Source organism: Tinamus guttatus, unplaced genomic scaffold (assembly GCF_059628265.1).
Source record: "Tinamus guttatus ecotype Peru unplaced genomic scaffold, ASM5962826v1 Tinamus_guttatus_pri_ptg000459l, whole genome shotgun sequence".
Lineage (NCBI taxonomy): Eukaryota > Metazoa > Chordata > Aves > Tinamiformes > Tinamidae > Tinamus > Tinamus guttatus.
The window spans coordinates 565,235-709,413 of record NW_028288993.1 but is presented as its reverse complement, the minus strand read 5'-3'; the positions used below and the strand labels follow the sequence as shown (position 1 = coordinate 709,413).

The 144,179-nt window shown below is 47.2% G+C and overlaps 1 protein-coding gene across 1 annotated transcript; it reads right to left on the bottom strand.

The window, feature by feature from the left end:
- Positions 1–23,984: 23,984 nt before the first annotated feature.
- On the bottom strand, positions 23,985–96,867 carry RTN4R (reticulon 4 receptor). Its single transcript, XM_088532285.1, has 2 exons — positions 96,574–96,867; positions 23,985–26,019 (listed from the first exon to the last, which is right to left on the bottom strand). Exons 1-2 carry the CDS (start codon positions 96,593–96,595, stop codon positions 24,590–24,592), a joined length of 1,452 nt encoding a protein of 483 aa, XP_088388411.1. The 5' UTR covers positions 96,596–96,867; the 3' UTR covers positions 23,985–24,589.
- Between the last annotated feature and the right edge of the window lie 47,312 nt (positions 96,868–144,179).

Genomic DNA, 144,179 nt, shown 5'->3' with positions numbered 1-144,179 from the left:
CTTACTATATCATCAGGATTTGCCCTGTGTAACTGATCTTCCATCTCACCAGTTTTCATAATTTTGCATTTCCTTCCAATTCAGCCATGAAGAAGCCAGATGGCTTTAGACTGAAAACAGACCCCGCCAGCACAGTTAGCAGGACTGGCTGGTGGGCAGCTCATTCTGGGCAGCTTGGATGGGACTTTGCTATATAGTACAAGACAAAAACAGGGAACTTGCCAGCCACTAGCCACACGTGATGTCGCCACAACACAGGTAAAGCAGGTGATGGCCTTATCAGACTCCTCACCAAGAAACAGAAAGGAATACTTTGATTTATGTGTGCTTTGAGAAGGGAGCTGCTGGCTATTGTATGTATAATATCTTTTTTTTCCACTTTCTTTCTTCTTCCCTTATATTTTCCTCTCAACAGTGAAATGTGATTTTGTCTGGCCACTTGAGCCTTCACTTACCAAAAGGGAAGAGCAGGTCACGGAGCATCTGGCCAGTTTGCTCACTGATTCCTTGGCTTCTGGAAGAAGACTGAGGTGCTATATTAGTATCAGCTAAAAATGTAAACCCAACACTTGGTGCTGCCATCTGGAGCCTGCGGTGCTCTCAGAGAGGCAGTCTATCGCTGTAATGAAATTATCAGAACAGGAGTACGGGCTCTCTGCTCTTCACACAAACCAGGGTGGACAGAACTGTTGTGTTTACCACAATACCGTGCAGGTGTGAGATTTGGATGTTGTACAGAAAAGGCTTCCAGCAGCTGGAGAAAAACACACCAGAGGAGTTTCAAGCCTTGCTCTGAATGAGACAGTAAGAGAGACAGCCAGCAACAACACTGTGCAGTTTTGCTGAGTGCACCTCTGTTGGGGCACAATTAACGAAGGCCCAGCCCCAAAGGGCCTGACACATGGCTCGAGTGGACTCAGAAATACACCAACACTTCCAAGAACTCTCTAAAAAGAGCATGTGAGGCAGGTATTTTGAGCTCCCACTTGCAAAAAGGCAGCATTAAAGCAAGTACTTGGGGAACACTTGTGCAAAAACAACATGCTTTGGGACTGAAAAAGCACCTAGGGTAAGCTGTGCAACAGCAGGGCTCTGCTGCTCCATCCAGCTGCACAGGATCAGTCACAGCAGCACTGCTGTCAAATTCATCTCTTGTGATGAGCATCAGACTTGAATGCAGTCATGTTAGGAAATAAATAGACTTTACAAAAAATACCCAGTGCAGAGGGTACTCTGTGGAAGACCTCAAAACTAGAAGGTTCCTCACCTGCATGACCTAAACCATGCTGCACCCCTGGGCCAGGCTTATGGGCAATTCCATTGCCCATGGTGCAGGGTGGCACATCCACAGCCGTGGCAGGATGGACAGCAGCTGAAAATGCTGCCATGGCCAAACACTCAACAGGTGCTCAAAATGTGTGACCCATGAGTCATGCAGTGGCTACAGGCAGCATTGCAGAACTTTATTACCCAGTTTGTGGGCACCTCCTGACACTTGGAAGTGGAGGCAGCTGAATCACTCAGTTGTGCTTTCTTGTTTTAAGTTAATCAGAAGGGGAACTGGTACGTTGATTTTTTCTATCTGCTGATCACAGAGCAATGGTCATCCAGTCTTAAAACTGAGAAAGACCACATCTCCTAGATATCTTTTCACCGTATTCAAAAGCTCTGAGCTGAACTTTGTGCCTAATGTTTGCTGGGGGAGTAGGAAAAAGGACTCTAGCAGCTTCCCCCCACACTAACCAGCTGCAATCTACGTGCATCTCCGTTTCCTCCTCCTCCTTCCTCTTCCTTAAGGCTTGGAAGTGCTTTTTGTCATAGAGGAAAGAATCCTGCTCCTCCACTTTCACAGATACAGGCTGATTGGTTGTCTTAAAAATTGTTTATAAACAGTATGGAAGAAGCGATAGAGAGTGACCGTGAGGGAACTGAGGTAAAGAGGGTGAACAAAAAAACAACAACAGAGACGTTCATAAAGCCCTCAATAATCTCCGCAAATAGAAAACTGGAAAGCAAAACCACAGCTAGATGGCTGCTGCAGGTAGTTTTCCAGAAAAATGCCTAGATCCCTGGCAGGATTAGAGAAACAGTGGGCTGATAAATAGCCAAATAAGTTGGTTATGATTAACACAATTTGATTGTAATTAAGTCTGTCTTTCAAAAACTGATGAACCAATCTCATAATCAGCAATTGTTTTTTTTTTTTTTTTTAGAGAGAGTTTAAGTAAAATGGGCAAAGCAGGAAAAGATGAAGATCATGCTTTTAAATATGGGGGAAAAGGAACCGGGCTACCAAAGACTAGCCACCTTCATCCATGCAAAAAATACTGGAACAAAAAATAAATCCAGGCATTGGTTATCCACTGAAGATAGTAAGATGAATAGAAAACTATATTAGTTTTAAAAGCAAAATGTGACAAACCAGCACAATGTTAAGCTGTTGTAAAATGGCATTTATGACTGGGAAGAGGTGACTGGTGTCACATTTTTTGACTTGAGCGGGATTTACTCTTTTGCCAAGCTGACAGTGCAGCAGCCCAGTCAGGGAAACTATTCTAAAAGTTTGAAAATGAGGCTGGAAAACTGTTTTTCTCTGACTGGACATTTTGAGGGCCCTTGCTTTATTAGTATGGAGCAGAGCACCTTCGATCCATCCGTGCTGGGGCAGGGATGCCTTGCGCTGTGCTGGTGTGTGTGTGTATGGTCAATATCCCCTAAAATCCTTGTTTATGTGGCCACCAGCATGTTTATATGTGTCTGCAGGGTACACAACAGGATGACACAAAAATACCTGCAGAAAGCAAGGAGAGACACAGAACCCTGATGTTGCAAGGGCATGAGAAATTCCTAGCTCCACTGGGATTCACATCCTGAGTTCTAGATTATGTTGGGATTTGCTCTTCTCCCATGATACCAATCACTCTACTTTATGGGGCGAAAAAGGGAAGGGATATTATTATAGTGGCTTTCTACCTCTCAAGCCCTGCAAGTACAAATAATGTGAGCAACAAAGGTGTGTCTAATTCACATGAATAATTTATGCAGAGTAATAAGTTCCCAATGCCAATAAATAGAATAAATACAGCGCCCAGAGATCATGTTACAGACTAGAATTCATTTCTACACAGATATAAAACTGTTATGATCAAGTAAGGGGTGAAATAATCTCCATCAGTGACACTTCCTTATTTCTTGGATGTTTTATTTGCATGGTGTTGCGTACCTGTATAGGGTACAATTCATCCAGCCGTCCTGGGGATGCCTACAAAGCTGTTCCGGCAGGTATTCTGTTAATCATTTCTCATCACCAGACAGACATTGTTGGAGGCTCTTCTTGTTTGTCTTGCAACATTAGATCACTTTTAGCAACAAGCAGAGGAAGAACTAAACATATTTTCCCCTGCAGATGCTGAGACAGTCTTATTTGTAAAATACATATTTTCACTCTTAATTTTGTACTAGCTTCCACCGAACAAGACATAAAAAGCCATTACTGGACATCAATAGCATTTTGGAATTCAGCAGTAACATAGCAGAGAAAAAACTCTGTATTGGTTGTTTTGATTTTTGCAGATTTTTATTTCCATTCATGCCTATATCACCTTTTCCCATTATTCCTCAGCTTTTACCATTTTATCATTCACTAATGGTTTTGAAAGCTCAATGGAAACATTTTAATGCCCTGTCTACATAGTAGTGTTATTTCTATGGTCATGTTCTGTAGACTAATATCCTTACCTTTCAGGTAGCTACCCTTATGTGAGAATATCAGGGAGTAAAAATCCTGTCCTAAAAAACTCTTGTTGCTATTCCTTGCTGTTTTTCTGATTTTCTCCTTTAATTGTTCTGGAGAACACAGACAGAGCCACAATCACCTAAATTCATATGCTTTCCTTTGGGACAGGAATCTGGGATGTTAGTAAACAGGATTTTTTTTTCTTGGTACTGAGCAACTTTTTAGACCTTTAGCCCCAATTTAGCTAGCTGAATTACAACTGGGCCGATATTCAGCTGCATTTGTTTAGAAGCACAGAGTATCTCCCTCAGTGGGAAAGTCTCTCATTGTCAGCATGGAGAAGGTCAGTCCCTCTGGGGAGGAAACACCTACCTCTGCAACTGTTAATTGCAGCTGTTAATTGTCGGGCTGAAAGTGCTGGCAGGCTACAGACGGGGACGGCAGGTGATGGAGATGAAAGGAGAACAAAGGCAGTAGGACATTGCAATGCTCTGCACGGTGCTGTAGGCCTTGCAGGGCCTGGGCAGGCAGTCTGGGGACACTGCAGGCCCCTGGCAGAAGGTCTCTGTGATAAGAGGGGTTTGGAAGCACAGTGGGGTGCACACGAAGGGGCTGATCCAAGTTGGATTTGAGAGCTGAGGACAGGGCCCGCTTGGGGATGAATGCAAAGCATCCATGGGCTCCTTGGGATCCACCGTGTGAGCTCCCTTTCTTCTGACACCCTGAATCCATGGTATGTAAGCAAGGGTTTGGAATAACACATGAAAGGATGAGGATGAGTGCTGTCTGTAGGCATAATGGAGCACAGACCTGGCTGTGCTGTGGGGTCTTTGGAACCATATGTTGTCTTCTCTCTGCATCCTCTCCCTGAGCATCCCTTGAGCTGGTCAGCCACCTGAGGAGCTATTGAATGTAATGTTAGCCCAGCCAGCACCCACGTTGTGTTTGCAGAGCTGCACGAGGGTGCTTTTCCTTGCCACGCTAACAGCTCAGTGGATAGAGCAAAGCAGAGCTGATGCTCCAGCCCGTGGATGCCTGCGTACGCTGCCACGTGGGTTACACACAGGCCAGGCTTTCAAGCATTTAATCACACCAAGAGAAATAAATATATTTTAATGATGAAAGCTGCTATTCTGGGACACACTTGTACAGAAAATAAAGGGTTCCATAGCAATTATCTTGGCTGCCTATCAGAGAGTGTGCAGTTCTTTGCTACACTATATAGGTATTTAGAATAAATTTAGCTTGGTTTCTTTCTACTGCTAGTCCAAGAAATTCTTCCTAAAAGGCTGAAGGAGATAATAGCATAGAAGCTGCTAGGAAAATTAAGGAGGTCTGTCATTATTTTTCGAAACATTATATTTTCCAGAAAAGAAGTCTCTTCAGAATTATTTTTATAGGAAGATTCTAGTTTGCCACACAGAGTTTGTGGACTTTTCCCTCTGTTCCACTTTTGTCCAGTTAGAAAACAGGGGGAGGTAGAAGAGATAGTCTTATTGCAAGAAGGAAAGCTTTTGTTTTTAATTATTCATTTTTCCCAAGAAAAAGTCACCTTTAGAAGTGGCTCTGATTTTTATCAAGTGGCATGAGCTGGCAAGCAAATAGCAGCATGAGAGTGTTAATTCTCTCCATTCTCACAAGCTTTTCTCTGTTCAAAGAGAAAAAAAAAATCCATATTCTCAACACAAAGCACTTCCAAGGTCCTGTAGACAAGGTTTGCTTTGCAAACATTTGCTTAAAAAAAGGCTGGAAATGAAGAAGTTAATTGAAAATTAGTGTCACTCCTTGGAAAGCAATTTTCTTCAGAGAAGCACTATCTCCTGAATGAAAAAGAATACTTATTTTTTGATTTTTTTTTCACTCAGTTCCAATTAACAGCATCTAAACACTCTTGTTTCTGACTATAGGACAAGTAAAGACTATCCACATATATTGTTCTAATCCCATTCGTGTGGCTTTGAAATAGATCCTTTCTGTCCTTTGATAGATCTAATGTCACCATTAAAAACTCCCAGTGGCCATTTGCCTGGGTGAAGCATATTTATGACCCAGCTCAACACAGAATTTATAGTCCTAAGAAAAGTAGAGGGGTACAACAAATGTCTAGGCACACTTGGTAGAAATTGTTTTACTAGCTCATGGTGTGAATTTGGCCTTCTTCGCATATCCTTCACAGAGCTCATCTAACAGTGTTTTTTTTTCCATCTGAACCTAGAAGTAGAGGTGAAAGGTTCCTCTGTAGTAGGCATTTAGTTATATACTGTCAGAAATTGATTCTTCTTATCTTAAAATAAGTACCAAGATGGTCCATGTGAGTGGTTCTCTGAAAGCCTCTGGGGTTCTGGGTTCCTCTGCAGGGAGCAGTTCAGATTTATGAAGATACTTTAATTTCTCAGCCCATCTCAGCTCTGTGGGGATAACAGTGTTCCCTTTTCCATGCACTCAGTTTCCATCTCTCCTGTCGCTGTGGGGTGCTGCATGGGGACAGTCGCTGCCTTGTGCAGTTATGAAGTTGCCCCAGTCTGAAATGGGGCCGCTGCATCAGTGCGAGTGTCACTCACACCATCCCTGCTGGGGTTTGGTTTGCACCAGAATTCAAAGCAGCTCTACGAAAGCACGATCAAAGCTTCTCTCCCTCCCTCCTTGGGCTGACATCAGCAATATTTCTCATCAAAAGCAAGAAAACATATTTGCCTGTGGTTGTCTTCTAAATAAATCCCCCTATCTCAGGAGGCTTGGGGCTGCTGTCTTACAGCAATCAGTTTCAGCGCTGCTAATAAGATTCCCCTTTTCTCTCCTTCACCTTTAGAAAAACTTCTGCTACTGTAGGAATCTGAGATGTTTACATCTGTTTATCTTTCTTCTGATCTCAGGAGTCATATAACATTTCATCTTGTTCTTTTTCATTACTTCTGCGTACATCTCTGAGAAAAGCCTCCTTGCAAAGTTTTGCCTCCTAAGCCAATTCTGCACCAGTACCCCAGTGAGAGCTTTCCCACCTTCCTCTCTTCCAGCCTCAGCTCCCTTTATTTATCTCAATAACCTGCAAAAGATGTCACAGACTTGACTCTAAACCATTGCAGAGGTCCTATCCAGAGCCGGTTCCTCCTGTGCCTCCACACAGGTAGGAGGTTACGTAGATTTTACTTATGCAGTTCCCGTAAAGCATCGTGTTTCTGTTAGAGTTTCTCTTTCATCAGCACCTGCACAAGTCTCCATGCAGGCAGTCCTCTGGCAGGTCTACACCCTTGAGAGGGAATGGCAGTTTCTTCCCATTCAGATGCTGATCAGGCACTATGTAGGAAGGAGGCAAAGATCCAGCTCTAACTCCAAAATTGTGCCCAGTGGGACATAAGCTCTCTCATGGCACCTTTATAACTTCCTCTGAAGCAGAAACACAGAAATTTTCAAACACCGCTAGAATATTTCAAGGGATTCAGGTGTCCTCTTGCATTTGCTGGGAAGTGGGTCAGTAACCGCAACCGCAAAGAGTTTGGATAATCCCTGTCCATAGTGGTAGTTGCCTTGTAGACAACGTCTTTTAGGGATAGGTATGTTGCTTGGTTTGTGGCACTCCCATAAGCTGTTGAAGTTGCCTCACTGTAGATTTCAGCCGTCCTTGGCACTATGATTCTCTCTGTGGTCTACAGCTATGTCTCCTTGAGCAAAAGCAGCCATCTCTGAGGTCTATAACAGGAACATAGTGCAAACAACATCCTTAAACTGAGCATGGGAAGAAACCTTTGGAGAGATCCCCTGGCATCATCTTCATTTGCTTTAGAAACCCTGCTAACTCCTTCTGGATGAGCCCTAAAACCATGGGAGAGTCCTGAGCTCATCTGGCCACCAAGGAAGGGGAGGTAGAAGGGTTAATAGGGAGAGGAATTAAAATGGACCTCATCTCACGGGTGTGAAGGGCATCCAGAGAACTGCCTTCTGGCCTGTATCAGAGAGTATACTGTCTTACACAGTCATGAAATCCTCCCTCCATGGTCAGGTGAAGTAGTTGGCAGTTGCTGGTATCGTGTGAACCCTGCCTAAGATGGGCTGCATGACCCAGAACAGCAGGAGGGATAAAGTGTTGTCCAAAACAGAAGGGCTGGCAGTGAGATTGCAATGTGCCAGCCTGGAGAGTGTCCAGGCCTGCCCGTTCAGAGCACACAGACATTGCCTGCACACCAGAAAAGCCTGTTATGAGGTTCAGGGAGATGGCAGTAATCCCATAACATCAGTCTCCCTATGGATTCACTAAACAGAGGGTAACAAAGAAACAGCATCTTTCTACCACTCATCAGTGCCTTATATAAAGTTACAATTACCTTTTCAGCCCCCTCCTCGATCTCCTTAAACCCTCCACTAGTTTATTTCTCTGGAAATGAAGGTCGGCCTGCTTGCCCTCTGCAGATCCTTGTCAGAACTGTTGCTTTCGGCAGCTTGAGCGTGGCCTGCACCTCAACAGCTAACGCTCCTCGGCTGGTGTGAACCACGCGGAGCAGCGCGGCTCTCCCACCAGCTCAGCCGGGTCTGCAGCGCTTCTTACTCTTATCTCTTTATGTTATTCTGCCAGTCTTGATGTCATCTGCAAATTTTATTTTATTTTTGGATAATTGACAGAAATGTTGAAAAGCACAAAGGCTTTGCTGCTTCCTTAAGAAGTGGTTGTGATGTTTAATAGTGTTTTGTATTTTCTGTTTTCACTTCCCAACCTGTTTAACATGGATTAAGTAATGCTGAATATAAATGTCTTAAAACTCAATATAAGACCCTGTTATGGGTTTACATGTATGTCATCTTCTGTTGAGGAACAACTCAGCATTGAGGAGGTCAGCTATTTTTCAGTGTGGCCTGATTTATTCTTACTATTCACAATGGTCCTTCATCCTGGTGGCCAAATAGTACAGAAGCAAAAATCAGATTTCAAGATTCAGAAACCTCAGTCCTAACAGGAGCCAGCTCTGCCTTGAGGAGTGGCTCTGCTGAAGCAGAGCTGCTTTACCAACAGCCTCTGCTCCTCCAAAGCGAGTCTCATGGTCCTCAGCACAAACATGACCTTTCTGTGAAATGCTGTCATCTCCTGATGCTTTTCTCAGCATGTAATGATGCTTTTGGGGCAGCCACCCAGAAAAGAGGGGAAACGAGCTCTGCAGACAATGTACCCAGAAAGCCTGTGCTAAGCCATTTCATAAAGTCATCTTGGCTACAGCTCTGAGAAGTCCTGCAGTGCTGGGATGCCCAGCACCCCTTCCAGCCCTGTCATGCACCGCCCGTCCCCTCCCTTCCCTGCAGCATCACCTTAGACAAACCTTGATGGGGCCCTTGAGTCCTCCCTGCTCACCAGGGTGCAGGGGAGCGGGGAGGTCTCTTGCTCTCCCTCCCGCAGCCTTGGCTGTAATTAATTCCCCTTGCAATCCTCTGGCTATTTAAGGTGTAAACATGGGGCTATGTGAGCACTTGGCAGCAGTCCAGGAGCAGCTCCAAGCGCTGGGATGCAATAGACACTTTCAATGGGGATTCTTTTTTTTTAATCAAGCCCAGATACAAACAAACCTTTAATTAATTCCTCCACAAAGTTCTGCTGAGCTCGTGGCCTCTGTTTCTATTGGGAGGCTAATTAACTTGATCCACTCCTACCATGCACACTCCGCAAGATTGTCAGCTTTCACTTGTTGAATTTTAATGTCTTTCATCAGCGTAACAATATGCTCTTGTTTGCCAGGTGCCTCTTGCCCCCAGTGCACAGGATATATTTTTTTTGGCCTACATGAGCTCATGCTACAGCTTCTTGAAAAACAGTAGATCTTACACTTCTATTTTTTTGCTGAAAAAAAAGATGACTCCTTGCAAAAATCACACTTAGCACTGAAAATGGAAACCACCCAGGAATTTCAGTTTTCCACTAAAATTTTCAGTTTTCAAAAACTGTTTTTTAGTGGTGGTGGTGGTGGTTTTTTTTTTTTTTTTTTTTTTGATGAGAGCCAGAATGGTACAGAATATGCTCTTGCTTCCATGTTTTCATCAAAATCTTGAGGAAAATGAAACCAAACTGGTATCTGCAGAGAAACAGGCATACACAGGAATTCTGGGCAAAAAAAAAAAATTTACTAAGTGTATTTCACTAAGCTCCATCTTGATCAAAAACCCACTGATTTCAGGAGTTAAGTATGCGGGCTAGCTTAGATATGCACCTTCAACCTTGTAAAACCTTTCCTGAGGCTGAGAAGAGCTCAGAAAAGCCAGTGACATGATTTGGTAGCTGTTAGTCTTATTGTGTTTCAGTTTCCCAAGATTGATGTGGCCATGTTGAGCCTTCTGATTTGCCTAGAAAAGTGACGGAGAGGGAAGGAATCCATGCAAAGCAACCAGCAATTGACCATGAGGCAGCAGTTGCCCTCATGGCCAAGAAAGCCAGTGAGATTCTGGGATGTATTGAGAGCATCTCCAGCAGGTCGAGGGAGGTGATCCTGCCCCTCTACTCAGCCCTGGTGAGGCCACATCTGGAGTATTGTGTCCAGTTCTGGGCTCCACAGTACAAGAGGGATGTGGAGCTGCTGGAGAGAGTCCAGCGCAGGGCCACAAGGATGATCAGGGGCCTGGCACATCTGCCCTATGAGGAGAGGCTGAGGGAGCTGGGCCTGTTCAGCCTGGAGAAGAGAAAGCTGAGAGGGGACCTGAGCAGTGTCTTGAAGTACCTCAAGGGAGGCAGTGAGGAGGATGGTGCTGGCCTCTTTTCAGTGGTGGCCACTGATAGGACCAGAGGAAATGGCCGGAAACTGAAGCACCAAAAGTTCCACAGAAACTTAAGGAAAAATTTCTTAACAGTGAGGGTGCCAGAGCACTGGAACAGGCTGCCCAGAGAGGTTGTGGAGTCTCCTTCTCTGGAGATCTTCAAACCCGCTTGGATGCAGTCCTGTGCCACGTGCTCTAGGTGACCCTGCGTGTGCAGGGGGGTTGGACTAGATGACCTCTAGAGGTCCCTTCCAACCTTAAAGGATTCTGTGATTCTATGATATCTGGTGCCATGGGAATGCTAAAGGAAGAAGTGTTCAGAAATGAGTGCAGACCTGAGGTCCAAATGCAGGGGAATGAACTGACACTGCAGAAGCAGCAGGCCAGATGTGTGATAAAGCATCACTGATGCCACATGGGCACAAGACCCTTGTTGGCAGCTTGTGGGAAGGCCACAGCCACTGACCTTGGCTAAAAGCGAGTTGTACAAGGTGCATCACCACTCTGCAAGTTCGGGTAGTCTTGTTCAGTCGCGACTCACAGAGATCATCCTCTGCATCAAAGTACACCTGGGTATTTCCATCCAGGAAAATAAACTCAAGTGATGCTGAAGCCTCAGGATAAGGACAGACATCTAGGAGGGCTTTCAAGCAAGATAGGCACAATCTGCAGTGACCACTGGAGTCACAGAAACACAAAGGTCTCCCATGGAGGAGGAAATCCATGCCCTCGGCAAAGCACCCAGGGCAGGGCTGGCAGGAGAGAAAGCAGCCCCTGCCTGCCTCTCCTGGGCATGGTGATGAAGGGCAGGGTACTGTTTTTTGAAATCTTTGCTTCCATTGAAGAAACCTGAAATAGAATAAGTTTAACAGACCCTTTATTTGAAGTACTTTATTTTTTTTTCCTTTCATAAGGAAAAAGAAAAAAAGAAAAGCGCTGTCGTTTCTGCCTGCTCCAAACTACTATTTTCCCTCTCTTTTCACCACAGCATCCCTCAAAGATTATTAGCGCATTTGTACCATTTGTATCTCTCTCATTAGACATGGTTGGGCAATGGTAGCTAAACATTTGAGAAGAAAAAGGAAAAAATATGTTCCTTTTTTAATTATTCTTTTCCTATGTGGCATCTCCAAAGCAGTCAACTTGCGCAGAAATTTTATTAGTTAAAAAAAGGAGAGTGGGAGCAACTTTTTGGCAGTTTGCTGCTCTGACAACCCAAATCTCACATGTATTTTGAGCTGATGAGACAGAAGCAGTCCTGCTCTCTAAGTACCTGGAAAGTGCTCTCTGTGATGGTGTTAAAACAATTTCTCTAATTTTGCAGAAGAGTTAGAAAAATACACTCATGACTGGCAGGGAAGCACTCAGATACCATAGCAATAAGCACCAAGCCATTTATTGTGCTATATTCAGAGCAGGGTTGGGTGAAACATGCCACACATTAAAAAATATCTCAAGAAAGGAGGACAGTCATTCCACCCTGAGTGCTCTCTGCTCTGAAGGCGGTGAGGCCTTGTGGAAAAATGATGAGATCATTTTAGTGCATTTGCCAGAGGTATGCTTGGAAGGATGCAGGATTGCACGGGCAGGCACGGATATGCTGTCCCCAACACACCAGCATTACACTGAGCATCACTCTATACCAAGAAGATGTTTTCAAGCTAGGATTGCCCCACATAACATTTTGTTATTTAACCCAAACGCAGGGGAATTTGGGCCCTCTCTGCTGCAGGAAGCCACAGCTGTATGAGCCAGACAGGTCACTTTTATACACAATGGGAAGGAAAAGTCACTTTGAGCATTGCGGACAAGGACCAGGGGACCCTGCTAGACAAGTTGAACACAGCCCAGCAACGCACTGTCATGTCCAAAGTGGACAGTCATATCCTGGGCTGTTGCCACAAGGTCAGAGGAGCTGCCCCTTCTCCTCCACTCAGCACAGGTGAGTCCACATGTCTTCACACGTGTCTAGTGATTTACTCCAGAGGATAAGACAGACATGGATTTACTGGGGCAAGTCAAGCAAAGGACTACAGAAACGGTGAAGGCTCTAGAGCAACTCTCATATGAAGAGAGACTGAGGGAGCTGGGACTGTTTAGCCTGGAAAAAGAGAAGGAATAGGGAATCTTATCAATTTTTATAAATATCTGGTGGGAGGGTGTGAAGAGGATGTGGCCAGGATGTTCTCATTGGTGTCCAGTGATGGTCAAGAGGCAACGGCCACAAATAGAAGCACGAGGAAACACTTTTTCACTCTGAGGGTGGCTGAACACTGGAATAGGTTATTCAAAGGGGGTTGGAAGTCTCCACCCATGGAAATATTTAGAAGCCATCTGGACATAGTCCTGCGAAACCTGCTGTAGATGGTCCTGGCTGTGCAGCGTGGATTGGACTAGCTGATCTCCAGAGCTCCCTTTCATGCTGGTCTCTTCTGTGACTCTGTGATTTGAAGAATGGTTTTTCAAAGCTAGCTACAGAACTCTGACCTCCATCAGACACAGGCTGCGCCTGTTATTCTGCTCTGAGGAGGAGGGTATCTTGGCTGTGAGCTGAAGTATAAAGAACTACTGCTACCCATCTTGTGTGTGGGGAGAGAAGCATCTCCAAAATTGACTCAGACCTGTCAAAATCCACTGTTAGTGAAACATATAATTAAATGCAAAAAAGAAAAGAAACCGTATGCGATGAGTGAATTTCAGATTTCAGCCTTAGTCAGGAAAGATGCTGATAGTTACTCAGGTAAGGATTTAAATTCTCTGCGTATTATTTAATGAGCCCTGGATGAAAATGCAGAAATCTGTGTTCAGAGCCTACTTCTGCTATCACCCTTTAAGGCCACCTGGGGCATTTTCCCCAACTGGAGACCCCACTTCTCCCAGAACTAATGACAATCCTGGGTTGTGTCCAAACCAGAGAGTTCGAGATCCATGGAGGAGGAATACTGCCTAGAAGCTCACTATTCAAAACAGTTGTGGCACAGGGGCAATGACTCTACTCCTCTCTCTTCTTTGGTTAGGCTTTGTCATTGAGGGCTGGGGAAAAGGATGGAAAGGAATCTCAACATCCTTAAGCCAGATAAGCAGCATGGCATTAAGGTCTCAGGGATGCCAACATCCTATCAAGGACTAGTCCCCAGTCCCCGGTGAGTCTTGTCCTTTGGCCAGCAAGCTCTGCTGCTGCAGACAGACTCCTCCCTGGGGCATGAGCAGCTGAGTGCTTGTCTGGAGGCAAAAACAGAGCTGGAGGAGGGAAGAGGAGGAGGAGACACTTAAAATAAATTTTTTGGTGGAAGCAAAAAAAAAACAAGAAGAAAAAATAAACACCCTCAAACTCACTCACTTTTAAGATCTGAAAATGTGTGAGTTTCTCTGAGGCTGCAAAGATGGCAAACAAGGAGCTCTAGGGAACAGGGCTAGGGAGGGAGCCTCTGTATTACCATGGAAATAAGAAAGCCTGGTATAACAGCACTGCTTTGCAAAGACCCTGCAGGGGAGAAGAGGGATGCCAGTTATCCCATCATAGTATATTAGTGCACTTTGTTTCTATATTATTATCCTCCTGTTGCTAGAGCCATTAAAAACAGTCTCTAAATAGCTCAGCGTGGTGATTTACTAATTGAGTTAACTTGGCTGCAGTGGCTCTGGTTCTGAAGGATGTGGTTTGTGATTAGATAAGACTGTTGACCCCTTCAAAATGAACAACACATTAAGAGGTTTTTCTAGGTCACGCGACGCTGCTCAGCAGAGCGCTTTGCCAAGCTGCGTAGAGCCCAGAGCCTGTGGTTCTAGCCCAAGACTGACTGTCATTGCAGCTAATGAAGGTCTCAGCTCTCCTTTCCCTGGAGAATACACAGAGCCTGAGAAACCCCGGGAGCATCTTCAGGCTGGAATCTGTCTCTTCTGCCACAACAAAGTCCAGGAAATGTCCAGGTTGGGCTGCTCGGAGTTTCTAGGTCCTGTTCCACTGGGAGCTAATGAAGGGTCCCCATGCTGCTAGAGGGAGACAGGAAGACATCGCACAAGATGAAAACTTGCTTGTAGACCTCAGCCCAGAATACAGCAGAATGATAGTAGGATAGTTCTCAAGCAGTGAACCCTGGGTCAAATCCCCACTGGGGACCCCAATTGCCGATTCCCCCATAGGATGTATCCCAGCACAGCCCATCTCCCAGATGCTGACGACTGACATGGACTCTTGGGAGGAACTGGCAGCTCCAGTCAACCTCAGTCATGCAGCAGTTTGCATGTAGGATTGCCTGCCCGATTGCCTGCAAGAGAGTGGATGGTTCCTGTATCTCTGCCATGCATATGCTCACAGAATTAGATAAGTTGGTTCTTGACCTCTCATGGGGCTGATATCCCACACTAAGTTGTAGGATATCACAATATCACACTAAGTTATGCTGCAAACACTTGCCTCAACTTTGTAATCTTCCCCAAGCAAGAAAAAATGCGACTGCACAGGGCTCAATCACCACAATGAGCTGCAAGCTAGAAAGCTAGTGGCATGAAGATCAGGTCCCCCTGAAGATCAGTAGCTTCCAGTCCATGGAAAGAGTAAAGGAGATGGTCTCTGCTCCCACTCTGGCTATATATTAAGTGTCAGGCTATGGTTGTATCAAACAGCCCAAGGGGTAAGATGGCAACCTGGTGATATTTTCATTTATATCTGCCTCAGTATTTCTCAGATCCCGATGTTCTGCAGTTCAGACTGACAAAGACAGTTTCTGCAGTAAACTCTACATCTCCAGCATTGCAGAACTAAACACCCGAGGAATCTTCTTCTCTTAGGGATGCTGAGCCTTAGCACTTGCACCTTGGCCTACAACACCATCACAGAGAGGAAGTGGCAGAGGATAGATGTGGAAGAACACTCAGATGGAAAACAGCTGCAGGATGGCCTATGAGGAAAGGCTACTGAAATGAGGGTCCTGGCATCACCCTGGCTGAGCTGCCCCTCTTCCTTGCTACCAACACACCCCCAGCCATGGAGATGGGGTCAAGAAAGCACCTCCTACAGACCTACATCATCCCATCATGACAATAGATAGCTGAATTTGCCCAGCTCAAAGCACAGAGGGGAATGGCCGCATGTTCAAGAGGACAAAGCAGCTCTCCCTGCAGCTCAAGGACCAGGCAGGCAGGTGCACTGGAACATGAAATAAAATCTCATTTAACAAGAAGCCGGAAACTTTTTAGAAAGCGAAATCATTTTGGATTGAACCTTGTTCCCTCTGTCAGCTGAGAGCTTCAATTGGCAACCAGACGAGCACCTGTCAGGGCTGGGTTGGAGTCATTAGCAAGATCAGAGTCCTGGCAGAACAGCAGGAGGCTGGACTAGATGACCTAATTTGCGTCCCTTCTAGCTCAAAAAATTCTGTGATGTATTTTTAATGAAGCACACACAATAAACTGCTAACATAATATTAGAGGCTCACTTCAAAGCTCGAACAGGCAGGAAAATCAAGGTGAAAGTTTCTGAATTCATCATTATGTGTCACTCAACTTCACCATGACAACCCATGGGTATATCAGATGCTTTCTTTCCAGTATTTGTTATATAGAGAGTCCACCCTCCCTCTCGTATTTTTCAAACAAACCAGAAATAACCTGGAAAGAATAAAGCTTTAATAGACAACCATTATGTATTTACACAGCATTCCAGCCCCACCAAAAGATTCTGAGAGTAGCAAAGCTTAGTGATGCTAAAAGCAGCTGTGTTCGTACCTTAGATGAGCTTCAGGACAGCTGGGTGCCTTCTGTTCTGCAAGCCTTTCACCTCAGTATATCTGATTTCTATATAGTTTATGGCTTCATTGGGGGAATCAACTGCATTAGTAATATAAAAAGCCCTGATGAAAAAAAGGGATGTCGCAGTTTGTGTATCACAGTTTTCTCCTTTCTAGAACTATGAGACCACTTCAGCAGGAGGAAACAAACCTTTTCGCCAAAGGACCCAATTAAGTCATTCTTGGACAATTTTTTTGGGGTCAAAAATTATCTCCTCCAATAGTTTAATGCCCACAGTTCTGGTGAAAATGAGTAATATATTCCAATGCTGGGAGCAAGCTAGAAACTGAATACCTCTCTGACTCCGAAGGAAGCCTTCCCAGCAGGACTCCCCAGCATCTCACTAGCAGTACAAGAGCACTCATGAATGTAACTTATCAGACCTTCTGGTTTGTGAGAATTCAAGGTGTTTTCCCTTCAACAGCCTTTTCCCCCACCAATCTCATCCCAAACTCTCAGTGGGGTTAGTGTGACAGCAAGGGAAGGACAGTGATGAGCAAAAAAATACAGTTAGCAAAATACAAAACTTTATTTTAACAGTCTTACTTGGAAACCTTGTTAAAAATTCAACTTTTGCTGTCCAAAGGAAATTGAAATGTTTAGTCCCAGTGTCCTGAAATTCATGGTAACGTCGCACATAACAGAGAGACGAGTATGTTTGTTATTCAGTATTGCCACGTCTTGTTCTGAGTTCAGAGGCAGTCTGTAATTGTCATGCAGAAAGGGACTGCACTTTCCAGCACCCCTGTGTTAATTCCGCTGCGTGGCGGAAGGGAGGATCGAGACAGCTAATGAACTAGTAAAAGTGATTGATTCTTGTCTAAGTGTCAGGACACTGAATGGCTGTTTGTCAAGAAACAAGAAAATGTCACTGGGATTTGTAAGCACTTGTAACCATTACATAAAGCACTTTGACTAAGAATCACATAAGATAACTTTCCAAGACTGCTGCTCTGAGAGTGTTAATACAACCAGTGGCTCTTCTTGACATTTCTGCAAACAACTTATAAATATTCCATGGGAGCGGCTGCGCCTGCTGCTGCTGCTGCTGCAGTTTGAATGGAAATACCGGGAGGAAAAGAGCAGCTCTGTCCTTATTTAGCAAGTGGCAGCTAAATAAGAGTCCTCAGTCAGCCAGCTCCAGGGTTTTGCCCCAGTGAAGACGAAGAGCAGTCAAGCATCCTGCCCTCCTCCTGCTGGTGGAGAAACTTGGATGTGAATGAAGACCATACCCCAGGATCGACAACCTCTTTTGTACTCAGATGGGCATTGGGAAAGAAATTAAGTGGCTCACCAAAGGTCACATATTATGCTGGTAGTAGTGCTGAAATTGCAACTCAGCCAGCGATGGCTGATTTCCCCACCAGGGCTGTCTCCACTGCTTCATCTCAAGGTTCATAGTCTGAATGCAGAGTTCTTCTAGCAGGCCAGTGAGGGGGAGGCTGATGTCCGTGGAGCAGGGAGGGCACAGAGGACAGAGCTGCAATTCCATCTGGGTTTGGGGACCATCTGTGGTGGGAGCTGTAGAAGAAGTATGCTGTGCTCCTCCTCCAAGACATGGACACACTGGGGCATGACTTGCCTTTTTGCTTACAGACAGCATGAAGGATCCTTGAGCCCATGGGGGCCACAGGAGGGATCCACACAGCAGCCCTGTTGAGAGTTGCTGCTGCACTGCTGGTGCCCAGGCCTTGGGGACAGGCTGGCTCAAATCATCACACATTGAAACTCCTTTCTCTAGTGGTCTTGGATCAAACTGCACTAGATGAGTTTGTACCGCAAGCAGAGCACAGGCGGCTTTTAGCACAGGCAGCAACAGAGACATGCAGTAAATTGCAGAAGTGACAGTTTAAACCTTGCTGAAAATAGCTATCCAACATGTACAGCTTTACTGCTGTGAAATGATAGCTAAACACTCAGACCAGCACCCCCTCCCCATACTGGATTTTGCAGTATTTCCCTTTGTGCTTTAAATCCAAACAATAATACTCAAAATCAACCCTAGAACAACAAAAGCAAGCAGAAGCCAGCCACAATCAAACCACCACAAAGGAGCTCAGCCACCAACACGCTATTGCCATCAGACCCAGGCCACAAATGAACCACTGCAGACAGACCCTGACACAAGGCAGCCACTGCAGATGGATCCACCCGCACCTGAAGCACTGCAAGAAGCCCAGTCCATGACTCATCCACGCTAGCCCGCTTGCTTTAGCAGCGTGTAGGGTGCAGCAGCCTATCAAAAGCTATGATTTCATCCCAAAAGATGTACTGTTTTTATTCTTGATGACAGTTGGGCCTTTTTGGTATCTGCTGACCTAGAACTAGTGTCTCAGACTGTACCAAAGGTGGGTCATTTGAAGTGTTTCATCATTTAGCAGCACATAGTTTTATTTTCATCACGCCTCTCATTCAATGACTCCCCATTTTACCTATTTATAGATGCCCTGGGAAGCAATTCCATCATGAGTCTCACCTGCCTCTGCATTTCCCTGCATTGTGTCCTAGTTATGACACAAACCAGGTGGTCTCCCCTAAGAAATCTTCTCCTTTCTTCTCTGCTCTCTCTGTTCTCCTCTTCACCCCCATCTCTCAGTGACTCTGATTTTTTTGTTCCCTTCTGATTTGAGAGGGAAGCTGAAAAGTAATATCTTGTCTCCCTAACTGCTTAACAATGTGGGGCCAAACCAGAAGCATAGCTTAGACTTTGCATGCTTTCCACACTTTATTATTTCTGTTCATTGTGTTTGCTTTAAGGAAAGTGCAAGAACCCTGATAACCTTTTTCTCTTTTAGAGCAGGGAGATGAGGAAACAGCACTCACTAAAAAGGTTTAGGAGCGGACCCTAAACTAAAGAGCCATCAGTCCAGCTGTCAGTAGGGTCACAGACGGCTGGGCATTTGGTCCTGTGATCATCTAAGAGCTACTTGGGAAGAACGGGGCAGGGAGGCTCAGTATTTCCTGCCATTTGCCTTAAGTCCAGATCCAAGATTTTAAGCAGGTTTTGTCCTTTTGCCCAGCTGGCTGCAGGGGCTATTGCTAGAAGTATGATCCTAGCCCTTGGCCCAACACCGCCAGCTCTCACACCTGGATCCTGATTCTTGTGAGATTTGGTGTTTCTCTGAGAGGCCCAAGAGGCAGAGGTGCCAGAAGGGTTAGGGGTAGACTTCAGCCTCACTCCTTCTGTTCATCTCTAACACCTGTCATTTCTGAGGAACACTTGGAAAGGTGATCTCTAAGGACTCCAAAACCAACACACAACTGAGTACAATCCAGGTGAACTTCATTAAGAAGCCTCAGGTGTTTATGCAGATTCCAGTAATATTTGCAATCTGAACAAAGAATTTTATCAGGTGGAGAGACATAGTACTTCTGTCTGGAGGACTGGCATGAACATGGGAGTCTCCTGGTCTATGAAAGGGCAGGAAAGGCAACTTGCTTGTCCCTTCACATGCCGCAATGTCCTGGACAAGAGAGGCTGCAGGAAACAGCCACCAAGAATGCATTTGAGCCAGCTGTAGACTCAAAAAGTTTGAAGCCAAAAAGAGTGATCAACTCTGCCTGAGCTTGTCTGTCTCAGGACACTGCACTTCTAGATCTCCTGCATGCAGCAAAAATACTGCACTTAAAACACAGATGGGAAAGCAATCCACCTTGGACAGGAGGCAAAGAGTAGATAGCTGTCAATGTCTTTCCTAGTGGCTGGTGATGGGTGGCTTCGGTTAGGCTTCCCACGCTCTCTGTATCTCCAGGTCATCTATTCATGTGTTTTCGGCAAACCTGCAGTAGCAGCTTTATCTAAGAAAAATGTTTTTTTATGATGTTTAGACTCAACCTTGTGAAATATTGAAATATTTTGAATGTGAAGATCTGGCCAATTCATTTTTATTTCAGAGCTTGGAGGGGGTCTAGACAGAGAAAGTGGAGAGTCCTCTGGATACCACAGCTTAAATTAGAACTAACTGGGCTCCTTGTGTCAAAGTGTCTTGGATAGTGATTTCCTCAGGTCTCTTCCAACCAACATTTTTAACTTCTTGCAAACCAGACCGTTAGTGAGATTTCTCTCGCACCACATTCATTATCTCTTTTTTTCTGCCCTGGTTTTAATCAAAATTGCCTTGCTGATGAAAACGGCATCAAAGTCATAACATTCATATATGAAGTTTTGATCTCAATACGTCACAGATATCCAAAAAAAAGAAAAAGAACACTTTGAGTAACAGTTTAATTAAATGACTTTTACATAAAATGTGTCAATGTTGTAGAGAGTGAGGGAACCTCTGGAGTGTAACTTATCATGCCTTTGTTAGAAACCTCATTTAGGATGGGACGAATCACTCTCTGGAAGCAAGTGCTTTGAGATTCCATTTCCGATCTATAAGCAGAGGTATAGTGCCATTTTCTTGCACCTTGTGTACAGAGGAGATGAAGGAGGAAAGGTAGGAGAGGAGGATAAATTCCCTTCTAATATTACTATGGCAAAGGGAGGAAGAATGTCCTCTTTAGCCAGCTTGAAGCTTCAGCAGACCCAACAGCACTTACCATTGGACTTTAAAACCCAGGAAAAGGGTTTCTAGGTGAGCCCTTCCTGCTTATTGCAAGGAGGTTTGTGGAGCTGGCAGCAAAGGATCAGTGGAGGTAAATGTCATCAAAGAGGCAGGCATGAGCACAGAGTCCTTTCACCACTGCTGAAGACCTGGTTTCCTATTGCATCTTCAACAGTGAGCACTGCATTATCAGGGTCTGCCTGGTGACCATGTGGAGCAGGCACAACACATGGGGCTGTGCAACCGTGCCTTCCTGTTACGGGAACCTTTTCTTCACAAGATAGCCTGGACTGCCTTCCTCACACACCAGGGGCTTTTCTGGCTCCTTGCTGCTGGCGTGTTGCTTGGTTTATTTGATTTCACTCCTAGCATCAAAGTCTTCAGCAGAGAATTGACTGTGATTTGCATGAGAAGAAGGGGAGAGCGAAGGTGCATCATAGATGGCCCTGAGCCCTGCTAGTTAAATGTCATTTAATACCATGTTGCCTGGGTGTAGAACAGGTCTACACACATCTGGAAGTCTTCTGCTAACCCAAATAGCACATAGAAGAGAGAACAGAGCTCACCTTCGGCTTCTTCCCATCTCCCACAAGCATTTCTGCTATCCCACTCTATCATTTTCTTCAATAATCTGCCATTCACAGTGGCCTTTTAAAGCTTTTAAATACTGAAATTGGCATCTGGATGGAAGGAAATCTAGGAAATGGGCACAAGGGATTCTTCTGGGCTGTAGGCCAATATGTAGTCCTAGGAGTCACTGCACAGCAGAGTTAAGCTCTGGAAAGCAGAAAGTGTCACTGAGTAGGCATAAAATGACTCTCAGTTCATTCAGGGTAAGTGACAACAATCCACCTGTTTGCTTTGGGCTACCCACAGCGTGTGTCAAAGCCAAAGTCCTTGTGCTGCTCATCTGGACCTGGGCAAGGCCAGATTTCCATTTTGGTCAAAGCCCATTTCATTGCTGTGGGGAGATGCCACAACACACAGCTGTTCTTCTTTTGCCCAGATTTACTTTAAGCCTTGTGCCATCTTTTCTGGTTTCCTCGTGCCTGTAAAGCTGTGGACATCGTTTCCAGTGTCTTGATCCCAACACTAACTATCCTGCAAATGAGACACATGGTGTCCTCCCCTAAGGCCATGTCAATAATGTGACTCTACAGCAACTCATCACAATGCCCAGTCACTTGTCTCCCTGTTTTTCTATGGGCCTTGGAGAAGTGCTGCCCCTGTATCCAAACTAGGCTTTGTACTTTGGTCAGGAATAGGTTTGAATCCCTCAAGACCCTCAAAGATAGATTTGGCTGGTTAAGAAAGGGCAGGGTTTGGACATGGGACCTCAGAAAACCCTTCAGGACTGGAAGGAAGGGTATAAACCCTAACAGGTATGCCAAATAACAGCCAGTAATATATTTGTCGCTCACCTGCGTGTTTGTGGGGCTGATTATGCACACGGACTGGAAGGCATGTAGGCAGGTTGATTGTCAAGGACATGCCTAGCTAATGAAAGAAGGCACTTAAATATCCCAACACAGAGCAATCACTTCTTACTTCCTGCTTTGGGCAGCACAATGTATCTGCACAGAATCACGTCTGCAGAAATCAGGGAAGGTATTGGTCATGGAGCTGGCATGGCAGCAAGAAATCTTCTGGGATTTCAGGACCATGCTACACCGCATCTCCTGGCCAGAAATACTGCTGGCATTGGCAAAACAACCCCCACCTCAAGAAGAAGCATTTCCAAGACAGAGCTTCTCAGAGGTCTCTGTCACATGTTTTCAGTCGCCCCAGTGATGGATTAGATGGTTACAACTGGAACAGTTTAGGCATTACCCTCCCTGTCTGTCACATAGGTGGAACCAAGCTGCAGCAGGGATAGTAAGAACCCAGAAACATCCCATGAAGTTGTTGTGTGGGTCTCAGATACTGCCAGACTGGTTTCCAAAATGCAGCATGGCAGCCACGCTGGTACGTGACCGTCCACACACCTTCCCCTGTTCCTTCCCATGGTCACCCTCCCCTCCTCATGAATCACCAGGCCACTGAATCCTAGAGCAGGGCAGGCTCCGTGTCATTACCCTGCTCCTGTCTTCCCCTCCTAGCCTGTGATGGTCTGTTGCTCATCCATAGTGTTTGGGGGATCTGAGCACCAGCTCCAGTGAAATGAACCCCAGCAGTGCCAGGGCAGCTTGGAGAGCCTCAGCCTGTCTTGCACACACAGCCCAGGCATCCTTTACCAGGACCTTGATACACTCATGCCTTCGTTCTTGCTCTTTACAGGCAGACGTCTGAATATGGTGCCTTCCCATTTATCATCTAACAACATAAGAAACCACTTGCCTGTGACTGGCCAGTCTTGAGAGGCTGGATGTCAACAACTCAACAGTCATCTTTTAGGGAGGAGCATAGAAAAAATCTTTTTTTTTTTTAAGGAAAAGCAACCATGACGACCTCTGTACACAACCCTGCCATAACCTGGAGTACATATAGAATACACAAGAGACCTGTCTACAGGACCAGGAATACACAGCTTGATCCAGCTAAGTACTTTATGATCCACTAAGTGGTATAGAGCTACTGAGACATCAGTGGATTTATTTTCACAGCGTCCAAAGGTCAAAGATGAGGAGTAATACTGAAGATGAAGTCCATTGCACCTGAAGCTTTGGTAGTAGAGTCAGAAGTGGACACCAGCTCTCCAGCACAGCCAGGGTAACCATGAGCTGCATATCTGGAAGATATTTCCTATTTCATAAAGTGCTCCTCCACTCTGGAAGCACCGTCTGGTTCATTAATCAAAGAAAAGAGTCAATTTATCTGTGCATATCAGAAAAAAACTGCTCTGTCTGACTTTTTCATATTGTTTCCTAATGCTCCTCTACCTGAGGTCTGGACTACTCAGCTCAAAGGGGCTTGGGTAATATTTCCTGCTATTCTGAGCATCTTAAAATATGAATGATGTTGGTGAAGTGTGTGAGTGTGTGGGACATTTTGGAAGGGGAGCAGCAGCATTAGCACAGCACGTTTCGTGCAAGGAAATCCTTTGTTGGCACCAATTACACATTGCATAACAGTGAGGAATATGTTAAATGCTTGACCTGCCTTGAATAAGGGTATACTGAACACCCTTTTCATTTTCTAGCTTTTTAGCTGGTGAGTGTGCTTCACCCCTTGTAGATGACAACCACTTAGGAAAAAAGAAATCTTTATTTTATATTTTTTGTATACTTGTACACAAGTAAAATAAAATGCATATCTATATATACTGCAATCTTGTGAAGGAGAAGGTAGCATTCTTTAACAAATGCTTCCCGTAAACATGATGTCATGGAATGAATACAGAAAAACTGCAATATTCATAAACATAGGATTAAAACAGCATCAAATTCATTACCTCTGCAAATGGGAACCTGCAATATCATTCAGTGTCATATCAAGTTACAAACAGATTTTAGACATTCTTTTTTGGAACATTTCTTACAATTTTTTTTCCTGTAAGTAAATCACATGTTACCATCTGCTGTAGCAAAAGCTACTTTGTGGACAAGTGCAGTTCCAAAGACCAAAGGTATAATTCACAGGTTTCAGGACAAATAAGTTATGTACATCCTGGTGTTTGTCTTTTTTTGTTTTTTTTTTGTTTGTTTTTTATTTTTTTATAAAGGCATCCAGTTAACTTTTGTGTAACAAAGCTTTCTCAGGGTGGATGGTAGTTTGCTTTCATTTGCAACATTTATGGAGGTCAGCAAAAGTCTAGTATTAAAGTGTCATCAACCCAGGAAAAGAGTTTGTTTTAGCAGAATAACAGTAAGCTCCACACCAAGGAGGGGATCAAAAGGCTTAGGCTGAGCTGTAACGTGGAGCTATTTCCTTGCTGAGTGAGGCGGCACTGGGCTTTTGATCTGTTCTTTTTAGAGCAGCCCTGCCTCTTTTTGGTCGGGACTGTGGAAGGTTCAATAGGCTCTAGAAATTCTGGTTTCAACTTGGTCAATGGAGGTTCTACAATGCTGGGGAAAGTCCCAAAAGGGGAATCATTTATCTGCTTGTTGCTGCCGTTTTTAGATGGGTCCGTCTCAACGTACTTGGTTTTGGACATGTTCTCCTTATCCTTGAGGGGATTGTTGGAGGATGGCCGGCTGCTATGGGAAGAAGGACCTGCCTTGCCTTTAGCTTCATAAATAAAAGATTTATCCGTTTCTGGCTGGCAGCACTTGGAGGAGATGTCATGGGAACTGAGAGGGGGGTTCCCGGTTGGCAGTTTACTGGACCTGGTCTTAGTGCTAAAAACACTTGTTCGTATCTGGTTGAAGGAATCAATGCATCCTTCCAAGTCTGTGCTCTGCAGCCTTTTGAGGTCTCTCCCTGCCAAGTGCGGGGGAAGGTGGCACTCTAGTTCTGAAGACGATCCTTTAAACTGTTTAAACCAATTCCATAGGGATCGAGCCTGGCAGTCACAGATCCACTGGTTACCATTCAAACGTAGATACTGGAGGGACACAAGGGGAGCCATGGTTTCGCCCGTGAGCACGGTCAGGTTGTTGTTAAACAGGTACAAGGTCATCACTTTCCCAAGGTCGTGGAAAGACCGGCGGTGGACCAGGCTCACTCTGTTCTGGTGCAGAAGCAGTCGGTCGAGGTTGACTAGCCCACGAAAAACATTCTCTGACAAGCTCTTAATTTTGTTACCATGCAAAAACAGGTAGGTCAGGTTTGCAAGATCCACAAAGGTGTCATCCAGCAGATTCTGTAGATTATTATCCTGAAGGTAGAGATATTGCAAGGAGAATAACCCTCGAAAAAGGCCTGTGGACAGCTCTAGGAGACCACAGCGATCCAGATGTAAGGTGTGGAGGTGAATAAGACCCCGGAAAGTGATTGGGTTGATAAATTTCAGGTTCGTGTTGTCACTGAGATCTAACTCCTCTAGTTTGTTGAGCCCATAAAAGGCTCCAGGTTCAATGTGGCTGATGTTGTTGGAGTGGATCCAAAGGATGGTCATATTGCGACAGGAGGTGAAACTGGTGGACCTCACAAGGGTTATTTTGTTGTTGTGCAAGAAGATGCGCTGGCTCTGGATAGGGATCTCAGTGGGGATTGCTGTCAGTCCTTGTTGCTGACAACTTATTGTAATCTTCGGCTCACTGTAGCATACACACGCCCCAGGGCAAGACTCCACTTCTGACTGGATGTTCAAGCAAAGAACCAAAATCAGCAGTTTGCTTCCTAAAGAACAACAAAAATAGTATGCAAATTAGCCAGAATCGTGGGAGAGTACTTTTCTCTGCAACTAATAGATGAGCCTGAGATTCACCCCTGTAAGTACATTGCCATTAACCACAAAAAAACATTCCAGGGGAATCAAACAATTAAAATGCAGAATTAAAAACATTCTACCACACTAACACACTTTCATTGTGAGCAAGTCTGAGCCTTTCATATTCAGAAGGTCTCTGACTTCAATCACAAATGAAAATGAGCACCATGTATTTGAATTGTGGCTCCTAGATATGCATCCAACAAGCCCTATCCCAAAGGGCTTACCTCTAAGACAATGTGGTGCCTCTTTGGGGGCTGTTTGTCTCTGTCTCATGACCACAGGGTCATTTGGCACAATTCAGCATCTATCTGACCAGGGCTGAGGCCTACGACAGCAGGAAGCTTGGATTGCGCTAGGCAACACTACAGCATGCCAGGAATATCACCAGTTCCTTGCTTTCAAGATCATCAAACAACTGTCCAAAGAAAGCAGGTGTTCCCAGTCCATGTTCAACTGTAAGATGGACACATGCCCATTGTGACCTTCCATGGGCAAATTCCTCATTGATTTAGTCTTTCTGCAAGAAATAACTGCAAGGGATTCTCCAAATACCTTGCAGGCCAGGCCTGCTTATAGGCCTCAGAGCTGAGAGTATTGTTTCCTTCTCCTTTACCCTTATTCCTACCTTTTACCACACATTCTTGTTTTCCTTCCTTTCACTCCCTCCACCCTCAGAGTTTTGTGCAATCACTGAGGAAGAGGAGGAAACAGCTTGTGTATCCCAGAGGGAAGCGCTGTCAATAGAAGAAATCCTGGGCAAAGCTGGAGTCAGGGATTCCTCGAGATTTGCCAGGTGGAAGTAGTTTCCCTGTGTGCCTAGAGTGCAGGCAGCACACTGGTGAGAATCAGGGCCCTGAGTGGAACAATTTTCCACATAAGTAACCACTCAATTCTCCAGGAACCCAGCTACATGAAAACGCACAAAAGATGCCAAGGAACCTCAAATCACAATGAAGCACAATGGAACATCAGGATTCACTGCATCAGGCCTTCTGGATGTGCTTGGGAAAGGCAAATATAGGAATAGAGGGGCAGATTATGCACCCAACATCATCTTCTGACAGGAGACTTGGGAAAGAGGGTAAGTGTGCAGCTCATCACAGCACCTGTGTGGGGGACGAGTTCCTCCCAATCACAGGGGAATCCCGGCTGAGGGACACACAGCTTTCCATGATTGTTGCTCCGGGTTGTTTTTGTCTTCCTTGAAAGACTGAAAATCTTGTTTAAGGATTTTAATGCCTCATTACATCCTAATGTGAAGCAGCACAGTTCAAAAAGTCAGGCACAAAGAGATAACGACACAGGGCTGGACAAACTGGGGGAACAGAGAGGCTCCTGTCACTTCTTGCCAATGTGTGCATGATGCAGGAGCAAGAGGACGCGTTTTGTGAAGCTGAATTCCAGAGATAGCGGCAGCACCTCACAAAAAAGCCTGAAAGATGATAGCATAGCTAATGAAATCACATCTCCTCTGAGTCTAAGCAGCAACTTCAAACTCCAACAAGGGAGTAAATCATATGGAAATTTCCGCAAACTGTTTACTGAAGCAATAACAAAGGTATCAGAGAAGCCAAGATGGGAAAGCCGCTTTTCTGTAATAAAAGACTGGGATTCTAGGCCCGAGTTCATTCTAGTCGAAGTAATTCACTATGTGAAGCTAATAAATCTGTGGTGATCCAACAGTCCAATGCAGACAAGAGACTTCTATACATCAGAGTACACATGGGAGAAAAAATAACGGCTCAGCATGCAGAGATAATTTGAGCCTGATATTATTAGCTGCTGTGCGTCCCTAGAAGGCCGTGTGTGGAGCGCAGTGTTATGACACATTCTGGCTGGCTTGTCATGTTTCAACATATCACGTACCATTGTATGGAGCAGAGTAACACAAGACAACTGAAATTCCCTGCTGGGGACATGTCACACCAAGAGGAGCCTCTTGGGAAATTAAAGCAATGCTGGCATCTCTCTGACCAGCATGATTCTTTTCCAGCTAATAATGAAAACCTGTAGAAAAGGAAATATGTCTTTCTGGAGACTATTTCTCCAATTTCATAATTCAGATAATCATGAGCCAGAATAGCACTGTAGTGATGGGTTTCATACTGCTGCGCAACACCATCCACTCCAGTAAAACAGCACCCAGGCTGCAGACACTGCTGCCGACTCCAGGGCTCTTCCTAGCTATTCCTAGCTTCCTCGCTATTGCCGCAGGGGCTACCACCTACTCATTGAAATCCAGCCTGAACCCAGATGCATCCCATATGCCTTATAAATACGTGAGACATTCACAGTGCAATGAATACAAAGACCCATCCCTATGGGACAGGAATCACAATGTCAGCACTCCTGCTCCAGCTCCAGCCAGGGGAGGCATAATAAATATACTATACAGAGGAAGAAAGAGAGAACATAAAGCAAGCAGAGGAGAACAAGCCATTCATATGAATACAACCCATTAAATACAACCACCTCATGATAATCGTACATCTCTTCTTCTGCAAACTCTGGATCACTTGATTTGTCATGTCCAGAATGTTCACTGCCCCCTCTTTCCTATGGACAGGCAGGCAGCAAGATCCCGCCTCAATCTCTGGATTTTTGCAGACCCAGAGGCATGCCACAGCTTCTTCCAGCACACAGGGGCAGAAGGGAAGCAGTAGATAATGTTTGACTCTGAACCATGCCTTATCTTCTCCTGTAGCTGCTGCCTCCGCAGCTTTCAGGAGCTCTGAATCAGTGGTGCTGATAGCCAGCAGCACAGGGAAAATAATTACAGGCAGGGCTACTAGTCTGTGTGCCTTAATTAGGGACCTGGTATTCATACACTGCTCAGATTAGCTCCTTCCACCAGAGACAGTTACTGTCAATCATTTTCAGACTTTTTCCTGATTTGCTTCCTCCTGGTGCACCTCATCCATGTCCTGACTGAGACAGAGCAGAACTCAGCATCATCAGAGTCATTCACCAGAGAGTCCCCAGCCAAAGCAGGGTCTGAAGCGGCTTCAAGAATAGGCACATTCCACAGACAGTCTTGGGAGTTCAAGGTCATGCCATGACCCCCTTTGCCCTGCGCTGGGACTGGGGAAGAGCAAAAGAGAGACCAGAGGGACTGAGACCTGACTGTCCCTTGTTCCTACATAGACCTGCTCCATCACTGACATTCAGGTCTCAACCAGTGACTGGGTCCCAGATCGCCAAAACCTCCAAGCGGTCTGTGGCTTCCAGGCCTTGTAGCAGGATATGTCTATCTGTCCAGTTTAAGGCAAATAAAACCTTACTCCGTCTGAACAGTTCTCAAGTGCCCATTTTAGCACAATGAGGAGCACAAGGCAGGGAGCCCTGTGACAGGAAGGTTGCTAAGCCCAACATTAGGTCATGTTAATGCAGGTGTACACATTTAGGGTGGTGTAGAGCACAGCAAAGGTTGTCCATGTCTGCCTGCAATATAGCTGCAAAGTTACAGGTGCCATCTTATTCTAGGTGAAACAAGTCCTGGAAGATCGAGCCAGGCTCCCTGCAACACTGCTCCACGTCCCACAGTGCTGGAGTGCATGGCACAGAAACAGGCCCCTACCGCGGGCGAGATGTCAGAACACAGAGCACAAACCCAAGCCCCTTTGTGCTAAACCAAGTACCATAGCCTGGTGTGCAGCATCATTACTCTGACCGAAGTGCTCTGAGGTAGAATTGGAGCCATAACACAGACCAGGGAGCCAGAGCACTCAGCTGGACACTACATTGCAGAGAACCAGGCAAAGTCCCTCAGCCTGGCATCCTAATATCAGACCAGGCCCTCCATCCACCTCTAGCCTCCCAGGTACCTCCTCTGGTTCCTCTACCTTTTTGATAACCTCCACCTTTCCTGTGTCACAGCTGATATGAAGGCAGCACTCAGGCAATCCCTAGGCTGGACCAAATCTTGTCAGTGTGCAGAGCCTCTAGATCCCCTCCCAGGATCCTGCAGTTTTTTTCTCTTGGCAAAAAGAGGAGGGGAAAGATGAGGCACTTCAGATGGCAGCCCGGTGAAGACTACACAAATGCACAACTTGCCAGGAAGAGTGTGAATGGGATCCTGCTAGTCTGGAGAGGGTCCAAGTATTACGGATATTGAGGGGTCCCAGAGAGTGATATCCTTCTGTAGAAAGGTCTCCAGACAGGCAGATCCCTGGCTGAGGGCACATGAAAGCAGGTATCCAGACAACCCAAGTAAAAACAGTGCTGATATACCCTCAGCCAGTCTGGCTCAAGCAAACACAGAGGATCATTCTTCTGGAGCTCTAGATTCAGCTCTGTCTGTGGGCTCTTTCTCTTTCAGCAGAAAAACACCTCACCTTGAGGTCACAGGTAAAAGAGGGAGTCACTGCTGTCATGAGCATGAGGGAAGTCAGGACCATTCCCAGTAGAAGGTGCCAAGCCCAGCCACACCAGTGGGAGACCCCTTTCCTCAGGCAGCAGGTCACGGTGGAAGCAGTGTGTTCACACAGCCCCTGCCAAGGGACTGATGCTGCCTTCTCCACCACCAGCTGGACTGTCCTGCCTGGAGGATTCAGTTCCATTGCCCACCCCTGACAAAAGGTTTTGACATCTTGTCCCTTAGAGAAGCCATTCCTATCACTTCCAGGATGTGACTAAAACTTCACTGGATAGTTCTATCCAAAAGCAAAAAAAAAAAAAAAGAAAATCCAGGACCTCCAAGATTTTGGCTTTGAGTTTAGTATTTGCTCCTCCAGAGCTTTTTCAAAAGCCAGAAACCTCCTTCAGTCAAACTGCTGCACTTCCCCTTTGCCATCTCAGAAGTGTTATGACTCATGGAACTGGGAAGCAATTAAAGTGGGGCCATTATCTGTCTTTCCACTAGTCCCCTGTGCGATTGCGTTGTCAAACATGGCAATTAGAAAGAAAAGGCTCCAGGGGCCTCTAATAGATGCTTTGCAAACTTTTTAAGAGGCCAAAGCAAAATGCAATTTTCTGCAGTATGCAGAGCTGTGGCCTTTCTCTGCTACTCTGTACTTGTCTCTATTGATTTGGAGATATTATAATGCGGCTTTCCTACAGTGGAGGGTCAATAATCATTTGAATTCTCTCCTGGCTGGACATAAAGGGAGTACTTTACAATACAAAGCCTTTTGCTGATGCACACGGCATTTTGCTTTTGTTTGTAGTATAGAGACACTATAGCTGCTTAATCCCCCATCCTGAATGGATATTGTTTGAAATTCACTGCATGTCTTTGAAAGACATTCTGCAAAGTAGGTCCAGTGTCTCCTGCTTTGTCCTGTTGGCAAAGACGGGCCTGGGTGTGTGCATGAAGGGTTGTATGCGTGTCCTGAAATGGGTGCAGCACTCTTGAGAATTTGGAATCGAGGGTTAAGTGAGATGATTAAGGAAAAATGGTCTGCACTAGTCTCACCAAAGCTGGAGTTTTGCTCAATTCAGCTGCCTCCTCTCTCTTCCGCAGAGAAGAAAGCTCTGGTGGTCTTTCTCTCTGTGCATCTGAAGTGACCTTAGGGGGGAGAAGATACTGCCACCACACAGCACTTGGGAGAAGCGGTCGTTGATACAGTCCCCTGGAACAGTGGATCCGGTGTGTGTTGCGAACAGTGCAGGCAACTAGTCAGTGTGACCACTGGAGTGACCGGGCTGCTGCAGGGACATTGAATTCTTCCCTTTGCTGCTTGGGTCAACTCAATCTCAGGAGACTGTTGCTGGAGCTCAGACTATCAGGTCACACCAAGACATCCATTTCTTGATCGCTGCCCCAAAATAAGCAGGTAATTCTCTTTCGGATTCCCCTGAGGGTCTCAGATGCCAACAAGGGTACTAGGAGATTGGCACAGCTCTTTCAGGAGAGCCTATGCTGTTCCAGAGCAGTCTCTGGAGCCTGGTGTGATATAAATGGCAAGAGACAGCACTGTTTCAGCACCTGAATACCAGTCCCTGGTCTCATATGCTCTGCGTTTGCACTCAGATCCATTAACCTTTGGGAATGTGGTTCACTTCATTCCCTTTGCCAGCACAGCCTCACTTCTGCTGTCTGGTATATCCATCCTCTATTCTGAATGAGACATGGTTTCAGCAGAAAAAAATCTAATATGCAACCAGTAATGAAAGGTCATTTCTGTAATGCATTCAGGCAGCGGATGGAGGCAGTGGATGTGCCATTTCCTAACTTCTGAGTGCTCATCTTTTCCACCTAAGTAATACTGCCTTAATGTGATTTTAGGATTTAACATTGCGGGAATATTTTTAAGGGGGAAAAAAACAGGTAAAAGCAAAGCTATATCACACACAATATTTAGAACTCTTCTTTATAAATTTTCAGAGGGGGTTCAACACCGATTCTTCAGTGCTGCTTAGGGCTGAACTATAGGATTTGTTGAGAGAGTTGAGTGCAACAGAAGCCTTAGCCAGGACTGCTCCATCCGTTCGTGGGCCTGTGCCAAAGCAGCACCCAAACCATGCTGTCGGTGGCTCTCTGGCATGTCCAACATTTTGTCAACATTGTCGATTGAACAAAAAATATTTGGGATGGGTTATTCTTTTGGTGCTTTGCCAGCATTTTCCCCAGCAGCACCAGAGAGAGAAAGGAAACGGTGATATTTAATAGTATATATTTCAACCAAACTGAATATCAAATTTGAGAGGGAGGAGGGGAGTTTCTCTCTAGCCAGAGGGTTTTCCTCTTCCTGAATTTCAAAGGCTTGCTGCAAGCCATGGAGGTGTGAAAGATTCTTAAAGAAAAGGTCACAAGAATCTTTCATAGGAGAAAATATCAAGGGATTTAAATGCAGGAATCATTAGCTCCCCTTATAATAATAACACTGATATCAATATAGTCTAGTATTTCCCTGTGAAGTCAGGAAATGAGAAAGAGAAACCCCATTCATTGCAATACAAGAACCTAAGAACTGAGCCAGAAAACAGCCAGTTTGGGTTGGTCTGCCTCAGTGGTGAGGAGCAGATGTTTGTGAAAGGGGAACACTAAATGGAGCAAATAGTGTGAATATTCCCTTGGCATGTTCTCCACGACCAAAGCAAAGCCCAGGGACTGCCTGAGACAGAATTCACATCATGTTAGGATATATTATTGATGGACCTAATGTCCACTGATTTGTCTAATTTCTTGTGGATCCTCTCCAACTCATATCCCTAAAGAAGCTCCACAGTTGAGGTATGATGCAACAGTGCTTCACACTCTGCTTCTTGAGTATTTCCCTGGGTCCTCACATTTGCACTGTCATGAGAAGCAATAAATAAGCATTTATTTTTCACATTTCTTTAATTGACTATGCAGCCTTCTTTCCACTCCTTCAAGTTTTATCCAAATCCTAGGCCACTGTATGAAGATCATTCCGGTGATTTTTGTCCCATTTCTGTGCGTCTTTTCTAGGTCCTTCCCACCTTTGGGGTAGGAGGATGAACTGAGAATGTAGCTGCAGCACGGACCTATGCACAGGTTTAGATGTGCTGCTGTGTTCCTTACTTGTTGTAGCATCCTATCCACCATTTAAAATATCATTCAACATCAAGAGGAGCTTTGCAGAGAATCCTCCACAATGTCCCCAAGATCACTTTGCTAAGTGGTAATAGCTCATTTAGAGCCCATCACTGGGTTTGTTTAGGTAAGGGCCTGGGCTGTTTGCCAGCACACATTACTTTGTATTTATAAATGCTGAACTGCATCTGCCATGTAGTCTGTGGTTATGAATTTTACCATGAAACCCTTTTGCTGCAGCAAATCATGTCCCCAAATATACACTTTCCTTCAAATAAAATTATTATCGTATTTCACAGTTGTGCCCAAATCTTAAAATGTAGCTTCATTTTAACCAGTGTCATCTTTGTGAGTAAGCAAGCAACTTGCAGGAGTAGTTCACAAAAATAAGAATCCGGTAAATCCTATGTATCAATTCAGGTTAAAGATGTTCATCAAATAGTTTACATAAAAAGAGGGATAAACTTTGCCGAAATATTCAATATGATGATACTCTCATGCATTTAAAATCTGTTCTCCCAAGGATATCCTAGGCCATACTTTGCAGAGTATCCATCCATCACCGTGCTCCGGCACCTCAACCGATGGGACAAATCTCTGCTGTTCTATCAGAAAGGGCAGAATTTACAGCTGTTCTTGTGAGGGATGTAATAAAACTGTATGTTTTCTTTTTGTCCTGCTTCCATCTATGCTTTTCCCTTCACTGCATGAAGAGGACCATCCATGAGATTGCTGCTGTCTATTCTTCACGCTTCTGTTAAACTGGACAACCAAGTGAGAAAACATAACTTGTGAATCACAACTAGTTCCTACAGAGGACAGTATTATCATGTTTGTGAAAAAGTCAGAGACAAACAAGTGTCCAAAGGAAGTAAACCCTCGTTCCTGAGGTGACTCAGATTATCATGGAGCACGAGGTATCTCAGAAATGCCTCAAAATATTATTACTAAGAAACAGCTTCCTGCATATCCAAACCTGGCACTGATGGAAGCAGCGTGCGAGTGACTCACAAGGCAGGAGGGGTAAAGCTCCAGATGGCATTTACACCTGCTCTCCCCCAGCCATCTGGGACTGCACCCCACCTGGCAGCTGTGAATCCCACCCCCACATCTCCAGCACTGGAAGTGCCCCCATTGCACCAAGCAGTATTTTTCTCAGTTTTCTTCTAAAATAACACTTATCTCAGCTTTTGCTGCAGAACCAGCATCTGCAGATAATGTGCAAAGATGGAAAGAAGTCTAGGAAATAGATTAGATGGAAAAGTTGCTCCAGAGAAACTTTACCTTTATCTCATTTGGGTTGTCTGCATGGACCACCCCAGCATCTGAAGGAACAGCTCAGGAATGAAGGGCTCAAGAGTCAGGACAGGAAAAGAGAGAGTGTTTTAACTTCAGCTTTAGACACAGCCACTTTTACAAAGAATACCTAGAAATGAAAGCAAAAGAGTGGAAAGTTCTGGATCACTGAAGTTTATATTTCTCTACCCTACTTACAACTACCCCTAGCATCTGCACCATATGCTTCTGCTTCAAACACTTCAAGACTCACATGCAAACTGAAGAGGACACTAGACCTGTTACTCCTGCAAGAAAACCTTCTAGAAACTCCTTCCTCTGAAGACAGAAATGTTTTTATAGCCCAGCTATGTTCATAGCCAACATATTCTATTTAGTCTTGTGACAACACTCTTCTTTAACAAAAATGGTCTTTTTCCCTTACTTGTGTATAGCGTTTCTCGGCCAACTTTTGCTTTCCAAACGACACTGTTTCTCCTTGTCTTCAGTATCATTTTCTTGAGCGTTTTCTTCTCTCAATGCACTCCCTTCTGAGCCCAGCTCACCAGGACTCGCTGCACTCCCTACAAGTCATCACGCTGGATTGCAGAGGGCCAGAGCCAAGCAGTGTAAGACGAGCTCCCAACCTGTGCAGTGAGATGTCTCAGAGCATCTCCCTGCTTACACAGGTGCACACAGGGGACATTGCTCAACCCCTCCATCAATGCCAGAGGACGTAAGTCCAGACTAGCCCTGCTTCTCCCCGCTCAGCCTCCTTTTCCCATTTTCTTTTGGCAGCCTTCCCCACAGCTCTCACTACCTTCCTGGCATGCATTCAAGGCCTACGGTACATTCGCATGGTTCTTTCATTCCCAAGTAAAAGCCAGGACTGATTTTTAATAAGGGTGTAAATTCAGCTCCCGCTGTCTTTATCAGGTGTCGGCTTTGTCTCCTTTGCAGCTTCAGCATTAGACATGCTTGCCTGCCCTTCTGCAGCTCTCTCATTCACTCCACCCAGATAAGAGACACGGCGCTCGCAACTCTATAAACATACTTCTCTGAGATGTGCAGGTTCTGTGAAGGCAAACTAAACAAGAATACAATAGGATGCTAATGATACAGCTTCCTATTTGCATGGAAATCAGAAAACTAGCACTGGGGAAAGAAACCCAGCCCCTGGGCTAGGCAAGCCTGGAGCATCAGCGAGGGCAGCAATTTCTGCTCCCAGCCCCAAATGCCTGGTTGAGCAGCACCACATCTCTTTGAATAGGCACCCACTTGGGGTTTGAATATCCCATAATATATCATTAGGAATTTACACTAGGTTTCCATCCTGAAAGCCTTAAATTGAACTTCCACACATTGGGTCTCACTACAGATATACTAGGTCATACTTTTTAATCAAGATTGGTAAAAACTTCCCATTTAGACTTCAGATTCCCGTCTTTATCTGGATAGCACGTTCATCCATTTTGCAACTACATCGCACTAAATGTTCATAATCACCTGTTATCCAATATGTCCCTTAAATCAATTTTAGAGTCGCAGCCCTCAGGCATGCAGTCTCCCAGCCTGACAGAGCGGCCTACATTTCATGCTTGGAGATGGATGACCTAGCATGTAGCTGTATTAAAATTCATGTTGTTTCGTTGTTGCCAGTCTACCAAGCAATTGCAATTGCTCTGAATTAGAGATTTGCCTTCATCATTATTTATTGTGACAAAATTTGAGTCAGCTGCAAACTTTCCAGGCATCCAGTTTACAGGTATTTTCCACATCACTTTGGAAAATAATATAATACACAGGGGCAAAAGCTGAGGCCTGCAAAGATACCACTGACCTGTTCAGTCAGTGATGATCCCCCCACAAGAATCACATTTTGAGAGCTTTCAGAGGTCTCTTTCTTAGTTCATTTAATATGTGTTCATTGATTCAACAAAGATTGTATTTTGGGGCAAGTAAATCAAATATCTGATAGAAGTCTAAATATGTTATGAAAAAAACAGATACATGAACAGAGACTGTTTTTTTGCCCACACTCATACACCAAGACTATAGTCAATGTCTGGGGATCGATGGTATTTTTTAATAGGATTAATAAATAGCAACAGCAATGTCTTTAAAAACAATACTAAAAAACCTGAGAACCTTACTGACTCTGAGAATATTTTCTGTGAAATCTGCTGGCTGAAATTAATGGTATTTCTATGCCTCTGCTCTTTATCTGTATTAAGGTTTCCCCTTTCTTGCATTGAGCTAAGATGAAACAGCCTCTCCTTACCCAGGCTTTCCCACTTACTCCTTTCTACCAGTGCTATGGCACAGGACTTCCCCACTTCTGGGACTGCCCTGGGTGTCTGATATTCATTAGAAATTAAAATTAAGATCATGTCAGCCAATCTTGACAACAGCCACATGAACACTCCTTTGGAGGAGGCCTACCCATCCATCCATGACTGGATTACTGTCACTCTCCATAAACCATTCCTGATGGATGACGTCTTATCTCCGCTGGGCATCACTCTCCAGAGATGCTACTTCACAGCCTCTCTAGGCAAGCTGCCTTAGCACTCCCGGTAATTTCAAAGAAAATAAAAGATGTTCCTAGCACCAACTCTGAGAGACTCAACATTGTTTTGTTATTTGCTTTTTTGTTTTCTTCTAGGACCTGTCCCTCGCCACTTTTCTACATTCCTGTCAAACCAATAACCTGCCAGAGTAAAAACTCTGCCACAGCACACAAGGTAGATATTGCTGTCCCACTGCTGACCTTGCCTGAGAAAGGAAGGTTGCGAAAAAACATTTTACTTCAACCACTGAAGCATATTACTCAATTAAAAGAACCAAACTGTGAAGTTTTTTAAAGACAACCATTATATTATAGCCAGGACATGCAAAGCTCCACAGGAACACAGACTGTACACCCTGCAGTTCAGCCACTCCACACACAGAATTTTTAGTGCAGCAGGACTAAATTCCCTTTATATTAAGAGACTATTAATATTTCATGACACTAAGTAAACTTTTTTTTTTTACTTTATTTGTTTAATTCACCTCCCTCAGGACAGGGAGGGAGATGAAGGTTCAGCTGTTTTAAGGGAAATAAAAATCATGTCATCAATGGAATTAACTAAAGTGAAAAAAATGGAATTCATAAAAATATCAATACAAACTACATTTGGACTGTAAAAGATGCACATGGGAAACTCATTCCTGAAGGATAGCTCTGAAGTTAAGAGCAACAGCATCAGGCACCAAAATGCCCTTGAAAGGAAATATATACATTTACAGGCAGATTATCTCTTATCTGAGAGCCTAGAAAAAGCACATTCCAGCATATTGATTTTACTTTCTCTGGGATTTCCCTCACCTGATGCAATCCAAGGTAGGAGATAGAAGACTAAATCAGAGATGTCTCTGGTCCATGGCACTCTGGATACAGCCACAATCCTTTTGTCGTCTAGGGAGCAATTTCCTGCGGTATTTAGGGACCTAACAGGACAGATACATAACTTGTCATCCCTGCACATCTCAAGGTCCACACGCATGATATACATTATCTAAGCTCTGAGAAAGGCATAGATGTTTCCTGATGCAACTATACTTGCTGACCCCAAAGCCAGATTCGTTTGGGGCTCAGTGGGGTGTTGTTTGACAGTGCCCAATCCATCACAGAAAAAAGCTAAGAGGAACTCAGATGCGTTCACAGACCCAGTCCTATGCTTGTAATTATACAAAACAGAATGGTGGGGTTTCAACCACTGAGTTCCTGCCCTAAAACCCATGGGCTTACAGACACAGTCACAGAAACAGAGTTTGAGATTCACATTTTGTGGATCTGAAGAATAGGAAAAGCCTTCCCAGTCTCCCCTGCTCTCTTATCCCTGCCAAAATGGAGGAAATTTTTTTCTCTGGAGAAATATCTTGTGAAACTTGTGACAAGAGCAAGGACAAGAAAAGCAAACCTTGGCAGTTACAGAGGGACTATCCAGGAAAAAAAAAATGCTTAGAAAAAATGTTCTGCCCTTGACATATAAACCCTTCTGGTACTGCTGCCTCCCAGAGGCAAAACTCCACAGAAACTATCCAGCAAACCAGCTCAGCTCAGCAAACCAATTGAAGCCCTGTACAGGGAAAAATGGCTAGGGATTTCACATGGGGAAATCACAAATACTTCAGGGAAAAGCGAAGAATTTCAGATTGAACTTGTCTCCTTGCATGGTGGACAATCTCACCTTGATTAGAACGAGTCAGAAAGGCTCGTGCATTTCTACCTAATTCCTCATGAAATCCTACTTCTACCCACGATTTAGAGGCCATTTCTACTTCTCCACCTTTGGCACCTGCTTTGGTATTTGCCATTCAGTCAAATACAAGGGCTCTACCACTGCAGTAGCCTGCCTGAGAGCAGGCTGTCCTGCACACGCAGAACATTTCCCAGCACATCACGTTTACTCCCTGCCTCTCCCTGAGAAAGCAATTCCAAACGACTCCACTTGTTGGACCACTAGGTCCAACGGGGAATCTGCAAGAGAATTCTGCATGGAAAAAGCAGCAACAGATCCACCAGTCAGATGTGGAAAGCACACAGCACACATGGAAAAGACAAGGCTCACTCAGGTTTACAGTAGAAGGAATTCTGGACAAATTTTCCACTGATGACTGAAAAATCATCACCTCAAGGAGGAGTGCCTTCCAGTGTTTCAGGGACCAAGTCTGTTCTGAACCTGTTTCCAAAGGCAAGCATCCTCTTCTTGGCCAACATCACTTTTATCCTTGGTGTGTATTTGCAGCAAGCATGACCTGTTCACATCTTTCTCCTAGTCATCACCACAGAGTGATGTGGTAGTGGGCTTTCTTCTTCACCCTGCCACAGGTTGAAGCCTTCTGTTCCCCTTCACTCACTGTTTTGCACTTCTGAAGGGTCCATCTGCCTGGGGAGTTCTGCGTCCTACCCTGGAGCACTCCATGCTCCCTGTGTCTCCAGGCATGGGCACTGCTGGGATCTGCTGGGGACTGGCTATGGCTCTTGCACTGTCAAAATAACTTTTGAATTTTTATTCTTCTCAGAATGCATTTCATGGTATCTGGGTCCTTCTAGCCTCCTTTGCTGAAGCACCACCCCATCCTAAGATGATGCTTTCTGAATCCCTAAATCCTTTTCATTATCAGAACACTCCAGCTCTTTTCCTGGCAATTTGCAGGTCATCTTCAGGTTTTCCACTCTGAAACGTATAGCTTGACATTTGCTCATGTTTAAATCCAGTAGTTATTTCTTTCTCCTCTCCTCCAATGTGTTCAAATCCTCCTGAAGGTGACACATACCTCTTAGCCCTCATGTTAGCTCCTGGTGCCCAGAGGTACTGGCTAATCCTAGAATTGAAAGGTCTTTCCAGGAGGGTTGTGGGATGAGGTGAGGGAAAGGGATGTCTAGTTAGTTGATTTGTTCAGAATTGCTGCCTGAAGTGAAATCAAAGAAGTTTTATGTCCTCCTTTTCGTCTCCCCGGTACTTCGGCCTATTCCCACAGAACTGTATTCCCTCCTCTCCATTTTATTTTTTATTTTTATTTTTTTTCAGAGAACAGCAAGGCAAGCTACAAGAGTGGCTCTTGCACTGGCAACACCATAGCACACCCCAGGAGCACTCAATATCTAAAACGCAGCAGTCACAGCAGTTCTCAAAATTCATCTCCGCTGCCTCTGAATCTGACAGACATTAATTCCTTCACTACCTAGTGTGTGAGGGTTCGTGCATCAATCTCCAGATGCTGATGGACCTCACTTGGCCAAGTAACCCGGAGAAGCTTTCAGGGGCTGTCTGTGTTATGTCTCTTTCAGCCATAACTCCAGCGTGGTGTAGGACCTGCTTGACATAGCCCCACGATTCCTCATGTGAAACAAAGACCTGTATCTTGATATCCAGTTAGCCAAAAAAGTGAGTAGACAGGTGATATACACAACAGCATCAACCAAGTCACTCCCAATATATTAGTGGGCACAGGAGTTTGTACAAGATCAGAGGAGCTACTATTACCGTTTGTGTGATACTAATTAAAACTTAATGTTAACTGGCTGATATATTGAGAGGAGGGTGTGTGTGCTGTGATAGACTATTGGGACCAACGTTAGACCCAGATGCATTAGGCACTTTCATTAATGATCTAGATGAGGGAGAGAGAGGAAATAGCAGGTTAATTAAATTTGCCTCTACTTAGTTGGAGAATCTGTCAACTTCAACGGCAATAGACAAATGAGAGGGATGTTTGTGGAAGAAAGAGCAGATTGATATAGACTAGGAGAATGCAGCTACTTCTGGGGAAAATGAACAGCCTTCCAACTTATCAGCGTAAAGGGGAAAAGCTGTAGATAAAAGAGCCACATCAAAGAATATGTCAGAGAGATGCAAGATGATGGCCAATAATGAGTGAATGGAAGCTAGTATACTAGGCATTGAATTTTTGTTCTTTGCCTGCATCACGTAATGTTAGTTCTTGCCCAGGGCTCCTAGAAGGTAGCATAAAGAGTACAATTGCTGTTGTTATTTATCACAGCTAACAACAGATCTTTGGGATCTGATGCTCTTGCTTATCCAAAGCATGAAGAAGCTTGTGAATATGATGAGAAAATAAGAATCCACATCACAGGCGAACTTGGAGGACCACCTCTATGCACAGGTTGGAAGGTCTTAACTGTGTGTCATTAGGACTGCAGGATCCTAGAATAATACAGGAGGAGAGAGTGTGCCACAGTAAACTAACAGAGCAGAAGGAAGAAGGACTGTCCCACCAGACACTGCAGCAAGACAAATCAACAAGAAGACATGGAAAGACCACAGGGGAAAGCCATGTTATTCCTTCTCTTTATTTCAATTCCAAACCTCAAAAACGAACACTGCAGTGGCAGGCTGTGTAGTCAGATGAAGCACATGAAGACAGACCTGCAGAAAGCCAGTGAACCAAACAAATGCAAACAAAGTTCAACCCTTGGCAGGTTGTTTGCAAAGAACTAGGCAAAATAAATTCAGAAACTTTTGGACCAAATAGTTCTATCTTTATTTCTGTCTCTGATTGGAACAAATTATCTGTATTATTTAAAACCATCAGTCAAGTCAGCACAAAACTATTATTATCATATTTGTCATCCTTAAGGGATAGAAAGTGCATTTGGTGCTTCACAAGAAGAGATTTTTTAAATAAGTATTTGGAGAAAAAGGGACATCAAAATGCCACCTTTTGTAAGTATATATACTCACATGCCATGACAGATAGTTGTAAAAGTCTCCCCAGCTTGGTTCCACAACGGAGTCACAACTTTACCGAAATTTACCTGCAAATACTAGCTGGAGACCAAATGTTCTGTGAAATAAAAACAGTTACATCCCAGTACCCACAATAAATGTCTCTCTAGAGGGTGAAGAAGTGGGACACAAAATCTCTTCAAGAAAGAGGTTTTACATCTTAAAATCATTTCTAACTAGAATAACTTCAAAAAACAGAGAGAAGATTTCAAAGAGGATGTGGAAATCTGACCTCTTAAAACAGTTACTAAAGAAATGAGACAAGGAAACACTGCAATCTCGGAAAAAATATTGAGGCTTGATAGCAGGATTAATGCACAAAACCAAATCAAACTCTCTGATGATGGCAAAACATACGCAGGAATGTCAGGATGTACAAACCAATAGCTTTCATAACCATAGGAGACCCTCATGTCTGAAGGAAAGTTGAACCATTCCTGAGCGTCATGAGAGCAAGAGTGAATGTACAGGCAGAAAAACCTTGAGAAAAGATTCAGAATAAAATCTAAACCAAGAGGGGACACGGAGAACTGGAAAATGCTTGCAACAAGGGACACTTCTGGTTTCTGCTAATTTGCTTGTAAGCTTTTGTGCATCTGAGATTTGCACTGCCTGCAGGCTAAAATAAACAAATGGGTTGTGTGTGGCATTGATTTAAAAATTTAAAATATGTATAATTCAACGGTTTCCAGCTACTGGCCACTTATCTGCATATAGAATCTATGATTACTGATCAGAACCTAGAGATCTAACCACTCAGCATGAATTTAGTGGATATACTAAATCATCCATTTAGACAATGGAAATACAAGACATGAAGGCACTATCTTTAACTAATGAACTGGTTGTAACCACCTAATGCAAGAGGAGAAGCCTCTAGGATAATAGGGATAGCCCAAAAGACCTTGATTTAGTTCTGTGTTAGTGAGTTTGGAAAATACTAAGAATGTGTAGTACTGCAAAGAACGTTGTGAAATGGTTTTAATGCAATGAAATATCCCACTCCACCTCTCACATCTGTGACATATCTGTTAAAAGGACACATCATCTCCTCTGGCTGTTCTGCGTTTGCTTCAACCACCCTTCTAGTGGTAGGTCAGCTGCCTGTGTGCACCTTTACCATCAATCACCTTTTCTATGCAGATGATCTTAAATAATATACAAAGTTAGAGGAAGGTGTCATAGATTTCTCTAAGATCATTAAGAACATTTCATATCATATCCACATGAAATTTGAACTAATGAATGCACCAATGTGATGAGGAAGGCCAACCTTTAAGAGAGGTAGTCTAAGCTGAACATCACATGAGGTCTCTGACCTGTTATCCCCAAGAGAAAGTACAAATACTCACATTTTAGAACAAGGCCTCCACAGTGACACTGGCGTTAGAAATAGAAAAGACATCTGCTCCAGAAATCCAAATTCACTGCAAACAACAAAGTAGTTGCTACCAGTGCCATTCCTGCCTTGTTCACAGCAGTGATATGCCATGGTGAACCGAGTTACAGAGGGAGACTAAACAGGAATATTTCTAAGCAAAAATAGATGCTGATGGACTGCCTACCTATGCAGAATTGAAGAAATGAGTTGAAATATTTTTCCATATGAGTATTATGTATTTTTAGAAACCTTTGGCATTAACAAGTTAGTGCACAGAGCATGAGGGAAGTCCCAGAGAAACAGAAGGACCATTTAGGAGAGTGGAAAGCAAAGCCCTCGCATATAAAACCAGGTCTCTCAACAGCCAAGAACATCCTTTCTGAGATGTTCATCTGATGCTGCTTTAATATTTGTACAAGATGAGGATCTTCACACAAACCCTCTAGACTGACTGTGCTCTGAAAACTTGATGAAATCCAGCACAAAGTGGTGTTTTCACACATCTGCCAAGACAGGGGAGCTTTTCCTCAGTAACTGCCCAGAGCTGGTGCAAGGTACATGTAGTTGTGGAGCTGAGCTGTCAGGTCGCACATGCAGGTTAAAAATCATCAACTTTTGGTGAAAGAAACCAGTGACATTATGTAATTCACCAACTTCAGGGTTTTTTATATCCAAGAGTATGCACTGAGCAACCAGTAGCCTGGACTCACCATCTCCCTGAGCAGCAGGGATGGCTGCTCTGCCCTACTCAGCAGTGGGGTTGCATAACGCAGTTGCTAAGCACTACTGGAGGCTAGGAGCCTTTTTCTAGCTGTTGTAAGCAGGGCCAGATAAATACCTCCAGAATTAAGGGCACCTAAGTAAAATAAATAAATAAATAAATAAAATAAAAGGCGGGCCTCATGTTGAGAAATAATTAATAAATGTTTGATTGAAAAGAGGGCAGAACCCTAAAAGACAGAGGTCATCGAGAGCTGTGTAGGAGACTCCTATATCCTTTTCTCCCAGGCCATACAAAGAGCTGCTGTATCTCTGTGCTGTGACTGCTCTTACAGCTTGTTCCACCTTGCTGAACTCCAGGCCTCATTCCACGTACTGTGCCCCAAAAGTGCCCCAGTATTACCTGGAAGCCAAAACTGCTCTCTCACTTGCAGAAAAAAAGAATATTTTCAGGGAGGAATGACATTTTATCATGTCTCCCTTGACATTAACATTACAGACAAAACAAGAAAGAACTCTGAAATGTTTTTAAACTAGAAGAAATTTGAACAAGAGAGTCAAAACGTTACCGGTGGTTTCCTTGACAGAATATGACCCATACAATGACTTCCCCAGCTGAGATTATAGAACTGTCACTCATTGCCACGGCACAACACCAAAATTAGTGGATCCAGCTGATGATGAATGTTCTACCTTTATGTTAAAGTAGGCTGCTCTGATCCTGTTGCCCCTCTCATTTGCGCAGCTCAGGAAAGACAACGAGAGGGATGGGAAGGAGTCAAGAATCCTACCTGAGCGTCAGCCCAACTGCCAAAGAGGGAGACATATAAAGCATCACATGCTGCAGGTCTTGCTAACTTTCCAAAACTTGTCACTGATCTTCATGAGAGTTAGCAAATTATTGAAGCTCCAGCTTCTGGATTCAGACATTCATCAAAACTTTCTTTCTTTCTTTCTTTCTTTCTTTCTTTCTTTCTTTCTTTCTTTCTTTGGCAAGAAAAGATGAAAATGTCAACTTCTTTCTTTCCCGATGTCTCAGCAAAAAGGTGCATGGAAACATACCAGTCTGTTTACTTGCAATTTTCTTTTGTGTTGGAAACTGAAATTTGTAGCTGTTTGTGAACACTGTGGATGAGGAAAGGCTCAATGACAGACCCACAGACCTCAGCATGCCCCTGAAACAAGTGACACCCCTTTCCTGAGAGCTCTCAGTAGCAGGTCATCATTTTCCAACACTGTTTGCTGATTTTTCGTGGCCTTGCTGCTCCTCCAAGCAGGGTAACGTGGAAAGAACCTGAGAAGGTCTCTGTAAATTAGTTGAGTCAGTTTCAGTCCTCAGACTGAAAAAAAGTGAATAAAAAGCAAGCAGGAAAAGAGGCACACAGAGAAGACCCAGGAATCATATGGAAGAGGATGCCTTAAAGTGAAAACAGGGAGGTAGGAAGATGCGGACAACACTGGAGGAGATTCTGCTAAAAAAAGTGTGGAAGTGACTGCCTAATTTGACCTGTGGATTTTGATTTAAGGACTATTCCTTCTGGAGTCCAGATGACCAGTAAGTGCTCCTAGCTTTTTAGAAAGCCCTTGTGCCTTGCAATAATTCACCACTGATTGCCTACATTTTCTTAAAAGAGCTCACTTAGAGTTGATTTAGGTACTCCTGGGGAGGCCAGACCGACAGGAGGGGCTGCTGTGATTTACAGCCCTGGTGTGAGCAGCAGATGAAGCAGAGGCTTCCAATCTGTCACTGACCAGACAGAGGGTTCCTATGGAGAATATAAGAGCCTGGGATCCCCAAAAGGCTGCCAGAGGCAATCCACAGCAGTCATAAATGTTACAAGGCTCTGTTTCCTCTTCTCTATGGTCCAGCTCATTCCAAGCATGACTTTACTGTGTACCTCAGATCCCAGAAATTAGACGATGTTTCCAGTTGCATTTCATTATTTCTAATTTGGGAAAGGAGATCCAATCAGTCTTGGCAATAGCCTCTGAGGCACAATTCTGCTAAGAAAGAGCAGGCATTAAGAAGGAAAAACATCATGCTGGGGACTATAAAGTGTCAAGACTGCTTGCACAGATATAGATACCCAGGTTTGCTCAGACGAATGTTACTGGAAAACCATCTCAGAAATACATATCCATACTGGTCTGATCCATCTTTTCACAAGCACCCCTCTTGCAAAGGCCTCCAGGGAGAGCTTGTCTGGACCCCGAGTTTAACTGGTCTTGCCACTCCAGACAGCTTGGTGAATCTTGGTGATTCCCAGGCCCATCTCTTTGGTATCTCCTGACTTAGAAGCAGGAGCAGTGCCTGAGTACTGTGTCTGAATACTACATGTGGGCAAGTCCCTGATGGCTTCCTTCGCTCCTGCTCATTGATAGCATCCCTGTGACCATCACACCTGTAAGAGAAATGTCTGACAATGAGAGGTGAGGGCCCTTCGGAGCTGGCCTGTTCTTCATACCCACCCATATCCAGCTGATAAACACAGTCAAAATAAAACAAAACAAAACAGACAAGCAAACAAAACAGTAAAATCCTTGGACATCCTCTCCCAACTTTTCAATGTAACTGCAGGCCTTCTTGGACTACAGGGTTGCTGGTCAATGGTACAGCCATATATGAGGTCCTTGGGCACAGAGTTCCATGGGGGACGGATCTTGCCTACAGAAAGCTTTGTTACACCCTAGTTTCCCAGTTTCCACTCCCAAGGGCTGTCAGGCCCTCGTTCATGTGGCTCACACCATTCTCTCTGAGCCTGGGTGCCTCAGCCTGTGCCAGGCTCCTTTCTGCATGGCCTTTCCATCCAGGCATTACATTTCTCAGTTCTACTAATTCCAGTTTTGAGCCCAGTATTCACAGCTCCTGTCTGCCTCTCCCAACCTTATCTTGGCACCCCCAGCAATTGTGAGCACAGCCCAAACAGACTGAGTCCAAGCTGATTTCTAATTCAGTGAGCTGAATACAAACAACCCATGCCATCATCTCCTCCTCCTCCATCATCCTGAGACACAGCAGGCAAACTGCCCACCAGAAAGGCTTCAACTTTGGGTTTTGTTTTGTCCTTTTTCCTTCACAAAAGAACACATCACAAACATCTATTCCCCAGCTTGTCGCAGTGACGAACGGATTGCAAAACTTGTGATTCTAGGCATAGGCAGTGACGGACGGGTTGGAGCACATCGTCTGTGCGGGAACCCTCCCGAGTCCAGTCCCTGTCAACACATCCTCCAGTGCTGGAGAGTTTGCTCTTGTCAAATCCTCACTAACCGGGAGATCTTTAACTCTGACTCCATTGAAGGCAACCATTTATTCCTGTTGTTAGTTGAATAATCTATAAAATACAGATGAGACAAGCTCAGCTTTGGTGAGAACAGCAGAGCCGCTGGGCTCTCAGAAGCCTACAGACTCCATGCTGAAAATGGGGCTGCCCCAGATGGAACCCTAAAAACCCTGCAATTCCCAGCACCAGAACCTCTGGTGCCCAGATTATGGCTGAGGCAGGGCAGAGATGGTTTGTTTCTGCTGGGAAGCCGTTAACCAGAGGCATTGCTGGTTGTACCTGTCAGTACTCAAGCCTGAAAGATTTCTAGAATAAAGAATGTGGTTTGGTCTGTGTTTGCCAAGCATGCAGCATGGCCCTGGGCAGGAGGGGGCAATAGTACTGAGTGGGGCAATTAGCAACAGGAACATGCAGTCAGACTAACTCTTTTTTACTGAAAGCCAAGCAGGGCCAGTGTACAGTATACTGCATATATACATATATATATGTGTGTGTATACCTATACATATCTTTTGCAAGTGTGTTGCCTCTATAAAGCACAGTGACTTATATTTCCATCTGCACCAGTTGGGAAAGACTGAAGAAGAAAAAGAAGGAGTGGGGATAGGGAGAAAGAAGAGAACCAGATGGGAAATGAGCAGAGTAGAAGAGAACAGTGACCTTCTGTTGTGCTTCCCTCTTGGTGACAATTCCTCCTCTCCATTACCCACCTCCCAGACTGAGAGCCGGGTCAGAGCTGCCAAAACAAGCAGTTATTCCCCACTTGTCCCAGCAAGGTGCAGAAGGGGATTTGTGCCTCCCTCTCTGGTGCTCGTTTTTCTCAGCCTAAAAGCCTTGTTTCTGAATCTTCCCAGGATAAGGACTGGAGAGCTGTCAGAGCAGGAACTGGTTTCTATAGCAAAGCCAACATTTTCAAATGGAGAGGCTCAGCCCTGCATTCACCAGGGCTGAAAAGCATTTATTCCTTCATAAGCATGAAGGACAGGAGAAGTGTAATGCCATGTGTGCTTTGTATTTCATGAGCTTCTTCAAACCAGAAATAACCTGCCAGTGAGTGCCTGCTGGCAGCTCTTCTCTCTTCAACGTAGTACCTGAGCTGAAGCCTTTGCAATTCAGAGCTGCTCCCTGTTTATCAGTCTGTGGGTTTCACACAGTATCTGAGGGTCAGCAGTGGGCCAGGCTGTCGAGGGAAGGAGGACATGCTGCTTCTGGCCCTTCTGCAACACAGATGAGCAGAGCTGCAAACCAGGACTGAACCTAAAACATTGTTAACTTCAACAACAGGCAGAAGTGGCTCAGGTGATGGGGCAGGCAGTGATGTGGCTCGATGGAGATGACAGAGGTTGCTGCACCCAATAGCAAGCAGAAAGATACACAGCATGGGCCAGGGGCACGTGAGATTAAAGGCCAGATTCTGGAAGGCACCTGGGTCATCTAGAAGGTACCTGGAAATTACAGCTTTAAGCATTGCCAATGCCAAAGAGGATGAGAGCCCCACAAATAAGAAAGTCACAGTTGCAGTGTCTGTAACTATATAGTCACAGTGACTCTAAAACACCTTAAAAAAGGAATGTGATGCCCCCAGCAGCTGGGTTTGGAATAAAGGGACGGTGTTATTGAAGGCTTGCTTGGAAAGTTTGCTTAGCCTACAAAGCAGAGTGAGACACATGCTCTGCCAAGGCATAAAGCGCTGTGCCGAAATCCACCAAGGCATTTGTAAAGATACTGGTAAGAACCAACTCACCTCCCGCTGCTTTCTCTTGGCTATTAAATGAACATCTTCAGCCACAAACCAGAGCCAAGGATTTTGCAGGTAGAAGGGAACAAACTGTTTCCCAGCTCAGTGCCGGCAGCTCGTGGTACGGTCCTGTGCCCAGCTGCATTTTGGGGATGGTCAGACCATTCCCTCTTTGCTGTCTGTGACATTCCCTTCCCTGCGGGAGGCAAGAACAGCCCGTGCTGCAGCTCCATGCCCAAGTCTTATTCCCAGACTAGGAACGAATGCCCATGTCCTGGCACAGGAATATAATTCCTTGCAAACCCATTTAAAAATGCCATTTGGCTACAGAAAGAATGTAAAGGGGGAAGCTGCTCTTTTATGTATTAATTACATGTCAGTTCATTCGTTTGAGAACTACACTGAGAGTGTCTGAAGAATTACAGCATTAATTAGAGAGTAAACGACCCCTAACTTATAACAGCAGTCTCTGGGTTTTACCAGGCATTTGTTAATAGCAATGAAAAGCACCAGAATTCATTACAAAACACTACAATGAGAAGACCACATGTTTAGGGCTTCAATATTCCCCCCTCCAAGAGCACAGGGAAGTTGTTTGTCCCATTGCAATCATCTGGAGCTTCTATATATAAAGCTCATAGGGAGAGATCTCCGGCATTTGATTTGGGAAAAAGATCTTTTTCCTCCAGCTGAAATGCCTGTACCGTGCTGTTGATGCAGCACATCAGAGCAATGACCAGGGGCAGCTTTCACTCCTTTGCCGCTCTTTGCAAGCCAGAGAGACCCAACAGCTTGCGCATTCTTAATTGAGAGAATTAGGAAGCTTATTTGAAGAATACTTGAGTCCTCAGAGCCTAATTTCCTGCTGTATAAATAATACATCAGCAACAGCAGTCTCCAAGAAAATAAATAAATAAATAAATGGTAAAAATAAGACACCCAGATGAATATTCTCGCTTCCACCACTCTGTGAAAATCCTTTGCAGAGGGTTTTCACAAATAGTCCCCAACAAAGGGGCAAGGAGCTGAAAATTATTCACGTGGGCCTCGCTGCTGCGATTGCACCTTTGGATGAGCGTGGCAGGAGACGGGGCTCGCAGGAATAAATGATCCAGCCTCTTCAGCTATTTATTCAGCAAAGCCACCGCCAGAGCCGCCCGCGCAGCCCTGCTCTGTGGGCTCCGAAAAGGGCCTATGAGGGCAAAAACGCAGCAAACCCCCCAGGCGGGTGGTAGCCCCGGGGCTCCAGGCCCACCCGTAGGAGCCATGCCGTGGCCTTTCCCTCCCACGTGCGCTGGCACCGCTCCAGGAGATCCAGGCGCAAGCGCTTGCGCTATGAAAACCACATTGCTACATATACATATTCATGGATGGGGAGAGCTTGAGCGTGGCACAAACATATTTAATTGTGACAAACTGAAACTTTTTAGGACTGAATTTGCAGCTGCAAGCTCCTTCACTGTGGGGAGCAGCGACCAGGGGATGCGAGTTTTGTGCCATTCCTGCAGGTTACAGGCAGCACAACAAAGTGGGAAGGGTTCAGCCCGGGTGGAAAAGCTGATCCTCCTTGTAGGACTGGAATGAGTAACTCTGCTCTCCCTGGACCACTTCTCTCTCCCCACATCAGATGCTCACGCGCTCCCTTTCCTTTGCTCTCCTCTGTGGCCTCCTCCGAGGGACCTGCAGGAAATGTCCAGGCATCCTGGCATTTCTGGGGCTGCAGAGGCAGCCTGTGGGGAGCTGTCACTGCCCAGGAAGAAGGAGGACGCGCTGTCTGGGATCTCAGGAGGCTGCCAGCCTCCCTTTCCTGCCTGTCAAAGCAGAGCTGTCTGCAGGGCTCACAGACAGAGGAAGGAACAGGCCTCTGAAAGGTGAAAACGAATCCAAGAGAAGGGGAGCTTGAGAACTTCATCAGAAGGGTTTTTGCAGCACAAATATTTGTATTCCTCTGATGTGGGATTTACAGGTACTCTCTGGCAGGGAGGGCTTGCAAATATGCTCTTAGTCTCTGTGTTCCTACTGTTTGCTCCTGCAAGCCCAAGCCCATGGGAGTGTGTGAGGAGCCAGCTGCAGTGCAGGAGCCAACAGACTGCCCCTTTGCTCTCTCCAAGGACACAGGGAGCACAGGGATTATGGCCTGTCCCATGCAAGGCACTGCATTTTCCCATGCAGAAAGAGCAGAGCATCAATGCGAGGATTGCCAGAAACCCCAAACCCCTCCTGATGCTGCAACTGGAAGCATGAGCTGGTACAGAGACCTTACAAAGCCCTGGCTGGGCTCCATGTCTCTCCTGCTACAAGGATTTCCACAGATATCTCTGCTCTCTATAGTCATTTCTGTGGATTTGCTCTCAGACAGGTAGTTTCAAGGGAACTCCCTTATTCTCATATGTTGGACAGAGCAAAAGGAAGATTTGTGGCAAATGGGGTTGTTCCTTTCCTCACACTCTGCCTCCGAGGACCACAGCATCTTCTCGGCGCTGGAGGAATGAAATCTGGAGCAAACACAACAGATAAAGGGGCCCGTTTGAAACAGCGCTGCCAATAAATAATTCATGGGAGAGAAGAGGTGAGTCTCCAGGGAGCCAGCACAGGGATCTGTGAATCTGGATGAGTTTGCAGTGCTTTAATTATGCAAATTGACAAATGTCTCTACACCGAGAAATTCTGCTAGTCCTGCAAAAGAGCAAGAGCTGCAAAATGGCAAGACTATCCCAAGGCTGCCTGTCTAACCAGCTGCCAGCCACAGCTGGCAAGGTGAACCTTCTTGGGGGTCTCCCCAGAGCTCGTTCTGCTACTTTAAAGGGCAGACAGCAAGAAGCCTCCTTGCAGCGGAGCACAACACCTGCACAGCTTCAGTGAGTGTAAGTAGGCACCGCCTTGGACCTAATCCTTCTCTTTCACCAGCACCTTTTGATCCCAGAGTGAGCGAGCTCAGGGAGTGAAATGGAACTGCCAAGCCAAGACCATGCTAAGAGTGAGAAGATCTCCTGTGACAGATGTGAATCAGAGATTACGGTTGTGCATCAGATAACTTGCTGGGACTGGCGAAAGACATGTCCCACCAGCTAGCTCCATGGTGCCAAAGGCAGAGATTGTACGGGGAGAGGGATGCCTGCCCCACAGAATGTGTGGATGGGAGCACGAGGCTCTGTGCATGTCTCGGGGAGTCTCTTCTTGGTCCTCTGATGCTGTCCCATGGCCCATAGCCCAGGTTGCAAATGCACGTCCCTGATGCTGGCCCAAGCCCTGCCTCATCTGGGCCAGACTCCTGACATGCAGCCTGCTGAGACTGGTGCTGAGGACAGGCAGCAGCTTGAGGAAGCAAAGCCAGGCCTCTGTGGGACAGTTCACACGGACCATGCGAGAGTGGAGCCTGCCTTGGCCCACCAAAGGGCCAGGCAGAAATCAGGGCAGAAGGAAGCCAAATCTAGGGCTGGCAATTTCCCCCGCGCTTGTCCACGTGGGGTGCATGGAAATCAGCTCCGTTACAAACTGCATGTCCCCAGGGACACGTTGCTCCTTTGTTCCTGTGTTCACTATGCTGCTTGTCGCTGGCGTAGATTAATTTGGTGCCTTATCCAGCCTTGTTAGGAACCACAGCAGGGTAGAGTGCAGCAAGCTTAAAGCCTGCAGACATTCCCAGTGAGCCCTGTGAGGGAGGTGGACATGTCAATGGACATCGACACCAACAAGAGGAGGCCCCATCCCTGCTGTTGTCCCCATGGGTGCAGCAGGGTGGGCTGCAGAGGAGCTGGAGCTCTGTATCCTCTGAGATCGCATCATCAGGGATGGTACACACCTCAGGAGATGGGGAAGCAAAGGATGGATCCAGGGAAGCTGGATCTGCTGCTGGCCCTGGGATTTGGTGACTGAGCACCCTAGAGCACCCTCATGGAGCTCCTGGGTAGGAGCCTGGGCTGTGTCGCACGTGAGCCATTAACAGACCACGGTTTCTCTCCTATTATTTACCAAATAGTTATCATTTCTCCACTACATTAACAATTGATGTTTTTATTTCCAAAAACTGACTGTAAATTTTACTAAAAAATATTTGATTTTATTCTAAAAATATTCAGTCCTCTGTTATCCAAACACAATTTCACTGAAAAAATTAGCACTGCTGATGAATTATTTTTGTGCTTGCCTCTTTAGAAGAGGGTGGAGGAAGAAAAGAACTGTATCATTATTAAAAAAAAAAAAAAAAAAAGGAAAATGTCAACCCAAACAATATTTTATGCAGAAATGTCTGTTTTGATTGAAAATCCATTTTCTCTCAAAATAAATTTTTCATGAAAACTGTTTCAGAGCCAAATCCAAACAGGGGCAACCTGGTGCTGAGACAAGCCACCTCATTCCACTGACACTGATTTATGCCAAGCTGCCTGGAAACGGGAGCTGATGGCAGCTGCCTTGACCTGTCAGGTGCAGAAGAAAGAGATGGAGCCTCCCTGTCCAGGCATCTGCTGGGGAGCAATAAGGCCGCTTTTCACTCAGGTGCTTTCCAGCACCCAGGGCCTCAGTAGCCAGGTGTCACACTGTTGGCTGCCCTGTCACCTCTCTATGAAAACCATCCTCTCTCTTTGCAACCTGTCAGAGGCTCAGGAAGAGGGGAGTAAATTGAGGTGAAAAGCAAGGTCTCTTCAGGAGGAGTCTGTTCTGCTAAAGCCAGGCACAGCTTAAAGCAGGAATAGTGTGGCACAGTCCAACCCACTCAGTGCTCCTTAGGACCATCTATTCCTCAGGGTCCCCATCCCCAAAGGAGACAGACTTGCTTCAGGTACCAGCTAGAAATGGGCACCTCAGAACGGTGGCAATCTACTCCAGGGCTCTGGAGCCACTCACCTGAGTGTGTAATGTTCATAGAATGAATCATAGAATCATAGAATGCTTAAGGTTGGAAGGGACCTCTCGAGGTCATCTAGTCCAACCCCCTGCACACGCAGGGTCACCTAGAGCACGTGGCACAGGACTGCGTCCAAGCGGGTTTGAAGATCTCCAGATAAGGAGACTCCACAACCTCTATGGGCAGTTCCCTTCCTAGTGCACCCTTTGCTTTGCTGGTGCAAAAATCTGCTTGCAACCGCCAGCCCTCAGGGCTGCAGCAGCAGCGCGTGACACATCCTGGGCTGCGAAAAGCCTGCAGAGCTGCTCATTGTGAGTCAGATGGGTAACCAGCCCGCTGGGGGGACACAGGATATCCTGGCATCTGCCCAGGACATTGGCAGCCTGAGGAGGCACCCAGATCCCTGCCATATAGTGCATATTTTTCCTCAAAGATAACTGTTATGCTGGCATGTTAAAGACCCATCATTCACAGGCAGCTCCAGCTCTGGGCTCACAGCTCACCAGATCAGAAGATTGTGTCACCTGGAGACAGAGAGTCCCAGAGCTGGGTCTGCTCTGACCTTGTATGGTGACTCTGTGCACCTGAGCAAGGCAAAACCACCCATCTCCCAAGACACATGCAGTGGGGATGCTGGTCCCTTGGACAACACGAAGCAAAGGCCGAGCAGTACATACTAGGTGCTGCTTTTAGCTGGAAACCCATCCCTAGCTCCCAAGCATAAGGGTAGGTGCAAATAGCTCCCTCATAGAGGCTCCACGTGCAGGATTATCCATTGCACCTCCAAGCTGGAAGGTAGTTCAGTACTGCAGCTCCAGCACAGCTCCTGGCCGGCTCGAGCTGGGCTTTAGATGCAGTGCAACATCCATCCTGGAGGCCACGTTCCTTTGGAAATGCTGAATCCTTTGCAGATCTGCACTGTGAGGCCTGGCTTTCCTGCAGCACAGCTGTCCTCTTTCCTTGTGTTGAGGGGTCACAATAATCCATGCCAAGTTTTGGGGTGAGCACACACTTATTTTGCAGCTCTCTTTTCGGACAGCTTGGCCAGGTGGAGAGGCAAAGCAGCATCTGACCTTGAGTGGCGATCGGAGGTTGCTGCAAGTGCACTTGGTTCGGCACAGCCCTAAGAAACGAAGGCCCCATTATTTTCTGCCTCAGCGCTGGAGACAGACAGCAGTGTCTTAAAACAGGATTCTCTCATCAATCATTTATTGGATTTATGCAGCTTCACTTAGGAACCTGATTTATATTTCCTCTCAATTTACTGCATTTGAATTGTTTGCAAATAGGCACGTGAATCATCAGTTGGAGCAGGAAAAAAAAAAAGCTATTTTCAAGCTTCATTTGGGCCGTTCGAAGCATTAATTTTTAGTTGCAAAGGCTATTTTTTGCTAAATTAGTTTTTAGATCTTGTCTTCCTTGTGCTAGGCTATAAATTTAGTGCTGCTGGAGCAAAAATGTTCAGAATTGGATTTTTCAGCCTTCCGAGGCAGGTGCAGGGGCCCCATTCTGTGCTGGGTTGCACTGCGGCACCAGGGAAGATAATTTGGTTTTTACTGTTGAGACAGAAATAATCCTCCCCCTCCTCCCGCCAGCCCTGCAGTTTAGCACAACCTCTTGAGAACAAGCTGCAACCCTGAGCACATCGGCTCCAATCTTTCTTTAACATTAGGATTGGACCTCCCTAGCACGCATATTCTGAATCCTTAAGTTACCCTCCAAGGCCATCTTTGGTCTTGGAAAACAACCTTTGAATATAGCACAGGAAAACCCTTCAACTCAGCTATTTTAAAGGTGAGTTTCTTTCAGGGCCACAGCATTACAGCACCATGTGTGGGTGGCTGGTGGATGATGTTTTATTTAAACACAAAGGCATGAGATTCCAGCTCAATTCAAACAAATCCTTTGGTGGAAAAATATGCACATATTTTTAACACGAGTCTGTCCATGGCTCCATTAATTCCCTGCAAAAGAGCTTTACCTGCTGGAGCAAATGATAATTCAGCAATGTAAACAGAGCCTTTTAATTTCATTTTGGGATCACGAATGGAAACAAACTGATTAACAAAAGCAGGGTAAACAAGGGCTCTGCTTTCCTCTGTTAGCATTAATATTCTCTGAGCATTGATGCTCTTTTCCCAGGAGCCCGTGTCAACACGGTGAGCTGGGTGCTATGATGCCTGTGTTGGGTACAAAGCTGTTCACCTCCAAGGACAAGGTTCAGTGCCAAGAGGAGAGCTCAGCAGCATGATACCAGCAGGGATGGGAATGCATCTCCTCGGACTGCAGTTTTCCAGGGTGCAGCCTTCCCCTGCTGTCAGGGGCTGGCATTCCTGCTCCCCATGAACCCACAGGAGCGTGTTCAGAGCTAACCCTGCCAAACAGGAGCTCTGGGCTGGGACATGAGCAGCCTTCAGGCATCCCACGGGGGTTGTGCTCAGGGGCAAGGGGGAAAATAAACTTGTGGCACTACCGAGACCCTGAGAGCAGTCCTGGGGCACAACCCTTGCCCACGTGCTGACGTGCATCATTTGTTATGCTCTGGTAATGCAAAAAGCACATGGGGGTTGGGAGGTGACACACCAAATATGTATCAATAATCTGCAATAAATGATTTAAGTGTAAATGGGGGTGGGGGAAGCTAGTGCAAAAATGTTATCTCGGCTCAGAGCTGTTGATCAGGACATTTCCACACTCGCTGCAACCCCAGGAGAGACTAGGAACCCACCAGGCACAAATACATGGGAAAAGTCTGATTCCTACCCATGGTTAGCAGAGCTCTGCAGTGGGGCTGGAGCAGGGGAACATTACAGCCGCTGCTTTTGCACAACATCTGATATGAAAAATACTTGTCCAGCCAAGCTTCTGGAATTTGGTCCATGCTGAGGTGTGCCTAGAGGCAGCAGGCAGCTTGAGGGAGAAATCCACACAGAGGGTAAATGTGCCATTGCTTCCTGGGGCCACCAGGAGAGTAGCAGGATGAGCTACAAAGGTCATTCCCAAGTGAGGGGCTGAATTAAGTCTTGATGATCTGGTCTGTGCCCTGTCCTGGCTACTGCAGAAGAGAAACCCAGAAGAAGGCAGCTGAGTTCTGGGGGCTAAAAGTTTTGTCAGCTTTGCTTGCTTCGCCTTTGTGCTAAAAACAACAGCTCTTGTTTTACCCTTTGCTTTTGCAGGACCTCTACAACGGACTAGCATTTACAGGTCACTTTTCTTGCAGGGACGAACGAGTAGAGCTTAACACACCTCCGGAGTCTGTATGAGTCATGTGCACTGTAAGAGCTGATTTGGGGCCCGACAATACTGATACCAAAGGATGCACATTGGCAAGTGACATTTCAGGAAGCCCTGGAAGAAATATTTGTGTCTAATCTGTCCAGGAAAGAGGGGAGGATGAGAAGCCTCCAGGACCCACAGTGATGTGATAGCTGATAACAAGAAAGCAGATGAGACAGGAGGGCAAACCCTCTACCTGCACCAGACTTTGCTGGGTCTGGGGGTTAGGAAGGTGATGGCTAGAGCAAGAACCTCACTGAGGCTACTTGTGCTGATATCTATATGCTCATTCTAAGGCCTATGGCACGTTGGATCCCAATTACAGCTCTACTTGCTTTTGAGGCAAGTCATTTAACCCTTGGGAAGATCCGAGGTTTCAGATATCTCAAGCCGTTTGCTGATCTGGGTCAGAAACCCCGAAGCAATCAGCATGGTATGCTTCTGCTCAGGCCCTGGCAAGTCAGAGTCAAGGACCTTGTTTTACTGATGGAGGGACTAAGGAACCACCTCTCAGCGAGAAAAAAAAAAAACCAAACAAACAAACAAACAAAAAAACCCTTCTGGTAGAAAACTCAGAGTGAGGACTCAGGTCTGTTAGGCAATATCAGAGTTCTGTAACAGGGAGAACACAAAGCAATTAAGAATCAAGGTGCCAGGGAGGTAATTTAGAAATTGTGCAATAGAGAAGTAACCATCTGTGTGTTAGTTTGTTGCAACTTAATTTGAATCACAGGGCTGTCAGAAATACTGAATAAACAATGATTTCTTAAATACGTCTGTTGCCAGATCCTTGCGAAACAGTGTAAATGTTAATGTGGCCAGGCCTGCTGGTAGGGAGAGGGGGAGCAGCTCAAACAGCAAGAGGACACCAACGACCTCCTATAGCATATAATTTGCAAAATGTTACAATATGTTTTTATGACTGCAGTTCAATTACCTCCTGCAAGAAGAGGTAAATGGGTAGAAAATCGGCACTTGAGGGTCCCCTTTTGTTCATCAAAGAGATTTCTTCTCAAATCAGCTTAAGAGCATTTTGTCAGCAGGCTTGCAGATGCTCAAAGGCTAGCAGCAAGACCTCGACATGAGAAAGCTGCAACATTAGTAGAATAAAAAGATGCTTGAGATGATGTTTGAAATTCTCAAGACACCTCCAATGTCCTCAGGACATCTCTGGATCTTGCATTTGAACTTTTCCTCCTCCTACCAAGGAAGCACACAAGCAGTCAGCCAGACCCCAGACAGGCACCAGTTGTCTCAAATCCCATATTGTCCAGGAGAACGTACTAGGATACATGATTATGGCCAAGCAGAAGCCAAAGGCAGTGATCAAGACTGAGAGATGGTTTCTGGTTGGCTTTATCTGTGTGTTATCTTCTATTAACTTCTTTATTTTATTTTATTTTATTTTATTTTATTTTATTTTATTTTATTTTATTTTATTTTTTTAGTAAGTGCTGCCATTAGGATGATTGCTTTGGTCTTGCTAAAACAGGCCAGTCTGGCACAAGCAGGACAGCCCATGGTGAGAGCATCTTTCTGAAGGTGCCTAACGGTTCAGGCAAAACGACTCCCACCCCAGCACACGCAGTGAGTTTTAGAAGCTGAGCTACACACTTGTCACCATCCTAAAAGGGGCTTTTGTGAACCAAGAACAACAGATGCCCGATTTGTGAAGAGAAAAGCTGGAGGTGAAAGAGCTCAGGAGCAGCAAGCCAGACCCCTGCAGCTTGGGGCAGAGCTGTCATTCCCACAACATCTGCACTCCCCTCAAAGATTCAGCCTGATCAGGACAGGCAACAACAAACTAGGAACGCAATGAAACTATTATTTGGGAACTTTATTGTATGCTATTGTATGCTATTGTATGCTATTGTATGCTATCTCGGAACACCTGTAATGCTTCATGCTATTTATATGTTTGCAATAAAGTTTATATATCTGTTTTACCAAGCAACTGCATGGTCTGTCTGTCTTTGAATACCAACCTGTTCACACCCATGTAGTGTGGATTTTCACACACACATATGGAACCAACCAAAATAAATAAATAAATAAATAAATTCCATCCTTTGTCAGAAATGCAACTGGAAAAGAAGTAGAATAGAATCTATCTTGTGCCAGCAGCCTTCCAGCCCAACACCTTGGGATGCTTTCTTGTAATTTTAGAAAGCTGTTAAAGAGAGAGAGAGAGAAAACAATCTTGGATTCTAAAAGTTAAATCCCTGTTTTTGCAACACCTAAGCAACTCTGAATCTGGGTCTTGAGTGCTCCCAAAAACCTTGGAGACAGGATGCAGAAACTAATGATCTTTGGTCTGGTTTAATATACTGTTACACACATACGTATATATTTATATATACACACATACACTTTTTTTTTTAAAGTTTTTAAACCACTTAAGGTAAGAGTAGGAGGAACAGAGAAAGAATAGGACAGCTTTTCTTCTCTGATTGCATAAGAATCAGCTGCTTTGTGGCCACCAGTGGATCATTCACAGACAATTTACCTTTCTTTCCTTTAAGGTCATCTATTCTTTTGACTCTCCCAACATTCAGCGGCAAGGAGATCCAGCTGTGAATGATGTGCTTTGCTTCATATTTCTGCCTATTTATTTTACTGAGTGTTACTAGTGTTTACGAATAACAACTATTTGCTTTCTCATTCATCTGCCCTGCCCCACTAGTTGTTTTGGAGAACCTTCCATACACTGCGAAGTCAACTCTTCACTGAGCTGAAAAATCTCTAGTCCACTTGGTCTTTCCCTATCTTCTGTGACCTATTTCATATCTTTGTTTATCGTGATTGCCCTTATTACTACCTTTTCTATTACTATAGTATTTCTTCTAACAGAAGAAAACAAGGAAGATATGGATTATTCAAGAAATGGGCATAAAATGGACATATTACACACATACAAGAAAGGAAAATAGAAAAAAGAAAGAAAAAGAAAATAAACCTTCACTCTTGGTGGCATAAAATCTTTGCACATTCAAAACAAATTGATTCCTTGTTAACATTAAAAGTGATTTCAGTTTTCAATACATGAACAAAGTTGTTGTGAAATTCTGGTACACACAAGTTGACATTTCCAAACCAAGCAGTCTAAAATTAGCCTCATACTACCATCTGTAGGGAATTAAGAGGATTTTTTTTCTAAAGCATGTAACTGCTTGAGGAGTTGAAGTCCCAGCAAATTCAGCCTATGAAGCTCTGATCAGGGAATATGGTCAAATCAAAGGCCCTTAGCTTTCTTGCTGTGAGACTCCTCAGTACATCAGAAAATGCAGTTTGTTGCTTAGTAAATGTATCTATATCATTCTCATATATATATATTTTTTTTTACTGGGCTCTGGAACTGTTTTTCAGCCTGGTTTTAAGAACTAACAGCATGAAGTAAACTTCTTTAGAAGAAAAGGTCTCTACGGAAAACCTGAGAAACTGCTAAGAAACTGATTAAAGAAACAAGACCAAAACAGCCACTTTAGCAGTGCAAGCCTGCAAAACGAAATGAAAATGAAGACCTGCAACATGAAAAGAAATAAAACTAATTTAAATTTTAAAAGCATCCTTTTTTTTTTTAATTGCTTTGCACTTATCCTTATTTCTCTGCACAACACAGCCCCTGGCCACAGCTCAGTCTTCACCATTTCATACATACACTGACAGGCCTCCTGCCATGCTGGGTTAGAATCAAATCTGTGCTCTTTCAGGCCACCAAAGTCTTCCTCAGCCAGGTCAGAAACACTGTTCAGAACAATATAAACGCCCTCACTGAGGATATTACTCCTCTTAATCCATGCAGCCCACCGCATTGTCCTGGATTTGGGACTCTCCATATCTCACTCCAGCTGGACTTAGGAAAGCCCTAAGGGATAACTGTGTTCTCTGACCTCTTGCAGTGCACAGGCCATAAGACATCCTGGATTTAATTCTGCTTGAAGCTCAGAGCAGATCTAGAGAAAACTGCAAAATCTGCCAGCTGGAACTGCCAGTGACACCAAACCTGCTGTCCCTCTTGGCGGAACAGCTATCTCCCGAGCCTGTTATGGAGAACATGTGCTTTACCTCCAGCTCCTGAACCTGATCCCTTTCAACATCAGACTACTAGTCTGAAGAGCCCTTTTCACTCTGATGTGTCATGCAGGGCATGTCTTGGCAGCTGCAGACCATCCCAAGAGGCAACCAACTCAACATGTGCATTCGAGCTGGCATTAGTGTAGCTATGGTGGGCAGGGGACTCACAAGACCCTCTGACCTCTTCACTGTGGTTCTTGCCTACTGAGAAGTAAGCCTGCCTCATGCAGGTGCCCTGCGTGGGGTTGGTGCGACCTTCCCCTCCAGCTAAAGCTTTAGGGCCACAGGCCAGATGAGCAGCGACAAAGCTCAGCTCTTGCATAGACCTAGGGTGCCTTCTGCCTCCCGCAGCTCCCACTATCGTCATTCCTGTTGCCATTTGGCTCAGCTGACCTCAGCCGAAAGGACTTCCAGACTCAGTAAGGGACAACAGCAGCGCTGTTGCTCACTGTGTCCCCAGAGCACAGCACACACGGCAGGAACCAGGTGTTGAGCCGGTAGCATGACGGCAGTCTCGGAGGAAGAGAACTTCTCACCGACACCATCTGCGCAAAGGCTGCCCCTGGCTCCTTGGACCCTTTGTGGCCACCTGTTTTTGCAGCGTGGGAGGCAGCTCCAGTCCTTGCCGAGGGGAACAGACCGCATGAGGTTGTCAGCTTTTCCAGTCACTTTACAACCTGAGCATCATGCCCTGAAACTACAACACGATGGGAAAGGTCAAGCACTAAAAGCCCTTGCTGCAGTTCTTTCCAAAACCACTCTGCAACCTAAAAACACTCAGTCTTCTATTTAAAGAGGGGATTTTCCCAGGAGACAAGCTTGGCACAGAGAAGAGGAACAAAAGGAGCTATTAAGTCTTCCTACACATTGTCTAGGAAAACCATGCTGTTAGCATAGTTGTAGCCTGACTTCACTTGAAACCCATAGAAAACCCTGCAACAAGCGCTGCAGAACACACTCCATCATGAGAGTCACCATATGCCTTAGGAAGAAGACAGGCAATGAGATGATGGGCCTAGGAGGCCAGCAGACCCCTACTTGGTCAGGCTGTACTTGGTCAGTGCCGTCCATCATGGGATGGAGGCTTGTTAGCATCTGGGCTCAGTCTGTCTAAAATGAAATGTAGCTGTGCCAGGGAATGGTCTCCATTTAGATACCAGCAAAATGGTCATTTCTGCACCTTTGTGCTTCCGTTGCCCTCTGCAGAGAGAGAACCACAACTCGACCTCTCTGCCAGAGGCTGGGAGGAGAACGACAGCCAAGGAAGGGTCAGTCAGGGCCTCTGGCCAAGTGAGTCCCCTCACAGTGTCCTGGCTATCCTTCAACATGCACCAAGCAGCCTGCCCGGGAGCCTACGGGGAAAGTCATCCATTCGCTGAGGTAGCCCAGATGGACATGGTAACACCTGGGTTCTCATGGAAAAGGTCCTAAGCGACAGGAGAGATGCTGACCTCTATTAACACTGCTTCTGTTCCACGCTCCACTCTGCCTATATTCCCTTCTGAGTGCTATGAAAATGCTGATTTTTCACTTTGACTGCATTTTTTTTTGCAGTGAAAAGGCGTATTTCTGCAAAATTCATGGAATACAATGGGCTCTGAAAACAAAGGTGTAGAAAGCAGATTTGGGAGAATTCCCACTAGACGAAAACATAGGGCAAAGAAAGAGAAGAGAGACGCTTCTGTGCACATCTACACCAACTTCTGCTACACACCGCACATGCCTGTTGTGTCCACACACTTGCAGCTTCTACTACATTCTCAGAATTTGGACACTGTCTATTTTTTTCTCAGATTTAAAACTTGAAACTCTACCTATTGCTCCACTGAGGGCAGGTCCACTGAGGGACTTGACTGATTCTAGCTCAGCATTTCACAAAATGACAAAGTCACAGAAGGGTTGAGGTTGGAAGGGACCTCTAGAGATCATCTAGTGCAAACCCACCTAGAGCATGGGACACAGGGTGGCATCCAGGTGGGTTTGAAGATCTCCAGAGAAGGAGCCTCCACAGCCTCTCTGGGCAGCCTGTGCCAGGGCTCTGGTACCCTCACAGTGAAGAAGTTCTTCCTCCCATGCAGGTGGAACTGCCTGTGTTTCAATTTGTACCTCTTACCTCCTGTCCTGTCACTAGCCACCACTGAGAAGAGTTTGGCCCCATCTTCTTTACATTTTACCCTCAAGTATTTATATATGTTGATGAGGTTCCCTCTCAATCATCTCTTCTCCAGGCTAAAGAGTCCCATCTTGCTTAGTCTTTCCTCATACCACAGATGCTCCAGTCCCTTAATCATCCTTGTTGATCGATGCTGGGCCCAGAGCAATGCCTCATCCTCTGCAAGCCAGACAAGGATCCCAGGCCACCTCTTTGTCCTGATATCACTTTCCTTTGGCTCTGGCTCAGAAAGGCTCTCAGTTTAGTTATTCATTTGCTTTGCCAACAGAAGAAATGAGCGGGAGTTCCTGGCTGGTGTGAGCAGATGCAGCCCAGCAGGACTAGCAGGGATGCACCATGCCAGCATGCTGGGACAGTGCCCTGCCCATCTCGGACTCAGCAGATAGCTCTCTGGCTTGGCTCTTGTCTCTGTCTCTCTTGGGAGATATGAGACTGGCATTTCTCTTCTCTCCATCTGTGCCTGGATCTCTGACCTCTCCTGGAAAGTGAAATTTCCCTCCCTCTGCCTGAGAAAGCCCCCAGATGCAGCTCTCTCCAGCTCTCAAGAACTGGAGCGAGGAGACATATCTTTGGGGGACATCATTGCAATTTACTGCCTTTGCATCACTTAGAGTCTGGGTGTCAGCCCTCGAGGCAGGGAATAGGAATAAATCCTTCGTCCTGCCTCTGCCACCCTGCACTAGGTGTCTTTAAATGAACCACAAAGACCCTGCCTTGAGCCAAAACTAGGCCTTCATGCATCCATGGAATGGTGCTTGAATGGACAGGTCTTTCAGGAGTAAAGCAGTCCACCTACACTTTAACCTAGGCCTTTAACCTAACACGAACAAGTGTGCGAGGCACAGCCTCCTCCAGGCAGGCTGTGAGGAAATTAAACAGGAACCCCTCGCATGCTGCCCTCCAAGCACTAACGACAGGCAAGGGTAGAAGAATGAGGTAAAGAGGCTTCTGCTTTCCAAGCACAGGAGAGGAAAGACAGACCGGCACAAGGCCGGCCAGCTTCACATGGAGAAGAGAAAATGAAGCAAGATGTCACTGCCCATGTCCCAACACGCCAGTCTCATCTCTCCCAGCTCCCCCTCAGGTCTGTGATTCTGCCAGCGCATGTCTGAAAGCAGGAGCTGCTCATCGGAAGATGCAGCATTTGGACAGTGTCACACCACAAGCCACAGTGACTGAACTGAGCACCAGCAATTGAGCACATTTTGTTGCCCTTCTGTCAGTCCAGAAGGGAAGTAGCCCATGTTGCAGCACAAGGAAAGCAGGATAACATTATAGCTCCAATAGAGCTCCAGGGAGTGTGGGGAGAGGTACAAGCCTGTTTGCAGTCAGGGATGAGCCTTGGGATTTACCCTCTCTCTCCCCGCTCCAAAGAATAGAATCGGTTGCAAATAAAAGCCCCAAATGATCCCAATGGCAGAGAAAAAAATGGTGTGACAATGAAAGCTCGTGATATGCCTCTCCTCTAAAGAGAAGCTAAAAGACATAACCTCATAACAGTGCCCTACCACTTTCAGGGAAAGAAACTACAGGGTACTCAAAGGCTCTTCAATCTAGCAGAGGATGGCAGTGCAAGATCCCATGGCTTAAGGTTATAGACAGAGAATTCAATTCAGAAATCAGATGAGTCACAGTGATTAACCGCAGCTGAAAAATGATGGAGGCAACAGCAGCTCCTCCATCTACTGGTGTCTTCTGAAACACAAGTTGCATCCTTGCACCCAAGCTTGCAGGCATAGTAGCAGGACCTAAGAGCTGTACCAGCCCACAGTGCATTGCTCACATCTCTGCTCCTGAGTCTTACCGATAGGAAACACCAGACCTCGCTCTCTTTAAGAGCTCTTGCTAGCACACACAGCCTTAGTCACAGATCTTAGGCACAGAGGAAGGGAAAGGCAAGGCCCTGCATGTGCTTTTGCAAATATTAGACATTCTCCCGTGGTCATACTACTGCCCATGCAAAGCCCTACAGAAGAAGAATATATAATATAAGAACATATATAAGAATAAATACGGGCATGCAGCCAGTCTCAGCAATGTGTGCACTCTCCCCTTGGAGCCCATTTCCACAGCAAACTCATTCTTGCTGTCCTCTCTCCCTCCAGGTTTTCAAGATCTGGCTGGTAACATTGTCCTGAACGCGGGGAAGCCAGTCAGACAAGGTGATGCAGACATAGTACAGGATGGAAGGAGAGGACCTCAGTGCTTTGGGCTTTTCCCATTCCTGCACCATTTAGACATAAAGAAACAGTGCCAATTTCCTGAGGACACTCTCACCTGAGCCTGAGCCTCTCCTCCACTGCCAGCTCTACCCTTGGACATCTTTGTCCTGGACCATTTGCTGTCAGCTAAGCATCACGCTACTGTGCACGATTTTCAAGCCTCTCCCAGTCACTCCGCATCACAAACTGAGCTGCTGTTTGCAACACCTCCCAGTTTAGCAGCATCTGTGAAATTCATTGCCATGCTGCATGCGCCTGCCTCCAGCTCCCTAATGAAGCTGTTAAATAAGAACCTCCTGGGCACCCCATGCCCAGGCTCAGCACCCCACTCATGTGCTCTGCCACTGCCCATCATTACCCTCTGCTTACAATGCTCCAGGCTATCATGGCTCTTTATGACAGCACTTAAAACCCCATCTGTTAAAATTCATCCTGAGACAAAAATTTCATGTGAGTCTGCCCAAATGCCTTGACAAATCTGGGTCTTGCACAGTGTCTTCATTTTGTAATTCTGGTCAAAAGAGTAGAGCCATCTGAGATGCTTTTGAGAGACCGCTCAGAGAATGCAGCACTCTTGAAAAGGACTGCTGAGGAATCACATCTGTTTTGACAGGACTCCCAATACAAACACCTCAACACAATTTGCTTTCATTTACTTGTTTCCTGAACACTGATTTATTCTAAAATGGATCCTGCAGTTGCATTTTTATTTATACTGATGAAAAAAATATGTATTACTCCGAATACTTAGGAATTATAGAAAACAGGACACATCTACATTTCCAAATCATCTAGGCTTGTATTTCCAGTTCATGGGAAAATGCAGGGGACTCTTTCGTTCTTCCTTGGGAAATTGAAGCTGGGGGAGTTGGGGAAGGAGTTGCTAAAGTTGAAATTTCCTTTGGAATACAAATACTGTTTTCTCAGCATCTCTCCTGGATAGTAATCCTGTTTTCTTAGCAAGATTAATTCCTTATAATCTCAGTGTACAGTTTGCCCTTGTGTCAGCTCTTTTCTAAACCCTTGCTCACGAGCTTTGCAATGTCAGAGCAGCATTGCCATTAGTTGCCCTGGCTACAGAACCAGATCACATTCTGCTAAGAGGTCTCTATCTCCAGTTACCCCCTTGCCTCCCGAGGTTGATTTTTATACAGGGAAGGGCACCATGCACCTGGCACCTCCTTTTCCACACTGGTAACTAAAGGCTCAAGCTAGACCCTTGTTTTGCAAGATGTTTCACTGTGGCTTCTGGGGACCAAGAAGACATAAGAGCCTTTGCCTAAGCAGTACTGCGGAAAGATGAGGGCAGTGCCAAGATGGATTTCCCTGTCCTGTGTAATCAGAGAGACAGGGCCTCAGTTTCAGCAGTGGCTTCCTCAAAGCTCCAGGGTCTGCCAGAGTTCATGCAACCAGCTGTGTTAGTCATGGAGCAAGTCAGCTGCTTTGCTGTAGTTCTGCGCCTGGAATCAGCTGGGATATGGGTTACCTTTTACCCAGGACTTCCTAAATCCTCCCCATTTCCTCTTTCAGCAAAGGTTAAAGATAGCACCCAGGTATTCATTGCTACTGTGTTTTCCATGTGAACTGCCCTGGCTCTCTCCATCATTGCTGCCTGGCCATGCTACGGCATCAACATCAACCTCTTCCTGTCCCATCCTAGGAAAGACATCTCCTTCAGAAAGAGCTGTGCACTAACATCTCCTAAAGGCAACAAAGGGAGAAAACAGAGTTGAGGCTCTAGAAACCGTTCCGGCTTCATGCTGGATAGAAAGGGAAGGCGAGACCCTGTGGGCTCCACCACAAGCAAGCCCGGGATCTTAAGTACTGCGGATGTGGAGGCTGGTTCAGGGCTGACCATGGCCCGCTTGGATCCCCAATGTGGGAGAGGAGCAAGGCACGACCAGGAAGGATCCCCTGGGCTGGAGAGCGAGGGTGAATTCACAGCTCAGCAGAACACAACAGGGCTCCAATTGGCTGGAACACATCTTCTGTTATTCAAAATAAAATGTAGTTGCTTAATTATTAATCAGTTCATATGCAAAATAGGTATCATAGCAGAAAGGGGGAGGGGGAATGCATTGTTCCTTAAGAATAAATATTTAAAATGATACAGAACAGCATAAATTTTTAAAGAGAAGTTTTTGTAACTGCTGAAGCTCTTGAACTACTAAAGAGGCAGAATATCTTCCAGCAGCAATGCCACTTTTGGAATGGGCAGGGGCCATTTCCAAACAGGGGACTGAAGATGAGTAGAAAGGACGCAAGGCCCTGAATCCCAGGAAGAGCAGTTTTGCAACCACCATCATACTATACCAACGGCAAAATAGCTTTGTGCCACCTCTAACAGCACAGCTCCAAATTGCAAATAGCTCAATCTATCCTACCCTTCACCTCTTTCTCCCTGCAGAACACCCAAGCCCTTCTTCCAGATTACAGCAGAAAAAAAAAAAAGGCACAGTCCACTCCATTTATGCTCTGGGGATTAGCAAAGCAGATCTTGGCATGGATACAGGGAAGGGCAAAACCTGTCCGTGATAGACTTGAGCATGAAGGAAGGGTTTGTATGGCACAAAGCATCTGTAGAAAGGCCACCCTCTCCCCACAAGTGGGGCAGGGAGTCTGGTGGAATCAGCAGGACCTCTAGCTCCTGTCTGTCTGATCTGAATGAACTTCAAGAAATCCCTTTTCAGGCTTCCCATCCACTGTCAGAAGCTGAGGGGATTTGGACACCATCTCCAGCTATTTCCCAGCGCAGACTCCACACCATCTGTCACATGCAGTACATGGAGCAGGCAGCAACACCAGGAAGAGGCAGCAGCAGGGCTGCTTCTTCTGATGTGAAAGAGTTAAGGCAGCTCCATTCCTAAGAAGACCCTGCAGCTCTCCCTGCTCTGTGCTTCAGGACAGGTTCCCTTCTGCTAAAGGGTTATATGAAAGCTATTACGCTCTTGCATGATAAACGCCTCCCATAAATCTCGGGACTATAAATTAGGATAAGCTTCTGCTTTAAGGGATGTCTGAGCTCTGCAAAGACATCCCAAAGTCAGGCATGTCCTCAGTGATACAGGTACTCACTTCCTTGTGCGACCACGGCCCCAGGACAAGAAGAAATGTCTCCAAGTACAGCGACAAGGAGTCGCATTCATGCAGGGTTTGGGGAAAATCTCATTATTTTGTCCTGAAAGTGGAATTGGGTGTGGATGTAAAGTATGAAGGGTGGTCTCCACCTTGTCATTGCTCTGTTTAGGATGGCTCTCCCCTCCTTGCTCTTTCTCCATGCTCCTGTCTCAAAGCAGACACAGCTGCTCTCTGCCACTGTCCCCACGTCTCTGATTTGGACAAGTGACTGTCCAACTGTCCAGTGACAAACTGCTGCTGTGCGATGCTGTGGGGATGGCTGCACCCACGGGACTGCACTGAAAGCCTGGGAATGAGCACCGAGACCCCTCCTCTGGCCCTTGGAGACTGAAGAAGGAAGACATGTGAAAAACGAAGCATTATCCTGATGTATTTGAAAGCATTTGAAAGCCCTTAATGATTCTGCACTGCATAAGCAGAAACCGAGACAATTCTAGGCCAGCACAGAGCCTACCCGCCCCCTTCTCCAACAGATGTGAGCTATGGTGACCTTATGCCATGTGTCCTAGCTTGGGATTTGGCCTCTCAGATGACCCTGCCTCCTCCAAGACTGCCCAAGCTCCCTCCGGCCTGTCTTATTCTCTGCTCCATGACCCTGGAGACGTGAAGGAAACAGGAGCTGGAAGATGCTAACCAAGAGCATGAGGATGCTGCCATCAGTCTATGCCCCACGGGGCAACACTTGCCAGCCTTGCTCCCAATCGGCTTGCAGGACTTGTTTCTGCCTTGAAATGGCCTGGTTTTGCAGTGCCAGCATGTACATTTTACAGGAAAATATATATATGTACATGTACACGCACATGTCCACAACCAGGTGACAGAGCAGATTCCCTTCACCAAAATGCCATGAGCTGCCATCAATTCAGGTGGTTCAAGGCAAACGTGTCCAGATCCACTGCAGAGTGACACTTGTGAGACAGAATCTGTCCCAAGGTAGGAGTGGTTGGTACAGGGGGATCAACAGGACAGGGTCCGAATTTAGACCTGGAGCAGCCTGTTGCAAGAAATCTGGATGAGAAATCAATAAAACCATTGAGGTGAATCAGGGCTGGGCACCATTATTCTCCCCCAATTTGCGCTGTCAGCCCCTTGTAAAACATGGCATATGATCCTGAAAATTCATCTTGGGCACCAACCAGTATTTATGCAGACATAAAAAAGAAAGAAAAGAAATGTGCTGAAAGAGATGGCGAGCAGTGGCCAAGGGCCCTCTGTGCCACTGACAACACACGGACAGATCTCAGGGAGCGATTGATTTTATTCCCCACTGCCGCCATCCGTCTCTGCTCCATCTATTGCCAGAGCCGGCTGGCAGAAGAATATGAGTTTTAAAGGTCACCCTTAATGATGTTAAGGAGCCATCCTCCCTACCAGATAAATACTGATCAATCTTTAATATTTTTGCCTGGACGCTACTATCAGTGCTCAGGGAGAAGATACAGGGGGATTCTGTTTCCCTTTACATTTCAAATATACTTAAAGCCCTCCTGAAATCGAGCTGATAACTCATGCCTGGGACTGAAGCTGACTGGAACTGACATATCATGCATCCAATTTGCAGGCAAGAAGCCAGCATAGGAGTGATGGAGTGCAGTTTGGATTGTTCTACAACATAAAGTGCTATTATATCCTTATATAACTTAATGTATAAGTGTTCAGCTATTGCCTTTCCTGCCGCCCGTGGAGAATTAGAGCAGTTAGAGCAGCTGTGGGCCCACTTTTCTCCATTCACTTCACACTGCTGGGCTCCCCAAAGGGCCCAGGCAGCAGTGCAGGGGTGGAGGTGCTGCAGCTTTGCCAGTCGTGCCGTGCTGGAAAGCCACCTCCCCATAGGGCTGGCATGAGCTCTGGGACATCGTTCAGGCCCAGGGACAGCATCACCCCAACACTCCTCAGCACATTCCCCCATTTCTGAACAGTGCCATCCCAGGGGACGTTCTGTGTCATGGAGACAGTGTATCCCTGAGAAACGCACATTTCTGCTGTGGCTCTTTCTGCCAAGACCTGTGTAAGTTTGTGTAATACTGAAAGCGCATCCTCCACTTCCAGTCTTCTCCCATGCTTTCTCTTCATGAAATGCCACTAATTTGCAGAATATCTTGTTTAACAGGTCTGCTAAAATGCAGAGGAGAAATCCTGTGCCAATCCCAACAGCAAAATCTCTGCTCTTCTGAGACTCCAAATCAGCTCTGTGCCTCGTTGCCTACCTTGCAATAAATGTACTAGCAGAACCTGCACACAGAACAAGCTGGCCTTGGCTCTTCTTGCTTAAAATAGAAGCACGATTGATATATTTATCATCTAAGTCCTCTACTGAAGACAGGCAACCTAGGACAAGAATGAGCACTCAGCACTGCAACCATCATGCAGAGAAAAAGACATTTGGTGTGCACCATCTTCCACCTGAATCTCCAACCCACTCCACATCGAAGCTCTGAGCCAGAGATAGCCTGTTCCTGGGAGTTCTAAGAAAAGAATTAATAATTTGAATGCATTATCTTCAAAATGAACCAAAGAGCTCCATCTGAAATTGCACCAAACAGTATTTAATTTGTTTTTGGATGTGCAGCCTGGAACATGTGCTCTACCAAAGGAAGTGTGTTTATAATTTATTCAGCAGCTAGCACATTTTAGAGTCTTTCAGAAGTCCTCACAAAGGATGCCAGAGATGGGGAGGGTGAGCTGGGGGAGACGGCAACATTTATTTATTTATTTATTTATTCATTTATTTATTAACAAAGTGAGCAGGGTTAACTCTGCATTTCTAAAGCATTTCAGAAGTGCTCAGAGTTCTAAAGCTCTCCAGAGAGAGCATTCACATCTTTTCTTCCATTCTTGCTCTTTTTGTTCTGTGAAGGATATCCCCTTCAACTTTGTTTTACAAACAAAACAACACAAACCTACCTGCTGTGCTCACTCCACAACTCTTTGGTTCTTTCAGTAGCAGCAGAAAGCAAATTAGCAACATCCCAGACCTTTTTTTATTTCTAAGCAATTCCATATGAAAATAATCTTTTATCAATCTAGGCCCGGAGCTTAAAGCAGCCAAGGAGCCTGGATTGTGCACATAGGCAAACAAAGGCAGGTCTATATATATATTTTTTCTTTCTTTCTTTTTTCCCTCAGCTGGATTTCAAACGAGCTCCCAGAAGTAGATGCAGCTTCAGCTGAGGCAGAAGAAGCTGCATTGCAAAGGGCTGGAAGCACCTTGAGTTCACAGATCTTGTTGAGAGCGTGGTAGAAAGTGCTGGGTGTGGGGAGCCCGGCTAGACCTCCCAGCCCTGCTGCTCCCCAGTTTCCTTACGTCCTCAGTGCCCAAGGAGCCATCACGTTGGTGGTAGGGCTGGAGTTGAGACCCGCGTTGTCACTTTTCTTCTTCTCCAGCAGAAAAGAGAGGAGGGCTGTAGTTCAAAGCCGGCCCAAAACACTTGTCCCAGAAAGGCAAGGCAGGGCCATTGCATTGGTCACTTCAAACCATGTCCTACTTTAGATGGGGCCTGAACTCCCTTAGGCATTGGCAGGAGCTCCTTGTTTAAATATTTGCAGTGTTTTAAAGCAGTCAGAGTCCCAGGTGAAAGGCAGGGCCCCATTATGTTCAGTGCTGCTGCTGACAAAATCCCTACTGAAAAGAGCAACCAGGAACGAGGCGATGGGAACAACCTCTGTGGCTGGCAGGAACTGTACTGCAGAGCAGACAGAGAGATCTCAAAGCTTTTAATGACAAATTTGACCTAAAAAATCTTGTCTGTTTTATCTTCTTCTGGGGTAGAGTCTCCAGTCTTACAACCAAGACTTCAACCCTCTGCTTTGCTAGAATAAATTACACCGCTTTCATTCGACACTTAGGCATAAAGTCAGAGGTAATTTACTGAACAGAAAACAAACTGATTTCCTGCAAGCAATGCTCACAGTCCCGTCAGTGTTTCAGACAGACCCAGGCATCTTAAACCCCGAGGAAGACTGGAAAGGTCAGCTTGGTGAGACGAGGGACACTCTTATGACAGACCAGGGGGACATCTCCTCTGCTGCTGCTGCTTAGGAGATGTTGCCCAGGGACCCAGAGGGCAAATGGGGAGAAAACCCACAAGAGCACAGATAAATGCAGGTTGTCACAGAGGCCTGCCACAGCCTCCTCCCTGCTAGACACGCAGCCTCCTGAGCCCTTGAGAAGCAGGAGCTGCACAGCTGGGCCTTTTACAGCATCTCGCACTGCTTTGCAGCATGGGCATTTTGATTTGGGAAAGAAAGAGCCCTGCAGAAAGGGAGATACACAATCATACAGCTACTACCATTGCACTGTGGAAATCAGAAAAAATCCGGGTGTTCTCCCAGATTGTCTCCAGGTCCAGGGGCCCAAGGGGTTTCCTTGGCCTTCCTTACGCCAGGGAAAACCCTTGCTACTCCAGGCCCCACCGTCTGCATCTCACACTCTAAATTATCAAGAATAATTAGCAGCTCTGATTCCCCAAATCAGCTTTCACTCACAGACCCGCGAGCTGCTGAGGAGGAATTTCCTGCTTGGGAGAGGCAGGCGCTCCCCGGGCTGCACGCAGCGCGTCACAGCGAGCGGCAGAGTATCGCTGCAGCACACCTGACCTGGAAAAGCAGCTTAGGGGTAAGCGCAGTGATAAGAATACTACAGAAGGAGCCAGCACGCCAGAATTAGCTGCCCAATGGAAAGGGGATTACATGCTTGGGCATGTCCTAGGGGCAAGCCAGAAGCTAGTGCTGGCAGAAAATAGCTAGTTAAGGACAGGAAGAGTAAAGTAGTCAGGGAAGGGCTGCTAGGTAGCAAACTGGAGTCTGCAGCAGCATCCCAGCTCAGATTTTGCTGGTCAGGGGCAGCAAAAGAGGAAACCTGCAAAGGCGAAGGAGCAGCCCTTGTGCAGGGCTGGCTATTTGCTGGCTATTTGCTGGCTATTTGCAATCACACCCGGAGGCTACCACCAATGCTTGAGGAACCTAGAGGCTTGTTAGGGCATCCAAATTGCTCAGGAGAGCATTGGAAGGATGCGCAATCTGGAAGACAAGGCTGCATGCATAGCATGCACAGCTGCATGTTGCAGGCACAGCAGTGACTTCCAGCTGCTGAGTAGCTGGGCAGCAGAAACAGCAGGATGTGGAGCCAACAGGTTTTGCCAATGGTTTCTGCCATTTGGGCTCCCCTTGTCTACAAGTCCACGGCTCCCCAGATATCCCTACCACCACGCCAAGTCCATGCATGGTGCTGCCTCTCCCAAGAGAAGTCTGCTCCGTGCTCTCTCTGCACATAGTGAGTCCATTCCTTGCCACTTTGCAAAGTATCTTGTCCAGCTCTGCTGCAGAACTGTTTCCAGAAAAGACAGAGACACCGAGAGGCAGATTGATGAGCCATGCAGAGGGATTCTCACTTCTTCCCAGAAAAGCTTGATGCTGAGCAAAGGGGCTGCAGAGGGAGAGAACAAGTCCACAGCACGCAGGAGGACAGCACGTCAGAACAGAGGCTCAAGGCTAACACAGAAGTGATGCATTTACAGGCAATATCCTACCTTTGAGGCAATGTGAACAGAAAAGAAATAGAGGCAAGAAACATGACAGATTAATGGCCTGGGGCTGAAATATGAGATTAGATTTTTGGGAATATGCCTTCATATTGCAGGTGCTCTTTAAATTTGTACATTCCACTTACTCTATTATGTAAAATTTAATTGCCTAAGAAATCCATATAGCTGCATGATCTCAGCAGCCAGAGTGGGGGCTTCTTCTTTGGCAATCTTTATTCAGATTGGTTTTAAAAACCGAAATATGCTCTCCTGCATAAAGAAAGTTTACTAAATTAAGCTCCCCCATCGGGCTGGGAGCAAGGAAGGACATGGGCAAACAGCTGATCCGAGCAGGATCTACACAGCCAGTCTCTCTCTCTGCTTTGCATGGTATCCTATAGCCAGACATGCAGGTCCAAGGCAGAGATGAGCCCTCCTTCAGGCAGAAATTTTGCCCCCTTCAGGAAAGGTTCATTAAACACTGGCCAACAAAACAGGGCTGGCAATTTGCAAGCAGGGTTCCTAGTGCAGCACTAGACAGGCTTTGTCTGCATGAGAGCACTGCAAAGGCACTTAGGGACCACAGCAACTGACCCACAGACTTCCAAGATTGGCTACCGTCCCCTCGACCACTCTTGATTGCTCCCATCTTCAGCAGCCTGCAAAGGAGTGGAGAGAGGGAAAGGCTCCGAGAGCCCAGAAAAGACATCCTGACCCGTCCTCTGAGCTCTGGTATCGTTCTCTAAGAAAAGTCCTTCTCTTCTGACTGACTTGCAAAAATGAGAGGTTCAAGCCTGATCCCGTGGCAGGCAAAGACCCTGTTTGGATGGGAAGAAGCTCTCTAAAATAGTTTGAATGAAGAACATGTCCACAGGCAGCACTCATCTGCACAGCGCAGCATCCTGCACAGAGCCTGCCTTCTTCCTGAGAGCCACCCTGTCCCTATGGCTGATGCCTCCATGACAAGACAGAGGTGCAGTCCAGAACCCCTCGGACCTCAGGGCAAGCAAGCGGCTTCGGTGGAATAGCAGGAGATTCCCTGCCCACCTCCCTGAGGGTCTGCAGACCCTGCAGACCGTGGGGCTGAGACAACAGCCCCCGTATGCACGAAGGGCCGAGGAGGCGGCTGCTCGCAGGAGCCTGTGCAGGGCTGACAGCCAGGCACAGCCTGGTCTTGGTTCCTGACCCCGCTGCCAGGTCTGCCCTAGCTGCTCCTGTCTTGTGCACACTAGGGCCTTGCATTCAGGGACTAGGCGGAAATGACACAAAGTCATGGGGAAAGGGAGCTGTAAGGAGATCAGAGTAGAATTACAAGCCAGGAGGGAGATTAAGGGCAGGTGCAGTGACCAAGGAGAGGGAAATGAGGCTTCCCCACCCTATATTAACCTCTGGCCTGTGAGCAGGACCCTCACAGGCAGCTGCTGCCTCCCAGCACCACCTCTGCAGGCAAAGGCAGAGCTGCCCTGCCACTGCATCCCGCTCACACTCCCCTTCATGGAGCACTGGAATGCCTGCGGAATAATGAACCTCTGAAAGGCAGGCATTGAGCTGTGCTGCTCAGGAAATCTCGCTGGCAAAGCCATTCACGCTCCTCTTAAAGCTATCAGGCAGAGCTGGGCATGCCGCGAGTGATAGCAGTGAGTAATCCCTTCAACAGACACTCAGCCTTGCAGAAGCAAAGCAACCAACAAAGGGATATTTAAGGTTGTTACTGAGCACTTAATATAGTTTATATTTACAGCTTAATGGCTTTTCAGCATCACTAACTTCCATTCCAGCAAAAAGACTTCCACTGTATTGCCTCAGCTTAAGTGCTAACTACATCTTCACATTAATAAATATTTTAAAACAGTGGAACTCTAAACTCCTCTGGCACGGAACCAGCAGCTGCTCTGCTGAAGGTTGCAACTGCAAAAAGATGGAAAAACACTTTCTGGATCCCGCCTTAGTAAGGAACCTCCCCGACTCCATGCCAAAGCATCTCTGTGCAGGGGAGAACTGCCTTCCCTCTCCTCCGTTTCCCAAAGAAGTGAATTCAGGGACTTAAACTAGTAAGCTCCTGCTCTGAAATTTGTATCTGAATGTCAGGATGGCATGGAGGGCAAACCACGCTCTGGTTGGCATCTTTGCAAAGCAGAAGGCACCTTGCTTGGCCTTTACTTCTGAGGGCCCACTTGCTTTCATGCAAAGGGAACCTGGCTGTGGGAGCTCAGGAGCTGCTGAGGAACTTTCTTCCTTAACACAGCTCAGTGGATATAACGTCAGAGACTACCATAAGTTCTGTATTCTCCTGCAGAAAGATCTCCTGAGGGCAGAATTAGCAGGTTGGCTGCATTAGCCCAGTCCTTCCCACTGCACACTCCACTGCAAGGCTTGGGATGGCAGTGGAGAGAGCAACGTGCTCGCTTCAGCCAAAATATATTCCTCAGATGCATTCAACATGCACTGCCTCACCTGCAAGACTAGGAGATGGCTACAGATTTCCTACAACAAGGTCTTCTTAAAGTGGCACCACAGTCTGCAATATTAATGCAGCTATAGAGAAAATCCATCTCAGGAAGAAAAATAAATGATGCTGTAGAATAAAGTTTGGGAGTGGCCTGGCCTTCTCCTGGGGTACCCAGTCTGCATATGTGAGGTGCTGGAGGGCCAGTGAGCATGGCTTGACTAACTTAATGAGTAGGTACGTCAGCATTCCACCAAGGGAGTTAGACAGGGTCAGTCGGTAAGCAGGAAGGAAGCTGGGTGAAGATGACTTGCAGGGGCTTCTCCTCTCTCTGCTTGCTCTTAGTTAACACACAACCTGTTCTAGTCAGAAAACATGTTCCTAGCCTGGGACCTTCTCCTGGTCCAGCCTGGCTTAAGCAAGACCACAGGCAGGAGCTCAAGAACTTCCACTAAGACCTTCAAACAACACCAGAGGGTAATACTCTCAAGTGACAAAGCTGCTAAGGAACCGATCCAGTGGGCAGGGGGGACAAGAAAGGGCTCGTGATACATGTGATAAGTTCTGCCACTCCACAGACATCCTCTCACTCTTGGATTCAAGACGTTCAGGCCCTCCAGAGACTGCATCATGCAAGAAGAGCAAGCTCCCAGGGATCAGGGCCTGGTGGATTATGGAGCTGGGCCATGAAGACCCAGCCACTCTTGCTTAAAAAAAAAAAAAAAACAACGAATGTTTGCACAGCCTTCCCAGCTAAGAAAGAGGCTTTCATGAGGGAATCTCATTGGTCTGCTCAGATTTAAAGCTCTTATTGCAAACCAGTCCTTTGGTTTTCTGCAGGAATCTCTATTGGCAAGGGAAGCAGCAAAGCAAGCAGGCAGAGATACTGCTTTCATGTGCAGCAATATGATGGGCTTTGTATCCCCTTCAAGGGATCTAACTGCACCATAGAGCTCCCCTGCTCACGCTTCTCTACAAAACCAGTAAGCAAAGACATGGCTGAGAATAGCAAGCACACGACGAGCAAGGGCTGGGTCATCTCCGCTATTAATTGCCTGGATGGTTTGTTCTAGCAAGGAGAGAGAAAAAGAAAAAAAAATAACAGCTCACTTCTTTGCACTCAAAAGGATCCAGCACTGTAAACTGCATTCTGCTTAACTTGTATAGGAAATTTTACAAAGCTCAGTTAAAGGAAAACCTTGACTTGTACAGTACAAGATAAAAATCCTCAGCGTTCACAAATGAATGTACCCATCTGCTCTGAACTGCATTATCTCTCTATCTCTCAAAAAAAAAAAAAAAAAACAGAAGAAGAAAAAGAAAAAAAAAGAAGGACTTTGGATTTAGATGCTTTTCATTTCCCTACATTGTGCAGCAAACTGTGATTCCTATTCATTAAGAGACAAGATTGACATTCATTACAGTGTGCATTAAATTCCTCATTCTTTTGCTGCCCTCGAAATTAGCCTACAGAGGATAGTAACTAGTAATTTCTATATTGAATTTCTAGCAACTACACTGTGTTTTTTCTTCTTCTTCTTCTTCTTCCAAATAAGCAAGGCAATTATAATAAGATGCACTTCTTCCTGAAATGGTAAAACAGGCAGTGTCTGTTTCGAAATCTCTGTCACTTTCTGTTACAGGCGCAGTTAGACACGTGCACAAGTAGCTCATATGCCAGCTCCTGAATGAATTTGGAAGAAATGCCTATATCACTGAGGATGGACAATTCTGCTATGGTTGGAGCTATCATGCAAAATGTCTTTCAGCTCTGGATATTTTCAAGCACAACACAGCATCAAAGTTTGTGTTGCACCCATGGGCAGGAGCAAGTAAGTCAGAAACACGTCCATATCTGCAGAGTAGGACACAGTGTCTGCAAGAACTGCACAGCTACAAGGTGTGCAGGGCTGAGTCACCACTAAAGCCTCTGATCTCTGGAGATGCGAAAGAGATGTCAGTGGGGATTCTTATGGATGTGATCTGAGCAGTTCTAAAAAGTTGAACTAATTAGTTGGGTTTTTTTTTTTAACTAAGCAGTTGCATCTCTCCTCAGACAACAGGGGACCTGCGGACATTACATACAGACCACAGACCGTTCATGGAGCAGCAGACTATCTCCAAAGCAAGGCAAAGTGGCATGAGAAAGACAGGAAAGGGGACAGACACTCCTATAGGAAAGGAGACAGACACTCCTTCTGCCCTGGAGTCTCCTGCTTCTGATGCTGGATGCACTTCTGAGAAATAGTCTTGACTTGTAAGGGTTGTCCTGGTGGCAGGGTTAACATAATGCTGCAGGCACGCTGAGGGCCGTACACCTTCTGGGTATTCCTGGTCACCTGGGTCACCTGGTCACCTCAACCATAGCGGGGAAAAGGGTTTAGAGCAGTTTGGGCATCTAAAGTAGGTGGAGGCTCTGCTACTGATGTCCTTTCCAGATTTGTATAGGTATATGTTCCCCCTTAGGAAAATGGAAGTGAGGAAGGGAGAACAAGCATCATGTTTATCAATTTCCTGGGAATATTGGGGAATATTTGCTCCTGGCTGCTGTGATGCATCAGATGGGTGAAATTTCCCGGTATAAAGTGTATCGATGCTCGGGCCAGACTCCAGGGTCCCAAAGTGGCAAATTCAGGGCTGACTGGAGTTTGCCTGCATGGCTCTGCAGGGCCAGGAGGCAAGACAGCACTTCCAGAACAGGAACAGAGCCACTTCCATTGCCCATCCAAGAGAGGGACCGGTCAGGAGAGGCTGCAGGTGCCATGACTGGACACTGAAGGACACAACAGGTCTATGATGGGCTGAGCAGACTGTTAGCACAGCCAGCAGAAGAGCGATCATTCTGGGTATTTCTGCCCCAGGGCAGGTGAAGAATAGAGTCTGTTATAGGAACCATCTGTCTGGAGCCTGTCAGGGCTTTATGATGCCATCTGAGATATATGTAGATTTTGTATCTTTGTGGGGAGAGTTCTCCTTTAGCCATGCCAGCTTGCGAGTACAGCAGCTAGACAAATGTCACACACCTCGCCTCATCAATCCTCAGCTGACACAAATTGGGAGTACCACTGGGGGAATGAAAGGCAGTTTGCACAAGGCTTGCTTTGCGACCGGCCCAAATGTCACATATCAAGATCAGCCGAGTGAAAAAAAACCTTGTCAAGGACACTCAGACGTCTGAATCCACAAAGCAAGGGACACAACTGCCTTCCTGGCCCCGGGGAAACTACCCCATTAGTACCAAAACATGAACTATTTCCTTTCACTGGCCTCACATCCACCTATAGTCATGTTATATTCCTCTTAGATACTGTCCACTTACACCAGAGACCAAAATATGAAAGCCAGGCTGCCTGGTAAAAGAGCAACAAGGAAAGGAGGTCCAGAGGAGAAGGTTTGCTTTGATTTGACCATGCATAGCTCTCTCAAAAGAGCCTTCATGTTAATATGAATTAAAATGCTGTATTCCCCCATGGGGCAATATAACTCAGTGAGCTATTGCAAGAGGATTTGGGGATGAGGGACACAAAACTCGCTCATCTTACTCAGAAATTCTATGAAACTTCCCATCTCCCAAGCATCAAGTGGATTATGAAGCCCATGTTCCCAAGGTCTACCTTCCTGTTAACACGGACTCAGGATTTTCTTGCACTTCTCCTTTTTCAATAAGAGCCATTGTCTGAGATTTCCATCTCAGCTCAGACTTGAGTTCCCAAACAGGGATCAGCTTCCTTCTTGCACTTGTATATTAACTACATCTGTAACTCAAACCTCAGCATCCCTTCCCCTCAGATGAGCAAGGATTTCCTTTATGAGAGATGGTTTCCATCAGAAAACATGATTATGGTAGGAGTCAAGCACGTACTCCAAGCAAATCATTGGTATGACTTGAAAATTCTCCAATCCCCTCTCCAGGTGCAGCTATTCTACTTTGTTTAGATAATTCTGCATTTTTTTTCAGTCACCATTTATCAAGAAGAATTGCATAGCCTTGGCATAGCCTGACTCTTCTGGCTAAATCTGTTGCAGAGCCCTGTTCTGCCACAGGACTTTGAACCATCGGTCCTTGGGTGAATATCCAGAGCATCTTTGTATTAGGCTGAGTGTCCCAAAGTGACAAACTCCTCCACCTGATCCCATTGCTCTGCGTCTTGGTGTCCATTCCTGTTCTGCGTTCCCCTCCAGTGCGCTCACTTGTTCTCCTAGAGAGATTACTGTGTCTATTGTTTATTAATTAAGGAGATTTTAATGCATCTTGTGATGGATTTGTAACGGCTCTTATCTGCATTTACAGGGAGCTGCAGGACACATTGCAGAGCTTTGACATTCTCTTAATTGGCACCCAAGCAAATAGAGAGTACTGGACCTGGAGATCCTAAGGGCCTCACGCTCCCCTTTTCAGAACCACTGAAGATGTGAGTGTAATTTCAAACAGTTAAGGCTGCTTGGAAGGGCACCTCCAATGTATTTGTCATCACTTTCAAAGCCATTATTTACTCTCTGCTGTTTCCAAAAAGCCCTCTGGGAGCTGGGAAATGAATCTATTTTCCTATTGAAACCCATCACATGGACATCCTGTCTTTCTATTTTTAGGGAGGCTCACAAAGATGGGCTGCACTCTGCTCTGTTATTTCAGGGTCTCGCTAGCCCAGGCTGCCCAATCTGGCCGTTACTGGAGGGTCCACGAGGGGGGCCAGTCACGCACCTTGCATTGCTCTTCCAAGGTTCTTGTGCTGCCAGCCCTGAAGCATTTGCCCTAGACAAAGACAAATCCGCACCGTGAGCTGTAATAGCTCTGCAAAAAGCTGCGGGTGACACTCTGAACCCGTTCTGCAAAACCAGATCCACTCACAGTGCTCTTCAAGGGCACTCCACTTGCCCAAAGCCACACGTGAAGTTGTTGAACTCTGTAGCTGGCGCAGCTCACACATCTGGGAACACATCACACTTAGGTACATCTATTGGCAGGAGCACTTAACAGTAAGGGATCTGACAGGACAGAAGAGGCTGCAGTGCGGATGGGGCAGCAGCTGGAGCTGAGCCCTCCAGGGATATTCGTATTGGTTTTGATAGTCATCCATGCTGAAATCCATCTTCTCCACACAATTATCCTGCACTATAATCACACCCTCATTTTGCTCAGTAGACACCTCCCAGGAGCTACCTGTAAACTCAACCCTTCGTTTTAGCCTTTGGCCTGGCTGGGGACAGCCCTATCAGTCCCTGCGAGCTTTGACACCTGGAATTCCCTTCAACTCTTCCTGTGCCGTACACGAAGCATCCTCCTCCTGTGCTGGATCAGACCCTGCAAGGGCTGCACGCCCGGAACCGGAGAAGCCCTCCTGCATTCATGCTAACTCCAGCAAACACCGTTGTGAGATGTGTCAGCGCTGACAGCACCAAAGAGTGGGGAACAAATCCTCCCGACATCACCTGAGCGCCAGCTCAAGTCACAGAAACACATTAAAACTGTGGTGAAGGACACCGGTTCTGCACGTCTTCTGCTGACAGCAAGGCAGAGCACGTGGCTTCACCCACTCCGGAGGATGGAGAACCTGCTCGCAAAGAGCACCTGAAGACCCTCCGGAGGACTCAGATCCTCAACCTGCAGGCTGCAATAACGCATCACCAGGGACAGAGCATATGTCACCAGTGCTCACTCCTTTCCTGAGACCAGGCAATCCTGGCTTGATGCCCTGAATGACATTTCCCAGGAAAAAAAAAAAAAAAAAGGCAGCACAGTAAATTTAAAGGTTAAATTTGCATATTTCCTGGTGCTGCTCAGAAGAGTCACAGTTGTTTGAGATAAGTTACTACCAACCTTCCGCACAAGAAACACAGGCAAACGCAAAACTATCCTGTGTCCAGCAGGGCTCAAGGATCCTTCCAGACTCACTTATCTCAAGTGACTTCTAGTTCTGAGGGAGCACAAATGAAGCAAAGGACAACAAGAGGATGAAGCTTGGGCCATGCAGCCGCAGAGCATCTTTGCCCACTGAGGGGAAAAACAGTATTATTTCACCCCAGGAACAGCCACAACTTGGTTGTGTCCAAGGAAGAAACTAGGGGAGCACTTCTGTAGTCGCTAGCATGACACCTGCATCGAGTTATATGCCTGGGACTGCCTCTCTCCAATAATGTGCCCAGGAGGCCACAAAGAGTATCCACAAAAAGCTCCAAAAACTACAGGCTCAGCAAAAAGCTACACATTAAATACTCCTTATAATGGGTGCAGAAGAGCTGTTACAAATTTAAATGAACAAACCATGACTGAATCACCCAACAGGGAACAGTGAGCTCCAGCTAAGCAGAAGCAAAGCAGCGGGCAGGGAGGGTTCTCCATGGGAGAGGGATCAGGCTCAGCCACACACTGCTAAAGCACATGGCTAAACCTCCATAGTGCACATGAGAAACAGAGGATGTCACCTGAAGCGTGGGCAGGGGGACCCCATAGCAGGACCATGCAGCAGCACCAGCTCACTGGCTCCGCACTGCCCCGCAGCTCCTGCGTCCCTGCCAGAAGAAGGAAACCTGGGGGCTGGCACTGCTGGAGATTCTGAAAATACAAATACATAGCCCTTAATGGCCTTCCAGGAGACTTGCAGCAGGACCTTGCAGGAAGGAGCTCTGGAGGACCCTGCTGTTAGAGAAAACAGCCTCCTCCCATGGCTTTCAATGTGTTGCCACAGAAAGAGCATTCAAGCTGCGCTCTCTGTGCCACTCGTCACCATGCATTCTCCTGTGTATTGGCTTTGCTTTTCCATCTCCCTTTGACATCAAATAGCTCCAGCCCCTTTGATGTCTCTTCATGCTGAACTCTCTTCATGTACTCAGTAATTTTGGTCTCTCTTTTTTTTTTTTTTTCTTTTTCCTATGAGAAGGTGGCAGGAAGGAACCGTTATTCTCCAAGGGATAATGCATCACTGATCTACCTAAAAGCCTTTCATTTCCTCCTCATTCATTTTTTATCCCCAGTACCAAGGCATGCACAAGGTTCCTCCAGAGTCCAACATTCGTGTGAAGGCAGGGAGCACTGATATCTCTGTGCCAGTGCTGATCTTCCTTCATCAGCTCCAAAACCATCTTCTGGCAGGTCACCTAGGGCTCTGCCATGTCAACCCCTCCTCTTCCTCTGCCACAGACGGCAGCGCTGAGCACCCAGCTCCTCTGCAAAGCCGGCCTTTGGTCTGCACTCAGCCCAGCCATTCGTTTACATATTCCTACTCTGTGCCTCTCATTCTGCCTTCTTTTTGGGTGGCCTGCAAGCTGCAGCTCCTTCCACTTCACAAGCTGTGTCTTCATCCCACGGTAATTTTCACCCCAATCCTGTGACAAAAATGAAGGCAACCACTAGTGCGGCACCATGGACCTGCTTGCCTGTGCAAACACACATATGTGCTCTGCTCACATAACCCAACATGCGTGTGCACGTCATACCAAGGCCAGGGTACGGTGTGTGATGGACAATTTGTTCTTACAACTGCCGTCCCAGCCAACAAGGGCTGCAGGCAGCACTGGGGTGCATGTAGCCAGATCAGCTATCTTGCCCTTCACCACTTCCCTCCCTAGCCCAAGAACTTTGGGGGATTTAGCGAAGTGGAGCCAAGGACCAGGTGAACTCCCTGGAAGGGTGATTCCAGCCCAAGTCATGGGTTGGACACTGGTGTTTTATATGAGCTGTTGTGGTGCCCTTGCAAACCCCGCTCATTGCCGTTCCTTCTACGCCAGTTTTGACATTCACAATGAGATGCAATTTTCCTTATAGTGTCATTTAGCTCCCTTGATACTGAGATGATTCCTGTGCCATTATAGCCCTGTCTCCAATTACCACTCCCCACATCTCCCGGTGCCAAGCGTCAGGATCATTCCTTTAATTCACAGGATTTCTCTGTTTTACAGAAAGCAGTAAATGCCTGCTTTGCTCCAGACCTGCATGCAAGGAAACCTCACATTTTTGTTTGTTTTTCTTTTTTTTTTTACCTTTTTTTTTTCCTTTTTAGCAGCCCAGGTCTGCATTCCCCAGGCTCAGAGCAACAAAACCTGGTGGCTCCTGCATTTCATGCTCTCAGCGTGTGCTGCCTCCTCCCCTGGGGATGTTCAACCTGCACACGGGCTCTCTGAACCCCGGGGATCTGGGGACACGCAGGGCAGGGCAGACGGTTTCTGTCACCGTCCTTTCCACACAGAAGGACAGCAATGTGCTGATGTGGGTTTTCCAGGAGTGACTGAGTGCTCCAGACATAAACAGGGGCAGTGGGAGCTGCTGCCTCCTGGCCTCTGTATGTCCAGCATTAAAGGATTTGTGTGACAGCAGGTCCCCGGCAGAGCGGGATGCAGCCCCCTGGGCAGGCGGCCCCATGCTCCACATATATCACTTGCATTGCAGCAGAGCGCAGGAGATGCCTTAAAGCTCAACTTCACCTATCTCCTACTGGTACCCAAGGAGTTGAATTAACCCCATGCTTGTGGCTGATTTCTTTAGGAATTTTACTATCAGTGATATCAGTGCTTTTCCCCCTTTGGGTGTATTCCTTGCTGGGAAGGCTTTATGACTGGAAAAAACATCACTAAGGTCCATAGCGAAAGAATCAGATAGAGGTCTGGTGTGGGAAAGCATTAATTTTAGGGACGGAGGCTCAGAAATCCAGCCCAAACCCTTCCCAAGGGCTCACATCAGCTGCACAAAGAGGGCAAAAGGGGATGCAGGTAGGGAAATGAGTGCACAGCACAGAGGGTCGCCGTGGCTGGCACACACTGGCCCTTTTGCTGTGAAACACATGCAAATGGCAGGTGCTGGATGCATCAGAGGGCTGGATCCCCTCTCAGTGCAGAGAGTGGAGACCGTGTATTGCAGGGGAGCCCCAACACACTCCTCTTCTTGCCTGCTGGTCACACAGCCTCGCTGTCACAGCGCAATCCTAAGACAACCTTTCTGATATTGCTACATAAATGACAGGTGATAAAATTATACCCAGTGCATCCAGGTGAGCAGCAATCCAGCTGTGACACCCATGCAGCATGCATTGCCACCAGCTCACACACTGCTCTGCCTAAAGGGAGCGTCAATTCTCCATCCGTCCATCTCATGTGACAGGGAAAAGCTCCTTAATCTACTTCCCCACACCAGCAGAGCCACAGGTATCTCTTCTCCATCACAAGTGCACTCCCCAGGTGCACCCAAATGAAGCATTCCCAGGTTCTCGTGGCATTTTGGCTCATCTCGTAGATCCAGGTCTTCTCACAGGTCCACAGGAAATAACCTTGCAAACTGCTTTGAAGATGACTTTGTCCCTGCAGTCCAGCTGGCCACCCAGGCGCTTAGGATTAATTGTAAGCCTAGCAAAACACTAGGAAAGCCAAAAATAAACATAGCGAAAGAAGAGCATTTCCCACTGGAAAGACATGGCCAAGTAAAGTCAGTCTCTTCTGGGCTGCTTCCCAGGAGGCAGCTAAGATCCATTTATTCTGCCGTTCGCCTAAGTGTCTCTCTTTGGCTGTGCTGCTCCCTTGGTGCTTCCTTCCAATCCAGGAGGAAAAAGGGCCCATTATTCACAGGCAACTCTACTTGTCAAGCTGGGAAAGCGGAGCCCGGGCAGACACAATCCCTCCGAGCTGGCCCCAACCCCAGCCTGAGCTGAGCCTCCTCCCGGACCTCCAGAAGAGCTTCCATTCCACACATGGGCCGATGTCACCAGGGCTCTGGGGTCCTGGAAAAATGGGAGCGGTGCCTTCTGCTTTCAAGATGCTGCTCAAGTAACTGGTTTCCAAACACAGGATCTCAGTCAGAGCACAGCCAGTGCCCCGGCAGCAGAAAGCAGGTCATTTCAGGAACACTTCCCATTGCACAGACAAGAGATGGTTCCTTCACCTTGAGGGTAACATTGCGTGCAAAGATGTTGCCTCTTTCAGTCTTCTGTGAGAGCCAGAGGGGCCATGGGCAGGCTCTGTCTCAAAGCCCCAGCTGAAGTCTCAATTGTAGGATGCCAGGAATGGAGATTTGAAGACAAAACACCAAATCCTGCAAGAGCTGACACTGCCATAACGTCCAAACAAACTTGCTTGGAAGAATCCCTACCTTCTCTAACACCACCTCACCCAGAAGGCCTAATATTCACTTTGTGAATGGAACCTGTCCCGGCCAAGCAAGGAATGCACCAGTGTTTGGCCTCCACAGAGCAGTGCAAACACGAAAGGAACGTGGGCTGGAGCTTTCCAGCCTCCTCTTTGCGAACCACATGGGTGGCCTTCTCCCCCCCTGCCACACATCTGGCAACAGCTGTTTGCAGCTGCAGATGCTGAATGCCCGAAGAAGAGGCCCTGCCTAACGCGGTGATGGATGGGGAGCAGGATTTAACAGGCCACCCCCACCTCCAGCCTTCTCATGCCACAGGACCACGGACCCATCGCTACACGTGTGGTTTCTGGTAGCGCTCAGGACCACGAGCTGTTGCCGTTTACCATAATTAATTCCTCCCTCCACCCCCTTCAGAAGATATTAGCTGCAAATTGAGAAAAGAGGGAGGGAGAAGAGTTGCTGTGTTTGATACATCAGCTGCTGACAGGAAACCGACGTCTGCGCCTCAGTGTGCGCAGAAGACGGACGCAGCCATGAGCTCCAGCACCGCTCAGCATCCCCGGCAGGCCTGGCGGCTCCCGAGTCCTTCCCACCTCCATCCCTGCTCTCTGAGGTGACACCTCGTTAGTGAAAGTCAGGAGGCTGCTCTCAATTAACACCCCTTGCAGAATCAAAAGAAGCCCTGCCACTTGATGATGATGGAAAACAAGCCCAGATATGCAGATTGTACCCTGGAAAACTCCTCCAGCCCCCGGGCTGGCACTGCACAGTGATACAACCGCCAAGCAGCAGAGGAGACCATGCAAAACTGTCACCTACACCAAGGGCGCAGACTAGCGTGTCCTACAAGCTTGGTCACTATCCAGGAGGGCTCAGGACTGCCCCGGCGCTGCAAACAGCCTGCCCAGCACACAGGACCACAGGGTGCTCTCCAGCAGTGCCATCAGGAGCACAAGAAGACCCAGCTGCGCCAGGGCTCTGCACTGCAATCCATCCCCTCACTGCAGGGGCAAGATCCGCATGGTGCCCGGATCAGTTCTGGAGCACCCTAATGATCAGTGAGTGGTTTCCCAACACTGTTCATGTGTTTCCCAGGCAGCTCCCAAGGTCCTCCTGCTCTCCAGGCATGTGACCATTCCAAAAACCTCTGCTGGCAAGGGGGTTATTTAAGCTGGAGCCTGGGACGCAAGGGGAGGAAGACGGGGCCTGGAGAAGAAAAGAACTTCCAGGCTCTGAGTTTTCCTTGGGGCTATAGTAAAACCGAAAGCATCCAAAATCCAAGTTGGGCACCTTCTTGATAAAGGGGAGATAAGAGAAGGGGACATTCCTCTTTGTGATTAATTAGAAAGAGAAAGGCCAAGGCTGTTGCCAAATGTAGCTATCTCTCCTCACAGTGTGCCTTTTTGCTCTCTTCTGTCTTTGCAAGCCATGTTCTGTCTTACTTCTGTGCCACATGCTTCCCTGAAACTGGCTGTCTCTCAGCAGGACCTGGATCTCCCTCTCTTTAGGTCTCCCTTTCTTTAGCATCGATGTTGTGGCTCCTGACAAGCACAGTGATGCTACGCCCCCCAAAATCCAGAGCGAGACCCCGAGCTAACCCTCAGAGCCATTGCTCCAGAGAGCATCACGAGGCAAAAATTACACTCAGTTTGAAAGGAAATCATCCCGTCTATAGGCTGCTGACCTGTGGTTGCCCTCAGATGGTGAAGAAAGAGGCAGTGCCTTGCAATAACACCGCAGAGAAAGGCTTCACATCATGCACAACAAGCAGCTTCAAAGCGCTCCCCAGACCAGGGCACAGGCGTTCGACCACGGCACAGAGAGGTGCTAGGCAGTAAATAACAGCCTGCATCGCATTTCCCACCTGACAGAAACGGCCGCTGTCAAATTGTTGGGATGCTGCGGACGACAGGAGCATCCGTAGCGCTCAGCTCCACGCCTGGGCTCTGCAGGGAAAGGCACAGACAGCCCTCTAGTGTGAAGCCGACGGTAGCTGTGTTTGCACGGGCACAGGACACAGCAGGCTCCGCAAGATCCGTGCTGGACACGTTCCCTGGGAAGGGACCGGCTCCCAGGCTTTGCTCCCCAAGCACCAGCTCTGCAACTGTGCATCGCTGTTCAAAACACACCAGCTCGCGGAGATGTGCAAGGTCTAAAGGTCCCTGTGGCGGCTCTCAGGTGCTCGTTTTCCACTGCAAACATCGAGGTAGTGCTAACGAACCAGGTAACCTGCCCTTATGGTTTTAAAGCTGCCCTTGGTCAGGTACGGAGCCTTCACAGCCAGACAGAAGCCTGACAAAAGGCTTCTAAAATCTCAGATTGCACCACAGCCAATAGCACTTCTCTGAAAATACCCCTACCACTACCATCCTGTGGGCTTGGAAGCCAGGAAAGCTGAATTTAGGGTCGGAAGATTTTCTCTTCTCCTCTCCCTCCCCTCTTCTACTTAAAAGTCAGGCCGAGTTCGCGTCTCCTCCCCGCGCGCGTCGCGGTGCTCTGCGCACAGCGCGTGCTGCGCGGCCCCGTCATCACTCACCGCCTTAAGAAAGACGCACAATTAAAATCAATATTTAAAGTCATCAAACAAGCACACACAAATTTTAACAGCCACACAATTCACTCTGACATAACGGCACCGAGCACAGAGGCGAGAGCCACGCTGGAGTGCCGAGAGCACCATTCTGCCCACAGTCTTCAAAATTTAATGAAAACACGCCAGTTTTAAACACTTTCCCAAATCCAGCTCACAAAATCTGTCACTTTGATGTGAATGGTCCCAGTCTTAGACTAATCAGTCACTTTTACTTTCTCTTTAGTAGCTAAAGACGCAAATGAACTCCCAGCAAAATGCACAGCTTCAGGAGAAAAATTCAGCAGCCAGATGGTTCTCACAAAAGATTTGTTCTTAACGAAAAAATAAAAGTTATCCAGTTTCCCCAGTGAGCAGCACACAGGAGATGATCTGACACATCAGCCAGCAAATCTGAACTGTTATCTTAGAATATTGCTTTTATTGTACAAGGGTCCCCTCTTCCTTGACCATTATGTAAATCATAATCATCACTAATAACTGATCAATTCATCTAAGTCCATGCAAGGGAATGTAATTATGCCATGCACTCAGGGAAGCAAACAAAAGATCAGATTTAAATGCAAACGTTCCTTTGTTTCCTGCTGAAGGTGCAATACAAAGAGAAAGAAGAAAGCAAAATTGTTTTAAAAAAACAGGCGTCTGGGTTTCAAAGAGCCATCTGAAGGAAAGAGCGGAGACAGAGCAGAGCTGCGATGGGCTGGGAGCTCCCCTGCATCCCGCAAACCCCGTTCTGCTGGGGGCTATCTGCTTTCTCTGCTCCTGTTTTCAACTTCATGGGAAACCACAGCTGTAGATGGGGATCATGACAAAGCGGGCAGGGAAAGCTCTCCACATCCTCATGTGCAGACCTCCTTGGACAGAATGCTAAAAATGCCCAGGACAAACAAGCCTTTTTGCTTGTTTGTTTTTTCCTGAATCTACACTCCAGGAAGAAAAAAATAAAACAAGTAATATTTGGCAAAGGGAACTTGATCAGCTAAGCATATTGATGTGGGAAGCTAGAAGATATCCCCTTGTCGAGGGCTATTTTTTTGTTAGCTGGAAGCTGGGCAGCAGTATGTGGAGCCGATCATTCAGAAAGGTGGAGCACCATGATTTGGAGGAGCCAAGTGCAGAATGGGAATCCTCAGTAATTTCTTCAACACCCCATTGCTAAAGAATACATCAGCACACCAAGGAAACAAGGCTTGAAAAATGTATGTAGCCATGTCTAGGTTTTTTGCATGAATGAAAGAGGAAACAGGGCTAAGAAATACCAAGTTAGTACAAGAAAATATGTAAAGTTCTGCACCATTAATATCAGACTAGACTGAGAATCAACTGGGTCAGAATCAAACCTGTGAGTTATGCTGGACACTGGGTTGAACAGGATCAATAGTTACTCTTATTTTGGATAGGGCTACGGCATCCTAGCCTACACTAAGAGGAGCGGGGCATCAGAGTGCCCCTGTACTCAGACCTGCTGAGGCTGTGCCTGGAGCACCATATCCAAGTCGTGGAGCCCTTGTTCCAAAATACATGTGGGGAAAACCCAGAGGGCTACTCGAGGGTTACCAGGATGGTCAGTGGTCTAGAGCACAGGTCCTACAAGGGGTGCTGCAGGAAGCTAGCATGGTTTAGCCCAGCAAAACGGAGAGGAAGGGGCAATCACACACAGACACAATTACTCAAAAGGCCATTCTAAAGATGATGGAGCTGAATGCTGCTTTGTGAGGCCAGATGACACAGCAAGGAGCCATGGCCAAGAATTGCAGTTTTGAAAGCTCCCTTTGGACATAGGGAAAACTTCATCATCTCCAGCACAGTTTTCATCATTGGAGGTTTCCTAGGCTTGGTTAGACAAAGCCACATCAGACCTGATTGGATGTCACTCACTGATCACTCTGTACAGGGACGCCATGAAAAAAAAATGTGCTAAAAATCACAGTATTTGGACACTTTCCTGGTTCCTCGTCTTGCTTGCCCTTGCCTATTTGCACATGCAGAATAACCCTGGTTTTCTTGACAACCATCAAGGCTACAAAATAAAACTCAAGTACTCTTCTAATCCCCTGATTTCAGGAGCAGAGACTCAAGGGAGACAGTGAACACTGTAAGATCTGCTGGTGCTAGTGCTCAGCTCTGAGCTGCAAAGCAAAGACCTGAGGAAGACAGGCCAAAGCAGAAACACAAACCAGCTGCTGATGCAGGAACGTCCCTAAAGAGACTGTCATTGGTCTTGCTGCCTGACAGCTTGACACTGCTAAAGAAGTCATCTGCAACTGCATGGACTTACACACTTTGCTCAGGACTGACCTTTAAGCATGGGGTTCTGGGACCCTTGGGAGACAACTCAGCATCATTCGCACTCTATTAGAGCCAGAAAAGGTGAAACTAAATCACAGGGTTCACTCACCTGGCGAAGGATGCAGAGAAAAATCAGAGTTTGGACCAAGAAGAGACTCCAGAAGCTCTGCCTTCTGGGAGCTCTCTAAAAACAAACTAAATATGGGCAGAGCCTGTGCACGTAACATGCTGATGTGTTCTGTGTTGGATCTAGGGAGGGTCTTTCCTTGCACGCTGCACACACCATGGAAAATACCTGTGTCACTTTGATGCAGCTCTGCTGTGAGTCTATATATCATCACTGAACACCCCTTAAATGATATAACAAGCAACTAACCCCCCAAACCCAGCCTGCTGCTTGTCTCTACAATCATAACAAGACAACAGTGCAGGCTAAGGTGATTCTGAATACCTTAACAAGGTCTATATGAATCCCCTTATCACCTCTGTGAAATCACAGAAGAATTCGACCTGTATTTCTTTACATTGATTATGTTTTTTTCAGAATAAATGTTTCTTCTCCTCTGTGCTCTGGAAACATCCAGCAGTTGCAACCATAAGCACGGAAGGGGAGGAGAGGCTGGGCTTCTCCAAGCCTCTTTCCTCCCTTTCACACCAGTGTGTTTTGGTGCTGGAGAAGCCCCAAAGCCCCATTTCTCACAGATTCTAGACAGATACAAGTGGATCCAGGACAGAGCAGAAAACTTTCCACGTGCACAGGAGGGAGCACACCATGCAATTCCCGTCCCTGGCGAGCCCAGTAGTATAACCTCTTCGGAGAAGTACAGGTTACTCCTCGCCTGCTCTGTGCAAGCCTCCTGGATAAATAAAACCCTTTAGGAACATCAAAAGAGGCATTTGGCACTCTGAGATATGTCTTAATGAAGGTGACAGCAGCAGAAAGCATTGCAAATCCAAGGGAAAGAGAATGCACACCTAATTAGACTGACTCCTTTCTTCTCCCTTTGGTTCTGCCTTCAGCGGGATACGCCGTGCAAATCCCATGCTTGGACTGTGGTAGGATGCACCTTGCAGCACGGAGCGGCCGGAGCCAGCGGAGCACGGCCATGTGCAGGCTCAGAGCGGAGAGGAGAGCTCAGCCCCTCGGATCCGCTCTGGCCCTGCTTGGTGCCAAGGCTCTGGTTCAGCTGCCTCTTCCTCCCCACAGGTGGGACTCAGCAGGGGCCGACGCATCAAGGAGCTCGGCCGTGCTCACAGCGCGCCCCTGCCCAGGCTGGCTGCGTGCAAGGAGCTCTCCGGTGCATCCCGGTGAGGGATCGAACGCTCCAACCCCTTCCAGGCAGGAGGACGGAAAGGGAAGGAAGACAAAGCATTTTCCGGGGCAGGCAGAGGCTCCCTGCAACCCCCGAGAGCCCACGGGTGCATGGAGGAGCTCCTGGAGCCTCTGCTCTGGAGTGCCCTTCCCCTCCCTGCCCCCATTCCGCATGCTCCCTGCTGCTTCCGAAAGAGCGAAGGTGGAGAAATCACGGAGGCGCTGTCCGGATTTGCAGATTTTGCTTATTCCTTTGGAAAGCTTAATGGCCAAAGACAGCCGTGGTGTCAAGAGGATTAAACAGGCACGAGGCCCCTGTTGCTGGAGCTCTGACATCTCGTGGGGTTACAGGAACGTGAGCGGTGGGAACCCCCCGTTCATGAACACAGTGCCCTGCATGGGGTGGCAGGGAGCTGGGGGCGGGGGTGTTATTCAAGCAAAACCCAGAGCACCTGAGTGCAGCACGGAGGGGATTAGCACAGATGCAGCCACGTGAAGCCCCGTCCCCCTTGCAGCACTGCTGCGTGCTGCTCCCGAGGCAGAGCAGTGCAAGAGGCTCCATTGCACCCCTACTAGTTAACACACCTTCCGGATGGGCTTTCTCTAGCGTTCTTAGTAGGGAAAACATTGCAGACCGCAGGAGTGCAGAAAAACACAACTGCACCCGGGCCTTTTTGCCCCACTATTTCTCCTTAAATAACTTCACCAGGCAGTCTCCTACAGTCCCAGGGAATAGAGGATTGAGATATATGCTGTCTAGTGCAGGCTGGGGACCGAAGCCTAGGACATGATGAGGTCCCTTCCTATAAAAAGAACAGTATATATAACGGAGATAAAAAATAATACATTAATAGCTGGTTTCTTCTCTAAAAGCAGCAGAAAGAGATGCTCCCACATCAGTGAACATGCAGTTTCCAAGCCTGGTGACAATTTTAATATTATAGGGTTTTACTTTATTGAGAAATGCTATCAAACGATAAGCAGACAATGCATGGAAACTCTTTTAAATATAAATAAATTGTGTTCATAAGATAATAAGTACAGAGAACACCAGGTAAAAGCTCTGCCCATCTAACTGCCTAGCTGACTATTTGTGGCTTACAAGGCACTTGCATGTCAGCCAAAGGGGGAAATGCAGCCCAGACTGTAGGATGACCGTTCAATTAAGCCTAATCTCCCAAGGTTCATGTGGACTTTACAGTCACACCTACCAGGAATCCAGGCTACCCAGTATCATCTCACAGGAGCAACTCATAAAATGCAGGGGGGAAAAAAAGTCAAACCGTCAAAGCTTTGTTCTAAAAATAAAGTCGCTGTAACACAGATTATTATATTTCATTATCATCCGTATTTTCTCGTGTGATGCCGGGAGCAGCCGGGAGCCTGGGCAATGTCACGGTGCAGAGCGCGGTGCCGCAGCAGGACTGCGAACGTCAGGCGAGCGGCCGCGCTGGGCTCCTCTTCCCCACCCATCCCCTGCGCGCCCAGCACAGCCATCCCACAGCATCCCTGTGGATACACGGCCCCCAGGGTAGCACAAACGCGGTGCCAGGAACCTGAGCACACGAGCACAGGGGTTCGAACCGGCGGGTGCCCCTGCGCCAGGCTCGGTGCAGCAAGTAACAAATGAATGCTGAAATAGAAGGACCCGCCGAGGGAGCACAGAAGCCACCCCTGCAACCTGCTCCCAAGAGGCTCTCCAAACATGAATAAACTGGCCTGCTTCAAAATTAAAATAATTTCAAAATCTCCAAAGTGCAGGATGCGTCATTTGGATCCGTGCTTGGAGCATCACAAGTGTATCAGCCAAAGTGTCCTCAAAAAAAAAAAAAGAGAAAAAAAAAGAAACCAAACAAAAAAAGAATGGCTATATTTGTGTCACTGATGGAAAGAAGCAAGCCAGAAATGGCATGCAAAGAGACGCTGTGCAGCAAGAGGCAGTGCATGCTAAACACTCCCTTGACCAGCAGCCTGGATAGCAGAGGAGCTTCGACAGTGGGCTGATCCCTCCCGTTAAAAATTGCAACCCGTGGGCAGAGTTTCCAATAATAAACCTGGGTGGCACATGATTCTCCAAGTGGTCAGAGCCTGCAGTGTGAGAACATCGTCTTCCAAATGTAGGTCTTTATTCCAGGTTTCACCCTGAGCGCCTACAAATGCTCCAAGCAGCCGCACACCTGAAACAGCAGCAGCAGCCGCTAACACAACCTCTCGCCAGGAGCAGGGAAGCAAGGGCTGCCGGCCGAGCAGACGGAGCAGGGCTCTGTGCAGCAAGAGGGGATGGTTCAGCTCTGCGGGGTGGCGATGGCACGCTGGGTGCCGGGGAAGGCCGTCCCGCTGCACGCTGTGTCCCCAGCTGTACAGCGGGCAACGCACTCCCGCTGCACCCCCGGCTGCTCCCCCGGCTGCACCGACACCGAGCTGAGACCGAGCAGGGAGCCCGGGGGGAAGGAAGTGCTCCTCGGCACCCTGCCTAAATCCCGTTCCTAAATCCCGCTCCTAAATCCCGGTCCTTCCCCAGCGGCCCCACCGGCTTCCCGGCCCCTCCACCTGCCCCGGTGCCCCGCGAGGCGGGATCGGGGCGGACCGAGGCTGCTCCCGTCCCCGGCTCCCGTCCCGGCTTCCCGGCTCCTCTCTCTCCTCGCCGGCGCTGCAAAGCCGGCTGCTTCAGAGCAGCGTGGCTACCTTTATCAGCAAGATTTGTGCCCCTCTGGGAGGCAGTCTTGAGAGCCACAGGACGCCGCTGCCACCGGCGGCCCATCCTCTTTAACACTTTCCCTGCCCCAACTTCGGGGGGAGCCCGGTCACCCCAAGGCCGAACCGGGGCGAGGGGCGTAAAGGGGTGCGGGAGATGAGGCGGAGCGGCCCCCCAAGGGGATGGTGCTCAGAGGTCTCAACCTCTCCGCCTTCCTCGCGGCCCCCAGCCCTGCTCCGGGCGCTGGGGCCGGGCTCGGCAACCCCGAGCTGGGGCACAGCCCGGTCCGCCCCCCCGCCCCGTCCCTGTCCCCCCTTCCAGCCTCGTCTGTCCGCTCCTTGTGCAAACCCACCCCCCGCCGCCTCCCCCGCGGATCCCCCGCCAGCCCCTTCGCTTCTCCCGGTGCAAGCGGGAGGCAGCGGGCGCCGGGGGTCCCGCTCCCCCCTCCGCGGCCGAGGCCGGCGGGACGCGGCCGCTCCGCCGATTCCAAGAAGAAAGTTGGAGCGAGGGGGAAGTTCCCGGTTCCGTGCGAAGTTGGGGATGCCCCCGCTGTGCCCTGCCCCGCCGCCCCCGGGGCCGGGGGGCAGCCCCGGGGAGGGAGACGCACCTACCTTCTGCTGTCGTCCTCTTCATCTTAGGGGTCGGGGAAGGCACGTCTGGAGGCGCAAAGTCGAGCGGCGGCGGTACAAATCCTTGCAAAAGCGGGGCAGATCCTCGTGTAAAAAAAAAAAAGAAAAAGAAAAAAAAAAAAGAAAAAAAAAACTTCAGCCGGAGCGCGGAGCGGCGGCGCACAGGGAGGGGGCTCTCCCTGTGCCGGTGCCCTCGCTCATCGGGGGAATGAGCAGCCCCCGAGCTGGAGTCAGCATCCAGGCGAGGCTCCCCCTCCCTGCCTGCCTGCCCGCCCGCCTGCCTCCTCCCTGCGTCCTCCCTCCCGCCCGCCGCACGCACGGGGCCGGGGCCGGGCCGGGCCGGGCCGGGCCGGGGCTGCGGCGGATCGCGCAGGAGGCAGAGCCGGCGGCGGGCAGCGAGCGCGGAGCCTGCTGCACCGTATCCCGGGCAGGAGCGAGCAGGGCGCGGGGATGGAGAGATGCGATGAATGTTTTATGGGATCATGTGGTTTGACGTGAGAGGAATCAGCCTAGATCGGATTTACTGGCTGGAGGAGTGAGAGGGAGGACGGGGGAGACGGGCACGGGATGGAGGGAGGGGCCGCTCCGGGGGCAGACGGAGCGCGCAGCGGCCGCGCCGGCGGCGGCGGCTCCTCCGCGGGGCCCCGCGGAGCGCGGCGGGCGGGCGGCGCGGGCCGCGCCGGGCCCCGCATTCCTGGAGGAGAGGTGCCACCTAAAGGAAGCCGCGGAAAGGGCCGGCCCGGCGGCCGCGGCCACCCCGGGCTGCGGGGAGGGGAGCCCCGGGGTCTGGCTGCCGCGGCGGAGCTTCTCCCCCCGCTACGGCCGGCTGGGAGCACGAGGAGCCGGGATCTTTATCCAGGGAGACACCTGAAACCGCAGTCCTTTCTGCTGTGCCAGCAGGTGCCCCAGGGCTTACGGCTGCCTTCTGCTGGTCCGGAGTGACCGCATTTCCCCAGAGGAAGCCCAGCAAAATGCAGACACCTTGAGCAGAGCCCTTAGCTGGAAGGGAGAGTTCTTCCTTTCCCTTCTTGCATGGCTGGGCCCTCTCACCATTTCCCACCCTTGCTCTTTCGGGAGCACATGTGCACATCGTGCTCTCATGTGCACAGCATGGACAACAATATGCCTCAAGTTACCCTACCCCCAAAAAGGTGAAGGGGATCCTCCTCCCATGGGCTTTCCTCCTTGCCTGACCCAGGTCTTCATCCTGAAGCAGGCAGGTGTTTACTGCACAGGCTGGTTCCATTCTCCAGTCCTAGGAAGCGGAAATCCACAAGTCATTCATTCATTTGCTGGGGAAAGGAGGGCAGAAGGATGATGCAAGAGAAATCTTGAACATTAAGCTGTGACATGAGGCAAGGGCTTCAGACCGTTCTTGGAAATAAGTTTATGTGTGTGTATATATGCATATAAATCTGTATCTGCAGATATATGTACATTATTGAATATTCATTCCCCTATTTTGACTTGTCTTCCCAATCATGGCCATTTCCAGAGCCGCTTGCACTCAGGACTTGTGTGATAATCACACCTCTTGAAGGCCTACTCAGTTTGCATCATCCCATGTACGGCTTGTCCCAAGATGAGGCAGGAAAATGATTCTCCTGTGTACGATACTCTAATTCATGTCACTCAAAAACCTCTGTGGTGCTTCATGCTGATCCCACAGTCAGTGTGGGAGCAGGGAGTAGGAAAGGTTGATGCTAGGATATATGGAAAAATCAATAGAACCAGCATGCTGCAAAGCAAGGCTGAGGCACAGAGCTTCCACACCAGGGTTCTTCTAAGGCCTTCAGTGCCACCAGCAGCACAGAGATGAATCTGGCTTTTCTCAGCACATGGGCCAAATATAGAGGCACAGCCTAAGGTGTCTTGGGTCCTTCTCATTTGTTCCCATGGAGATGGGAGACCTCACCTGGGGAGATGCAGCCTGTTGCACGCTGTTTTTTTCTGCCCCTCCAGACTGCAGTGGTGCAGGGATGATCCCCTAGCTCTTCCTTTCCTGACTGCCAGCCTGAATCTCTAATAGCATTCCAGGTTAGTCATATACCTCCTGAAGCCTTCTCTGTTCATTTCACCTTGCATGACTGCATATATTACAGCTCTGTTCCCTCTGCTTGCTCTGCGTCAGGGCAAGCTCCCGTTGTACCCATCCTGTTCCAAAACTCCATTTAAAGAACATGCTTCCAAGGGAGCACTATGCCCTTACAAAGTCAGCGGCTGGGGTGCTCCTGGTTCAGACGGGACCTTCATCTTTGGGTGCTGGGGCCAGGCTGTGGCAGGTGATGGGCTTCTCTAAAGGCATGGAAAGCTTGGCTGGGTCCATAAGGGTGAAGGAAAAGTGAGGTTCGCTGGTACTGCCCCTCATTGATTTGTGGGTATCTCCCAGGGAGGGGAGGAAGATGATCCTCTCCAGACCTGATTCTTCTGCAGTAACAGAAAAATCACCACTGTGACTGTCAGGGATGAGCTCCTCCTCCATTTTAAACACACACACCTTCATGCAGCCATATGCCATACATTGGCATCCCCAGTGGTGCATCACGAAAGAGAGGTTTGTGACATGCAGAGTGTCAAGATAACTGCAAACAAAAGTGCACTGGAGCTGAGAGGGTCTTGGAAACAACAGGAAGATGATCATGAGCAATGATGGAGTTAATTAAAGTTACAGTCACAATGCCAAAATTTGAGAGGTTTTCTAGGAAGGCTGCAGGCTGTGTGTGGCTGTTTGGCTGATATTTCTGAAAGGTTAATTTTGAAATGGAGAAAGTACATCAGCAGAGGATTGGGCCTGACTTTTCATGGATATTCCCGCACAACTTAGGGCTGTTTTAAGATCCAACAAGTTGTTACACACAAATCAGCATGAAGAAACATGTGACCTTGGCTTTTCAACTGGTGTGCCAGAGTATGGCAGACTCTATAGTGATCCAAAACCCTTTTGCCAGCTTGCTGTACAAGCTACTGTACCAAACACAGATGAGCTCTCTTACTGTGCTACTATGTTGTGCATTTATACTTTCCATTTCCCAACTTAGCTGAGGATTGTCTAGCAGTGACTGCTTGAAAGAGGAGTCTCCCAAGTAGGAGATCTCCTGGGAGATCGGAGATGGCTTGCAATTACAGCGTGAGTAATTCCGTGCAGCTCATTTGCAGCTTGGAGTGGAGCCAACATTCACGGAGATCAAGAGACACCTTGCTTTGACTGGATAATTACATGTTCGTCTCTACCTAATTCTTAATCACACTTAGATCAGTTCTCTTCCTTTGGATTGTGGGTCTTGCTTGCAAAGCTTCAACTGTTCATTTGCTGTCTTTAAGTTTTGTTTGTGAGCGTAGAGGCTCTAACGTGTTTGGAGCACATTCTTGGTGTCTGTCTAAGGGTTCTGAGGAGAAGGTGGATGTGAGGCTGAATGGGAGGATCACAGTTTCCCACACTCATGTCCTGGTGCACCTGAGAAGTGCAGGACTCACACCGTGCATTTGTGTTACTGCCCACGCAGGGAAATCATCTCCACCTTGGGAGCTCCTCAGCACTTGCTCCAGCCCTCCTGTGAGCAGGGAGCTCTTTGGACAAGGAGCTCTGGACTTGGGTGGAAACAATATAGACGGAAGCAGCCGATTTTTGCCTTTGCAGCGAGCACAGATTCCCACATCACTCATCTCAGTGTATCGTCTGGGAGCAGGCCAAGCTGCTCACACAGCACAAGCGTGCTCAGACTTTCCCAGCAAGAGCTGTGCCCTGAGACTCTTTGACAAGCGCTGCCTTTCCACCCCCTGCTTGATCCTTTGGGACGGAGAGAAACTCAGCCTATTTACTGCTGCTGAGCAGCCCGTGCTTCTACAGGCACCCAGTCATGGCTTAAGATCTTCTTGTTTTCCTGCTGTGCAAAACAAGGTACAACAAAAACGCAAATCTTACCCCATAAAATAAAAATATATTTGATACTATAAAAATAGTACTATATAGTACTAATAGACACTAACAGGCACTATAAAATGGGGAGCCCACTGCCCTTTGCTGCTCTTAAACCCACTCATTTGTTAGAGTAAGACCTATTGGAGCTATTCCTGAGCAGCTCTCACCTTTTTCCTGCTGCTCGGCCTTCTCTTGGAGACCCTGTTGTCTACCCAATCTCAGTCCTTCCTGCTGCAGAGACTATGGGCAGGCCTACCAAGCTGTGCATCTGGCTTCTGGAGACACTCCTCTGCCTCCAGCACCAATCTGCAGAGAGCAAAAAGGCCCATCAGTGAATGAATGCTGGCCCACCTCACTGCTCCAAGTGCACACTCACACATGCGTGATCCAAGAAAAGCTTTTCACCTTCCCTCCCTGCTGCCCTGGGGCATAAGACACCCGTTCTGGGCCTGATGTGGATGTAGGCATCTGAAAGTATCTCTTGGAGGAATATAAGGAGGCAAGGAAAGAGCACTACAAGATGAATTTGTTTGCTCTTGTGCCTAGGCTCAGTGCTAGAACTCTGTGGACTCACGGGAGATGGGAATAGCAGTGAGCACATGGTGTATAATGAAGCACGGACGGTCAGTAGACCAGGAAATATCACTTTTGCTGATAGATGAGGATCTCTTTGGAGCCCTAGCAAACAGTCATCCTTCTCGATATCCAAGGAGACTTTGTCTTTATGATTTTTCCACCTCCTCAGAAGATGGCCATAGGCAGAAAAAAGATGCAAATTTGGAAGAGCTCCAAAGACACACAAACACTCAGGGTACTGGCATGGCTTGTGTGTCATGCTGTCCACCCGTTGTCCTATATGAAATACACATAGGTCATGGCTCTTTCTTGGACCTTTTCAGCAACCGAAAGCACATCCCCTGCAGACTGGCCAAACATGCAGGCTTGGGGAGATTTCAGCAAGGCTTCTTGGTGAAGTTTGCACTTGTGAGCATGAATGCGTTCTGCTGGCATGATTTATCCAGATACTCAGAGTAGTTAGTGTTCCATTTTTGAGACATGAACTAATGAAAAGCAGCAGAGTGGTGGGTAGGTAAGTCACATGGCTGCAGAGTGATTCTTTCTTTATACCAGGATGCTGCAAATGCAATGTTGAATCATCCTGCCTGCACACCATATATCTGTCTGTGACAGTCCCAGGTTGCATTCCGGGGCTGATTTCTTTCCTGCAGCAGGACACCCCAGTGAGCAATGTGTCCTGGACATCCTGGATCTCTCCAACAGCTGTGCTGGCAAACAGCACACCACAGAGAGATCCCCATAGCCACGAGAGTGAGACAGGGCTCCTGGCCTTCTGTGCGTGAAGTGCCACGCTGGAGAACATGCTGATTGCTTCCTGGGCCCTGGTGTGATCTCTGCGTGGCTTGAGCCATCCATCTGCCCGCAGCAGGCAGGGCAGTCTGTCTCTGTCAGCTGCCTCCGTGCATTACCATACCCTGTTAGCTCAGGAAACGGCACTGAATGTCTCAACTGGTCCTTTTTGCTGTTTTGTTCCCATAGTCATGACAAACTGCACCAGAGCCTTGCAAAGTCTGGATGGGCAAAGCAAAGTGAGAAAAGCTGCTGCTCTGCCACTGTGTCTATCCCCTGCATGGCCAGTGATTCCCCATGGACAAAACCTCTTCTAGGAAAGTGAATTACGAGCCCCAGAGCTCCAGCTTCATGATTTCTCTCAGATTTCAGGCCTCTTCTGCCTGAGCAATGGGGTTGGCTTGGACGAGGCATTCCTATAAATCATCACAGCTCTTGCTTCAGCCTGACATATCAATCCCCTCTCCTTCTGCAGTAAAAGGTTCCCACCTGATCCTGGCGGGACTGCTGAGACTGGAATGCGCCAGGAATCCTTCAGAGCATCTGGAGGGCAGTGCAGGAAGGCCGCAGGTTTATCCCAGCATTTCTCACACAAAGCTGCTCAGTTTGAGGTCTTAAGGGGATTTAGCTGGATGAGAGTTTGCACAGAGCTTGAAGCTGCCCTAAGTTTGCTCTTTACAGTGCTGACTGTAAAACAAAAAGTATCAGTGAAAGATGCTAAACAGACTTTGAAGAGGGGGGGAACAAGGTCCTAAATGTTATTTTGCTGTGGCTCCCTGGCCAGACTCTTGATTCAGAGTGATGGCCCCTGTGGTGGATCTCAATACGTGCAGGTCCGGCTGAGAGAGGTCTCACATCCCAGGTGAGCTATTCAAGGGGTACATTGCTGGATTCCAGGAGGAGAGGGGAGCTTTTCCTAACAAATGCTGGATATGGTAGGATTTATGATGGCCAAAGGAGAGGGGGAGTTTCTCATCAGCCTGTACAAAGTGAGACGAGGGCTTCATTTTAAGATGAAAAAGAGGTTATTCATTTTTCAAGTCTGACTCCTACTCCTTTGATGTTGATGGATATCCTGGCAGGGGCAGTTGTAGAGGCAGGCAGAAGGGTTACTGGAGAGCACTGGGAAAAAAAATGAACAACAAATTTGTGATTAGGAGCATCTGCCCCCAAAGTCTGATTCTAAAGATTGCAAATATTTCATAGGGGAATGGGAGCATGGCAGTACCACATGACCAATCAAAACAGCTCTGATTTCAGATCTGCAGTACTCCCAACAGAGTTAGCAAATGAGTTACAGACCAGGAACTATCTGCAAATAGTTTCCAATAATGAATTGAGGTGCGAAAGCTGCAATCTGCTCCCAGACAATCTGTAAACAGAGGGAAGCAAAATTCACCAAAATAAATTATTCATTTCAAATTATTCTCCCAGTTCGTGTCTTAACTTGAAATCCTCCAGGGCCTGCAGAGATTTCCAGGGATGCTCCTATATCTTAAGCAATGCTGTGTTGGAGATAGGAACAGTGGTGGAGAGGCAAATAGTGTGTTGTCACCGTTCTTCTACTATTGTCCATGCCGACCAATGTGGCTTTGCTACTAAGCAAGAAGCATCTCCAAGGGTTGCCCAGAGACAGTGAAGACAAGGCCATTCCCGGATGAGGACTGGACTCATCCCCTTTCCCTGCTGCTATCATCTGAGAGAGATGAAAGACAGAAATCCGTTCGGTAGCAAGATCTGGAACCAACAAGGGAGGTGAAAATGTGAGAAAAGAGGTAAAAATAGCAAAGGAAGAAAGGAAGAGGGCTCACCAGAGGCAAGTTATGCTAGTTTGATGAAACCACATGGGATCTACTCTACCCCAGGTGAGCCACATAATGACATGGCATTCTGGAATAAAGGAATATGTGATGGATGCAGGAGACCACCTAGATAATGAAGCAAGAACTGCACTTAGGCAGTCACCCTTTTGGAACCTTCCATGTTGTCTTAGGAAAAGAAACTGCCTCTCAAGAAGAGCAAGTTCTTCAAGCATAGGACTTCCCAAGAGCACGTCTGGCCTCAGGCAGAATGGTCAGGGTATGGGGCTAAGAGCAGACTGAGTTTGAATCATATTTCTGATTCAGCATCCAATACTAATGTATTTTTTGCTGATGAGTTTAGGCCTGGGCATGGCCTTTTGCATGAGAAATTGGATAAAGAGCAAAAATAAAAACTGTGCATGGCAAAGAAGAACATATGGAGCTGGAGGAAGGTGCAAGATGGGAAGCTGTGATGTGACAGTGATTACTGGTTCAGTTGCCTGCAAACGTTACTCCCTCCAAAGTGGCATGAGCTCTCTCTAGATCCTCCTGGACTGGATCTTCTGCTGGGACAAACCAGGTTCAAGTTGACATATTCAATGAGAGTGAACTGTAATCTTGGCAGTGGCCTGAGCCTAAGAGGACCACCTTGGAAACCCAACTGAGCTGGTGGCCACCAGCACTCATCTGTCTGTTCATATTACAGTTAAGAGGCTGAAGAGATGACTAAAAGTCTGCCCTCGCACAGTATATCCCCAGGAAAAATGAGATGTAGTTTCATAAATTTTGTGGTTTTCATGAAAAAAAAAAAAAACAGAAAGCAACAACAAAAAAAGAACAGAATAACAGAAGGTTGGAGGTTTGCATAATGTTTCTCTGTGGGAAGGATCAGCATCCTATGGAAATCTTTATTTATTTATTTATTTTCCTCCATTGAAAAATTGGCTCTTTGAAAATCAACCACTTGATTTACAGACCCAGCAGAGATAACATAAACTGTGAGCCTGATGTCACCTGTCCCCATCTACCTTAAAGGCAGGTCTCCTCGAGGCCATACTGATTGATGTGGACCAGGAGAAAGCATGCAGAAATGCTCACGCTGAACTGAGCTGCTCATCACGAGTGAATATCATGGTGTATGGTGGGCAATACCATCTGACCAGGAATGCTGGAAGATGCCAGGAGGGCAGGACCTCACCTCCAGAAAACACTGCAGCAAAATTTCTGAATTAAAAGGCTTCCACTGTTGCTTTCATGGTGTTACCCTTCTCCAAAGTCCTGGGGATTTGTCCTTTTGCCTAAACATTTTATAAATTTAGGGATGCTAATTTGAGAGTTTTGTTGTTTGTTTTTTTAATTTTTCTTCAGAGATTTCAAAGTGCTAGAGAGCAACTGACAATTTCCCATACTGTGGACAGACGTACAGAAAGTGTGGGTCTGTGCCTTGATGTGAGTTTGTGGCTTGTCACTTCTCTTCAGACCCAAGTCACTCAGCCCTGGCATCGTGGGTGCTCTGCTGGGATCCTGAGTAATTCTGTCTGGCTGAGGAAAATGTCCCATTAAATGAACAGCCCTTAAGCAAGTGGAAGAGAGCTAGCACCAGGCTTGCATTCAGGTGGCCAGATCAGACCGTGTTCGAACTGGGGTGCCATATGGTGCAGGGACAACACTGGCCATTACTTTGCATTGAAATAATATTTTGCTTTATGACTGTTTGCAATTAGCCTCCTGCAGCAGATGAATAATCTGTTCCCGTTGATTCGACAGAGACGTTGTTTGGAAGAGGGACAAATAGCATGTGCAGCCTCACCCAGCAATCACAGGCATTAAAGGAGAGAAATACGGATGCACCAATAATTTCCTGCGACAACTCCCATAAATCTAGCCGCTTCTGGTATAAAGCAAGCGATAAATGGAATAAACAATGATCGGAGAGGCCACAAAACCTGCTGCCAAACGGCAGGTCGGCCCGTCGTCACTGGAGCCGGGGATCGCGGAGGTGAAGGGGGACAGACCCCTGCCCCAGGCTGCTCTGGCCCGCAGTGTGACAGCCCATGGCACTGCCACCCCCGGGAGCGATGCTTTCTCACAGTCACAAAATAAAAGCCATTTTCAGAAGGAGAACAGATTTTGGTTGGGAGGTGAGGGAAGCAGAGGGCCAAGAATAGAAGGGAACAGTGGGCGTAATTCTGACTCCCTGCTGCATTCAAAGTAAAGTACAGGACAAGTTTCAAGGAAACAGCAGGCCAGACCTGGGGGGAGTTGGCAGAGAAAATCCAGTCTGGCAAGGTGTTGGTGATTTGACCATGCTGCCCCAGAGGAAGCAAGAGAGCATTAGTACAGACACGTTGCTTTAAGTAGCACAGAAGCAAGATAACATCATTGCATTTATCTCAAGCAGGGCACAGAGGTGCAAATGATAGTGCCTTCACTGGGGCTATAAAAGACAATGGCGAAATGGATCTGAGAAACAGCAGAGCATGAAACAAAAAGAGAAACCATTCAAGCCAGCAATAGCTGGCCAGTATAAAAACATGATACTTTCTTTTATATTGAATTATATATGTCTCTCCCTCTCTTTCTCTTTATGTATGTATGTAAATACATATGCATATTGGTGTACATCTGGCAACACAAACGATGCCCACATGGACATGTTGCTAAGCACGCTGAAACACAGCAAATCACAGTGCAAAGCTGGACGCCATCTAAGTGGGAAGCACAGGAATTGCAATAGGTCTTCTCAGAGCAGCAGAGAGGGCTCCCCTGTGGCCTCTGTTACTTCAAAGTGCAGCAAAGAGCTTGGCTCGGCACTGCTGGTGCCTGCCGAGGACCATACGCATGTAGGTTGACCAGTGCAATGACAAGAGAGCCAGATAAAGCAGAAAGCACAAGGCTAGAGATCGCTGCAGGTGCCAGGCATGATAACCTGAGCATTTTGTGCTGCAGGACCTGTGGTTTTGGTTTCTGTGCTCCACAAGACATACTTGCAATGCAGGGTCCTCTGTCTGCTGGAAAAAAAAAAAACAATTCTTTGCTATATTCGCTCAGTTCTGTAGCTTTGACTTGGTTGGTAAAGTGAAGTTGTGGTAGATCCAGCTGGGAACAGAAGGCAGTGCTAAAAACATGTCAGCTGCCCGAGCAAATCGAGGAGCATGGGCAGAGCTAAAACAGAACGGAGTGAGAAGGGACCTTCCCTGTGAACTGGTGTGGGATGGAGGAGCTGTTGCACTGAGACTGTCTAAGGCCAGAGGTGTCCCTGGCAGGATTGATGCTCAGGGATCCATGTAGGAATAGGGCAGCTAAAGAGTGGACCTTACCCTGATGTGTCCTGTCATCTCCTGGCAAGCACTGCAGATGCTGATCCCCAAATAGGGGAACCTACCGTACAGGGGATCCACCTGTGCTCTTGCACATCACGTCCAGCTTGTTTCCCAGGACACCCTGGTTGGGAGGGAACTGCCCCAAGCCCTGGGAGCAGGACAGGACTCAATACTCATTCCTTGTTCCTTCTCAAAGTTTTCCAAAGGCAGGATCCCATGTGCCCCCTTTAGCTAATGCCTGGGAAAGTTACTCCAATTGCTACCTGTTCCATTATCCCATCTCCTAAAGAAAAGGAGTCAGACAGAAGCACTTTGGATGTACACAGTGGGATCTGTGTCAAGGAAAGATTTAAAAGGAGGCTGTTTTGCATCACACACGTTCCCCTCATCATTGCATAGCTGGCCTGGCTCCTCCTCTGGGACAAAATACATCTTCCTTGGGCACAAGACCTAGCCTAGACTGTGAGTGCCCTTCCTAGTCCTGCCTCCTCTTCCCTTTGTGGCATTTAGGTCCATTTTCACCCACATTCCAGACCCCTAATTAACCCCTGCTGCAGTTCTATAACTGCAAAGAGTGAAAGGCAGGAGTTTCATCCATGAAGGAACCCAGCTAGGAATATATCCAATCTATTTTCAGCTCCTCTTCTAGACTTTTTCATTTGAAGGTGGAAGAAAGCAGGTCCATGGGATTAATCATTTTCCCCATGTTCAATCTGGTTCTATGATTTGATTCTATGATTCTAAGATATGTAGTATACTACAAAATACATTGCAGGGCTACGAGGATGATCAGGGGCCTGGAACATTTGCTCTATAAGGAAAGGCTGAAAGAGCTGGGGCTGTTCAGCCTGGAGAAGAGAAGGCTGAGAGGGGACCTGAGCAGTGTCTATAAGTACCTCAAGGGAGGCAGCAGGGAGGATGCTGCTGTCCTCTTTTCACTGGTGGCCACCAACAGAACTAGAGGAAATGATCAGAAACTGAAGCACCAAAAGTTCCACAGGAACTTAAGGAAAAATTTCTTAACAGTGAGGGTGACAGAGCACTGGAACAGGCTGCCCAGAGAGGTTGTGGAGTCTCCTTCTCTGGAGATCTTCAAACCTGCTTGGACGCAGTCCTGTGCCACGTGCTCTAGGTGACCCTGCGTGTGCAGGGGGTTGGACTAGATGATCTCTAGAGGTTCCTTCCAACCTTAAGGATTCTGTGATTCTATGATTCTATGATCTGCCTGTCTGTCAGGTCCCTTGCCTATCCTAACCCTGGCTAAGTTCCTGTCAGAGCAGCATGGGAATATCTTGCTTTCACAGCTGTTTTCATGACAAACATCTCTGATCTGGTCCAACAGATACCTTGTGAAGAGCTGTCAGTCACAGATCACATGATAGATGACTTCTAGCTGGAAGCTTTTGGGCCAGTGCTTGGGCATAGAAGGGCTTGGGATGTCTCGAGAGACCTTGGGGCTTCCCTATTCCTGGGGCTTTAGAGGGTCTGTGGCTCACCAAGATGACTTGATGTCATTCCAAAACAACACAGAAACCACCTCTGAAGGACATCTGACTGTGTGTGTGTCATAATCCACTTTTCAATACACTGAATAGCGTGAGGAAGAACATCAATAGCTTTACCAAATTTACATGAAAAAAGTATTTAAGAAGATTGCAAATATAGCTTTCAAGCGTCTGCGTGTGTTTGCTGCTTTCTGAAAGGAGTGGGTGGTAGGTGTCTTTCTCCAGTGCTCCCAAGGAGCTGCTGTGAACCCCACAGATTTGCAAACCACTTTTCTGAAGCATCCTTGAGATAATGCCCCTGAAGGCCACACATCACCAGAGAGAGCAACTAAATCCAGGAGGAAGGATTTTTATTTATTTATTTTAAAGTTAGATTGACTATCATCACACCAACTGTTCAGCTCATGGTGAAAAGAACATTTTTGCCCCTTTGAGTTGCAGGGAAGTATCTGCTGTGCTACTGCAGAACTCATGGCTGGTTGTCTCCCTGACCGATGGTTGATGCGTGCATCAACCTCCTGGGCCAATTGCCACTTTACAGAGAGGTAAGAAGGATCCCTGCTGCCTCTGATTGATTCCTTCTGACACTGAGCTCATGTAGAGATGAAAACGCGTGTCATAATAGCAGGATGGAGTTTGGAGAAGTCCCTGAAACTGCTGACAATTCATGGTAGGTACACGCAGATGTGAAGTGTCATTCAATGAGTCCATTCTGGGTATTCAGACTGCAATCCGGTAAAGAGAGGGCAATGTGGCTCTCATAACCTGGACCAAGGCCGCATTTGAGACCCCCAAGGGACACCTGCAGCCCCCGTTCCTCTTCTGTACATCACATAGGTGACAACCAGGCAGCCTGGCTTGCAGCAACCTTTGCTGCTGATAGACAGAGCTCCCCGTTCGCTTTTAATAACAATGAGCATAAAAGGACCAATAAAATGGATTTTTTTTACCTTCCTTTTCCAGAAGGTCTGGAAAGATGTCAAGCTGCTCCTCTGCTACTCTGTGTGTGCACTGAGTTGCCCAGCTCTTCTGTGTACTCCTTTGCCAGGCCTGGAGCAATTGCAGGTCTGATTTTCAACATCGGGACTGGTAGAGCATGCAGGAGGAGAGGGTTTGCCTATCAGTCATCAGAAGATACTAATCACTCCCACAGAGGTGTTTACCGGAGGGGTGTATGTGTGTGCATGCATGTGTATGCGAGAAAGGAGATGAACAGCCATTAGAATTGCAGATCATGCACTTGTTAGCAAAGTGCCCAGACCCTGCTTTACAATTTGCTAATAATAAAGCATTTGTTCCCAGGAAACAAACTCACAGATTTATGTCTTACTCACAAAAGACTCCAATAGATATATTGATACCTTGTGAATCTACAGCCGAGAGAGATATTGAAAAGTAGCTGTTTACCCGACTCCATCAAGTTCCTCTATTGATGTCCGGGAGGCATTTATTTCACTATGGATAGGCCACTTAGAATTGCTAGCTCTCTGTTGCCAATACATCCCATATTTAGGGTTATTATATCACCATAAAATTCCTTTATGGAGCTATGAATATAGGCACACATCAATACCCACAACTGCAGCCACTGCTGTTTCATTTGCCTGGCAGTGCTGGGAGACCCAAGGCAATCACGAGGACCAGAGGAGCTCCAGGAAACAGGGAACACCGATATTTCAGACAATAGATTTGCCAAGGAGGTCATCTTGGTGCCTGTTGGCTACATAGGCATGGATGCCAGGAGTATTTTATCTCTGGAGCACCAGCAGAGCCAGTGTGCAGACATTTCTCATTTGGCGCTGGTGCCTCAGTTTACCAGCACATCTGGACACTGCAGGAACTCTGACAGCTCCCCCAGCAATGCTCGTGGGTTGTGAGGAAGCTGCCAGGCACTGAAACACCATGCAGGGCCCTCATCTTTCTCAACTGCCCACTCCCAACAGCGGCTATTGGTGCTGGCCAAAACACGCGCGGCCGGAGGCTGTTTGTGGTGCTTCCAGATGAACATGGGTAGGACATGCTGGTGCAGTTATTTATTCTTCTCCTGTCTCCTCTTTTCTCTGCTTGCTGGCACATGCACCTGGAAGGGATGTGGAATCTCCTTCTCTGGAGATCTTCAAAACCCACTTTCTTGTGCCACATGCTCTAGGCAACCCTGCATATGTAGAGGGGTTGGACTAGATGATCTCTAAAGGTCCCTTCCAACCTTAAGGATTCTATGACTCTGTGATGTGCAAGCTGGTAGGTGGAGATAAAGGACAGAAGAAACTATGACTTCTGGCAGGGATGGTGTGCACTCCACTTCCTGGCACACTCTGAAGTCAGTGGCTGTAATAAACCTCTCAGAAAGTACACCTCCTCTGTCACAGTATGTTAACTCCTCCTATAATTTTGCAAATCATATGAACCAGCGATGTTCATCTCATGGACACTGTAGTGCTCTTGGCAGATGATGCTTTGTTCTGGGATGATTTTCCAGGAGACGGAGTACCTGCACTCCCAAGGGAAGTCCAGCATGGGCAGGAGGGCTCTCAAGTGTCAGCAGAGGAAAAGGGAGGATTTCAGAGCCAGAAAGGATCAACAGACAGAAACATGGAGCCCTTCATAATGTCACCGGGATTCCACCAGGCATTTCCGAAAACATGTATCCAAAAGTTAACACAGACAAAAATATCTTTACAGATATACCATGTACATCTTTATAGATACCCACGCCCTCCATTCCAACATTCGAAATCTGGCTATATGGTTAGGTATGCCCATATTCTGTGGTGATTCAGTAAATCTGGAGTGAGCCTTCCACGTGGCAGGTCTGCATTAACACCACTGTAACTGCTACCAGAACAGGCCCCTCTGAGGCTGTATTAGACATTGCAGCTTATTTCCTCTATTGTATTTTAAGCTGCTAAATAATGCACTATTGAAAAAGGAAACCTGAGCCAAGGCTTCAGGATTAAGATGCAGAGCTACCACAAGCTTTCAGCTTTAATGCTACATTTGCTGGCTCAAGGTGATGTATTTCTCAGCTTTTTTTTTTTTTTTTTTTTTTTTTTTTTTTTTGTACAGATATATGCATTTTGCATGGACTTTCCAAAAAGGAAAGAAAAACAGATTTTGATTATAGCACTTGAACTTTTGCTACCAGTTCTCTCACTTTCAGCAAATCTTTAGTTCACAGAGAAGTTGCTGGATCTGAGAAACCGAGTGCAGATGGTACCCAAAGCACAGGGAGAACGGAGAGGTGCCATCAGCCTTTCCAGAAAACTCTGTTAAGATGCTGACAAGTAGCCCTTTGATGGCCTATTAGCTCTATCTGTTATACCATATATCATATATATATCAAATATCTCTCTATCTCTGCTTATTGCTGTATTCACCAGCAAGTGTGAGTGGCCTTTTTATGAGCTGACTGAGAGATTTTTGTTCTGGCTATTAAATTAATAATCATAGCTTAATTTCCCCGGGATCTCCAGTGCCCAGACAGATTGATCTGTTGAAGATGGTACAGTGGAAAGATGGAGCCTCTTCCACTGAAGTTTTGGACAGAGAGTTAACAAAGCCTCCTAGCTGGGAAGCTATGAGAGCTATTTAAAGACACATTTCCTGTGCATGAATTCACAAAACAAGCAGGCTCAGCGAGAGGATTCAAGGAGACTGTGTTGCTGCAGGCTGCTCGGTCCTGTGCTGTCCTGCGCGGATTCATCCTCATCAATTATCTGTGGGCAAGGTGCTAGAGGTGGTAGCACCTCAAGGCTCCCAGAAGCATCCTCTTCCAGTCACCTGTGCTGCTGTTGCTCTTTCAGTCTCCAGAGACAGCACATGCTCAAAATCTGCAGGGCAGAAAACACCTTTTCTGCAAGGCTATGCTGCCTAAGAGGGACTCCAGGCTCAGGACACTTTACCAGACAAGGTCACACATTTGAGTTAAGAACTTGAAGTTCCTCTGGAAAGTTCTCAGAAGCTTCAGAAAAGAGAAACACAAACAGGATTTCTGCTAGGGAAAATAGAATTATTTACCTCTTCTTGGTCATAATTATTGTTGGGTTCTTTAACATGTTCTTTTGTTTTGTTTTGTTTTAAATCAGAACATAACAAAACCTCCCTGCTGACCTGAAAGCTCTCTGGTCTAATCCCAAGTATTTACTTTCTGTAGCATTCTGTGTTTGTGTTATTTGAAGCAACATTTATAAAATAACAGAGCATGACATGGCAGACCTAAATAAAAGACTGCGGGTCATCCAAGCAAAAGACAAGATGTTATCCAGCCTGGTGTGAGCACCTCGGCACAGGAATACATCCATCCATGGAGTCTCTCTCCACCTGGAATTCAAGCTCTTGGGAATCAGAATAACAAAGGCTCCATAGCCTTTATTTAGCCCCTTAACTAAAGGCATGAGAATAGTAAAGGCTCCACAGGATGCTCTACTAAAGCTGGAGGTGAGATGAAGAAAAGAGAATGTCAGTAGCAACATCCCTGTGCAGAGCACAAAGGCTTGAGTGGAGAAAACAAACCGGTGCAGATAAACGGAGCGGCAGAAACAGCACATCAGCAAAAACAGCTGCGCGGAGGATAAGCAGTCTTAGCAGGGCTTTCACCCACAGCTGTCCATCGCAAGGGAAAACATATGTAGAAAAACAGTCTTTACAGATCATCTTAATCTGATCTGGAGCTACAAACCCTCTGCACTTAACCGCAATCCCATGCTACGTGCCATGATGCAAAATGTGTTACAGTGCCATGTACTGCTCGCATACTGGGTCATATGTGTCACGTCTGTGCCATGTTAGCATGTGCTCCCCAGGCCACAGGGACTGGGCCTGGGCCTGTGCTCGTGGGAAAGAGGGAAGCAGTGAGCAGGACTTCCCTGCAGTGCCATCCCCATAGATGAGTTTGCCTGGTCAGACCTGCTGGTTCACAGAGCAGTATCCTCCTCTCTGTCCATCTTTATTTTTTGCCAGAAATAGTTTCACCGCTAACCTTGCACACTGAGTATCTCCTGCCTAGCTGTGGTTCTAGTACCAGGAAGCTCAGCTCCTCAAGGAACAAGCTCTATCTTGTGGTTTGCCAAGGAATGAAGAACTGGACTGGGCAATTCCTACAGCCCAGGCTGTGGGCTTGACCTGCCTCCTTGACTGCCTCAGATAGTCCACTCTGCATCCTGATGGCATCTTCCCTGTAGAGCTCCACAATGTATCAGCTGGCTGTGCATGTCAAGAGCTACCTCCAGTACCATGGAAGATTGCAGCTGCTGCCAAGTGCAGTTCAGTCAGGACTCGGCTACCTATTGCACCCCTTCACAAATGCCATCTTGATGTAAAGCCTAAAGCCAGTTAAGGGAGCACTGGAGTTAATTTGTATACAACAGCTGATCTTTCCATGGCAGAGCACTAAAGCCAATAGAGAGGCCTTCAGAATTAGCAGAATAAGCAGAGCTGCTGCACATCCCTGTGCCCCCATGGAGACCTCTTCAAGGCGTCACAGGACAAGAGGCTGAGAAGGCTGAGGGGAACCCAGACATGGCAGCTACAAAGGTGGCCAAGCCCCTGGCTGACCGGGAAGGGTCTGAGGAACGGTGAGCAGCTCTCAGCACAGCATGGGCATTCTGGAGGAGCCCAGAGGATCGGGCACTGCTTTTGGCATTCCAGATGTGTCCTTCTGAACCACCTCTCACCAGAGACCTCCCTTTCCCCATGGTTCCCTATCTGCTCAGTAGAACAGTGTCACTGCACACCTGAGTGTCCAATGGTTTCTCCTCTGCTGTTTTTATCTTTATAAGCAGAGCTTCGGCTGACTACATTTTTCCTTTTGCATCTCACAGATGCCTTGCAAGACTATATTCCCAAGTGGAAAAGCATTCTTCTTTCCCCTACTTGGCTTCTTACCAGCCACCAGCCCTGCATTGGCAATGGATCCTGCATCACAAGTATAATCATCTGCAATGCCCCGAGCAATGGAGAAGGAGGGACCAAGCTGCCTGTGGGAATAAAAAGCCAAACAGGCTACGGAAGCACGCTGAGCTCACCCAATGGATTTTGTAATGGCAGGAGGCAAAGGGAGAGCCCCAAAGGAGAGTCTGAGGAGTCATGGGGGCAAGTCCTCTCACCTGGCAGAGCATCCTGTCCTCCTCGGTGGCACTCATGCTCCTCTGAAATAGTCCCGCTCAAAGTGCAGCCAACAGACCTTATCTGCCTGCTGCTACCTGATTTCTGAGCTAGTGACTAAGCCTTGTATGTCAAGAATCAGAAAGACTTTCCCTTGCATTGATTAGAGCTATGGCTATAATTGGGGTTTTACTATGCATCACAGGAGAAGGAAGTACTGAATACGTCACCCCAGATGTATTCCAGTAGTTAATGGAGTTGTGAGCAAATTGCAAAAGTGGAAATATCTTTGAAAACTCATAAATGACAGAAAATATAACCTTTGTTTTTGAAGCTAATTGAACCAATATTAATTGAAATGAATTTGCTGAGATAGGTCCCAGTTCCTGCACTTAGGGGACTTCTCACATGCAAGAAGAAACAGCCATTAGTCTTGCAAGAGGGGAGCTGAGCAGCATCCAGGATGGTCTCTAGACAGGAAGCTTTTACATTCTGGCCTCATCATCCCAGATGGACTCAGGACTTCCACAGAAGCGAGTCCCCAGCTGGTGCGTGGTGCAGACACACTGCTCATTTCCTGTCTCAAAGGCCTTGGTTGCTGCCATCAGGAGGGTCAGCACACAATGTCTACAAATAGTCCAAACAGCTTGGAGTAAAATATACAACTGTTTGTGGCATTAGTCGCATTATCTTTTACCAAGGAAAAGAAGAAAAAGAGAAGAAAAAAATCTGCAGAATTTCAGGATATGTGGGACAATCTCTTTAAAATAAATAATGATTTTAATTCAGCTTTCTCAGTTTTGGGGACTGATTTATAATTTTAGAACCCTCAGGTTGCCAGGGGAAAAACACTTAATATACTGTGTAAGTAGCTAGGAAAAAGAATCATTCTTTTTAAAAATAAGATTTACTACTCAAAATCTATGGGTCTATGTATATCTATGTTTAGAAATTCATAAATATGTTACCTATGTGCAAGCTCCTAAAGGTGGATCCCAGAGCTGGTAGCAAAGTGATCCTACTAATGTGTACCCACAAAATATTCAAGATAGGTTTAAATTTGACAAAAGCAGTTTTGTAAGGACTATAGGATCATTTAACTTTTAGAAGCTTTTAGTAAGTTTTCGAAATTTGGATGCAAACCTACATCCCTGCACTCTGTCAGCTACACACAATTCACCGTGCTCTTCTCTGCTGAGGACCCTGGCTGACACCAAGGCTGTCAGTGGCCAAAGTAAAATAAATGGCACAGATGATTCCCTTTTGCTGTGCTGCGGAGAAACTGATGAGCACCAGGACCTCCTGTTACACAGCTGCATGACTGACTGATCCGTCCATCAGTCAGCTGGGCCCGCAGTGAGTGTGTACAGCACACCCGCTAGACCCACGGGAAAGGGGTTGATGGGCACCAGAGCAGGAGAGTTTAGAGAGTCTCTCTAACACTGCCTGGACGTTGGCTCTGCTTTTGGGAACGGAAAACAATTACTGTTATTCTTCATCATGCAATGTATTAAAGCAAAAATCTCTTGAACCCACTCTATGCTTTTCTACTTACCCTATACTGGATAGAAAGGGTAAAAAGAATAAAATGGGGATCCCTTACTGTGATGTTGTCAGGGTTTGCTGTGGAAACAGAAAGTTTTGAATGCCAGGGGGAACAAACATTCTTGAAAAGACAAACCCTGGTCTCCAGGAATCAAATTTTGGAGAAGAAAAAGTCAGTAAATCTAAAGACTACCAAGTGCAAAAGACTGCTTTACATTTCATTATTTATACTTTTTACTTTTTTGCATTATTTTCTAAATTTCCATGGGCATCAACCAATCCTTTTAACAAATGCTTCGAAATGAATTTGTTCTCCTTTCATCTTCCGTCTTGGTTTTCCCCCCTTCTAATACATATTTCCCTATCTCCAGTTGCTCTGCTCTGTTCTCGCTGATTCAGCTTTCAGGCAGACAAGTCTATCTCCTGCTCCTTTCCTCTTTTTCTTTCTGTTTCTTATCATGTCCTAATTCCTGCTCTCAGCTTTCTCTCCCCTTAGGCCAGGTCTGTGCTGAGGCTGTTCTCTCTCAGAAGGACTGAAATAAGCTTGAAGGGGTGGGGTGGTTTTTTTGATTGAAATGTATTCTGTTGGGAACAGCCTCCTGGCATGAGCACTCCAGGGCAATGCACTAAGCTTTGGTTTAAAGACAGAACTCAGTGGGAACTGGCTTATGATCAGATGCAGGTTTGGTTGTAATTTGGTGTGAACACTCAGGGACATGAGACACCATCAGAAAGAGGATTCTTAAAATAGTCACTGGGAACCCAAGCAGTTCAGCATCACTGCCTGGGTGACAAGTGTCACTGAGTTTGGGGATATGGCTTGATGTGGGCACCAACAAGAGAGCAGTCAGGGCAACTGCTTCTGGAGAGGAAGTCTGAATCAACCTGCTGAGCGGGGTAAGAGGGTGGCTGAGAGCTCCTGTCCAGGCTGAACGTTTGCCTCAAGGACAGTTGGACAAACTGGGTCACATCTGACTCCACATAAAAGCACATGAGGTTGAATGGCCTAGGGACCTGGTGGGTAGAGCAGCACTGCATTGCTCATGCTAAAGCTCTTGTGTGGATGACTGCTACAATACAAGAACAAAGACACACGTGTCTGGAGGCCACATTTTTTATTCACTTGTCATGCTCTGTTGAGTGTAAGTAGCACGCATAGTACGAGGGATATGGAACTGGAGATAAGGAATAGTTCTTCAGCTTGACTATCTACAATACCGTGTTCTACAAAACCGTAACTAAATGCTTTACAGATGCCTTAGAGTTTGGTATTAGCCTTTTTCTCCTGCCACTCAATGCATTGGATTTTCAAAGACATTTGGTAATGCTGACTTGGAGGGAGTCCAGGCACCTCCCAGCATTTGCAGTTGAGCTTTTCTTAGCAAAGCCCTGGCATGACTGCATGTATTATGTATCAGTGGCTCTGGAGAGAGCCTTAGAGCCACTGCACATTTCCAGCAGCTCACTTGTAAAACCAAAATTTTTGACTCATTCAAATTGATTCTTGGAGGGTTTCTGTGGGATGATCCTGCAAATGAAAGCTTCATAAATACACCCGTCTGGAACAGGTTAGTGCTACTGTCAGTGCTCTGGGAAATGAAGCAATTAAGGACATTCCAAATAAATGTCAGGAAATTGCAAGGAGAGTCACCTGCTCATTATTTTTATAAGTTCTTGCTGAAAGAATGCTTCTTTAGGTAGCAAATGATAGTGTCGTGAAAAGCATAAATGTCAGTTTTTTTTTTTTTTTTTTTTTACTTAATTCACACTAGGCAGAGGCATCTGCCTGTTACAAGCTTCCAATAATGAAGGGCATGTAATAGTGACCCCATATAGCATAAGCAAGCCCCGTTTAACATGCTCACACTTCCCTAGGTATTCATTATGAAGCTGCCTGTGCCTGATGCGATCTCATCCATCCCATTACTGCCCTATTTTTTTACTTGGGGATCACTTGAGCAAGTTGAGAGCTTTGGTTTTTAAGAGAATACGTTTACATTTGAAGCACTGTGCATTTATTATAAATGGTGTTCAGGGCAGTATGGTCATGCCTTCAATCAATATGATGCATCTGCACTTGCGAAGCAGGAGGAATCACCATCCCATGTACCTAATTCTCTCTTCTTTGTAAAGGTGAAGCATTTGCAAAGATAGGCTGGAAAACGGGCTTGTTCCAGGTATTTCTGGAAGGGGAACTGTGCACAGTCATCACTGGGATAACAAGATATCTTTCCAGCTTGGAGTACATGCCAAGCAGGTAGGGTACTAGCTGAGTGTGCAAGCGAAGGGTGAGTTAGACCCTAAGCACTACACAAACACGGGGCTCAACTAGGATTCAGAGCTGGCTGGGTGCCTGGTAGCTGCAGAGCAAAGCCAGACCAATGCTTTTCCACCTCACATATCTGCTTTTCAGTGGGTATGACTAGCACCATGGGCTATGGCCATGCTGCTTCCAAAGCTGGGCTAGCATTTTCCCTTCTGTTTCCTTGTACAAGCTCTTTGCCACAGGGTGGGGAGCAGGACCAGCAACGCAGGATCCAGGTCCCAGTGCAAATAAAGGCACAGCAGAGCTGGTGAGAAGGGCAAGATAAGGAGAAGAGGCTACTGTAGTATTCAAGTGCAGGGCTGCAGAGCTGAAATGGTTGAAGGGAGAAGAAAGGACTTTTATTTTCTCTGTTAACCTACTTGAAATCCTTAAATTTCACATTATGAATCAGAAGGCACTGATGGAGATCACCATTTGGAACTGCATCCAGAAGGGCTGGCCACAATCTGCTCCCAAGCACGAGGAGAAGGCTCTGATCATGTTCACTTGCTGTCTCAGAATCAGAGGCAACAATTAAAGGAGGGAGCAGAAACATGAGCAAGGTGTTTGCCCACTCGGAGGGAGTCACAGGGCAAGGAGTGCTGAGGGGCTCGTTAGAGGCTTGGGGATTTCCTGCTGCTCTGAGCTTGACACTTTGGGATGTGTCTGTGCCAATTTTCATAGAATTATAGAATCATACAATCATTATGATTGGAAAGGACCTTCAAGATCATTGAGTCCAACCATAAACCCTTCAACACCAGGCCTGCTAAACCCTTTCCCTACATGTCTCGTCTTCACAACTTTCTTCTCTTTGGACCTATATCAGCACCAGAGGCTGTCTTTCCTTTATAATACATTTCCAAGATTTAAAACTGAAGAGTCTAGCAGAGAAGACATCCAGAGGGAAGGCAGCAGGTCTAAGTGTGATCTGGTGAGGACAGAACTAATGGTATTTGACAAAATTTCAGCTGGCTCTGGAGAGGAGAGCCAGACTGTCCACCTCTAGACACAACAGGGCACATTTCGAGTGTGCTCCAAGGGCTCTGCAGGCTGCTGCTCTGGTCAGGCAGAGTCTGGTCAGGCTCAGGGCCCTTTCCTCCCTTGCTACTTGAGCTCATCCAGACTAGACATGCTAACTAGGTCAAAGACAAAAGATTGCTAGAAAAGGTCCAAGACACGGATCTACCAGGTGTGAGACAGTCAATAAACCATTTCACCAAATATTCTCTAGTTACGTGCTTTTTAAAATAGTCCCATTCTCTGCGCCTTCACTCACTTTTCTGTCCTTCATTGATCTCTCTGTCTACCTAGAGAAGTGTTTTGAGGCACCAGCTGACCCACAATGTTTTTGCACAGCACCTAGTACAGAACAGTTTTCATAATGGTTAATAATCCTTGGCATGTCTCACAGAAATGAGAAAGCAGCCCAAGACTTTCTTGCAAGATACCTAGCCCTTGCAAAGCCTGAAGCGCCCCTAAAGAGCCCCATGCAGGCTCCTAAGCGGCTGCAGAACCTCCTCCTCTGCAGCCAGGCTCCAAGATCTTCCATGACTTGGGTAAAGGGACTCAGCAAGAGGGAAGGAGTCCCTGCAAGAGGAGCTAGAAGTGGCATGATGCAAGGGCCACCAAAACATCTTTCTCTGCTGAAATGCAGTCATTACTGAAATGCAGCCAGAAGTGAGGAATGTGTCACTTCTCCAAGTGCAGACCCAGGACACCAATTCCCTCTGCACCTCCAGAAGCAAAGCACAGGGAGCTGCTTTGCTGCGAGAGACCATTTCTGGAGGCAAGAACCAACGGGAGCTCTGAGCTGCCGTTTGCATAGGCTGTAATTCAGTCGCGTTGCCATCCTTGCTCCTCTCACTTCAAAGGTTTGGATGTGTTTCTACTTATTTTTACAGCAACTGGGAATCCCAGTCCTGAGTGGTGACTAAAGTGCCTAAAAAGCTGCCTGATGGGTCTTCAGGAGCATTTGATCTCCATGTGCATTTGTGTGTGCGCATGAGAAGCTGTTACTTGTGGATCTGCAAACACCTGTGGAAACTCACTATGGCTTCAGGAAGTTAGCCTGGATTTCAGACGTCTGTTTTATTGCTCCCTTTGACAGTAATCTGTGCAGGCTGCATTATTCCTGGCCTTATGCTAACGAGTCTCTATCAAGGAAGGAATGGAAGAACTGGTACCTTTTAGAAACAAAAACTTTGTCTTTTGCTCCTCTGCTGCCAGATCTGGAGGTGACTGAAGCAGTGAAGTGGTTCTGCAGTAATTGCATCTGTTCAAGCCTGTACTGAATCCTAGACTCTCCCACCATATCCAAGCGCCTTCCAGTACTGCATTAAGCATTGCGACATGTAGCAGTTCTGGTGTCCCATAATGGAAGCGTGGGTGCAGCCCTTTATTTTAAGGAACAAATATATTTAGCCCCATGTGCACTTTTTTCAGAGAAAGCAGATGACAGAGATGTGCCTTGTGCCTGGAGAAGACAGGATCATGAACACCCATGGCCATTGGCCCCAAGGCCTTTTGCAGCACCGAAACAGTAACCATTGTCCAGCCAGTGCTCCCTGATGCAGACAGGGCAATGCTGAAAGCAGTTCTCAGGAAGCAAGTATTCATTGAAAAAAAAAAAGTTTTCAGAAAACAAACAAACCAACAAACAAAACTCATAAGATGGTTGCTAAAATGAAAGAGCTTTGGCTTTCTCCAATGTCAGGGAGAAGAAAGATGTCCATGTCCTCCTGGAGTTTTGTTCCCTGCTGCTGCTTGTGTGGCACTGTGGTCCCCAGGAGGTGGGAAGGGAAAGAACCGTCAGGCATTTGCCCATGGCAGACAGCTCTGCTAAACATACCCAATGCCTAGTGCCACTACAGAGTCTCTCTTGGAGATGACAGCAGGGTAGAAGTCAAAACAGTGTTTTTCCTGCTGGTCCAGCACTGCATGGGGCTGTTTTTCTTGGAACAGCAGAGACTCAAGGGAGCAATGTGTCACTGAGTACATCTCTGCGATATAGCCTGTAGGTGGGAAAACATGTTCTGTAGGTAGGAAAACTCCCACAGTGTTTTTTATTCCACAGAAAACATCAACGGCTCCAGCTACACTGCCTCCTGACACAGTCAGGCAGGTGCCTGCTTGTTTTTGGACCTCTTTCCAATTTGATAGATAGAGTCACTGTCATCCAGCAGTTGTGTCCACAAAGAGATCTTCTGGCCCACGACCCTGGGCAGGCAGAGCAATCCCACCTCATGGTGGGACAGGCAGAACAAGCATGGCCAGACAGAGCAGCTCAGGACAATCACAGACTTGCTCCCATGCCGTATGATACCATGTGGGTCAGCAGCAGCCCCCACCCAAATGCTCACTCTGATGCTCTGCGCAGAGATGGGACATCCCCCCTCCCCATCGCCGTCACAGCTGCGGCTTAGGAGAAGTCTGTGAACAGCCAGGCTGCTGTTCTGGCTCCTTTCATCAGCGTTAATTTCATTAGGGATAAAACCCAGCTCCAGTTTTTGCCCACAAATTAACAGGATCATCTACAACTCCCCCTCTGAGCAAACATTTCCTTGACTAGCTCCCTAATTCTCTCGCTGTGGCGGGTTTGGAGGACGCTGCTTCCACACTGGCCCCATCCCTGTAAGGGAGGGAGACGGTATGCTGGCCATGAGACCCCCAGGACCTGGCCGCCCAAGCTGGCAGCATTCCCACACTTGTTCCCTGTGGATGCAGGCTGTCTGGCAAAGGAGCATCCTGCTGCAGAAACACCGGCTCAGCTGGCACTTCCAAGTGGGCACTGCTGAAAATCTAATCAAATTGTTGGTGCCCCATGCCAGGCCGGAGCATCCCTGATAGCACTCGACTCGATGGAAATGTAACATTTGAATGAATGGCCCTTTAATTACGCTTTATCTGCCCTGCTCTTTCGCTTCCCGCTGCAGCAAGCCAAGTGAATGTTAATGGGAAGCAGCTCCGCAGGGCAGCTTGCAGCCTCACACCTGCTTGCTTTCATGCTGCTGAATGCCTGCGCAGAGTATTAATTAAGCAATTAAGACAGAGGAGGTGTCCATTGGTCTATAGCCCTAGTTAAACACTCCCTTCAAGGTCCTTGGGCTCTCTTACAGAAGAAGTTAGTGGCATCCCCTGGAAGCTCCTGGGACTTGTGCACAGTGTGGACAGGAGAGGCTGCGTCCTAGTCAGGCAGATGCAACATCTGAGTTGCACAGCGAAACGCGGCTCTTTCAGGAATTCTATCCACATAGAGACTTGGCTTGACCTTTTCTTTCTTTCTTTTTTTTTTTCCTTTCCTTTTTTTGGGGGGGGAACTTGCTCTGTGCTGAGAAAAGCACTGTTTGAGCAGAATACAAAAGCTTTAGAGAAACTCCCATCACAGACCCTTGCAAAGACTCTTTTGTAATCTGTTGTTCAGAAACAAATGTCCCTGGCAGCCTTTGTGGAAGCCCTGTCACGCCAGCTCTCCTGGAGCCAGGCTACCAGGCTCGCTCAGAGCCTCCCTCCCAGCCCTTCCAGGGCATCTCTCGTGCTCCATAACCCACTGGTTGAATCCATATTTCCCTAACCTACTGCTGCCTGGAGTGGACCGAAGGCACCTTGCAGGCTCCTGCATGCAAAGGGGCTCTTCAGAAAGACCTTCCTGCCCTGGCTGCAGCCTGTGGTCTTTGCCCATTGAAGAACTCATTCCTCTGAGACATTGTCCCCATGAACAATCCCAAGCACCAAGAACAAAAAAAACCCCTGAAAAATCTGTCCATTACTGGCAACATCATTACTTAATCCCAGGGGAGAGGGAGGGCTGGGGAGAGAATTTTTGCTATTCAGACACATCCTGCCTGAGAGAAGAGGAATCAAGGGCCTCTCTGAAAAGCTTTATGAAGCCATGTGAACAGAGAAAAGAGCTTAGAAAAGGCATGCACATGAAATGCAGAAACCGTGGCCTACATAGCATCTTCTACCAGGTTAGGAAACTCATTTACAGAAACCCATTGCCCCCAGATGAAGGGTCCCTTTAGGCATGTTATATCAGTCTGGTTAAAAGGAGCAACCAGGAGCAAAGCCATTTTGGGAGCACAAGGACATCTCTAGCCAAAGGGAGAGTAGCCTCCAGATACTTCTGCTTCAAGTGGAGGATTGCCTCTTCCTTTCCAGGTGCATGGATGTTCCCTTTCTTAGTCCTCTGAAGTTTCTTTGGCTTTAACACAACCGCTCTTCCCTTTCTTTACTGAGCTTCTCAGAACTCAAATCATTACTTCAGTTTAGGATGGCTGATATTGGCAGACAAATAGCTAAATTATTGTCATAGAAAAATTTAGGCTGCTTGCCCTTTCTGCTCCAAGTCTGGATCAGGTTGTTCAGTGCCTCACCCAGAGGTGTTTTGAAGATCCACCCTAATGCTCTGATCCTGAAGATGAAGAAAATTTCCTTATGGCATTGGAAATTTTCCCAAATGAAACATGGTCATTGCTTCTTAATCCTTCTCTATACACCTCTGAGCATAGTTTGGCTCCTCTCTATAAACCCTGCATAGGTAATTGAAGACAGCAATGAAATCATCCTTTTGACTTCTTTTGCGCAGCCAAATAAGCAAGTAATGTTGTGTGTCTTTATACAAATAGAGAAATCACAAAAGTACCAGACTGGAAAGACCACAAAAAGTCAAACTTTTCATCCCATGCCAGAAGTGTACCAATCCTCTCTGGTAGGTGTCCAATCCCACCTGAAAGCCCCTCTAACAAAGGGATTTCAACTTCATTATGCAGGAGCAGATTCCAGAGTTTACATCTTTATACTTAGATGCATAACCTGAGTGTTCAAACTCCTTTCTTGCAGATTAACCTTATACTTCTTTTTCTGCCCTGAATGGACCCAGAAAAGAGTTGGCCACCATCTTCTCCCTTAAAAACAACCCTTTAGATCAGTAAAAGTTCTTTAAAAGTTCTTTTTTTTTAATTGACTAACCAAACTCAAAATAAACTCAAAATCTTTTTTTTTTTTTTTTTTTTTCTCTTCAGAAGATGTATTTTGTAATCCAGAGGAACCTGGACAGGCTGGACAACTGGGCAGATAGAAACCTCATGAGTTTCTGAGGTAGTAGTAGAAACTAGTAATGTGGGAGGATGGAGTTGGAAATCTCTTGAGAAACCTCAATCCAATTTCCAATCATATTCATAGAAAAAAATAATCAAAACAAGCAAGCAAAAAACGGATGTATTTGAGGTGCTCTGAGAGCTGGATGTCACTGTGATATTTCTACTATCTTTGAGAAACTGTGGAGATGAACATCTGCAGAAAGCATAAGGTCATACCCGTTTTTCAGAACAGAGCAAAAAGGAGTTCCTATGGACCTGCAGGCTGGTCAGGGCTTGTTTCAGACCCTACGACTAGAAAAGCAGGGCATGTAGAAGGCGGCAGGGTGGGTGGAGCTTGCACCAGCTGCTGTCTTCTCTGAGAGGAGCCATGTCTGCCAGAACTCATGGAAAACACACTGCAGAGAACTGGAAAAGGGCAAACATGGAAAAAGCAGTAAGAGGGAGTAAATGGAGTCACTGGCTCAGCTTGCCTTTGATATCAGAAGGAATAAAGAACAAAGTACAAAGCCTTTGGTTTATAAGAAGCTGTGATATCTCTAGGTGATGGGAAAAAAACATCTGGGATTTGTCAGAAACAAATCATTTCAAATCAGACCACTTTTTTGGATGGTAACTGGCACAGTGGATAAAAAGAAGCAGTAGATATGAGATAGATTGACTTTAAGACTTTTAACACAATGCAACAGGGTGTTCTCTGAAGAAGCTGGGGAAATATAATCTAGATTTCTTATAATGAGGATGCAACTGGGTGAAGGAATGTTCTCAAATATGTCTTAACCAGCTCTCTGCCCAACAGAGAGGGCCTCTCAGATAGTCCTGAGACTGGTGCTTTTTGGAGTTCTTGTTTAGAGGACAAAATTGAGATGTTTTCGGAGTTTTATTAAATAAACATTGAAGCTCAGTCATGAATTCTGTCATTAGCCAAGGTAGTCTAATCATTTTACTGATGATTGGAATGAATAGGCTCACACTTGGGGAGAGTTGTCCTTAAATACCTGTCAGAATTTTCTAAGTTCCTTTATCCTCTAGAGCTGCCACCTATGGGATTCCATCTACCAGTTTCCCCAAATAAACAGAAATCTGATGCCCAAGGTCTTTGTTCTGCTACCTGACTTCCTCTGTCCCCAGAACTCCCCTCTTCCATGGCTACTGCAACCAATACTGACACTTGCACATTCCCCATCTGTTCTTTCTTGTCTGAGCAGCACATTCAGGAAGATTCATCTCTGATTTGTCCATCCTACACATTATGTTAAGGTGTTATCCCATACATCATCCAGAAATCTCCTAGAGTGCTTATGTCCCACACCGTTGTCCTTCTAACAGATGTCAGGAAGAAGTCTGTGATAAGAATGAGGGTCTGTAATCTGGAGACTTTTCTGAATAGTTTGAAGGATATCTTGTCTCCTTTTCACCCTGATTCCTCAACCTGCAACACACACACACCCTCCCTTACTGGCCTCTCTTTGACACTGACCCACAGTCTCACATGATCTCTAAGTCCTTCCAGAGGAAGTTCCACGAAGTGCAGGATCTCCTCCAAGAAAGTGCACATTCCTCTCCTCTTTCCTGACTGTCTTTCCTTAACAGCCCATATTTGTTCATCACAGCAAGTTCTCCATGAAGTATCAGTATTATTCCAATGCTAATATACTTTGATGTCCACACACAGAGCGCTCACCTTTCCTGTTTCCCAGGTTTCACATGTTTGCATGCAGGAACTTCAGATGGGCCCATTTTGGTGCTACATTATCCTTCCCAAGAGCTTTTTCACTCCTATCACTCCATCGAATGCAGTTACCACCTGCCTCTCCATCCCCTCACTCAGCTGCCAGCTGTTATCACCATACCTCAAAATGCCCAGTTAAAAGCACTCCCTGCCAGGTTGGTAGTCCTGGTGGCAAAGATTCTCTTGCCCACTCTTGTCTCATCCTTTTCCATTACTCCTTGTTGCTCAGAGAGGGACCCACAGTCACAGCAGCCATGCATTGCCTACCACATGAGCCATGCGGCCATGTGTTAAATCACAGGATAAGTCCAATCCTACCCAGCCTTTCCTCTCTCACCCCTGGAGCCCTACAGTCATTCCAGATTTGTTCCAGGTCTTCCTTGGCAGCAGCACTAGTGTCCATGTGGAATAACAACTAGGTGTAACAGTCTAAAAGTCTATAAACCCAACGCCTGGGAAACAGCCAGCAGGAGCAGCTGGCTGGAGAAACCAAAAGAAAACATGAAGAACAATCTGGATTGAAGAAAAACAAAAAAAAAAATAGAACACTGTTTATCCACCTATTAGGTAGATAAAAGAAGATAAAAGAAGAGAGATAAAAAGACTGAGAGAGTGTCACAGTAGAGATGGATAAAAACAAATGAAAAAGCACACAAACCCCATAAAAACTATCGGGGACGTGGGAGAAATCCAAAATAAACAATGAAAGGCAGGAAAAAAAAAAGCATTTAAAAATAATTTTAAAATAAACCATTTAACAACTGCTAGGGGAAACAAAACAAAAACAAAAGCTACTGACCCACCTATCCCCAGCACCTTCAAAAAGAGAAAATCTTGCCAAATAAGCAAACAATAACTTCTTCAGATTCCCCTGTGTCAGCCTGACACAGGGGCCTTATGGCCTCTCGGTTGCTTCACCTAAGGAACAGGCTGCATTGTGAGGAACACTGAATATTAGTACGAGGAACAAGGAAGGCTCGCACAGGTGTGTTTTACAGGAGGCTCTTGGCTTTTAAAAAGGGGACACTCTAGGACTGAGATCAGTTCTGTCAGGTCAGAATTCTGTTTTTTGCATCCCCAGCTGCCAGCTGAGACCTACACAGCCTGCCTGGGCTAGGTAGCTGCTTGTTCTTGCCTCATCTACTATGCTCATTATGTAGCAAAAGTGGTTGTGCCAGACAGGATGCCACCTCTTTTCTTTGATTAGCTACAAAATACGGTGAAGGATTTTTTTTTTTCCTCACTGAAAAAAATCTATTTCTAAAACAGGTTGAGTTATATATATAATTATATATATATCCATCCCTGGCCTCTGGGACTGTGGCTTGAAATGTGATAGAAATTGCAACATTTTTACCTGTGCAGAAGTGATTTGAGAAATGTGGGTAAGAAGCTGTCCCAAGAGCTCTGCCCACTGAGGATTCAGCCATGTTTTCAAAGAGTATTTTATATGAAAATGCATCCTTCTGCAAACTGTCTATGAGCTGGTCAAGAGAATGACCAATGCTCATCGACCCCATCTAGGGAGCTATAAACTCTTGCTTTTCCAGTACAGCTTTCCAGAAGACCTCAGACTCAGCACTTTAACTCTAGAGAAGCTCCTTTCTCATACTGGGTACACAGACACCTTAAAAGTCCTCCAGTCTCTCTGATGTTGGTGCTTTCTGCTCCCAGAGGAACAGACTGCCATGTGGGAATCCGTATTACCTGGAAATTATTCTCACAGCTGAGCAAAGTAAAAGATGAATAAAAATGACTTTATTCTATCAAAGCACAAATTGATGCTAGATTGCACAGTTTGTCAAACAGAGATACAAAACAGAAAACAAATATATGCACAAATGTTCACATTAACTGAAGAGTATCAGTCATAGAGTCATAGAATCTTTAAGGTTGGAAGGGACCTCTAAGGATCATCCTTTACTCATAGATCCTACAGATCTTTCTGTTTAAGATTTGTCTTCTAGTAACTCCAGACAGACCATGAGGTTAACCCAGGCTAGCATCAGTCAGACCCACTCATGGGAAATGTGCATGCCTGAAGTGGTTCTTTCACTGGTCAGGAGGTCTGAGGTCTCCTTGAACTCTCCTTTTTTTATATCCCACAAAAGCAGGGCACTTCAGTGCACGCAAGAGCCCCTTTCTCCTCTCCCCATTTCTGTAGCCAAGGATTTGCCTGTCTCTTCAGTGCAAACAGACAAAGAGAACTTGACACTAGAGACTGTCAGCGGACACAGATTTATTGCTGAAGAATAGGAAGCCATTGATCTCATTTTCCTAAGCCCTTCCAGAAAAAAAAAAAAACTTATTGAGAATTTTCAGCAAAACTGTCTTACATAGAGACTGAAAGACAAGTACATGGCTGAATAACGTCCTTAGAGTTGATGCGGATGCGCACTCTGGAGCACAGAGGGTCTGGACACAACACATGACACAAGGTCAGTCAGAAAGACAGCTATAGAAGCATCTGAGTCTGAATTTTTATAGAAGAACAGAGTCTTCACAGCAGCATTACTGTCAGGATATGAAAGCAAACTGTCAGCGGAAAAAGAGCAAAGGACAATGAGTGTGAATTGATGCGAATCACTGGGCAAATCTTTCAGTTGACTGAAATTCATCAAGCTTTGGGTTTCTGTGGTTGTTTTGGCTGCTCCCCAGCCCCTATCCACCACAAAACTTTTGTTATGACAAAGCAGTCAACCCATACTCCAGTGAGTAGAGGCTATGGATTCAGCACGTAGGATCAGTCAGATACGCCTGACATCTCTGTGAGATCTTCATACTCAGGACAACTGCCATGCTCCAAACCACTGCCTTTCCTGGGGTGGTCTGGGCTAGGATTTTGCCACCCCGTGCCTCAGGAAGCATGATGAATCCCACAGGTGAAATATTTCCAGGTGAAATAATTCACCAGTCCAATAGTGTCTTAACAGCATCCCTCAGCAACCTCAGATGGTTGCACTTGGTTGGCAGCTCTGATGATTCAGTCCTCTGGGAGCTGTTATTTTCCTTATGCCCCAACTGCAAGAGTCAGGGGATTATGCAAGACATTTGGTATTGAATCAAGTCAAAGCCAAACTTGTGACTGCAGAGAGAAGCTGGAAACACAGGTCCTAACAGCTCTAAAAAATAGGAGGCAAATAAACAGAGCCGGAGTTTATTAATTTTTAAAATCTCATTATTTTTGGACAGCATAATGTTTTCTGAGACCTGAGTCAAGTGTTTTGAATGCCTGGAGTTAGTGAGGGAGCTGTGGAGTGTCTCAGTGCTCTGCTGCCCACATTCATTGTAATCAGATAATGAGCTACAGGCAAGCTTGTCTCAGAGCTACAGTTCGTGGTGTCTGTTCCCTGGCAGTCTTTCTGGTATGTTGCCAGTGCATATTATTTTCTCAGTTCTCTCATGTTTTATCTCTAAAAAGAGGTTGTGTAAGGAATTGAATCAAGTAATGCGGCTACACATTCACTTCAGCCCCAGAAGCTGAAATTAATAAACTTGTGGAAAATGATCTTTGTTGAATTTGTTGGCTCCCAGCACTGTTCATGTAGATGCCCGCTGTGCAGTTCCCCATCTCCAACTCCATCTGAGGCTTGCATGGTCAGGCCAGGGCTATGTGTAGATCCTGGCCTGGCACAGCCAGGACACAGCAGAAGGGCTGAGCACGGAGCAGAGGCAGAGCACCTGTGTGATAACTGATGAACTCTCAATACATGACTTGTACACAAAGACATGCTGCAGGATGCATGAAGACATGCTGCTGGACACCTCCTGCTCTGCTCCAGATCCTGACTGCCTCGTCTACTTGTCAGTTTGTTGTCTCTGAAGCAGACCACAAGAAGGAGCAACTCAGGCAAGACCCTGCAACCTGTTCAAAAGTATCACAGGAACGCAGGCAGTTCCACCTCCATGTGAGGAAGAACTTCTTTGCTGTGAGGGTGCCAGGGCCCTGGCACAGGCTGCCCGGGCCCTGGCACAGGCTGCCCAGAGAGGCTGTGGAGGCTCCTTCTCTGGAGATCTTCAAACCCGTCTGGATGCCGCCCTGTGCCCCATGCTCTGGGTCCCTGCTGGAGCAAGGGTTGGACTGGATGATCCCTACAGGTCCCTGCCAACCTTAACCCTTCTGTGATTCTGTGATCTGGTTTGGACAGAACAGGACATTCACCTGTGTGCTGAGTGCCCTAACATCCGCCCGTGTGTGCGAATGCATCAGTCAAGATGAACGTTATGGGTAGGCCCATTCAGTTCACAGGCTGCATCTAGGATTCTCCTCTGTCCCAGGAACTCTCTTGCCACCACCACAACATTTGAGCAGGTGACAGCTCAGGGGCTAAATTCCCACCATTTTTATTCAGCACAACTTGCCAATGTGCTTGGAAAAACTCCCTTGTCATAGACTTTGTCCCTTCCTCACTGAACCTGGAACATGAACTGGATATTAGGGTCACATTCAAGCCTTCCATGCTCCTCTCCTCAACAGCCAGAGCTCATCTGCCATGCAGTTTGCAGAAGAGGAGGGCAGGAGTGTTTTAGCACCAGTCTCCCCAGTGCCATGGCCATACATACCCTCCCTGCTGCTCCTCTGTGTCCCCCATCAGCTGACTATGAACATGGAAGCTCTCAGGTACGACACTTCAGCACCCCCCTTTCATCTGCTCTGAATTCCTGACTACTGGGAACTCGGTCATAGTAAGACACTTCTGCTTGACAGGGCACAGATGATCAAGCATCCCCATCGCACTGCGCTGCTTCCAGGGTGGTCTATTGCCTGGTCAGTCTTCATCATTCACAGTTCTTGTCTGAAAGTGGCTCATATTTTCCCCCCAGATCCCCTGGGAAAAATGTTGATGAGCACAGATCCTTATCCAGATCTGGAGAAAGTCCATGCAGAAATTCTCCACTAGGATCTGATATTCTAGGAACTCTTTTTCTTATATGTGTCTTTTAGCCAGCTCTTAATCCATTTATGAAGCACTTTATTGATGCAGTTCAGTATTAATTTTGGCCAGGTTTCCTACGGAAGCAGGAATTATGTGATATTGCTGCCTGTCAGCTCTGCTGTTGCCACCTTCAGTGACGTTCAGCTGAGAGGTAGAGCTCTCAGAGATGCTGTGCTCTTATAGATCTCATGAAAATTGGTAACCCAACTAGAGGGAACAGACTCAAATTAGTGCTCTGCTGAGAGAGGCTTCTTTCTGAGATCAACCAAATTGTTAGACACATGAGGAAAGGCACAGGAGGCAGCAACAGGAAACCAAGTGTTATCATTTCTGCTCCTGTGGAGCTATTTTTTAAACAGAATGCTCTGTGACAGTAAATCAAACACACAAGAAAATGTTAAACTCTTTCAGTCTAAGAAACGGATTAAGCTCACATAAGCAAGCACCGCTCCTGGAATGAATAAGTAAATAAACAAGGGTATTTTTCCAGGCTGGGGAATTGAGCTGGCTTCGAACAAATCATTTAGGTGTGACTATGGGGTCAGCTTCACCACGTGGCATCTCCCAGACCCAGTTTGTCTCAAATGCTGGTGAAAAGATGTTGTAAGGCTGGAACGTGCAAGGGAGGGAAGCAGAATTGCCTCTTTTTTTCAGTAATGTTGCCGTATGCTAACTTTAAATGAAGCTCCACTTTAATGGAAAAGTTTGTGCCTTCATTGAGAACAAGTTGTGGCTACTGTTTAATAGTTATTCCTTCAATGCTCGGATCCCATGTGGACATTCCATTATTTCCACTGGAAATGAAGTCGGTGGTCCAGAGTCAACTTTGTCACTTGCTTTGCTTTTGTAGTTGTCCAGCATTAGTTTTTGCTGCATGTCCTCAGGTGTCCTGATCTGCTAGGGCTGGTGGAGAGCCACCACCATTGGGTCGGTGATCTCATCAGTTACCTCTTGTGGGACTCCTGGTGAGAGGAATTCTCTTTATAGAGCTCCTCTTCGCAACATTATCAACTGCAGGTTCAAAAGCTCCTTTGGGGAAGAAATCTGCTTGCAGCTGTGGTTTTCTTTGTTCCCAGATCACTTCCAAAACCCCTCTGACCTGCCAGCCATGGATTTTCTTACTCTCTTTAGTTTTTCCTATCATTTTCCTACTTTTCCTTGCTGTGATTCATACCAGCAACCAGTTTTCTTTCTCTTTTTTTAAAAAAAATCTTTCCATGATGCATTTTTATTTCTAATAGGCTCCTTCAATTTGCCACTAAATCAGTGTGGACTTCTAGCCAAAATTGTCTTCTTTCTTTATGCTGAAATTATGACCTAATAAGCTCTCATTAAAGAGCTTGCCATTTTCATTTGCATTTTTCTGATTAAAATTTCCCTCCAAATTAATTCAATTCATAATTTTCCTAAGCTTTGGGAAATTAGTCTTCTTAAAGCACCAAGTGTGTGTGTGTTTAGGTGTACGCGTATGTATCTACAGATACACAGAACTGGTTGGGAATGTTCTCTCTTTGCCTATATTAAATATAATCAGGTCATGCTCAAGGATCCCTAGGCAACCACTAAGTTCCAGCATGGTGATTAATTTCTTTTTATCCATCATAATGAGGTCCCCAAAAAATTACCCTTGTTGGGTGCAATACCTTTTCTGTTAGAAGAATCCTGTCTCTAATGCACAATAATACTAATGATGTTTGACTCTGGCTGCACCAAGTCTCTGATATATGCACCCACCGTGATTCCTCTTTTTGTCCCTCCAAGAGTGGTGCAGAGATGGTTGCTCATCCTGCTGCCTGAATGGTCTGTAAGAAAACCCTACCAGCCCCTGACTATGGGTGACATGAAACAGAAAGAAGAGGAGGGGGCAAAAGACTTCTGCAAACATGCCCTTCTCAGAGAGGTCCCATGTCCCTTTAGCACATGATGTATGCCAAGGTGTAACCTCAAAACTGTCTGCCTCTTCTCAGAGCCTTAATTGGGTTTGCTAAGGGTACAGCCTATCTTTCCTCCCCAGCTGATGGCCAAGATAGATGATATCCTGTGTGGAGTGTGTCTGATGGTAGAAATGTTGAGGAAAGGAACAGGAGAGCTGCTCACAGACGACTGGGTTATCAGCACCAGTGACCTCCAAGGATAGGCACCAAGATAGCTCACAAAATATGTGGCAGCATAAGTTGGTGAGGAACTAGAAACTCCCCAGAGATAAAACTGGCTGCCAGCCTCCTCTACACACACCTGATCACAAGGCAATCCACTGAAAACAGTTAGTGGTCCTTGGAAAAGGCCCATGCCCCAGAGGTTTTATTCACATCTACCCTCCAAGGAGAAAAGGAAAGCAGCAGAGTCAGTGAGGAAACTGAGTCTTAGGGCGTGATTTCACTGCCACAACAGAGTGCTCTTATGTGGCCTGTGATCATCACATTCGCTCCAGGCCAACCGATATGAACTACCTGTCGTATGTTGGGTATTGGAGGGGGTAAGGTGAGAGCCAAAGTGTTTATCTATATGAAAGCTTAACCCTCTCTTTATGTTTCTCCCTTCCCCTGGAGAAAGCACTGGAGACACCACAGAAAAATGTTCTTCCACTTTGCAATTATTGCTTAGACCAAGATCAGAAGCCTCAGGCTGCCCCTTTGCCTCCAGCACCCCAAAATCTTACACAGACAGTCTCACCACCTTCCTGGCATAGCAATTCATCTCTTCAGAGCAGCACCATTTCAGAGGGGAGATGCAGAGAGGGTGGTAAAGCAGTAACAGAAGCAGCATGGTGGGTAGGTAGACAAAGGAAGAGGAAGAGCAGGTCCACCCGCTAAACACACGGCACCCACTGCAGCACAGACTCACTGTTTGGGCTCCACGCTCAGTCTGCAACGACTGCCTTGGAGCTGAGCCCTTCTTGCAGAAGCCAAATTCCTGAATCATTCCTGGCCATGCTGGTAAGTCAGGGGCTTCTGTCACAAGGTAGAGATAGGCACCCTGACAGTAAAGCATCCATGAAAGAAGCTATTACTCCTCAGAGTCCAAATGTGGGAACTCATCCTGGCATCCATGCATGAACTTTGTCTTGGGGACAGGCAGGGCACATGCAGCTCCTTTTCAGGAGGAGGAGGCTTCCCTGGAACACAGAGACCAACTCGGGGAACTGCAGCAGAAAGAGGATATGCAGCAGCAGCACTGTAATCTCCTCCTGCCTACTGGGTGGCCAGTTCTATCAATTTAATTCTTGTCTGTGACAGATCAATCTGAAGCACTTACCCATTGCTCATTTAATAAATCCCCTTCCTCTGGTTTTTCATCTTCCAAGACGATTCACACACAAAAGACACGAGCCCGGCTCTCTGCCTGTGAGATTACCAAAGCGAGCACAATGACTGATCTCTGGGAGGGATGCTCATACATTACATGTCTGCAGGAATTGGGCTGGCTAAGCACCAGGGAGGAGAGTAATCAAGTAGTCTAGCACACACAAGCTATGTTGAAGGTGGCAGAAACCAGTGCTAGGGGAGGCAAGGTGGGCTTTGGAGTCTGACTGTCCACTGTCCAAGGGCTGCTGCACTGAAGACTTGATGCATCAAGCCATTGGATGCAGCTATCCAAGAGCATCAAGGTGGTGGGACTGTATGTAAGATCTTGGAATGTTGGAGCCAAAAGCTTGGAGTCAAAGGCTCCAACTTCGGCTTCTCAGCCAAAGGCTGAGGCTTCTAACCTTGGTCTAAGCAATAACTGCAAAGTGGAATCCAAGAGCTCAGTGAAGAACAGTCCCAGGAGTCCCCAGTCCCAGACGACATTCATCTGACAGCCATGCACCTTCCAGCATGTCCTATAGGTCTCATCCCTTTCTCAGCCTTTCTGTTTCTTGTTTTTCTGTCCCGCCTCTCTTTGTCACAGCCCTCTCGTACTTACTGAATCCCCTTAACTGACCAAATAATTCCCACAGCCTCTCCAGGACCTTTCCTTCCCAAACACTTGTCCTGTTGAAGTAAGTGGGATTTGAGTATCACTGAGTAAAAAGACTGCACCAGAGTCTGCAGTGGGCTTGTTAAACTTGGTTTGTGGCTGTCTGCATGAAAATCTTGGTATATTTAGTCTCAGGGCAATGAGAAACATCATGAACCTTTGTAAACTTTAATGAAGAGTCCAGGAAAAAAAAAAAAACAGAGAAGAGTAGTTAAAGCATTTGCAATATATTAAGTCTTCCATTTTAATAGCATCTTTTACTCACTTTCCTTTAGCTATAGAAAACCATAATACAGAAAGGTCTCTTGTCACAGAGCCTCTTTGACAATATTAAGGAAAGTAATAACTGTGCTTTCCGGGGTGGGGGAATAAATCAATTGAATGATACTAGGCAAAGGTGTTTTCATTGCTAGGATTTGCTTCTGCCTTCTATAAGAAAAAACAAGTCTCAAAATATATTAACATGTCCAGAAAGAAGAGCAGAGCAGAAAATACAACTCTAGTGAGAGAAAGCAAGTCACCATTGGAGGAACACAGCTTCAATACATACAACAGTCCGTTGTTCTGGGATCTGGCAAACTCCTAGACCCATGAAGTTGCCCAGCAGTATCCCAAAGGATGCAGCTGTGCCTGGGTTAACCAGCTTGTTGCTACACAGAGAGCAACAAGGAATAGACAAGAAGAGAAATTAGGTGGAGAAAGAGAGAAGTGAGAGAGAAGAAGAGGGCTCGAAAGCGGTGTTTGCAGGGTGGTAAAGGCTTTGCTCCAGTGCACAAGGAAACATGAACTCCTGGTTTCTGGCAAGCATGCTCAGTGGATGGATGATGGGAGGGATGGACATTTTCTTCCCAGGTGTGGAAGCCAAAATAGAAGAGCTCATTTCTTCTCATCCATTGCTGTTCTGGCCCCAGGATCTTTCTTTTATTTCTTTTACAAGGACCCTAAAAACATCCAACAGATGCGCAAATTTTCTCTAACATTTTTCTCCATATTTCTCCAAATTAGGCCTTGCTTATGACATGCCAAGTTCTGTCCATTCATTTCCAGTTCTTGTTATCCTGGTTGGTCCTCTGTGGTCTCGGATGTGCCATCACACAGACACTATTGTTTTAATAGAAATAATATTTCAGGGCACGCACTTACGAAATACGAAACGAAACAAACAAAACCCAGCTCCCTCTTTGCCCTGATACACTGTGCCTGTGAAATGTAGCGAATCTGGTCCAGACCTGGACATTCTCCCCAGTTCCTGCCTAGACCCACCTTTGTTATTTTGCCCTTGAACTCAGTCTTTAATTCTTATTTTCGGCTATAAGCAGACATGAGAAACAGCTTCCTTAGACTTTTGACAGCTCAGATCTTCACACAGACTTCCCTTTTCAGACAAATACTTGCCTTCTTCTGAGCAGCTATTGTTAAGTCTGTATACAGGCTGAAGCCAAGGGTTGCTCCACAGAAGACGCTGCGATGAGAAGTTGTTCACACTGCAGCATGTGAAACACTTGGACATTGCGGTAGTTCAGCATTGCCTGAGCCCATTCCTCACCTCATCTGGGCCCAAATCTGAACACAGGATTCAAGGGGCGGCCTCACCAGGGCCGAGCACAGGGGGCCGATCCCTTCCCTGCTCCTGCTGGCTGCCCTGTTCCTGACACCAGCCAGGAGGCCCTTGGCCTTCCCGGCCGCCTGGGCTCCCTGCTGGCTCCTGCTCAGCCGCTCTCGACCAGCACCCCCAGGTCCTTCTCTACCGCGCAGCTCTGCAGCCGCTCTGCCCCAGACCTGTAGCGCCGCACGGCCTTGTTGGGACCCAAGTGCAGGACCTCGGCCCTTGGCCTTCTTGGACCTCCTACAATCGGCCTCTGCCAATCAATCCAGCCTGCCCAGATCCCTCTCTAGAGCCTTCCTACCCTCGAGCAGATCAACTCTTCCTCCCAGCTTGGTGTCGTTTGCTGACGGGGCACTCGATGTCCTCATCCAGATCATCCATAAAGATATTAAAGAGGACGGGCCCCAACACCAACCCGTGGGGAACACTGCTTGTGATCAGCTGCTGGCTCTCCAGGAGATACTTCGATCCTCCATCAGGAAGAGGGAAACGCAGATGGGCAGGAAGCAGGAGAGCTGCTTATGGGTTTTCTCCTCTGTTTTTCTCAGCACTCTAGCAGACAGCACAGGGCAGTGCAGGGCAGGGGGTCCTGGCCTTTCCCGGAGGCCTTGGGGAGACGGTGCTGCTCACAGGCACGGCAGGAGCTTGTGTGCCTCGACCTGCCGCGGGGCCAGCCTGGCCACACTGCGCTGGGGAGCAGCGGGAGGAATGGGGAGACACATCCCGGGCACCAGGGGCAGGAGCAGAGCTGCTCTGCTGGACACCAACGCGCAGGGACCAGCAGGCAGCCGAGGGACACGTGGCCCTGCTCCCATCACTGGGCTCTGTGCCCAGGGGACACCGAGGGAACCCGCTGTGGCCTTGTGCAGCTCAGGGGCACCCACCCGCCACGGCCCTGGCAGCAGGAGCAGCCTCCAGGCCCCACAAGGGCCACCACAGGCCCCGTGGGCAGCAGGGACCTGCAGGTGCTGCCAGCGCAGCTGCAGGACACGGCGCTCGCGCCGCAGCCTCCCCTCGTGGCACACACAGAGAACACACAACACAGGTTTCCAGAATTGAACTTTTATTGCATGCAGGGGCAGCTCACAAGCGGCAGCTGCTCCCTCGGGGAGCATCCAGCCTGGAGCCTTAGCGGATGCTCCCTATTTCGCAGAGGTCAGACCACTCCGAGGGAGGGTTTCTAATCCCTGGAGTGGCCGAGCTCCCGCCGGGAACTGGCCAGGGCCCCGGGTGACACAGAGCTGCAGGACGGAGCTGGTGTCAGCGCTCAAGAACAGGCTGCGTGGCCTGAAAGGGCCCCGAGGAGCCTGGGAACGGACCGTGCTCAATGCTGCAGAGGAAGGCGAAAAACCCCTGGGCACCAGGGCCAATGTGTGCCAGGGGAAAATTCCTTCCTGACCCCAAAGCTGGCGATCGGCTGCTCCCTGAGCATGCGAGCACGGCCGCCTCCCGGCCACGGCTGGCAGGGTTCCCCCGCCAGCGACACCAGCGCTGCCCGCCCTGGCTGCTCCCCTCCGGCCTCCTGGCCGCATCACGGCCCTGGCCACGCTCCAGCTCCAGGCACTTGGGCTCCTGGCAGCTCCTCGCAAAGGGAACCCCAAGGAGCTTCCAGAGCCCTCCCCAAGTAGCTCCGCCTTTCCAAGGAGGCCGCCATCCCTAGCAGGCCTTGGGCCTCTCCCACTTGGACACCCCCGTGGCTTACGCCACTGGAAGGGAGTCTCATCCCTTGGGAGAGCTCCCTTCCACCCCCCACACCCACGGAACCCCCTTCCCTGGCGGCATCCTTGGAAAAGCGGAGCTTTCCCTCCCCACAGACTCCCTCCCTCCCCACAAATTCCCCGTTACCAGGTGTTAGCAGGATGATGTCCACGAGGCCGTTCTCTTCACAGGAAGCCTCCTGGGATTTCTCCCAGGCAGCAACCTGACTTCCCGCGTGGATCCTTGTCCCAAGGAGTCTGATGATGACACTGCTGTCAGTGGTGCAGCTCCACCGCAGAAAGCTCTTGCCGTTGGGATGCACCCAGGACTTACCGTGGAGATCCATGGCGTTGGATTTGCTTCTGCTGGGAGCAGCTCCATGCCCAGCAGCTGGCCAGGGCTCCCGCCTGGCTGGGGCCAGCACTGCGTTACCTGGAAGAAAATTCCAGAGGTATCAGGTGCTTCTCCCCTGCCAGCCCCTTCCCACCCGCCTCTCCCCGCTACACCTGGCCCAGGGGCCAGCCCGCGCCCTCCTGGCTCTGTCCAGGGCCTGCCCTGTGCTTGGCCCGAGACAGGCAAGGGAGTGCAGCGAGCGCTGCCTTTTATCCTGTCCCGGCCATGATGTCACTGTGACAGTGCTGTGACATCGGGCTCCGGGATTCTTGTGGCTGCGTTGCCGGGGCCACCTGGAAACAAGCGTCAAGAGAGAATTATGGAGTCATAATGGTTGGAAAAGACCTTCAAGATCGAATCCAACTGTAAACCCTTCTACAACATCCTGCCAAACTGTGTCCCTAAGTGCCTCATCCACACATTTATGGAATGCTGCTAGGGACGGTGACTCCACCACTGCCCTGTGCAGCCGGTCCCAATGCTTCACTACTCCTTCCATGTGGAAATTTGTGCTAATGTCTAGCCTAGTCACTATGCCCAAGACAGCCTCCGACCACCGCATCTCCCACCAGTCCTTCTCTGTTGGCAAAGAGCAGGTCCAGCAGGACTCCTCCCCTTGTAGGTTTGCTTACTAGCTGTGATAGAAAGTAATTTTCCATGCACTCCACGAACCTCCTAGATTGTTTCCTCTCTGCTGCATTGTATTCCCAAGAAACACCTGGTAGGTTCAAGTCCCCGACAAGGCTGTCGATGATGAGACTTCTGCCAGCTGCCTGTAGAATGCCTCATCCATCTCTCCATCCTGGTTGAGTGGTCTATAGCAGGCTCCCACCAGGATATCAGCCTTGTTGGCCTTCCCGCTGATCCTGATCCATAAACACTCGGCTTTTTCATTACCCACTTGAAGCTCCATGCAATCGCAGCACTCCCTAACACACATTGCTACACTGCCTCCTTTCCTTCCTTGCCTGTCACTTCTGAAGAGCCCATAGCCATCCATTACAGCACTCCAGTCGTGACAGTGCTCCCACCATGCTGCAGTGGTGACAATGTCACAGTTTTCCTGAAGCACTATGGCCTCCGGCTCCTCCTGTTTGTCGCCCATGCTGTGTGTATTGATACAGATGCACTTCAGCCGGGCTGCTGAGCTCTTACTCAGTCCTGGCTGCCCCTAGGCTCATCCCTAGGGATCCCAGTTTTATTCCCCTCCTCCTTCATACCTATTTTAAAGTCTTCTCAATGAGTCTGGCCAACTCCTGGGCAAGGATTCTTTTCCCCCTGAACTGCAGGTGAATCCAATCTGTTGCCAGGAGACCTGGTGCTGCATAGACTGCCCTAAGGTCAAAAAAAAACCAAATTTGACTTATGTTACCAGCTCCTTAGCCACTGGTTGAGCAGGTGTTTTTTTCTGTTCCTCTCAGGGTCCTTCCCTGACACTGAGGGGATAGAGGAGACACCACTCGTGCCTCTGGGCCCTCAACTGATCTCCCCAATGCCATTTTGATGGACTTCAGGCTTCTCTTGGCAATGTCATCACTGCCAACCTGGAATAGCAACAGTGGGTAGTAGTGAGAGTGCAACACAAGACATGAGAGCCTTTTTGTGATGTCCCTTACCTGAGCCCCAGGGACACAACAGACCTCCCTGTGGGAAGGGTCCTCCCTCCTGTGGGAAGGGTCCTCCCTCCTGTGGGAAGTTGGCATATTGGGCCCTCTGTTCGCCTCTGTTCGCCTCAAAAGGGAGTCACCCACAACAATTACCCTTCTTTTCTTCTTAGTAGAGGCAATTTTAAGGCATGGACTTGACTGCCTCAGCCCAGACAACCCCCTAGATGGACCTTGGTCTGTGACCTCATTTGTACAGCCCTCAAGCTCCAGGGCTCACACCTATTGAATGTGGTCACCTGAAGGGAGTGAGATGGGCTGGGAGAGGGTTTTCCTGCTACCTCCAACAGGGACCTGTTTCCAGTCGTGTTCTTCTCTTAATTCTGCCCCCTCCACCCTACAGCAAGAGGGTCGGGGATCCTCAGGTCGATCTGGGGGGCTCCCTGGGTACAATTCCTGGGATGATTGCGGAGCGTGGCTCCACCAGTCTGTTTCTCTCTCACACTCCCTGATGCTCCTCAGCCTTTCCACCTCTTCCTCCAGCTCCACCACCAGGATAAGCAGCTCACCCTCCCGCTCACACCTGAGGCAGGTGCTGTCTCTGCTGCTCCCCGGTACCACGGCGAGGCTCCCACACGGCCTCAGCTGCGGGCAATGCCTGCTGCACGGACACGTGCAGGCCCCGGCCGTGTCACTGCCGCCGCCCTGGGCCAATTCCTCCTTCCGCGGCCGGGAGAGGCCTCCCCACAGCCTCTGCCCGCGCTGCCGCCGCTCCCACCGCCCGCGCGCCCCGGGGCTGCTCCCGCGCGGGGCTGGGGCCGCCGGCCCTGCTGGCTCCAGCCCCGCCGAGTCAGAGCAGCCCGGCTCCGGGGCTGCCCCTGCTCCCCGTGCTCTCCTGCCGGGTGGCCTTTCCCACCCTTCTGCTCCTCAGGCTACGTTCCCTCCGCGCCGGAGCCCTTTTCCCCGGGATATGGAGGGCTGCGGGACTCCCTGCTGCTTCCCTTCCTTCCCGGTGAAGGGTAGGAATGTGCTTCATAACAGGAGTCCGGATTCAGCCATGGCTAAAGCAAAGATCAGTCCATGCTCCTTCAAACCTTGCCTGTAAGTGGGGTTTATTGTCCCCACCAGTGGCAAATAAAAGGAAAGGGAGCGAGCTTGTCTTCTGCTGTTGCTGCATGGGCAGGAGTGGTGAACTAGATGGACTGCTGGAGCTGTTTCTGGGGGAAGATCAACCATAATGGTTGGTGCTGCCTCCACTTCCAAATCACCTCCCTCCTTATCACTGTCAATGCCTGTTGCAGTCTCAAGGACAGGACACCTGCAATACTCCAGGTGTGGCCTCACTGTGGCTGAGGGAGGATCGCCTCCCTTGACCTGCTGGCAATCCTCTTCCTAATACAGCCAAGGATCTTCTTTTCCACAGTAGTACACTGCTGGCTCATGGTCAACTTGTTGTCCACCGCGACTCCTGGGGCCTTCTCTGCAAAGCCGCTTTCCAGCATGTCATCCCCCAGTTTGTTCTTGTGGGTCATTCCTCCTCAGCTGCAGGACTCAGCACTTGGCTCTGTTGAACTTAAGGAGGTTTCTTTCTGCCCGTCTCTCCAGCCTGTTGAGGTCCCTCTGAGTAGCAGCACAGTCCTTTGCTGCATCAGTTTTGTATAATCAGCAGAATTGCTGAGTATGCACTCTGTCCCAGCATCCAGGTCATTGATGAATAAGCTGTAAAATGACCAGTCCCAATATTGACCTCTGGGGTATACCACTAACTATCTAACTACTGGCCTCCAATTAGACTTCGCACCACTGATCACAACCCTCTGAGCTCTGCTCCTCTGACAGTTTTTAGTCCTCCTCACTATCTGCTCATGTACCCACGACTTCATCAGCTTGCCTGTGAGCATGTTATGGGAGACAGACAGTACCAAAACCCTTACTAAAGTCAAGGCAGGCAACATCCACTGCTCTCCCTTCATCTATCCAACTTTTCATTCCATCACAGAAGGCTATCAGATTGGTTAAGAATGATTTCCCTTTGTGAATCCATGTTGACGGCTCCTGATCAGCTTTTTGTCTTGCCCATGCCTACGAATGGTGTGCAGCATGAGCTGCTCCATCAGCTTTCCAGGGATCAAGGTGAGGCCAACCAGCCTGTAGCTCCTGGGTCCTCCTTCTTGCCCTTCTCAAAAATAGGAGTGACATTCTCTTTCCTCCAGTCCTCAGGCACTTCTCCTGAATTCTGAGACCTTCCAAAGAAGATCAAGAGTAGTCTCACAAGGACACCAGCTAGCTCCCTCAGCACTCATGGGTACATCCCATCAGAGCCCATTGGCTGTTTACATCTAATTTGCTTAAGTGATCTCTAACCCAATCCTCCTTCACCAAAGAACAGTTTACCTTTTTCCAGACTTTCTCCCTGGCCTCCCTGACTGGCCTCCAGGGCCTCAGATTCATGAAGGCCATTCTTGCCAGCAAAGCAAATGAGCGTTTTTCATTTTACCAATGAAGCAAAGGCGAGCTTCACTCTCTCTCCCTTTTCTGTACTCTTTCTCACCAGGGCCCCTTCCCCATTTTGCAGCAGGCCAGTATTTCCTGTAATCTTCCTTCTGTCATTAAAGAAGCCCTTCTTGCTGTCCTCAACATCCCTTGCCAGCATTTAATAATTTCGGATGGGCGTCCCTGCATTCTAAGACAACGTCCTTTTATCCCTTCCAGGTTATTTGACCCTGCTTGCAGCTTCCTTACGCTTCTCTACGCTTTTTGCAAGGTGAGGCCAGGCATTTGGGACTGAGGTTCAGTCCTGGAGCATGTCTGAGTTTCAGGACCTCTTTCAGAGATATGATCTGCCTGTGCTGAGAGCTGCCTGCTGAAACAGGCAGGACTGGAGAGCAATCCTTCTGGAAGGGTTAAGGTGAGCTGTACAGAAGATGAGTCAAGTTACTTCACATCATCTAAGCCTCTCTAATGAAACCTCCTCTTCCCGTTTGGAGGTAATCTTCCTTTGATCAAACCCTCTTCTCTTCTGATGAGAACACAGTACAGTAATCAAGAAGCTAATCTGAGCCAGAGCAGCCTCCCAGACCCCTTGTAACCCAAGTCATCGAACTCCTGGCTGCTACTTTTTCCCTCTCCTGCTTCAGTCTGTGCCATCTGCACAGCTCTCCCTCCCTTCAGCACTCCCCATCATTTCCAGACCTCCTCCGGCAAGGAAGCCCCGTGGAAAGGCTGTACCTGCCTGCACTGCGGCAGGGTATCGCCCCATTGCTTCCGCAGGACACGTAGGCTCCTGAAATGGGGACCCTGAGTCAGGCAGAGCTGGGAGATCTTTTTCTTACAGTGAGCTCTCTCAAAAGACCAAAGGGCTTTTAAATGCCAAATCCAGGTTTTATTAGAATATAAACTAGAATAAGTATGTTTGAAAGAGGAGGAATTCAGATTGACTAGGCCAGGTGGAACAGAAATAAAAAAGCCTATAAACTACTCTTTCCCTTCTCACTGTGTGCCTATAGATGAGTCCTTACCTCTGGCTTGTTTTTTTTATAGATCAGAGGCTTTCTGACTTGCAACAAGCATTTATAGTGACCTTTCTGATCTCTAGGACATCCTTTGATTTCTGTCACCTCACCAAAACCCTCATCATTTCTGGTAAAGCACCATCCTATTGCATGGAAGTTCTTGCTCTGCAAGATGAGGAGAG

Coding starts and splice junctions, on each gene's coding strand:
- RTN4R (XM_088532285.1), bottom strand. CDS start 96,595: ATGAAGAGGACGACAGCAGAAG. Junction 26,020..96,573: donor GAAGAGGACGACAGCAGAAG/GTAGGTGCGTCT, acceptor GTTGTTCTTTAG/GAAGCAAACTGCTGATTTTG.